General features: G+C 42.2%; 5 protein-coding genes and 1 long non-coding RNA gene across 9 annotated transcripts in view; 2 read left to right on the forward strand and 4 right to left on the reverse strand.

The window, feature by feature from the left end:
- The window catches only part of lepr (leptin receptor), a 25601-nt gene extending 16033 nt beyond the window's left edge, over window positions 1-9568 (reverse strand). The window contains exons 1-6 of one of the 2 annotated variants that reach the window (XM_084547983.1): window positions 9370-9568; window positions 5760-5817; window positions 4225-4277; window positions 3186-3416; window positions 703-832; window positions 65-252 (exon numbers count right to left, since the gene is read on the reverse strand). In XM_084547983.1, the coding sequence (XP_084404109.1) occupies window positions 65-252; window positions 703-832; window positions 3186-3416; window positions 4225-4277; window positions 5760-5773 (616 nt within the window). In that variant the 5' untranslated portion in view covers window positions 5774-5817; window positions 9370-9568. The remainder of the gene's footprint in view (window positions 1-64; window positions 253-702; window positions 833-3185; window positions 3417-4224; window positions 4278-5759; window positions 5818-9369) is intronic. The other variant, XM_084547984.1, reaches the window with a different exon arrangement.
- A 28193-nt stretch (window positions 9569-37761) lies between these two features.
- dnajc6 (DnaJ (Hsp40) homolog, subfamily C, member 6) lies at window positions 37762-67722 on the reverse strand. The gene is made up of 19 exons (XM_084548663.1): window positions 66647-67722; window positions 59884-60019; window positions 52801-52850; window positions 51683-51831; window positions 49746-49868; window positions 47846-47979; window positions 46792-46986; window positions 46428-46545; window positions 45423-45502; window positions 45127-45320; window positions 44617-44643; window positions 43381-43758; window positions 42691-42834; window positions 41954-42055; window positions 41698-41835; window positions 41280-41615; window positions 41034-41182; window positions 40516-40692; window positions 37762-37869 (listed from the first exon to the last, which is right to left on the reverse strand). The coding sequence occupies exons 1-19, from the start codon at window positions 66885-66887 to the stop codon at window positions 37768-37770; spliced, it is 2973 nt and encodes a 990-aa protein (XP_084404789.1). The 5' UTR covers window positions 66888-67722; the 3' UTR covers window positions 37762-37767.
- Window positions 67723-73143: 5421 nt separating this feature from the next.
- On the reverse strand, window positions 73144-81225 carry ak4 (adenylate kinase 4). Of its 2 annotated transcripts, none has more exons than XM_084547833.1 (5): window positions 80728-81225; window positions 79798-79911; window positions 77485-77657; window positions 76130-76248; window positions 73144-75482 (listed from the first exon to the last, which is right to left on the reverse strand). In XM_084547833.1, exons 1-5 carry the CDS (start codon window positions 80867-80869, stop codon window positions 75356-75358), a joined length of 675 nt encoding a protein of 224 aa, XP_084403959.1. In that variant the 5' UTR covers window positions 80870-81225; the 3' UTR covers window positions 73144-75355. The 2 variants fall into 2 exon arrangements, with proteins under 2 accessions (XP_084403959.1, XP_084403958.1); XM_084547832.1 differs by having other exon boundaries at window positions 79798-79917; window positions 80728-81210.
- Window positions 81195-90341, forward strand: LOC311490384. Of its 2 annotated transcripts, XR_014699154.1 has the most exons (4): window positions 81195-81331; window positions 82010-82446; window positions 83027-83270; window positions 88713-90341. It is a non-coding gene; the product is annotated as an uncharacterized lncRNA (long non-coding RNA). The 2 variants fall into 2 exon arrangements; XR_014699155.1 differs by lacking the exon at window positions 88713-90341 and having other exon boundaries at window positions 83027-83638.
- Window positions 90342-90527: 186 nt separating this feature from the next.
- On the forward strand, window positions 90528-119914 carry jak1 (Janus kinase 1). Its single transcript, XM_084547829.1, has 25 exons — window positions 90528-90836; window positions 97283-97491; window positions 98371-98494; window positions 101205-101355; window positions 101581-101744; window positions 102146-102414; window positions 103474-103583; window positions 104456-104635; window positions 105051-105208; window positions 105669-105783; window positions 106701-106899; window positions 109288-109394; window positions 110666-110818; window positions 110958-111045; window positions 111149-111276; window positions 111386-111524; window positions 113277-113428; window positions 113526-113676; window positions 114715-114803; window positions 115004-115196; window positions 115552-115676; window positions 115771-115943; window positions 116705-116822; window positions 117315-117425; window positions 118155-119914. The coding sequence occupies exons 2-25, from the start codon at window positions 97290-97292 to the stop codon at window positions 118272-118274; spliced, it is 3519 nt and encodes a 1172-aa protein (XP_084403955.1). The 5' UTR covers window positions 90528-90836; window positions 97283-97289; the 3' UTR covers window positions 118275-119914.
- Window positions 119915-129202: 9288 nt separating this feature from the next.
- raver2 (ribonucleoprotein, PTB-binding 2) overlaps window positions 129203-131903 on the reverse strand; it is a gene marked incomplete at both ends in the record, with an annotated part of 88484 nt that continues 85783 nt past the window's right edge. The window contains one exon of the mRNA XM_084548475.1: window positions 129203-129343. Within this exon, the coding sequence (XP_084404601.1) occupies window positions 129203-129343 (141 nt within the window). The remainder of the gene's footprint in view (window positions 129344-131903) is intronic.

Raw genomic sequence — 131903 nt, forward strand, 5'->3', positions numbered from 1 at the left:
TGTATTTTCCATTGCGGTTTGACGTCTCACACTAACTGTGTATCCAAAAAGACTGCTTTCTTACCGGGTCGAGCGGGAACTCTGAGCAGAACCGGAGGAGCCACGGCGTCAGAGATGCTGACTGTTACCATGGCGACGAAGCTCGCTGCAGGGTCGAGAGCGACCGAGCACGTGAAGGAATCCTCGGCTTCGCAAATGACAGGATTATCAGCCGGAGGGCTGTTCACCTCTGTGTCGTTTCTTTCTCGAGGCCTGGAAATAAACAGATAGTACACAGTATTAACAACCAGGAACAAATCTCAAAAAGATTAACGCTCGTGATGACAGGGTTGTGGGGTGTCATAATCTGACTTTGTCTTCACCAGCAAGTGCTGCAACTCAGCGGAAGCTAGACAACTTTATCTGGTGAATATGATTGTTAACTTTCACAGAAAACAATTCAGAACACTGTGCGACATCTGTGTTTTTTGTTTTTTTTCCATTATCGTCCATCTCTTATCAGATAGCGTGTTGATCTCTTTACACAGCTTCTCACACAGCTTCCCCTCTGCTGATCAAAGCAAACACACATGCTTAAAGCCTCAGGGAGCAGTGGAGGAAGCTCTGATCAGACTAAAAACACACACACATCTAAAAAAAAAAACAACAAAAGAACATCAGTGAAACAGTTGAAAGAAAGAAAGAAAGCAGCTTCATACTCACAACAGCCGCCGTAAGCTGACTGCCATGAGACCAGCAGACAGCATGCCTGAGGGCTGGCCGCGAGACTGAAGATCACAGGTTAGATTTCCCCAGTTTTCGTTAATTCTGCACAGTATGTCCAAACAGGAGCCTGACAAGAAATCACATTTGCATGTTAGAGGACTGTGACCTCCTAATGAAGGCTTCTGAGAAAACATCTTGGCTTGATATTCTGAGAACCGAGCCTCTGTGATGAGACCAAGGAAATGTGACGTCTGCCAGCAGCACCAGGCTTCACACGGCTCCTGCTTCCTGGTAGTTTAGTAGTTTAGGCGTGGACTGAATAGAGGAATAAACCTTCACTGGTGTTAAACACATTTGTATATGTGTATACACCGATCAGGCATAACATTATGACCACTGACATCTTGTGACAATCCAATGTTCTGCTGGGAAACTTTTGGACCTGGCATTCATCCGTGTGGATACTACTAAGGCAAGGTGTTGACCCAGCCTCCAAATTGACTAGTTCCCAAACTAATCAAGTATCTGTGGGATGATCCACAGAGGCCCCTCCCCTCAACCCACAGGACCCAAAGGCCCCCACTGTTGCCAGACACCACTGGACACCCTCAGAAGGTCCATGTCCATTCTCTGATGAGTCACTACTGTTTTGGAGGCACAAGGGAGACCTACACAATATTAGGAAGGTGGTCATAATGTTATGCCTGATCGGTAATACCAGTCAGATGGATAAAGGGTCGGACTGCTCTGGCTAAAACACTTATAAACTTTTGCAGCTGAAAGTAACAAAACATGTGAATGAAATGGGTATGACTAACACGCATGCAAAATGATTGTTTGGAAACTCGGTTGCAGTCCTCCACGGACTCTTGTTTCATTGTATGCATCGAGATCTGAATCATCCCTGACTATGAAAAGGCGTCATAAAGTAACCCTGAGGCACGGCGCAGCTCTTTAACTTCACTGTTTCATTGCGATCCACACGAAGCTGGGAGCTCTTATGCATCACGGACCGTGACAGAGTGATGCAGGCGAGCTAATCCCTCTCTGGCCTCAGTGTTGCTTCACCTCCACAAGGACAATATCAACGGAGCATTTTATAATTATGACTCACTGAACTAGCTGCTGTTTGCGGATTAAACGTAATGACCCTTATTTGCCTTCCTTCGCAAGAGACGCTAAAAGAGCACAGGTGGTTTGGCTCTGCTGTGCAAATAAAAGAAGAGGTGAATAATCTTGAGCAGCGATACAACGTGAATTGATCACAGCGCAAGGCTGGGGCGCAGGACGGGTGGAAAGCAGTTAAAGTGTAATGAGTCTGTCAGCCTGATCTTCGGGGGCTTTTCTATCAATGACAAGTGACACTGCCACAGGCTGAGTGGTGAGGCTGTGTCAGAACAACCCTGCGGTTCGTTCTGATGAGTAGGAGTCACAATGTGCAGATACCCCGTCGCTACCGATGTGTCAGACAAAAGTTTGTGGTCCCTACTCCGCTGACTGTTTGTCCGGAAGTACTGAAAGGGATAATGGTGCATCTGGAAGTACGGGACTCTTATAGGAACATAACTCTTTAGCACCAGCAGAGGTCTAAAACTTTCTGGAGATCTTTCCCCAACATGTGCAGATATTCATTCATTTTCTGTGACTGCTTGTGCTCTGGAGGGTCGCGGGGGGGGGGCCTGAAGCCTACCCCACCTAGGGTACATCAAGTACCCTAGCTGGGCGAACACAGCGGGACAGACTCCACACAGAAAGGCCCCAGTTGACCGATTGGATTCGAACCCAGAAACTTCTTGCCGTGAGGAAGCAGTGCTAACCGCCACACCGCGATGATGAAGAATTTTAATTGTGAACATTTGTTTTTATTGTAAGTAATCTGGACAGTGTTGGTTTTCTTCAGTTCTTACACAACCTGAACAAACCAGAATTATTACAATTTGTTTGTGTAATGTTCAAATACCAGGCCACCCACTGCTCTGGGTGTGCACATTGTTCCAACACATCGCGTTGGACACGCGGAAAAGTAAATAAAGTGGGTGACATTTTGCAATACAAAACAGTTTTGAATACCACAAGGACTTACGGAATCTCCTTCTTCTAAACTGTCCAACAGGGAAAATAGAGTCTCATAAAATAAAAATCTAAATCGCATCATGCCGAGTGATTGTTACCGGAAAAGTGAATGTCCCTGGAATGAACACAGATGTGAGTGAGGCTTGATGGTAATTAGACTAATTATTGTGGAACCTTCCTTTCTTTCTGGTTTTAGAAGGTTGTCGTGAAGATCGATGTTCATTTGAAACAGTCATTTCAAAACCTGGCTAACAAAACATTCCTTGTGCAATGACTCAAAGGAGACAAGACTTGACAATCTTTTCTCAGTGGCACAGACAAAAGAAACGTCTCCAACCAGGACAACAGCAAGGACAGGCGTAGCGAAGCCTTATTTTCTGAGAAACACTGCGGACATTAGCTCTTACCGCCAGAGGGCTCACGAGGATGTGATTCAGTTCTTGAGCTCCTGAAGGTACAGGTGTAGGCATGGTGTGGGAGGTTCGATCCGGAGCAGTTCGTCTCCGATGCGTTCGTGTCACCTCCCTCCAGACTGAGGTGGGCTGAGGGTGAGTCACAGCACAGCTCATCCTGCCATGGGAGGTCGAGGGTACCTAAACGGAGAGAGGCTCCATCCTCGGGCTCCGAACACTGAGCCGCTGCTCAAGGGGGGGCGTGGAAGTGACAGAAGAGAAAATTATTGGCAGTGTTTTTATATTTGAAATATAGTGTTTTAGATTTCTGGGTCATACACATGGGAAATCTGTCCAGTGTGACGCAATAAATCTCAAGCAGTCAAGTGTCAACAGTGGTATGAAGTTGCTGGGAGCTTTGTATCAGAAAATTAAATGAATTCCCACATCTTCGTTAGTGTTGTCAAAAACCAGAGGACGACCTAAACAAAAACATCAGTTCCAAGCTTTGATCTAAGAAAGCCAATCTTAATACTTTTACAAGTAGCATTTGTGTCGTTGCCAATTTCTTGTGCAACGAAACATCGCACTACAAGTGTGGATGACGCTTCATACGTTTAAATTATACGACTTTTGTGCAATATTTGCAAGTGTAAAGATAAGTTAGGTTTTAATTTATTCGTGATCTACCCGAAGGCCACGAACACAATTTAAAATAGATTTAGTCTTTGTGAGAACATAACTTCTGTTTTAGCGGACTAACAACAGCGATATACAAGGTTGTGTCATCTGCATAAACATGATTTCACAGATCTACAACCGTTAAAGGGAACCTCTGTTACTTCTGTCTGTTTTGCAGACATCATTTCCCTCCAGAATAAATTATTCACATCATGTCAAAACCTCTCTGTGAAAAATTACAGATTAAACTCCAAGCATGGCGCGTCTTAGCAGAAAACCCTACACTCAAGGTTTCTGTTCTCTGTACTCGGCATGTGAGCAATTAAACAAGAATTACAGAGGTCACCGGTGTTGTGTCGGAGGTAAAACTCACCATGGGGCACCAGGGAAATATACATGAGGACTGTCAACATCACAGACCGAACCCTGCAGAGAGAAATCGAGGGGGCAATCAATGTATGGACGGCTAGTGAGGACTTATGAGCAAGAGGAGAGAGAGATTTAAAAAAAAAAAAAAAAACAGCAGCTGACGTATCTTTCACCTGTCTTGTGAAGACTCTCGCGTTTGAATCTGCTGTAAATGCGACGGTCAATGCAAGTCTCAACCAATTACGACATAACACAATTCAACACTGTCACCAAATCAGAAACTGTACAATGGTCGGCTATTCCGGGGAAGCGGTGAAAGGTGCGGGCATGTACAATATGACACTGTAATCACACCGATAACAGTGATCCTGCCACGGTAAAACTGCACACTGGAAGAACTCGACCGACGCTTCTGCAGAAGTAATGACTCATCTTACATGAACCCTGTGATGTCGCAACACGAGGCGCTCAGGTCGAGTGGTTGGCATAAGAGGCATTTTAGCACTGCGGTGTAAAGAGGTTGGTGCCAACTATGCTCTGTTCATCTGGGAGTGAGCGGTGGCTCAGGTTGTTTCGTCTCGAGTGTTAAGTGAGCTTGAGGGCTCTTTCAGCAGCCCCAAGTCTGTTCATTTAAATTACCCAGATATAATTTAGTGCTATAACAAAAACTGTAATTATGTTTTAGTTATATATCAGGCCACGAATAATGTTTTGAACTTTATTCTGTAGGCTTCGTCAGTTTCCATTACTTTATATATTTCAAATCCTTTGCTCATGTACTATCTGGTGCTCACTCGTTCTCACCTGCAGGAACTGATGTCTTTATAAAATGAACTCCAAAAGCAAAAGCAAACGACAGACTTCAATAAAATCACAAGGTAGCTATTCAACAATGCAACTTCAAGTCTATCCAATGGGTTCTGGACAATCTTAGTTAACACTCAGATCGCAATTCTCTCATGATTTGTTTATTATTAGGATTGCATTTTATCTTTAGGAATCATACTGACAATCAATTTTAACGCAATTTTGCAACAGGAAGGCTTCCCTGCTTCTCACTCCGTAAATGACAAATCATTTTAAACTGGTTTAACGTAACGGTGCAGACAAAGGACATTGTAAACCTAATTTTTAGCCCTTGTTATGTGCCTTTGATGCTTCATAGTGAAATGCCCCCGTGATATAATAGTAAAACAGGTGTGACAAACTATTAGCAACACATCATAATGCATCCGAGCCGCTTAGCTGTTTATTTCGCTGTGACATTAGATTGGTTGTGTTAAATCCTCTGTTCTCCTTAAGTACAAATCTTTGCTAATTTGCTTAAACGGGTTGGCGAGTGAAAGAGAAATTGGTCTGTTGCAGCAGATTTAGCCCTGTTGTTAGTTTCGGACTGGTATTTTCACAGCGAAAAGTCTTTCGTTTCCAGACAGTGGAAACATTCAGCTGTGATCAACCCAAACATCAGCGCTCTCCAAGTCAGTGAATTCAGTTCAGCGCAGTGAGAGCAGATTCGCATCCACGCCCTGCGATACTTACATTGTAGGGGTCATAGTGTGAGCATGGTCCGGCTGGGCTTTGGCTGGGTCGAATCTCACTGGAGAGAGAGAGAGAGAGAGAGAGAGGCGCTGAGATTCAAGGAGGCTTCTCGTAGAGATAATACACTGGGATCTGAGGCAGGGCTGCAAATAAGCTGACCTTGACTCAGACAAGACTGAAGACCTCCGTCGTGACTGGAATAAACGGTAAATTTTAGAAAGAATAAAGCAGACTGCGAATGCATTGTTTTTTTTAAATAAAATATTCAAACAATGATTTCTTAGACACCTCTAATTTGAGATTTAGATCACATAAAATACTCCAGAGGTGCTTTTCAGTCATGATGAAAAACAAATTCACTGGGAGAGAAGCAAGAACATTGTAGTCCATGTGTCTATTCAGCGGCAGCCAGAAAGACGTTGAGGTCTGGAAGCGCATATTTAGATTATAAGAGCTAATTGTTGTCTTTTACCTCTAATTAAAATCGGATTAACACGCGGCTACTCTCATGAACAATTCTGCTAATTGTTTTTAAGTGCCAAACTAGACCAGCGAGGCCACAGATGATGACAACAGCCACGTCTTTTAATTCATTAATATGCTCGCTGAAGACAAACATGGGTGGAAAAACAGCACCGTGGACAAACACTTCACTATATCTGTGATGAGCTGATCATTTCCAAATCGGTCTGTAAATGTGCACCCGGACCTGTCAATGATTAGAATGGGGCGGCATGGGGGTGGTTTGGGTGCGAGTGTTCCACTGAAAATAAAATGGAAAGAGACGCGAAAACATGTCAGTTAATTAATACACCGTGCGCCGTAAAGCAGCAGCATCAGCAAAAGAAGAACAAATACAACATGTTAAGACTGCATTTAAATCCCTTCCCACATAAAGTACCCATCATCACATTCAGGTGTGCAAAGCAAAGCCCGCTGACTGATTCTGACACAACATCTGCGGAGGAGTCACCACCTGTCAAGTAGTGAGCCGTGCTGTTCACTTTTCTATAAATACCAACAGAGATTTCACTTTTCACTTTCTGAAAGTTTTACTATTAATTAACTAGAAAGTCCAAACAGCAAGGTTAATGTTAATCCTAAACCTTCTTCGCGGTCAAAGGACTAATTTCAGCTTTGACTAGTTTATCCTTTCTATTTATTTACTTTTTTAACCTTTCGTAAAGAAAAAAAAACAAACTAAATCAGATCTTGCACCACACTGTGGAAGTAAAACTACAGGTGTTGAGAGTTATTGTACAAGGTTTCACTTTTGGTGAGTTCAATAAACCCCCTTGAGAAAACCCCAAGAGCACCTCACATCATTTGCATGTTAAATAAAAAAGAAGTAGGAGCCAATGCACGAAAACACTTCCTGTGATAAAAGTAAAGGGCATACAGTGCACGTGTGCAAGCTTTTGCAGGCAAGATGAAACGGTTCAAAGCCAGCGAACATTAGATAATAAACTTTTCATTTTCATCACTATCATCAGCATCAGCATCATGAGCATAGCTAGACACGAATGTCTATTTTGGGGCAAAGCCGTTAATCTAATACCCAATAAATGACGTGCAGTCAGACAACGCAGATGTGAAGACATCATAATTGATTTGCAACGCTGCCTACAGAGGTTTATTTTAATCAGTAGATGCTAATAGGGGAGCTGTCACACAGTAAACAGAGTCCCAAAACCTCTGCCAAATCTGGATCTTAGCCTATTGGCCCACCATTTTGTCCAAAATCTTAACTGAGCCAAAAAGAAAAAAGAGAAATGAAATGCCACTAACACATTAATACAGTATGTTGGACTGCTTTATATTCACTGTCTTATCATTTTTGCTGGCGCAGAACCGCCACAGACTCGTGGCATTGGAATAATGAATTCAGGTAATAGGTCTTTCATATATTTACTCAGTGACAGTTGAGGGGGGCGTGATATCAGCAAGCTGCATGATAGAGCTCCAGTGATTAGCTGGGAAATCAATCAACTTGGCTTGGAGAAAAACAACACAGCTAATTCATAATTTAAATCACGGCTCTGGTTTATAAAATGTGATAACGTGCTGTTTATTTTCATTCATCGTTCATCTTCTCTAACCGCTTGCCCTGTGAAAGGTCGCAGGGGGTTTGCTGCAGCCTATCCCAGCTGTCATCGGGCCAGAGGCGGGGTACACCCTGGACAGGTCGCCAGTCTATCTCAGGGCTAACACAGAGAGACAGACAACCATTCACACGCATGCACACCTACGGCCAATTTAGAATCACCAATTAACCTAAGGAGCATGTCTTTGGACGGTGGGATGAAGACACAGGGAGAAGATGCAAACTCCACACACTGCATTCGAACCCGGGACCTTCTTGCTGTGAGGCATCAGTGGCTGGACGCAATGAGTAATTCTGAAGCCATCATTGTGGTGGTTTAGGAAACCACAGGTGGTGCACAGGTTTCAGGTTTATGTTCACAGATTTGCTTTCGGTGGAACAATTCATTCTAGATTCGGTAATCTAGAAACTAGTGACAGAATCATGTTTCAAATGAGCTCGAGGGTGCGAGCTCAAATGAAAAAAATGCAACAAGACAGCAGTGAGAAGTGAGAAGATCATGACAGCTTGTAAACGGATTATGCGCTCAGATAATCTGATTATCTCGCTGTGGGCCAAGTAACAGCAGCCAAACATTTAATGACTTGCAGCAGCTTAAGTAATTTGTACAGACACCCGTGAGAGCTGTGGCATCTCAGCTATCAAAAAACAAAACAAACTGATTCTCACTGATCGGCTGCACCGCACGCATGCAGAGCCGTGCCAGATCCTGGCCAATTTAGGGACCAGCAGTGACTCCACACACCCTCTCTCCTTTCATCCTCTGTGGAAGCGGTTAGGCTAGATCAAGACAAGCATCTGAAACTATTTTCCACTTTCAAACGACACTCTTCCCCTCTGCTCCGTGTAATCAAGGACTACAGTACAGTATACTTTGCCAGCTATTCATCCTGGTCTGACTCACTGCCCTGCCAGTCTGAAGCTGCTCGGCACGGAGGCGCGCCGGGGCTTGCCCCCCCTCATCTTTCAATCAGCCAGACAGCAGCAACATATCTCTGACAAATTGTTAACGTTTATGCTGATAATTAGAGTCAGAAAGTAGTAGTAGTCTGGCCATTCCTCAAAAGTTTCACACTGCTCGGAGCGCACCGTGAACCAAACAGCGTGACACAATTTACGCATATAAACCAAACAAATACGGCACAATTCGCGCATATGGCTACTGGAAATTGATTGAGTATTGAGGGAAAAACACACAAAAAGTCCACCAGAGAGATTAATGCAAACTCACCATGAGAAAACATCCTCATACAATGGATACAAATAAGACAGTTGCCCAATATCCCTTACGCCTTTCAAGTGTAATATTAACATTCAGAAATGAGCGAGGGGAAAAACGCCCGAAAGCATGGAAATACAGAAAAAAATGTTAAGCTGACGGTTTGACAGAAGAAGCGAGTGAGGAATTCCCCGCTTTCGGTGCCAAAACGGAGCCTGAAAGGTCACAGAAGCGGCGAGACTCGCGTGTGGTTATTAGACACGTTAAAAGTGACACTTTGTTCTTACGGTTCTTTTTCCTGCAGTGTGAGGTGTCAGGTTTTTTTGTTTTTTTTTCCCTCTTCAAGGTTTTCTTCTGTCGTTCAGGTGCGTTTAATCCTCTATGGAGACCAGCGCGCGTCCGTCGCACCTCCTCTGTCCACCGGCTCAGAGAGAGAGACGTGTTCCCTTTCGCTCTCTCTCTCGCTCTCCCTCTCCCTCTCTCTGTGCGTCTCTATTTCTCTCACGATGCTGCCGCTGCTGTAAACGGCCGCTGAACCTGCCGCCGTGGAGAAAGGAGACTGAGGGAGAAGGAGGAACGAGGCACGGCGCCCACTCCCCGTTCACGGTGATGCGTTCAGGACGCCTCCGCAATTCCTGACACCTCTGATGGATGAATGAGAACCAGTTTGTCTACTCACGTACGGCAAATGGCCTTAAGATACCAGCACATTGCTTGAGACTGTCTAACTCGTGACATTCTGCTCATCTGCAAGAAAATACAGTTGAGTTTTACATTTGGCACTCATAGTAGGCCTCCACGCTCATGATACAGATGTAGATTTATCCAAATATAACTGTTAATGTGTTTTTTTTTTTGTGTGTGTGTGTGTTTTTTTACATTAAATGTGGAAAATTGTACCTCGCCCTCAGTTGCACTGGAAAAATACCCCGATTAGGCATAACATTATGACCAACTTCCCTAATATTGTGTAGGTCTCCCTTGTGTCTCCAAAACAGTTGTGACTCATCAGAGAATAGACATGGGCCTTCTGAGGGTGTCCTGTGGTGTCTGGCAACAGGATGCTAGTAGGGCCTTTGGCTCCTGTGGGTTGAGGGGAGGGGCCTCTGTGGATCATCCCACAGATACGTGATCAGTTTGGGATCTAGTGAATTTGGAGGCCAGGTCAACACCTTGTGCTGTTCTTCATAATTTTTTGAGTTGTTCCTAAACCGTTTTTGTGTGTGTCAAGGAGTGTCATTGCTATGGGGTGGGGGTGCTTGGTCTGGTCTAGGTGGGTGATACATGTCTAAGTAACATCCACACCAGTGAATGAATGAAGGTTGCACGTGCAGATCCCCTGGATGTGTCTTTGTCATTGTGCCTAGCGTCCGTCATGCGAGTTGACTCTGTTAGCTGTTCTTTCCTGGTTGTTGAGTTCCTGATTAAACCAGCAGTTTGTTCCAACCCAGTGTGATCACTGACTCAGATGCTGGTGCACTTGTTCCCACTGTAAAGTTAGAATCATCCATCCACCCATAATCACATAACCCGTCTGTCCTGCAAACATAGGTGAGGTGAAGCATTCACATTGGCTTCCAGTCTACTGTGATAGACGCAGATTCAACTTGGTTTGTTTGTTTGTTCCCTCTTCTGGCTCACGAAGGATGTAACGGTATAATTTAGTACACATTAAAAAAAAATGCCATGTGTGGAAGAGCAGCTGAGCCTCTCCATTCATGATTCTCAAGCAGCATTTTTACAAATCCGTGAGTCTGCTGCAGCTGTCTACAAGTGCGCCCTGCTTACTCTCATAACTGCTAATGAACTGCCCCTAATTAAAGAAAATAATACTGCCACCACATGTTACTTATTTCTATATAGTTGCTTGTCATTCTGATGGCATATGACCAAGCTGGAAAATAACACAACCTCGTCTAATCTCTGCACTTAGAGTGTTGCACTAAATAATTAAAGACAGAGAAATGTTAAGAGCAACAGCTCTGCGAGGGCTTTGACATGATAAATATCTTCAGGCTCTGGCAAGTCTAGCTTCAAGCCAATAGACACACACACAATTTATTTATTTTTTTGTAGCATTCCCAATGATATTTGATAGTGAAGTGCTTATATAACCATTCAGAAGTGGCATTTTTAAAACAGCTCAAAGAAAATGTGCTGAAAACTTATCTCTCCTTCACAATAGCTTCGGGGATTGCCACTCCCCCTTACCATAATCTGCGTGAGATGATAAGCAGACGGCTGGCAACGTGACACGAAATGTCTCTGGGTCCCTAACGTCCTTCTCTTCCGTTGTATTTCGCTCTCCCCTCTTCCACAGAACTACAGCAGGAACACACTGTCTATGAGTCATGGTTATGTTCAGGCTGCCACTCAAAAACAGAAAACACTCCTGTTTGCGTTCGGGAGGCAGATGCCCTCTCTACTTTTAAGTTCTGGCTTAAGACTTTCCCTTCTGATCAAGCTTATAGTTAGGGCTGGACTGAATCATCAAGATTACGCTGCAATAGGCCTAGGCAGCTGGGGGGATGATGCACCGTGCACCTGTCCTCGCACCGAGCACCTATCCTCTAATTTCTTGTCTAATTTCTCTTCTATTACTACTCAGGAGGTTTTCCTTGCCACCGTTGCCTTCATGCTTGCTCTGGGGGTTTCAGACCGGGTCCCAGATCAGATTTTTTAAAGCGTCTTGAGACAGTTTGTATTGTTACTGACGCTATATCATTCATTCATTCATTCATTCATCTTCTTTTAACCGCTTGTTCCTGTGAAGGGTCGCGGGGGGGGGGGCTGGAGCCTATCCCGCTGTCATCAGGCGAGAGGCGGGGTACACCCTGGACAAGTCGCCAGTATATCGCAGGGCTAACACAGAGAGACAGACAACCATTCACACTCACAGTCACACCTACGGCCAATTTAGAATCACCAGTGAACCTCACCAGCATGTCTTTGGACGGTGGGAGGAAGCCAGAGTATCCGGAGAGAACCCACACAGACACAGGGAGAACTGACGCTATATCAATAAAATTTAATTGAACTTGTTGTGCTTTTATAAAACTGCAGTCAGCAGATTGCAGTGGTGTGCAGGACAGTTTAAAGACACGATGCAGGTTTACTTTTTCCCTTATTTTTTGAATTAATCTAAAAAGCTCACTGTTTTAGCCCTGGAAAAAATTCTCCATCCAGATGTGCCACACCAGTAAGTCAACCTACTTTTCCAAGTGCAAACAGACAATCCAGTCAATGATACGTTTTCTTTGAATGGAAAGTATGTCTGTATCACCATTAACTATTCAGGGAATCCCGCAGCTGTGAATGGTGTTGTTGTCCTGAGTGACGTCGCCTGAAAGTGAACCAGCTGGAAATACAGAACAGGCTTTATTGATACTGCCTCAAAATAGTCCCCCAGGGTATATCTTTCACCACCATCCAAATGATGGCGGTGAACTCACTGCTGAAACCAAGGTGGCGGAGTGCTATATTTATGGAAGAAAACAAGGTTTATGCCTACAGGTTTTGACAGTGTAATGAGTGTAAACGCAAACATCTGTAGAGACAAGGATGAATGGGACAAAACTCAAAGCTATCCCGATATATAAGCTACATATAAGCTATTCCTTATATGGGGGGTGCCTGGTCTGGTCTGGTCTGGTCTGGTCTGGTCTGGTCTAGGTGGGTGCTACATGTCTAAGTAACATCCACATGAATGAATGCCAGGTCCAAAAGTTTCCCAGCAGAACACTGAACTGTCACAAGATGGTCAGTGTTATTCACTTCTCCTGTCAGTGGTTTTAATGATGTGGCTGATTGTGTATGTGTTTACTACTGCCCTTAAGTGTTCTGCACAATCCTCCAGCTTTCTTGATCAATAAAGTAAAGGTTTCCAACACATCAGGCGGTCTCTTTTTGTCAATAATCCTGTATGTAACCGAGCCTGTGTACAAATGATCACACATGTGACAAATAACATGTAATATGATGAATATCAGCTGGCAGACTGACTGTAGCATTGCACATCTGTCGCAGCCTGTGAAGTGTCATATACTTTGGTATCACTGTGATGGTTAATTATCGAGCTGGCGAGATCGTGACCGGTCCGTCTGTGGGCGTTGAATCCTCATTAGCTGTAGGTGTTGATTTACAAGCCAACATGTTTAATTAGACTCTCTGTTTTCTCTGTATGGTGGCATTAGACGAGTCACACTGCAGGATGTGCACTGTGTGTGGTTGAAAGTAAATATTCTGGACGCTGCAGTTCCTCAAACGGCCACTTGAGGGTGGATCCGAAAGCGAATGGATCTCCACAGACATCCATGTTTAAAAGCCCGACTTTATAGCAGAAAATATAACTGTAAGGGTGATTTTTTATTTTTTTTTATTCAACTCCCCTGTTTAAAAGATATCAATGCTTAAAGTTATGTATGGCCACTTTGGGTGGCAGATGGCCTCAGCTCCACTCATGCTCCACTTCTTTTCGACTTAGATGGGACTTAGGTGGAATCAGGACCACTACCACCACACTGAATTGGGTTCATAACTGCTCTTTAGGAACCCAATGGATGGTCAATGAAGATTAATCTGTCTTTATACACATTCCTTGAATACGACACGTAATTAGTTACAGAGAACAAATTCTGATAGATGGAGAGTAGGTTGGGGTGGATGGATGGGTTGAAAAAACACTAGACTTTAACTCAGAGGACCACTGTTAGTGTCGATTTTCACTTTCAGACAACTCTATTGATTCCAGGGAGGGCAATTCATTTGCAGCATACCCTGGATATCCAAAAAAAGGTTTTTTAAAAAAGGAAGCTGGACTTGTTGAGTTTTTTGAGAAGATGAAACGTCTTCTTTTTTAAAATCTTTTTTGGATATACCATGACCTGGATGACTGAGAACCTTCACAGACATCTAGCACACCCCGGATGTAATCACACTGCATCCATTAAGCTGCGGGTCAAAATCAGACATCAAACTAAGGCAGGTGAAACGGGTCAGAACGTGAGATAAATACCAATAATATATAAGAAAAACAACAGAATAGATCTTAAATAGGAATGCATTACCTGTTTTCTATACAAGGGCTCAGACAATTTTTAACCATGACCTAAACCTAACATTAAAATTCTTCCGTCTTAGCCCGAACTCGATCTTTCATGAAAACTAATAAGCTGTATTTTTGCCTGAACCTTACCAAAAACAGCAATGATCGGTTGCACTCCTATGAGTCTTATCCAGAGCGCAGGAACAGACATGCTCTTTCAGACTAGAGACTGAAACTTATTATGATTTAGTTGATTAACATTTTCACTTCAAGACGGACTTTCCAAGCTAGGCGTCCCTCAAATTGATATATTGCAGAGTGACTAGGAAAACCATACCATTCATGCTCAAAGTCTGAATTTAGAGATTTCAGTTCAGTTCTTTGAGACAACTGGAGCATCTGGAGAGAATCCAGACAGACACTGAGAGCAGACACAGCTGGGCAGCATACTTAGACAAAGGAACTTCTTGCTCGGTGGAAACGTGACCAGGCTGAGGTTGGAACATGTATGTATGTTAATAGTCCGGGCAAGCCTCTGTGGATTAACTGTGGCACAGTGCCCCCACAATTATAATACTGCAGGTTTGTTGGCCAGAGTGAGACAGTGCCTGCAGTTGCTATCAAACTTGATGACGTAGAAATGATGCGTCACAGTGCGCTTGCATACATTTTACTTCCCGAAGGGGAGGTGACCCATTCGCGGATGGGTTTTACTTCACCTGCGTCACAGCAGAGGCACGTCGCTTCACTTTTTACAGCCTGCTGATTTTTATTGAGATGGATTTGCTCGTTATTCCCATGAGCCTGGCGCTTTGCTGTCAGTAAATACCGTTGGAAGCTTGCGACATCTGGTTTCACACGCAAGCTAAATCTCCTCAGGAGCCGCAAGAAAAAAGTAAAAAATACATATTTTTGTCTTTTGTTACTTTTGCCAAGTGCTGTTACAGGATATCTTAATGAGCTGAAGTGAGTGTCGGTGTCATCTGCCCTCTTACACAAGAGCACACAGGCTGAGCAAATAGAAAACTGGGACTGGGCTGCTGAAAATTACCGCAAAATACATTTTTATGGGAAATACTTTTAGCAGTTTGGACCGTTAAACACCTGCAGTGGACATGACTCACAAAGTCAACACACTTTGGACTCAAGGAAAACACTAATACATTGCCAATGTTGATCACGTACGATATTATTCCTGTAAACCGTGCTCGATTAAGGTACTTTCCTCTGCCACTGGAAATATTTGACGTTCTTTTGCAGCATCAAAGAGATTCGCAGCCTCCGAGTCACATAGTTTCGGGGCTCGTACTGGGGTGTTAAAGATAGCATGAGTAGAGGGAACACACTGCAGCAGCAGCAGCAGCAGGAACGGCAGCAGGAGCAGCAGCAGCAGCAGCAGGAGCAGCTACACCTACAGTACGCATGCAGAATGAAGAGATGACATCACCCCAACATGTGTGCAACTATGACGTCGTCCTCTCGATGTGTAATCCTCATACGCAGCAATAGACAGTGAAATACACAACACAATTATTACAGTTCTCACATGAAAGAAAACGTCAGGTTTTTGACATGTGACCACTTTTCACAGTGTACACCGATGAAGCAGGAAATTACTTCAGCCTTGATCTCTCTTTGTCTGTCGCAGTGCACTTTTACAATGATCTAATCTGCTGTCTGCTGCTATCTGAACTTCAATTGTCAGGGGACGGGAGGGGCCTGTGCTTTGTTTCGAGTATTAACATATTGTCTGTGATCGTAACAAACAAAGGAAGGCTGGAGCCAGAGAAGGCTCAATTAAATGTACACAGAATCTTTATTTATTGATTTATATGGTCCTGCTCTGGTGCCATACAGTCATTTTATTATAATATTTTGTGAATATCATTACTGTAAATTTATGTATTAATTCTGGGTTAGGCTCCAGGCCGACCGGGGCCTTTCTGTGTGGAGTTTGCATGTTCTCTCTGTGTCTGCGTGGGTTCTCTCCAGGTACTCCAGCTTCCTCCCACCGTCCAAAGACATGCTGGTTAGGTTCATTGGTGATTCTAAATTGGCCGTAGGTGTGAGTATCTCTCTGTGTGAGCCCTGTGATAGACTGGAGACCTGTCCAGGGTGTACCCCGCCTCTCGCCCGATGACAGCTGGGATAGGCTCTAGCCCCTCCGCCACCCTTCACAGGACAAGCATAATAAGTGTATTCAAGAAAATGCATGTTGAGTATTAAAAGTACCCAGAGCAGACAAATATCTCTTGTTACTGTTATTACTATTACATGTCCTATTGTCATATTACTACTGCACAAACATTTACGTATATTGTATATAGTATTTTGTCGTGGTTGGTAGAGGCGGAACCATTACATTTCTCATTATTTTATTTATTATTCTCATTATTCATTTGTTTATTTTCATTTTTGATTGAGCTGCAGATCCCGTCGATTGTATTCAGTGATCGTTCTCTCCCAAAATAATTAAGCGACAATTCAATTTTACTGAAGTTTATCATTAAAGAAACAAAAACATTTCACATTTTAAGGTAAATGGCGAGGATATTTGAACAGTTTAATCCATAACAAAGCACTGCACATTTATATTGTGTAGGCCCTTCATTTGTAATAAATAAATGTAACTTGTGCAGCATAAATGTCCCCCTGAAATACTCAAGTAATATACCTTAGTTAAGTCCAATAATTGACCAGTAAAGGTTTGCTCTGGATCGCTATCCTTACGTCATAATCGGTTTGAGGGATGATGATTTGACGGCAGAGCCACTGTATCACCTCTGAGTAAAGCCTCTCACGCTCTATCTGCATCATGAGCTGACTCTTTCTAACAAGCCGCTCTCCGTCCCTGCAGTATGAAATGCCTCAGTGCCTCAAACGGGGATGCCGTTCATGAATTATTAATGAGCAGGGGTGGAAAAAAAGAAGCCTCGTGGGGGATTACATACCAACGGGATGAGGTCATGCTTGCAGGCTGGTGAGGATGATGTCACTGAAGGGGATGATGTCACCTTTTCGTTTTAAATGTGATGCCCACACAGAAGCCTGACTCTCACATACAAACTAAATGGTTTTTTATCAATTTAATGTTTTTCCATTGAAGAGAGGAAATAAGGCAGGAAATAAAGTCAATGACCGCTGTTAGAGAGAATGTTCTGCAGGAATTTTGTCATTAGCCATGGATGCTGGTTTCAGTGACTCACTTATCCTGAGATTTTTTTTAGTTGTTTTAAAGAAGAGTTCAAATTTAAACAGCATGGGCAAATATATCAATGTCCTTTTAATTTCTAACGTTGTATCCCACACTTCCCATAGTGGAAGTCTACAAGCTAAGCTAAGATGTTCACTGGGCCTGCGGAGGTCTGAAAAAAAAAATAAAAAAAATAAAAATATGTCGCCTTCATGGAGCTCATTATCCTCTGGGACGAAAAGGCCAAAGTGTTCAGAGCAAGAGGAGCGGCACTGATCCGTCTGCACACTAGTTTGCTAATTTGCCCCTTTACAGGACCTTCATATCACCCTTGACGAGGAAAGTCTGTGCAGCCCATGCAATGCCAAACATATTAGAATTAATTAACATTTTAGTGCAATGTTCCGCTGTAGATATTTTTAGCCCGTGTCTTGGCTTTTCTAACCTCGTTGTGATTTTGCAGTTGAGTTTTAAAATATCTGTTTGCCGCCCTGTTTTTCTGCTCACAGTTTGAATGTTTACACCGTCCGGCTCTGCTGTGTTTTCATGTGGTGGAAGGTCCTTGAACTGGACATCCTTATTTCCGTTGGCATTTTGCCCTGAGCCACACTATGAATATCCTTACTGGAAAACACAGTCACACAGTCGGAAGCCTGACGAAAGCTTTCATGTTTCACCCTTCATGATTTTTTTTTTTGTTTTTAGTTGAAAGTACGAGCTTGTTTGGACCATGAAATAACTTCATCAGCATACGAGCAGAAGTGTGCACTTGCAAGATCTGGAACACAATGGCTTTTCCAGACCACAGCTGTACCACATGTCTCCTTGCGTGTGCTGAAATATAAGCTGACGCTGTATTCGTCATGAGCCCTGGTTAATGTAGCCAGAATCTGTCATATTAAGACGAACTGGTCGTCCGGAGCCATCGGCCAGAAAGCGATAAAACCTGCTAATGTTTGCCGCTCGGCCGACTTACAGGACGTAATAAAATCCCCAAAAACTTGAGTATAAACAAAGTAGTTACATGATGAAAGCACTTGACGTAGATCTACCCACTTTTGGAAAAGGTTACATTTGGAATCTGAATATGTTTTCATACAATATGTCCACACTTTATGAAGTTATATAACTTAGGTTCAGGAACAAGTCCACGCCTGAAACATTCAATTACCCGCACCTGCCTATATAGGCACGTCTAACCTCTCCTCGTCCGTTTGGCTCAGTTCTCAAACCCCCACCCTGAATCCCTGGGTTCCTCCATACGAACATCAGAGGACCACCATCAGTCTCTACTGCTCCCTTCATCCCATCCCCTCAACCCTTTCATCCCATCCCCTCAACCCCTTCATCCCATCCCCTCAACCCCTTCATCCCATCTCCTCGACCCCTTCATCCCATCCCCTTGATCCCTCTCATCCCATCCCCTTGATCCCTCTCATCCCTTCCCCTTGACCCCTTCATCCCATCCCCTTGACCCCTCTCATCCCATCCCCTTGATCCCTCTCATCGCATCCCCTCGACCCCTTCATCCCATCCCCTTGACCCCTCTCATCTCATCCCCTCGACCCCTCTCATCCCATCCCCTCGACCCTTCATCCCATCCCCTCGACCACTTCATCCCATCCCCTCGACTCCTCTAATCCCATCCCCCACCTCTCCCTCCAGTTAACTTGATCAAAATAAACTTTTTTCTACTTACTGAGGTGTGGTCTTGTTAGTAAACTACCCCTCAGCGGTTTGGACTATCTCAGCTTCCCCTGTCATTTCATCACTTCCACTTTCACTGCTGTCAGAATCACTCCATTCTCAATTACAACATCACTATTCTTACCCAATGATCTGTTTTGCCTCACCCGCAGGGACATTTAGTCCCAATTCATTTTATTTCAGTTCTGTCACTCTCAACTTCATCTTGAAGTCTCCTTCAGCATCTGCTCCACCACCACCCCCAGACTATCCAGACTCCAGGAGGTCCTGTCCCTATCTACTTCTTTCATCTGGTTCTCCACTCGTTGCTTCATCAGAGTCCAACCACTTAAATATTTATTTGCGCAAGCCTTTGTTGGATCGGTGCATTTTGTTCTTTACTTGCTCTATTCCTCCTTTTGCTTCTCTCCTTATTTGTAACCATCACAAGCGCTAATGCAGACCGTCATCTCTCTGCTTTGTTTCACTGTCAGGTTTGTATTTCTGTCATGGTGGAAAAACTTCTTTTTTGAGCAAATCCGTGCCTATTATATCTGACCCATTTAGCATATTTCCATGAGAAACGCTTTATTTTTCCCCTCTTCAAGAGCTGTTTTTCTTTTTGTTTTTATTAAATTAGCAGAGAAGCTCTTCTGTTGCAGAGCTGCACATGAGACGCAGCCCCTGCCAGACATCAAGAAGTCCTGTGAGAGAGGAGACAGGTGGAGGACATGTCTGGGGAGCAGAGGGAAAATGTGAGAGAGTGAGGAAAGCAACCCAGCCCAACCTTAGCAAAACGGCATTTAATCTGAATCACAATGTACTATTTTTATTTTATTTTTTTACGGTCTTACATTTGCAATAAATGCAAGACCATTCAACTTTCAGGCCTGTGGTCTAACCACAGTGTGTCCCTGACCCAAAAAAATTTATCAATTAATTGCAAGCATGTAACAATCATTCAAGCTATGTTGTATACAGATTTAGATGGACTTAAATGATCCACAAAGGAAATTGCTTGGCCACAGTCGCTCAGCTGTGCATATAAAAAAAAATAAAAAATAAAATAATAAAAAAGACGCTCTTGCAAACCACTAGAAAAAAAAAAAAAAGAAAAATAGGTAGGTAAGATGGTTAAATAAAAATAAAAAATAATAATATAAGCAACAAATATACAAGATTTGCATATGTACAAATCTACAAGAAATAAAAATAGACGTAAATATACATTACATGCATAGAAAGGATAAACAAAAAGGTGCAATAACATGGGTCATTGCAACCTGAGCATCTTTGAAATCTGAGCTGTTGTTTTGGCCAGAACTTGTCGTCATGGTCACGTGTTGCTCTTTCATTATATTAACTCAGTTCATTCATTCGTTCATTGATTGTTAAACATGATCGTTTTTTTCTGTCTGTGCTTCTCCTCCTCTGTTGCCGTTGGAGATTAACTGTGTGTCGCAACAGTTGGACCTGAATGAGATCATGTGCGCGCTTGCGACACAATCGACCCACCCAACCCGTGCGTGTGCTCTGTATGTGCGTGTATGTGTGTGTGTGTGAGAGAGAGAGAGCAAAAAACAGCGAGAGTTCAGCCCTCAGGTTTCACAATAGTTAACGAGACAGCCACAGCTAATACCTTTAATGGGCCCTATTAGCGACCCCGCTCATCAGCTGGCGCAAAACGCCGTCCCAGAAAACACAAAGAGCCGTGTTGTTCGGGGGTTTGTGGGTGCACGCACACTGTGAAAAACACACATTAGTGCCAGATGTGGATGGATAACATCTGGCTGTGACACCGGCTAGGCTTGTAGATGAAGTCGTTCAAACTGCAGGGGCTCAGCATCAGAGACCCAAGCAAAGAGCCTGAGGTGGTGAGATGAGTCTCTCTTACTCATCGTGTGGTTGTTCCTTTCTTTTTTTTTTCCTCCTCCCTTTGTCTCCCTCTGTCCTACTCCTGTAGTAAGCACACATCAGCACACGCCGATGATGTGTCGACATGACAGCAGCGTATTGACTCTCAGCTCGTTCTGTGCGCCGCCACCACAACCGCATCATCAGAGCCTGATGGAGTCACTCGTAAAACCACAATCACAGCCTGTCACTGGAGTACAGCCTCCACCTTGTTGGAGCGCACACACATGCTGACACCCTCAGCTGCTCCGTCACTTATTCCACGGCGAGTAGATTATGTGCCCAGACACTCGCACAGCTTCCCTCTCACTTTCTCCTCAGAGAGACAGACAGGATTATGAAGGAGCACTTCTCTTCTTTCCATATTCCCAGGCGGACAACAAATATGGAAAGAATTAGAGGGAAAAGGCTGGAGGAGAGAAAGGGCTGAGGTGTTGCAGTCCGAGCTTGTGCGTCATCCGATTTTATTAACTTAAACCTAGTGAGCTGTCCTCCTCCCAGACAGCACAATAAAGTAACAGCAAGGGAGTCAAGTAGGGGCTGTGATCTGATAAAAGACTGAATTTGTGTTTTTTGCTGCTGTCCCCTTGATATACGTTTGTAGCTGCTTTAAAAGCAGCTTTAGGCTTTTGTTGCCTTTATTGCTGCCGTCATTTAGACTAAGGTTACCATTCTTACAATGTTTTAGATTTTTAACTATCCACATATGATCTGTGTCCACACCGATCAGGCATAACATTATGAACACCTTCCTAATATTGTGTAGGTCTCCCTTGTTACCGCCAAAACAGTTCTGACTCATCAGAGAACAGACATGGGTCTTCTGAGGGTGTCCTGTGGTGTCTGGCAACAGAATGTTGTTAGTGGGGGGCCTTTAGGTCCTATGTGTTGAGGGGAGGGGCCTCTGTGGATCATCCCACAGATACTTGATCAGTTTGGGATCTAGTGAATTTGGAGGCCAGGTCAACACAACCGTTTTTGTTCCGGCTGCATCCTGCTGGGGATGGTTGCTGCCATCAAGGAGTGCCTGGTCTGGTCTAGGTGGGTGCTACATGTCTAAGTAACATCCACATGAATGAATACCATCTCCAAATGTTTCCCAGCCGAGCACTGAATTGCCACAAGATGGTCAGTGTTATTTACTCCTCCTGTCATAATGTTATGGCTGATCAGTGTATTCTGTAATGTTCTGTAATGGTCTGTTTGTTTCTGTGCCTGCGTATTCACTGCTTAATTTATTTCTTTATTATGGTTTTGTGACAAACACCCACTTTTAATGTTATGGCTGACTGGTGTATATGAAAGAGTTCTCCAGATCCTATTTCGCCTGCCTGTTTTGATTACCTCTCCTGACCCCTTGTCTGTTTTTTGGAACCAGATCTCTGCTCTGCACTGCACTTTTCGGTTTTGCTTTGCTTGTATTTTTATTTGTTTACTTTTTTGTGTGATGCCTCAGTAAGCTGGCTGCACCGCTTCTGAGTCCTATACTTGGTTCTGTGTATTTTTTTATTTGAAAAAGTTTTTTTTTTTTACTGAACTGAGCTGAAGGTCTGTGGTTAAAACCTTGGGGAATGGTCATCCAAATTTAGTTTAGGATATGAACACAGGGGCCTCTTTAAAGGGAGCTCTCAAAGATAAGACGCAGGAACAAACACACAGACATTTGCCAGCCAAAATATGTAAATGACTCATGGCTCATGGCTTCGGTGCTGGAGGCAGTGATAGGAAGTGGAACTGTATTCAGTTTGTTTTATTTATGTCCTGTCCTTTAATTATGAAAAATGTTCTCATTAGCACGGTCAGTGTGATATCTCGTGTATCACCGTGTCCATTAAACAGCAGGTTTAGACTAGATCTAACAATGCAGGAGCTCCCTAAGATACAGAACATGCATCACAGTGACCATAAAAGCGTACTTTGAGAAACAGGAAGCAAAGTTTGTTATTGCTAGTCAGGGAAAGTGAACAGTTCAGAAGGACAGAGAAAAGTAGAAGTTGGTTTCAATAAGCAACTACCCGTTGGTGTCTGTTGATGTTTTCATTCTGCAGCGACTCACGGTATAACAATCTGCATCAGTCTCTCAGCAGCTCTCTGATTGAGTCATACCTTAATGTCCCACTGCATCCATTCAGTAGCGGAGAGAGCCTCGCTTTGGCACCTCGAGCCGTTCAAATGCATTTATGTTTATGAATAAAAGCTCTCCGAGTTTATAAAGCCTGGCAGGGAAGAGTCGTTTCAGCGCACAGATGATCCTTAAGTGTTTCTGTGAATGAAAGCGTTCCATCTGCTCTTTCAGAATCAAACTCCCCTGGCTGGGGCCGTGGAATCACAAGTAAGGATTTGTTCATTTGGTATTCTAATATTTGCCAAGATAATGTTGTCTGTAAATGTTAGGTTGCTTATTTGAAGCCTGAAGACATAAAAATATTAGCTTTTTTTATTTTCTCTCTAATCAACTTTACTATGGGGCTCAGAGCAGACACGACAACGTTGACAGTTACAGAACTCTGAAAATTGGGATTTAAAAACAATCAGTTTAATAAGTGTGATATACTAATAGCCAAGATGTTAGTTTATCCAAAGCGTGAACGAAACACACTAGACGAGCAAGTTTCCGATGGGTTACACCCTCATCAGTCCTTCAGAACTGAAGAAGCTACTTGGACCAAACATCTTCAAGAAGTCCAGTTGTCTTTTCTTTAACGTTTTTGCATATACCATGACCTGGATGACTAAGAACCTTCACAGGTTTCTGATTTTCCTGCCAGGCTTTTGTCCAGTCTTATTTTATTTATTTTGTTTGGCTTTCATACATGCTTCTTGACCTATAAAGTATGTAGTGACCCACACATCACCAAAAATGCATGAATTCTGGGCATGTGCATGTGCAAATTGTTCTCATCCACCTATCTTTCTGAGGACCAGTTTTTAAACCATCCAAGTGAGGACATCTGTGCAAAGTGAGGACATTTTGGCTGGTCCTCCCTTTATTACAAGGCTGTTTGAGGATTAAGACTGGGTTTCAGGGTAAAGGTTACAATTAGGTTGTGGTTAGGGTTAGGGGCTAGGGAATATGTCAATGAATGTCCTCACAAAGATAAGAAGACCATGCAAATGTGTGTGTGTCTGCAAATGCATTTGTGTGTGTTTTCATGAAAAAAAAGCAGTTTAGCAGAGAAAACGAACATCACATAACAAATATTAGTCTAAATAGATGTGAGTTTGAATCAGTACAAAACAAACAGGGACTGAGCAAGAGTGCTGGCGTATGGAGGACAAATGAAGAGGTCAACAATAAAGACGATATTGATAATGACAGAATATTTAAAAAGTAAAGAGGAAGCAACTAAATGAATGAACCACATGGAGAATCTGACATATTTTCCACTATTTTGTCAATTAGGTCTCGTCTTCCTTCCTAGAATAATTGCCCTGCTTAATGCTAAAAGCATTATTATTACCTCAAAACACACAAGTAAAAGTAACTTGTTGACAAACACTCAGCCCCAAAACCTTTAGTCATGCTGTCATGTGGGGTATATAAAGCACCTGATTTGGTGGAGAGAAGAAGACAGTCAAACAGAAAGGCAATGGGATAAAATGAAAGTAGTGCACAGAAACACATTGGCCTGTGGAGGCCCATTTGTTGGGTGACCAAGAGAGCTCAGCACTTTGCAATTTAAGAAAAGCCATGCAAGTAAATGAAACACAAGAAAATTAAGAAAACATCTTCATCAATTTGGCAACACAGGAGCGGCACATACTTACGCCACGACCAAAATACAATGCAAGTAGTTAAAACTACAACAAGATGCCCCTGATGCCCCCATCACTCTGGAACAGGATAACTCTAGACTCATCCGACCACATGACCTTCTTCCATTGCTCCAGAGTCCAATCTTTATGGTCCCTAGCAAACTGAAACCTTTTTTTCCAGTTAGCCTCACTGATGAGTGGTTTTCTTAAGGCTACACAGCTGTTCATCCTTCCAGTTTTTAATAATGCGTTGAACAGTTCTTAACCAAATTTTAGTAGTTTCTTAAATTCAATCTCTGCTTGATGCATGCCAATGATTTGACCCTTCTCAAACAGACTATCTTTCCCACAACCATGTCAACCGTGTCTTTCGACATGGTTGTATAAGAAATGAGAAGTTACTCATTGCATCAGTTGGGGTTAAATAACTTGTTGCCAGCTGAAGGACAAAGGCTTGTACCTCTTTGGTTAGTTAAATCCAGGTGGTGACTTTTTTTTGGCAAGGCAGTGTAGGTTGTCAAAACAAAAAAAATAAAAAATAAAAAAAGTTCTCAGCAAAAAATAGAAAGCAGAAACAGCCATCCTGGCCTTGTCCAAGAATAACAAAATAAGAACTGTCAGCAGTCTTACAGAGACACTTGCGCTTAACAAATGTGTTGGCTTATGTGGCTCATAGGGTTGCGAAAACACTAAATTCCTGTAAAAAGGACAGGAATTTAGACATTAGTTTCCCCTGCAGTCCTGCATGGAGCATGGACAGGAAGCTCAAAGGTTAAAAAATGATTTACACTTGAGCTCCTGAGCTCCAACATTAGCAAACAGCTCAATGCCACGGAGATGTCTCTGACCATAATCTCACCTTTTGCACTCCTTTAAATAAGTCAGTTGGTCCAAATGGGCGCAAAAGGCGCTCAGCAGAATGACCACAGCTGTTACCTCTGAAATAGATTTAAAAACGTCCTCCTCCGATCACCAAGCACTGGACTGTCGATCGAAGTCTGGCTGGGCAGTTTTTGCCTCAGGCTCAAGTGAAAATGTGTCGGTTACAAAAGCGTCTGATCTCAGCTTGATTTGTGGCGGTGAAGCAGTTCTGCAGTTCTGAACATAAGATCGTTTCAACAGCTGGGAAAAAATGTCACCTTTCGAACTAGTGTCCAGAACAGAAGTATATGGTTCAAATTTACTGTAAAAGGAAATGTCTTAATCACAGATTAAAAAAGGGGGGTCTAAGGCCACACTAGCAGCTGCAGCTCTGCAGTGTGGAGATGATATAAGCCAAGAACAGAAGTTGCCTTAGATTGGTTCCCTTTTCAAACGAACAAAAGAGTTATTGCCAATAACCATTAAATAATCAACTCCTTATAAACTCCATTTTTCATTTGTATACTATTATTTGTTTATGTTTTGAGGGATTTTGGTAGAGCGAATGTTGAACTTGGAGAGTGCAGGTTTATTCTAGCTTAGCATCTTTCATCTACTATCCTTTCATCTACATACACCAATCAGCCACAACATTAAAACCACTGACAGGAGAAGTAAAAAAACACATTGACCATCTTGTGACAATGAAATGTTCTGCTGGGAAACATTTCAACTTGGCATTTGTGTGGATGTTACTTAGACATGTACCACCCACCTAGAATAGACCAGGCACCCCCACCCCATAGCAATGACACTCCTTGATGGCAGCAGCCATCCCAAGCAGGATGCAGCCTGGCACAGACACACACACAAAAATGCTTTAGGAACAACTAAAAAACAAACAAACATGAAAAACAGCACAAGGTGTTGACCTGGTCTCTAAATTCACTAGATCCCAAACTGATCAAGTATCTGTGGGATGACCAACAGAGGCCCCTGCCCTCAATCCATAGGACCCGAAGACCCTCCTCTAACAACATTCTGTTGCCAGACACCACAGGACACCCTCAGAAGGCCCATGACTATTCTCTAATAAGTCACAACTGTTTTGGAGGCACAAGGGAGATCTACACAATATTAGGAAGGTCATAATGTTATTCCTGATCAGTGTACATACATATGGATCTGAGCTTCTAAAAAAAGACTCAAAGGATCTACCGTGAACTCATGTTCCTTTCACACAGGACTTCTGGTTAAAGGAGAAGCAATCTGGGAACTCATCGGCTATCATCTGATGACTCTGGGGACAGTGGCCAGTGTTTCGGGGACGAGACTGAGTGCTAAAAGACAGACGAGCAGCTTGACATGCAAGAATGGAGTTTGACATAACAGACAACGCCCACAACCGGACAACTAACACCCAGTTAACAGTTTAAAAAGCGCTACAGCAGTTTGGTTAAGGTATTTGCCAAATGCAACGTGTCAGCTTGCTTGCCAACAGTGTGACACGGCATATGATCTCCCTTTGTCTGTCAGTCATCAAGGCAAACAGACGGTAAGATGTGTAGAAAGACTAAGGGAGGGAGCATGGTAATGGAGTCGAGCACATAGTGTTTGCCAGATATATCTCCAAACGCCCAACCAACCACACAAGAACAGCTCCAGTGACTCAGTAATAAACAAGTAGTGGAAACATATAAATACCAGTTATGGAGTAGGTACATGTGGGCAGCTGCAGTTTTTTATGCAAAAATTTAAAATCACTCACCTTCTGTCACACTCCAGATGATCGCCTGAAGTAAAATATGAAATGAAAAGTTTGCGCTCAAGCCGATCTCCTCAACATTTGTAGTAGCAGCTTGAGAGGAGACATTTTGAAGTCCCACGGACAGAGAGCTTTATGTTGGGCAGAGAGTCTCTGGGCATGAGGAGCTATTTCTGAAACACGGTGTCAGAATACACACCAATCAGTCACAACACCACAAACAAGACAGGCTGTACATCCATGTGTTTGGACTATCTGTTGGTGTGTAGATGACTCTGGGATCAGATTTTTCTGGATAAAAGCCATCTCTATTTTCGTGTCCACGGCCTGAGGGAGCATTATTTGTAGCTGTGGGCACAAAGGGGTTTCACAGAGACTTAGAGGAACAAGAGCTGAGTGACAAGCTTTCCATCTGTCAGTGGTCACCTCAAATTATCCCATCTAGCTGAGGTACAACACTTTAATCTATGTGTGTGTTTGTGCGTGCTTGTACTGTATGCCACAAGTGATATTTGATCCCATAATTCCTCTAACGCTCTCCAGCAGCGATAAGAAATTTCCAGCAGGCCCCTGGCTGACTCACACTGATCCAGACCAGGCCGAACAAACTCTGGGATACAACCCCGCTCATTTATCCGTGAGATGGGAGCAAATCTCTAACAGGACATGGTTGCAAGTCCAAAAATACATCCTGTTTGTTTAGAAAGGAGTGTCCACTGCACTGCTGGAGATACAAAACTTAAAGCTGCATCAGTAATTAGGGATGGACCTGTGCAGGATTTGTTTGGTTCCACTGTTTCAGCAATAAAGCCTGCAACTTAATACTGAAGACTTTCACTATCCGCTCAGCACCAAATGGTAGAAGAACTGAAAGAAAACTGATTCTAGACTACTTTCTACAACTGCAACAAATTTGTTTGGAAGTTTTTTATTTTCAGCTTTTTGCACTGCACCCAAGTGGCTAAAAGCTCTGCTACTGTGGACTTTAAGTGCAAATAAGGTGATGAAAGTCAAGGTTAAACTTCCATCGGGCCATCCAGTAAGTCACCCACCTGTTGCTGCACCTGCTACCAAAACAGATAGTCGTATCAATCCCATCAAGAAGAAAGGCATAGACCTGGAGGCAAATATACCCTGACAACAGTCACACTATTTTGAAACAGCATTTAAATGCCTGTAAAAAATTTTATTATAGTTCCATTGTCATTTTCCATCACAGCTGCAGTAGCACTTAACCCACACTTGGGAAGCAACACAGCCAAAGAGGGGACTGCTATTTTTAAACTGCCAGTTAGATACCAAAACTCCACTGACCGCAGCAGAGTCAGTAAAACGAACTCTGCGACACCTGAGGTGGTTTAACAAAGCAAACAAACAAACCCCAAGTCAAATGTTGACCACTGTTGTAATGTAATGGTCCTATTCCCTGATCACACCTGATATTAAAATGGGTCCAGGGTTATCCAATCAGAACCAAGACACATTTGAGATCCATTTGATCTCGCACTCGAGGCCACATTTTACCACACTCTTTTAATAGGTCTGTGAAGGTTCATAGTATATCCAAAAGACAAAGACAAAGGATACTGGACTGGTTGTTTTTTTTGAAGATGTTTCGTCAATCATCCAAGTATTTCCGTCATTGTTAAAAGTTCTGAACTATATGTATTTGGTTGTTACACCAGATACATTACCTAGTCATGGGAGTTCCAGGTTTCCCCGATCCGCAGTTGTTCCTAATAACACCCCAACTACCAGTCAGTCAATTTGAACTGAAGAAGCTACTTGGATGAGTGGCAAAACGTCTTCAAGACACCCAACAAGACCAGTCGCCCATGTTTCAGATATAAGTTGATGCAAATAAGTTTATTGGTAGACAGGTCTTGAGAGAAATGCATGGAGGGATGAAAAGGTTCAAAGAGTATGGGATGAAAAGGGTTGAGAGGATGGGATGAAAAGGGATGAAAGAAAAAGCTCGAGGGGATGGGATGAAAAGGCTCGAGGGTGTGGGATGAAAAGGTGTTGAGGGAATGGGATGAAATGAGGTTGAGGGGATGGGATGAAGGCGGTGGAATGTGTGGATGGATGATGGCAGAGGAACCCAGGGACTGAGACTCAGTGTGGGGGCACATGTCAGGGAGCTTCGGATCCTTGTCCCCTGGTTCCTGTAATGAAAGGTGGAACAGGAAGATGAGAAAAGAGAGAGTTGGGAAGGGTGGGAGTTGAGAATTGAGATGAACAGAGAAAGAAAGAAAGGGTTAGGACACACTTTTATAGGAAAGCACGGGAAATAAAAAACATATATGTGCTGTGGAACCTAAGTTATAATAACTTCATTATTTTCCTAGTGAGAATAAACAATACATCCTGGCCACCTTGACGAACCATCTACTCAACTCATGCCCTCTGCATGAACGTAGTTTTGTTTCATTCATTCAAAAAAATACATTTGCATGCTATTATGAGGGATCAACATACAGGAAATAATGTGTTCAATGTGTTCATGTTGATTTATGCAAAGTAGCCATAGGGAGTTAATTTAACGCTTTCCTCATTAATGACCAGTGTCCTTATTTACCTTTATTACAGAAGATTTATTACCTTACAAGAGTAATATCAGAGCTGCAAACAGTGATTTGAGTTTAGTGCAGCTTTCTGAAATAACTAATGGTGGAGATAAGTAGCTTAACGTGAGTTCTTTCGGTGCGTGAGAGATCATTACATCTCACAGATTCATATGATGTCGCCATTGTCAGGGCACCCATACAACAAACAGCACTGTTCATTGTTCTGAAACAGCAGTAGTAGCAATCCTCTAGAGACAACACCTGTTTGAACAATATTCTACTGCATCCCAAAATCAGTATAAACACAAGCTGGCTGCTTGTTGCTCAGGATGTTATGCACGTAGATACCAGGTCTAAAGGTGGCCCGATGTGTTGGCTTCCTGTTTTCCTTTCCTGTTTTTATAAATTGATGAACATCTACAACTATGTAGAACTCCAATATATTGTGTCATAAAATATTTATTTAGATTTTGAAAGCTGAATGCTTGCCAAAATGAACTGGATGTCTTTACATGCGTTCGGCCGACAGTCATTCTTCTCTATAAAAACACTGTAATGGAACAGGAAACGCCAAATGCACTGTCGATATAAATCAAATGCACTGTTTCTGCTTCCTGTGTGAAAGCTTGCATACACATCTCAGCATCTTGGCATGCATATTCATGCACGCACAGAAACACATACCAGATTCCCTCCATTCTTATTGCATCTGACAGAACACGTTCCCTTCTATCATGTCAGTGCATGCAGTGAAGTTTAGATAATAAATTACGATTGGGAAATATGAAGGGAGCGGTAATAAAATTATCAAAATTAAAACACTCATCTTAAGGAATTTAATAAAGACATAAAACATAGCTCTTTGATGTGCAGACATGACTGATAGTCAGCAACCCCCAAAACCGAACCTGCTGAACCTTGCTGAACCTTGCTGAACCTTGAGAATTAATTAGTACATCCGACATCCTAATCATCCTAATCATCAGAGCCATAGAGCACAATATCACCGAGGTCACAGGGGCCAAAGAGGTCGTAAAACCACTTGACATGGACCGCAAAATATCCATGACTGGATATTGATGGAGACCACCGTGATTTTGCCATCTTTGCTTTTGAGTGGAAGACCTGGAGAACTTCGATGTGGATTGTTGTGAAATTTGAAATCTAGGTATGTTCCACTGTTGAGAGATCTGAATTACTTTAAGTGCTTGCTGTAACTTTTCATCACCAAGACAAGATTTTACCTGCACAACAGTTGACTGTATGTAAAGTTGGACAAACCATCTGTGACGTCGCCCACACGTTTCTTTAAGAGCAGTCTTGGAGTTCAGTGTGGTGGCTCCAGCTGTTGCATGCTTAGCAGTGCCTTACTCCACCTTTCTCCTGGATAATTCAGGTTTATTTGTCATGTGCAGGATTAATGCGGGGTTAACAGCGCCTTGAAACGCTGTGGACGAGAGAACCGGTCAGCTCAGCCATAGACAGTAAGATCAGAAAACAAAACAACAGTATAATACTAAATTATACACAGTGTCAGTCTGTAGTGACTAGGACAAGTGTTCTGTGATGTGCTCACCCTCTCAACTTCAGCATCACCGATGTGGATAGATGTGTGTCTTCCCTGTTGTCTCCTATATCAGGGCGAGGCTGTTGTCTTTGCACCACCTGGTCCATGCTTTTACCTCCTTTCTGTTGGTGCCCTCATCATTGCCTGTGATGAGGCCCAAGATGGTCGTATGATGAGCAAACTTGGAGATAGTGTGGCAGCAGAGGTTTGCAGGACCAGGACGGTGACTTCGAAACCAGTTTTGAGGGGATGATGTAGATGAGTGATGCCTTGGCGGACAGGTTTCAACCTCATGGCAACCCACTTGTCACAAAGAAACCACACCCTTAATTATGCATGACATTAAAGCCTCGATATAATTTACGTTTACAAAACTATAAAACAGGTGTCATGATTGAGAAATTAAGTTTAGAAACCAAAACTGCTTTTATTTTATATCATTTTAACGTGGGGGTATACGGGGATTAACTCGCCTCTGGAGCATGCCTCAAGTGGTCATTCTAGGAACTGCCTCTCTTCAACTTGACACGTACCTTTAAAACCCTTCAGACTCATCTGTGTGGTAGGTTTGGTGCTAAATTTCACATTTTAGCAAGCGGACACACCATTGTATCCAAGATCATGTTAGTGTAATGCAAGAGATTATGTATAAATTTGCATGTCTGCAGTTAAAGTGAGACTTTCAGAGGTGGAAAGTTAGCATGATAACAGGATTTTGTGCACCTTCCCTGTGCTTATTTTAAAACGAGAACATATTTTTGCATTATGCTGTTTCGTACATTGTGAATCTAAATACACCAATTATTCCTAACAAGCCCCAAAAGCCGCAGCTTAAAATGGACGTGAACATATTTTCCAGAGAAATGAGCCATCCACAAAAGTACACAGTATTTCTCTGAATGGCTGTTCAGTGCAGAGGCCATGTGAAAATATTGTTTTGTCCCTAATGAATTCCCAGACTGAAAGGGAAGCATCTCTGGAGACATGAGCGTTTCCCCGTCAGTCAGCTGACTTAAAGAAAATACAGAACATACTGCTATACTTGTACCACAACTCTGAAGTCTCTTCTTTGCCTTTTATATATTTATTTACATGTATAGCAGAGCAGCGCACGGACCACTTTTTTTATTGTGTGACCACAGGAGCACTTAGTGCTTTCAGGGGTAAATTGACAGCAGTGCTTGACACAGAGAGAGACATTATTTATTCAGTTTCCACCGGCACAGGCCAAGATGCATACAAACATAATTAACGTGGTTAAATCCCATCTGTCTATTCGTCAGAGCAACATGTGCCCTGTCCATGTAAACACTGATTTTATTCCAAATGTGGTTAGCGCAGGTCACGGTAAATCTATCTGTTGGTCAGGCTCGTTCTAAAAGTTTATGTTTTTTCTCCGTTCTTGTGCATGATCATTTACTGCAAGATTAGCATTACTGTTAAATCTCATATTGTCACTTGCTTTCTCTTAAAACTATGCTGTATTGTTTGAAAAAACAGTCACCGGGCTTTGGGTCTTATGGATTGAGGGGAGGGGCCTCTGTGGATCATCCCATGGATATTTGATCTGTTTGGGATCTAGTGAATTTGGAGGCCAGGTCAACACCCTGTGCTGTTTTTCATGTTTTTTTGAGTTGTTCCTAAACTGTTTTTGTGCCTGTGTCAGGCTGCAAGTGTGTCACTGCTATGGGGTGGGGGTGCCTGGTCTGGTCTAGGTGGGTGCTACATGTCTAAGCAACATCCACACGAATGAATGCCAGGTCCAAAAGTTTCCCAGCAGAACACTGAATTGTCACAAGATGGTTGATGTGATTTACTTCTCCTGTCAGTGGTCTTAATGTTGTGGCTGATCGGTGTATCTTGTAAAGAAGCTAAGAGGAATATATAGCGATCTCGGGATGCCTTTGGAAATGATTTTCCTCAGATGAGTAATAGAGTAATTTGGTGAACAAGATGCAGTTTGATGAAAAGCAATCATTAAAAGTAGTCGACCCATCGGGAGGTTGTTCTCCGTTGATGTCAAAGAACATACAATTCCCCTAAAAAATTTCGAATCGCTCTGTTTTCTTATACAACAAAGATATTCAGATATATAACAGATGCCTCCCTCAGTGTGCAGGCTCCGTGGTTGGACTATGACAGTAGAATCTCTTTTATTCAATCATCCACATTAGAGCAAATAGAGAAGAGTAGATTTCAAAGGTGAAGAGAAACGAATTCAAGTAATCGAATGACATCTAGATGAGAGACTTGTGTTTCATGAAAAATAAAACATCAGCCAGTGCTAATGTTCATCCATCAGCAGCACCGAGTCTCTCTCAGGAAGTGTGTCAGCATTGTCAGCGGAGCGAGCTGGTAGGAAGGAAAAACTGAAGAGAGCAGCAGTAAACCTGTTTTACAATGAATCACTGATTTTTCACTGATGGTTATTTGCAATTATCCCAAATTTCCTTCTGGATAAGCCAAACATTGGCAGCGCAGGCCTGTTTTTCCCGGACCTGGGCCTCAAGGGAAAACATATCAGTGCCTAACTGGACACATATGAGAGACCTTTAAGATCAAGAAGTAAACAGAAGTGTTGTAATGCTGAAGTGTTCTACGTCAAATCCCACTTCATCCAGGGAGACTGTAGAAACTGCACTACACAAATGTTTAGTACTGTTAAAATGACATAAAGGCCGTATGATTAGCTGATAAAAACACATGTCGCAGTGACCAGCTTGAGTCAACAAGTTTTCAGTTCATTGTACTGCAATTGGGCGGCACAGTGGCGTGGACAAGAGCTCAGTGCCGGAGAAAAGAAAGTGGAGGATAGGAGCTCGGTGCGAGAGAGAAGAGAGTAGAGGACATGTGCTCAGTGCATCGTCCCCCAGCAGCCTAGGCCTATTGCAGTCGAGCCCTAAAGGAAAGTCTTAAGCCTGACCTTAAAAGTAGAGAGGGTGTCTGCCTCCTGAACCCAAACTGGGAGCTGGTTCCACAGCAGAGGAGCCTGATAGCTGAAGGCTCTACCTCCCATTCTGCTATTTAAAATTCTCGGAACCACAAGCAGGCCTGCACTTCGAGATTGAAATGATCTGTTGGGACAATGAGGTCTTTCAGATACGATGGAGCTAGGCGTGGCGTTTGAGGGCCTTGTGTGGAAGGAGGAGGTGTTAGGTGTGAGTGTGAATGGTTGTCTGTCTCTGTGTGTTGGGCCTGCGTTGGACTGGAGACCTGTCAGCCGGGATAGGCTTCGGTTACAGAAGCAGTCACAGAAAATGAATGAATGAATGAACTGACTGTTTCATTAGAAGAAAGCAAAATATTATTACAATCAGTTTTCTGTCCTTCTTCGCTAAATTATTATTTTCTAGTACATACAATTTAATAAACTTAATCATAAGCTACATAGAACTGATTGTGTGATTAAAAGGGTCTGATAACATTCACTTTACTGAACAGGAAGTTCGGTGTCATTAATGTCTTGGGAGTTGCTGCCCTCTAGTGTTCAAAAGAAGAAGCACATAAAAAGAGACACATAAAGCCTGAGGAACGCTGCTCATCCCTTCTGGTTTCTGTTTACTGTTTTATTCTTGTGCACTGCACTTGCTCATTATGTACATCCGGTAACGGTAAACAGAACTGAAAAGAAACACGTGAACAGAACTTTTTACACGGCTTAGTAATACTTGAACAGCAGACAGGCAAAAACACATAACGTACAAGTATCCCAAGTCTGACCACTTCCATACGTACCACAACTTCAAACAACGCACATCCACTGACTACAATATAGAGGTTAGCTTTTTAACATAGCCGCGGGGTTGCAGATTCAGTCAGCGAGGGAGTTTATGAGGGTTATTTCACATGTACTGTAGGTCCTCGGTGTAAATAGAGCACAGACACGCACGGCACACTTGTCATGTCTGGTCAAGTCACCAACTAAAGCAGGAGCCTCAGTGTCAGAGTTCAGTGTTTCCAGCCTGAGACCCAGTGTCTTGTTCGGGGACTCATTTCAGTCAAGACACGACGTATTCCTGCTGTTTTGTGATCAGAATTCAATCTTTGCTGCGGATGAAAAATACGGAAACCCCAGGGGGGGAGGAATATGATGCCAAAACAAGAAGAAACATAAATATCTCGTCATTCATCTTGAGAGAGGGAAAGAAGACAGTAGCAATGTAAAAAAGATCAAGGACGTGTGAATCTGCTCGATTTCTGGGGAAATGATTTCTTTAAGGACAGCATCAAACACATCTGGAGCCTATCAGCTCCAGATGTGTTTGATGAGCAATTTGAAAATGGACTTTATCCAAAGATTATGAAGAACTTTTTCCAGCAATAAACATATCATGAGTAAGTTTCCCTAAAGCAGGGGTGTCAAACATTAGGATCTAATTTGACCCGCAGCATGAATTTGCAAGTGCAAAATGCGGAAATTACATAGAAGATTACTGGTATTTGAGACGGTTCATTACGAACATAGAATGTCCTATGTTCAACGTGGTTCCCGAACGCACCCTTTTCTTGTCAATATGTTTTCTAGTCAAGTTAACCTACCGGCTAACCAGGTGGGTGGGACCAAGAGTGAGAAAGAAATGCACCGCTAGAACTTAGTTCAATAAGCTATATTTATTTAAGTTAATGTGATTTAGTTACGTCGATGCCTGCACACACTTAGTGTATTTGTTTGCTGGAGAGACTGGACTCTTATTATACTGTTATGTTGCTGGTCCGGGCCCCCTTGACATCAAATTGGGCTGTATGTGGCCCCTGAACCCCTGAAGTGAGTTTGACACCCCTGCACTAAAGCACGAATCAAATGCAGGAAAGAGACAATCACACTGAGGAACTGTCACACCAGTCGGCGCATGAATGAGAGATTTAAACTGACACCTGTTAGGTTAGACTTAAACCTTCTAAACAGCACCTGCAGCATGTGCACCTCTTGAGCTACTTGTGCTGTAACGTAATCTCGATACGACGCCCCAAGCCTGCGCGCTGACATGAACAAATAAAAGTGCGGTGACGGGAATGCCTCCCAAAATTATGCTAAATAAATCAAGAAATCAAAAGTGAAACGTGCGTTTTCATAAAACCGTGCTAACGATAGCAGATATGTGTCAGTCAAACTGTGCAAAGATATGAAATTGTGAGATGCAATCAAGCTTCACTGAGCGATGGATGTCTGTAAACTCAAACCTCTTATTGCATTGTTTAAGCACGTTAGTGTTACTTCTGAAGTTTGTCTGTGAGGTGATTTAAAAATAATGGCTCCGAGGTCTCATGCGGCAGATCTGAAAATCAATGCTAATAAATAAATAACAATGGCTTCCCTTCAAAGCTGCAGCGAATAACTTTTTTTTGTGCTTTCACGGAGCTCCCCTGAAAAAAAACGAGCGAGGATGCACGAGGCCTCGGGTAGCTTCATGTAAGGAACTAATCCTAAATAATACAAAGCCCCAGGTCTCAGCAAACACATAAACACACATCGTTTAAATCGGACACACCGAGTATCAGTGACCCTGCAGAACAACGCTGCTTTGTTCCACCTGCCCCATCAAGCCGGGAAATTAAATGTCGCTATTTTCTATTTAGTGTAAAAGCCAATTTTGTTTTCCATTTCCAGGTGTTCTCAGAAGACTGCATTTGGTGGATGAAAGCCAACCAGTAATTACAGTTTGTATCACAGATAATTGCTCATTTGTGCCTCCAAAACATCCTATTTTGGATGAAATGCAGGCTTCGGTTGCAGTAACTTGATGCTGCTGTTTTCTTCCTTTTTCGAAAACTGTGGATTTGATATGACAGAACTGACCACGGGTCCAGTTTTCACACCCAACACAAAGCAAACTTCACCGAATGGCTTCCAGTGCTCTTAAGATGCTTGTTGTGCCTTACAGACTACCGGAATCTCTCAGAGCAGTCAGTCTGAGCGAGCATTGTTTTCTCCCTGATGAGTTTTTCTCTTATCTCGCGAGACCCTCGTGTCTGGCTCTGCGTTCGTCAGCCTCCTCAGGATCTAACATGTCTCTGTTTATCTAGACATCAGACTGACTGGTGGGTTTATCCGGGACTAAAAGTCTCTAGACGAGGAAGGACGTTGTTGCATACATACAGTGGGTGCATTAGATCTGCAGGGAGTCATTTGTTCAGAGTATCCTGTCCTCAATTATCGATTTTGTGCCTGGTGAGAAGAGAAGCATGAGTCGAAGCGTGGGTATAAAGGCAGATGTCGGAGGGCGGCGGCTGCAGTATGCTGACCAGATGTGGTAACACTTTTTAGGATTAGATGACAGAACCAGCAAGGGGCGTCCTCTCCTCGCTCACTTCCTCCAAAAAAAAACCTTTGCTCAGTAGAGAGGTTTCTGTCCTTGGCTGTCAAATTCTGACCAGGCGTCGTTCAGTTCCATGAAAATCATCTTGGCGTATTGTTCGTACGGTTGTCCTGTCGCCTGTGAAGGGAGAGAGGAAACGGCAAAGCAGATGTTTAGCTTCTGGTGAACACCTGGATCCAGAAATTAGCCTCTGACGTTAAATACTGAAACTGAATCGACAGAAAATGGCGAAAACTAAAAGAGAGAAGAAGAGAAGAAGAGCTGCAGATGACTAAATAACATTAATGCAGTGTGTAAGAAGGCACCTGGCAATAAAACAAAAAAAACCACAGAAACCGTGGTCCGAACAAAAGCCCAATATACTATTGATTTAAAACTATAAATCTTTGCATCTTAAAAACAAAGATGCTTTAAATTCTGTTCAATAAAAAAAGTAAAGCCTTTTATTTTATGCTCAGCTTTTGTCTTTTATTGTACTTTCACTTTGTTTGTGTAAAACTAAAAACTGAACTGAGGAGCAAATGTGATCTAAAGCTAAAACACGCACTTTGTTACAATGCAACTTATTTACGGCGTTATACAACTAAAAAAAAAAAAAAAAACCCACGGCTAAAGCTGCCGCTGCGTCTTGACCCGTGATTGAAATCCTGCCATTTTCGTAAGCATTTATCAGTGAGTATTGACCCTGTGATTCAGACTGAGATTGTGTGCATGCACCTTGTTCTGTACAGGGGATAAAAGGGACAGAAGCGCTGGGTTTTCTCCCAGTACGTATGCTGCTGACGTTATTTCCCTGCAGATTTTACAGGAGCCTGGCCTGAAGACACAGGTAGGGACAATCTCTTTGCTGATTTTAAGACCGGTCACCATATGGCTCACTTTGCTGCACTCTCCGGCTGTGACTCATTCTCTGTTCCTTTTACGCTTTTCGCAGGCATCATCTGCCTTCCAGCTGATGGTTCTGACGTTCATCTCATGCCTGGCGGCCTGTCCTACGCGTCCATGAAGCTAACACTTCTACAAAACTACCCCCAAGTGTAACTGTGAAGATTCACAAGCTGCATTTTCCGGCTCAACTTCTTCTTCCACTGCAAGAATGTCCCTCGTCCTGCGTCTCCTGATGCTGACCCTGGTGGATCTGGTCTCTGCCGCTCCGAACGCGGCAAAGGACCCCAGCCTAAGAGTAGACAGCATCAATATTTTCCTGACTATGGCCCATCAAGTTGCCAACCTCTTACGTCCTAATTCCAGCTGCTACGTCTGTGGTCTGATGCCCTACACAGCCTCCGATGGTTTACCTCTGATGGCTTTGCCTGCCACCGACTGTGACACATGCCACCTGATGCATACTCCCATGTCGAAGTCTTACTCTCACCCGGACTGCCCCAGCATCAAAATGAGACCGCTTGACTGTTCTAGAGGACATGGAAACTGCTTCAGGTGCGTCAAGACCCCTAAACCGGTTCCCATAGCGCTCATTCCTCAACGGTTACCTTGGTGCCTCGAGAATGATGGCAAGACACCTGTGGGATGGTCGGACTGCGCTCGCACATTTAAATGGGACCCTAGACACGCCAATGCTGATTGGAAACTGCTGAATGCTGCACCTCAGCACTGTTTGGAAGCAACAGGACAGGGTCACTTCAGCGCTTTAGCTCACCGCACTGATAGCTGCTCCATCTCCTCTCCCGTGGGTATGTACTGGGTGTGCGGGAACCTAGCGTACCCGTATCTTCCAGTGCATTACAACGGACGCTGCGGCCTGGCGTACATCGTCCCAGCTATGAGAGTGGCACACTCTCTGCCAAAGAAACCCTCTCTACAACGAGTGCGACGTGGCGTTTCGGACATCTTTGGCACGCACCATCAGTCGCCTTTTAAGAACACACTCGGCCCTATTCTACCTTTTTATGGGGTCATGGCCGCACTGGACCAAATTGCTGATCTGTCTCATTCGGTAGAAGTAATTGCTAATGAAACGGCAAAAGCTCTCATGCTTATATCAAGCGAACTCGCCTCTGTCAGACTGCTAGCCTTGCAAAACAGAGCGGCTCTGGATTTTCTTTTAGCCGCCCGGGGAGGGACCTGTGCCGTCATCGGCTCTGAATGTTGCACCTTTGTGCCTGACTATAACGCTACCATTGGCGATATAGTCAGTCACCTTCACGACACCGCCCGCTCTGTTCACCAGGACGGCGGCTCTTTGTTCGATTGGTTGATGCCTATTATTGGATCCCTCGGTTATCGCATCATTGCGGTGGTGATTATTGTGTTCATTTCTATTGTATTGTTGTTCTTCGTCATGTCGTGTGTGAAAAAGTGTTTGGTATAAATTAATGGACAATCCTACCATTTTTTTTTTATCTTTAAACTTGTACCAATGTAAGTTTTCATCTCTTAAATTCAAGAAACTGTACAAGCTGCAGAAAACAGTAAAATTGAAAAGCAAATCAAAGAACTGAACAATGGCAAAAGGGGAACTGTAAAACTGGGAGTTTGTGGGTTTGACCTTTGACCTTTTATACAACACGTAGGCCTTTGAGCTGCTGTTCTAAAACTAAAAACCTTGTAGCCACTTCAAGATTCGACAACCAAGTTTTCTCCTGGGCTTTAAACTCAAATTTGCTTAAACATCCTGTTATAATGCCCAAAACAAAGCTTCTGGCGTTTACTACAGAGAGCTTAAGAAGACCTGTATTCTCTTGTTGCATGCTTTCAGACAAACATGAAGAGCCTCAGCTTATCAAACCTGAGCTGTCTCACCTTATCGGGGTGAACCACCAGGACCGCCTTGCGATAAACCTTCTTGACCTGCTCGGGAGTAACCAGGTCAGCCATGCCCACGGGCTTCCAGCGCGTCTCGCCCTCCCAGAGCACAGTGTGCATGGTGGACAGCAGGGCTCGGATGTTACGCTCCTTACCCTCAATCCAGTCCAGAATCTGGGACACAAAGGGGGGTGGGGGGGTCATTAGCCAGCAAGGACCACATTTGAAGCAATTGTTAGTGTAAATGCTTGCTGTGATTTTGGCTTTGGTAAAATGTGTTTTATTAGATGAGCCAAAGTTTGGTCATGGGAGACCTACATTGGACGCTTCGTTAACTCTGTAGTAAACAATAAAGGCTTAAACAGCCAGTGGTCTCCATGCTACTTTTTTTGGAATCACTGAATTGATTCTGTTGCGCTACACTGGATAAACAGACGACAGACAACAAGAGAAACCCTAATTCTAACCAGATGTAGTGATCTAAAACTCATTAGTATCAGAGTAACAGCCCCTGCCTTTATTTTCTCAGGGTCCATTTCTTTGGCCATCTCCTCCTTCCTCATCTCTGCAATGGTCCTGGGCCCCTTCTTCTCTTTGGCCCCCGCAAAGCCTTGACCGGAAAGCAGGTCATCAAAGTTGGCATCTGATGCTCTGGGCTTAGGACCTGGCAGAGAGACAAAGACATAAGGCTGAAAACATATCCCACATTTGTGTGACTATAAATTAAGCTTTATCCATCATCTAATTCCACATCATCGTACTCATTCCGGCCTGTGGCTTGGCCCCTGCGCTGGGCGAACCTCCACCCATTGCAGAGAAGCTAACGTTGTAGTTGGGTCGGTTCTGGGGCGACGTGTGAGGCATGGGGGTGTGGCTGGGGCTGGGCTTTGGCTGCGGGGTCGGACCCTGTCCTTGGGTTTGCCATCCTCCTCCGCTCCCAGCTCCAGCCTGCCACGAGGGGAAGCTGGCTCCTGCGTGGGGCTGCCACCCACCCGCGTGCTGGGGAGATGGCGGAGGCCGCGATGGGGAGCCCATTGGAGGGAAGGAAGGAGTTGTTCCGGTAGGGGTGGTGGGCTTGCTGGAGAAACCAGAACCTCCTGGAGAAACAGACGGCGGTTATGAGATAAAAGGCGGGGGGCAAAAGCGCTAAAAAACTTGGGAGCGTTTCGAGTGTCTGACCTCCAAGGCTTCCTCCAAGGTTGCCGATGTCCGCGAAGGGATCCAGGGTGTTTGGCTTGGTTTGATGAGTGGGGGTGCTGTGGACTGAGCCAGTGGGGCTGGTGGTGGCTGACCGACTGCCCACGCTAAAGCCTCCTCCTAAAACAGTCAACAAACAGTAATATAGGACGGATTAAACTATCAGACAATCATTTACCGCTGTGGGTGCTTGTGTATTTTATTGTACAACAGTGTGCATCTGTGCAATAAGGTGCACCTGTGCTTGTGGTAGCAGGCCTGTTCCAGTCCCACCCTCCCATGGCGTTCTGCTGCTGAATGTTGACAGTCGGGGTGGTAGGCGGAACGGGTGAGCTCCGACCTGTTCGAGCACACAAAGGTTGGTCACAGACGGAGCACACGGGGAATGTGAAGAGAGCGGCGCGAGCCCACACAGCCAGAGAAAATAATAACAGGGTTGAGTGTTATGAGAGCCGCTGACAGGGTCTCTTTATTGGTTCTTGAGATGCAATTCATAGTTGAGTATTGGCAAAGAAAATGAGAGCGCAGAAATCTGAAATTTTACTGATAATCTGCCCATGCACATGCTGCTGTATAAAGTCTCCAAGTAGAAATAAAAGTAGAAATCTGAAAATGTGCTTTCCCCTGAGAGCTGTGCAGCCTGTATGCAGTGGCAATATGATGGAAATGCTTAACATGCGTCATGCAAACTAAATTTATGCAAAGCAAACTGTACAGCGATGTAGAAAAGCAGTTTCTTGCAAAGCTAAACTCATAAAAAAAAAAAGGGAACGATATAAAAAAAATCCATTGCAGTATCACAAAAAGAAACAACGCCAGGTTTGGATTCTGTTTTTGACAGGAGCACAGATGCATGGAGACAGACTTGCAAGTTACTGTGAATCATACCTTACCCTGATTTTGGGTCAGGTCTTGAAAGGCTTTTATTACATGCTGTGGGACAGTGTGCAGCAGAGCAGCAAAGGCATGCCTTACCCAGGCTTGTAGGCTGCAGGGTGGGTGACGGAGAGCGAGCGGCATGCAGGAAAGGGTCGGGCTGCCCCACGTTACCTGGTCCGAGGAATGAACCCATCACGTCCTGAGGCTTAGGCATGGGACCCGCCCCGAAGGGATCGAATGCTGAGGGGGAATAAAAAGTGTTATTGACTGCTAGACCTAGATAATGTTGCAAGGGGATGGTGGCTGCCTCTCAATATGTTTTTATTGTTTTCATGGATTTCTTTACCTGATTTTATTTATATTGTGCATTATATAATATTAATGCATAATATTCTAAGTTTAGAAAGAAATGTGGAGTTCATTTTTTGCCTTTTCAAGGCTGTGAGTGCTGTGAAGAACAGAAGCAGCAGGAAATGAGCTGGACCGTGGCTTGATCAGAGCTCACTTAAAGTGTATGTAGAGTTGAGTCCTTTCTCTCCTATGCAGCAGAGCACTGAGCTCCCTCCTGATACCAAAAGCGAAGTTCTTTTGCTCTTAGTGAATTTATTGTATGCTTGCAGCACATTAACGCTTAAAATATTCATGCGGAGCCTAACTCTAGCTGCTGTGTAATCTGTTCATTCTTGTCGATTACATGGCAGCGATATATATGTCTATGTTCAATGTGTAGTGATAATGCATGATATAAATTTTTTAGTTTTGGATTTGTACTTCCAAACCTCTCACCTGGTGGAGCTGGAGAGTGACATGGCGAGGCAGTGTTGGGGGCAACTTTGTGCGGAGTGGACTGGGCTGACGAGGGCCCGCTGGCTGGTTGAGGAGGGCCTCCAAACAAGTCCCCGAGGAGGTCGGTGGCTGCGGCCGCAGCGGACGGAGGCTGAGACGAGGCGCACGGGCGGTTCATCTCCTCCCCGTCCAGTCCCAGGAGATCCACCTCCTCGGCGGGCGCAGGGGCGGCAGGCGTCGGAGCCGGGGGCTCAGGTCTCTGGGGGGCTGTACTGGAGCTGCTTCGCTGGCTGGAGAGGGAGAGCATCTCGTCGTCCGAGGGCTCGCTCTCCTCGCCGTGTCCCCGGCCATCTGGACCTCCGTGGGGCCGGCTTGGCTCTGCAAAGGTGGTAAGGCGGAAAATGGAAGGAATGAGGTAAAGAGAGAGGAGAAAACGTTAGAACAAAAACACAAAACAATGGCCATTAATTGCATAGACGGCAGGCAGGAACACAGCTTAGGAGAAAAAGGGGCAAGGGAGAAGTAGATAACAATTGGGAACTACACAGGTCATCACCGCTACAAGCGCCAGCTACTGCTTTAAGGCTGCAAACAATCTGCCAATAAGCTCCAACTGGCAGCTGCTTTTAGCTAATTGGAGGACATGACTACAGGATGATACACTTCCATTTACGAGAACGCAGTCGGTAAAATATATACACGCTTTTAAAGAAGGGATGGGATGCACAATATGGCAATAAACCTCAGCTCGTACTAATGTGCAGTGTTTCACTTTGGTAGAAGCTCTTAAATTTGGCTCTGTTTGTTGCTGGCACCCGTTCTGCTTCCTTAAACGATTTTTCACCGGAATTATTATGTGTTTTCATGCCAGATCTCCATATTCACTAGAATTTCTTAAAATCACACCGCTGTTGTGTGTTAAGGGATTTACACACAGCCGATAGTAATTCATTCAGCGCCTCTGAGGTTTGGTATTTTACGCCAGAGGCAGAGAGAGGAAAAAAAAAAAAAAGAAATTCCATCAAAATGATACACCGCTGCGTAACAAGGATGGGTTTAATTTCAATTCAATCAACGCAGATCATAAATCAGCCAAACAAAATTTTTATTTGTCAGTTTATTTGAATAAAATCTTCTCCTTCTGGGTGCAGTTTGATTGAATTGAACCAAGCCCTGGTTAAATAAAGTCACTGTGTGGTTCCAGTAACGGGGCTCTGATCTCCTCTACTGTCTTACCCTCCAGATCCAAGCCCTCCATCTCATCTTGCAGGGACAAAAATGAGTCACATTAGTTTGTTTTTTTTCTGTGTGCGTGTGTTAACATATTGTGTTTAAATGCTGCATTATCTTCCCGTGACAGTGATAATTTCCAGCTGTTGCATCATCTTGTAAAGCATGTCAATTCGTGCACAAATGAGTGTTGTAGTTGAAGACTAAGTTCTTGGGAAAATACTACAAACAACACGTCCAGAATCATATCTGGACAGGTTCATCTCAAATGAGTCAAAGTGTTTTTATATTGTGGCCTCTAACCCAACATATGGTCAACATCTGAGGGAATAAAGCAGTGTTTTCAATTTTTAGTTTCCAGTAAAGTAGTGTGTACCTGTTTAACTATTTGAGTATTGACTGATGAAATGTACCAGCATCAGTAACATCAAAACTAGAAGATCACTAGCAGTATGTGATCATTTAATAGCCAGTGTATGCCCCGGTGGACCAGTCCCACCCCCCCAGCAATAGTACCAGCAATAGCCAGTGCGTCCTGATGTTCCTGGTGGCAGGAGAAGAGCACGTTGGGGCTCAGGTCTTTACAGGGGAACTGCTCCCACGGCGGCGTCAGGTCTTTCTGCTTGTCCACTCCTTCTACCTCCACGTCCAGAATCATGTGGAACAGCTGGGGATACTTCTCGGGAGAGTCGCACGCATCGAGCTCCGGTCTGAGGGGAGAGAAAAGTTGGTGACGCAGACAATATACTTGTATGAGAGAGAAAGACATTTTTCAGCTCTTAAAATAAATGAAACAGGTGTTGTTTTCTTACTTGTTAAACTTCAGCATGGTGGTTCCTGGAGCAATGAAGCCAGTGTGGAATTGAATCTGGAAGATCTGGGTGTTGGACACCTAACCACAGAGGGACAAATATTACGTTTTGTTATATTTTATTATATATGTTTTATTTATTAACTGCATATTGCTCTTTAAGGTTTTTAGGTCCCATGATAATTTCAGAATCCTTTAACAGGAAACGGGAACAAAATCAGGTACGTTGTCACAACCAGGTAACAACAAACTGATTAATCAGATAATACATTGCAGAAACACTACGAATGACAACAACTGCATGACTTCATCCCGTTTACCAGGAAAGATTTTTAAGTCAGTTAGAGTTTAGTTGCAGTTTCCTTGGTAACAAGACGATAAAGTGATGTGGTTACATGTGCACGCATTTTTATAATGCCACAGCAGGAGACATGACAAGCAAAGATGCATGCATTAAAATCACAGTTTTCCTATTAGAAAATGTACATTATGTAACATAATGCATGTAAATGAGTGCATGTGTAATTAGATAAACCTTGTATTGCAAATGCAAGCATGCCACACAATCAGATATATGTCTACTCTCCTGCAGTCTCTTGTCTTATATCAGTATTTCAGCAGTTATACTGTAAGAAGAAAGACAAGGATGGGCAGACTAAATAATGACCAAAATAAAAATTTTATTAAAAATGGAAAATTTGTTTTTGTTTTAGTGTTAATTGTGTGTAAAACAGGAGTTAACCAAATTACTAGCCTGTGTCCATCTTCATCATGCATCCTGTCTTCTCACAGGCTTGTGTTTGAACAAAGGAGGCACGAATATTCAACTGAGGTGCAGCCGCATCTTGAAACTGATTAGAGACTGACATTTAAACATAGATCCTGGGCCGGCGGTGTTGTGGTAGATCTTGCAGCTGTCTCGCTGGATCGTCATGCAGATTTTAGGCAGCGTATTCATACTGAAACAGGTGGCGCAGCAAGAAGTATAACAGAGTGCTGAGTGTACCTTGGCCTGCAGACGTCCTCCAATGGTTGACCTCATGTGGTAGACAGAAATCACAACGTCCCCTTGTACACTCACGCCAAGAGGGAACACGACTTTCCCTTCCTGGACCCTGTGCTCTCTGGTAAAGCAGAGAAAAGGACAACCATGGAGAGCGTTGAAAGCAAAGCAGTGAGGAATAAATAGGAGTTAGGAGAAGATAATTAATGGCCAACGCTGCAGAAAGAAAAAAAAAACTTGTGTATTCTACATTTCAAATAAAATACCACTTTGCAATTCAAATATAGTTGCTCTGCATCGTGGTGCCATTACTCCAAAAGCTCTCCGATGCAATGAAACTTCTGGTCGAAAAGCTAACGCCACTGACCTCATCCTCTCGTACTCCTGTGCGGTGGTGAAGATCTTGGTCTCTCCGATGAGGACGTCGCAGAAGGGCCGACAGCCGCTTCGCTGCTTGTTGAAGCAGGGCACCGGACTCATAGTGAGGGCCTTGATCACCAAGGGCTTCGAGTGGGGTAGGCTGGGCTTCTCCGACACCATGCTACATACATAACCTATGTACCTGCAAGGAGACGTTCACAAACTGACCAATGTGTAATTGTGCATGAAGTCTTTTTATAGGTGCATTGTCTCCCAAGTGTTTTGCACTGCATGTATTGTGTGGTTTGTCTTTGCACTGTCTCTCGTTCTTGCACTGTCTGCACTGTTTGTCTGCACGGTCTGCACCGTTTGCACTGCATAACCTTGCACACTTAGTCCTATTTCTTCATGTACCTCCATGGTCCTGGAGGAACGTCTTCTCGTCTCACTATGTACTGCACCTGCTTGGTTGAAATGACAATAACAACCTCTTTGACCTTTGACCTTTGTATGCATATTCTGGGAGCTGACCGCAGACATCCATTTCCGTTAACCGTCGGCCAACTTTCGATGAAACTCGTGACTCATGAGGAGAACTGACAAACACTAACTACTGACTGGCAGGGAAATAAAATGTCCAGCCTTGAGCGTCCGCCAGCTCTGCGACACAGAATTCATGTTTAATTTGAGGAAACTGCAGACTGATGGCTTCACTGTTCAGCCCCTGCAGTGAATTTCAGAACATTAGGCCAAAACATATATCTGAAATTATGAATTATGAAAATCTTCTTCAAATGAAAATTAGCAATTTCGTCTACACACCTAAAGGCAACACTTCTTCATATTGTATACTGGCATATATTGACATATTTCTGCATGTCTGTGTTGTAGTGTTAAACCAATTCTGGCTGGTTTACTAGATAATGAAAAGTAGGATTTGTGAAAATGTGTAAAAGAGTTGCTATAAAGTGCTCTTAAGCTGAGTTTTCTCTCTCTCCCTCGCTCCCTTTCTTCTTTCTAATAGCGTCACATTCGCAACACCTGCGTTCAGAGATGCAAACCTGCGGTGTGATGGCCAGAGGCCGGATCCTGGTCTCTTGGCGCTGAGCAGCTGCATGGCAGGAACTGGATTGTTGAAGAGGTGGCAGAAGCAGAACATGGCACAGACCAAAACACCAGAGGGAGCACGACCATCCTGAAAACACAGGACATAGGAGACGCTGTGACATCTACTGTGAGTAATTATTACACTTCACCTTCATTAATATACTGCTTTTACTTCCAGATGACTCAAACACTCCAGATGACTCAAAGACTTGTGCACGAATAACCAACGAAGAAATCTAGCTGTTGGTAGAACATCTGTTTCTCCACTGAACTGTTTCACTGCAACACATGCACTCAAGAGTTCACTTCAGGTCACAGGGAAACAAAAACATTCTTGTGATCTGAAGCAACAAAAACTCTTTTTTTTTTTTCAAAAAAGCAACTGTTTGGCGGAGATTACGCAAGACGAGGAGGTGTTTGCCAAACCACAGTGTCTTGGCAATAACATGCTCCACCACACGCCAGTGTACAGTGCTGCTGTCAATGAATTAGGACAGATTGAAATCCCACTTTCACCTCATACCAAACATTAATTATGCAAAGAATGTTTTAGCTGAGAAGTACACCAATCAGACATAACATTATGAGCACCTTCCTAATATTGTGTAGGTCTCCCTTGTGCCTCCAAAACACTCAGAGAATGGACATGGCCCTTCTGAGGGTGTCCTGTGGTGCCATGTTGTTAGTGGGGCCCTTTGGGTCCTGTGGGTTTAGGGGAGGGGCCTCTGTGGATCATCCCACAGATACTTGATCAGTTTGGGATCTAGCGAATTTGGAGGCCAGGTCAACACCTTGTGCTGTTCTTCATGTTTTTTTGCGTTGTTTCCAAAACTGTTTTTGGGGGGGATCTTCCTGTGTCAGGCTGCATCTTGCTGGGATCGCCATTGCTATGGGGTGGGGGTGCCTGGTCTGGTCTAGTTGGATGGTACATGTCAAAGTAACATCTACACGAATACCAGGTCCAAAAATTTCCCAGCAGAACATTGAATTGTCACAAGATGGTCAATGTTATTCACTTCTCCTGTGAGTGGTCATAATGTTATGCCCTATTGGTTTATGGCTCATTGTTAAAGCTATTAAGTGTCATCCAGGTTATTTTCCATATGTATCTCTTTTTGCACAAGAGCCATAATAACCGTAATATCACTTTAACCAAACACACAAGCCCAAGGAAAAGATTTAAGAACACACAGGAGCGTGACTATCTATCCAATCCAATTCTGGCCCACGGTACCAAAAACGTGACTGGCATCCACGATTATACTAAATTTAAGCCTCTGAGGCCGACAAGTGGGACTGAAATTCTCTCTCTCTTTAACTTTCAACACTTTTAATTCTGTTTTCAATACCTACAGCTAAGCAGGAACAGTGATAGAGAAAACAAACAGACTAATGGGAGCTTAACAGATAATAATAACAGCACTGATTTACGGTATCTGGAAACAAGAAACTAATTCTCCTCCATCTAGAATTGGCAACAGTTGAAGCCAAAGCCTAGTTGACAAATCATCAGTATTGGCTGGGCATTGAATGTAAAAAGGAATTACAAGTACTGTATCAGAGAGGGATCTAACAAAAGATGTTTTAGTTAGTCTTCGTGCAGCATATTTTAGGCGCTGTGCTTGGACTCAAAAGTGGGTCACAGGACAAAGACCCGCTCCAAAAATGGAATGCCTGACGGGGCAATCAAAACATATCCATCCACATTGAAATATCACTGTAAAATCTGTTGCCTTTAGATCCAAATCTGAGTTTTGGGAACTTTGCTCTGCTCGAACTGATCAGAACAGACACAATCGATGAAAATTAAGCGCAGGGTGGCGATGAATAGGATGTATGCGAGCGGCTTCTTACCGAGCAGGTGATGACACACACGTTCTTGGGATTCTGTTTGAGCCAGTTGTGCATGTTCTTGCACACGGCGAATAGGTTGTGGAGACTTGGAGCCTGACGCGAAGGCCAGTTGCACTCTGAAACCTGGTTGAAAGTAGTAAGAGAAAGAAAAACGGACAGAGAAAATGGACAGATGGGGGGGGAGGGGGGGCGGAAGAAAATGAGAAGCAAAGACGGAAGGAAGATGAGAGGGGGAGGAAGAGGTTGGAAAAGTTGGAGAATCGAGAAGACAGCATAAAGGAGGAGAAAGGAGAGGTGCAGATTAGTAACAGCGCTGCAGCAGCCGAGCAAAACAACACACCAGTTGCCACGATGAGTCATCTGCTCGGGATACATCGACTTCAACGAGCAGACAGGGGGCCACCTCAGCCATGTTAACTCCTCAGCTTGACTCCTCGGCTTCTTTGGATGTATCTGCCGGAGGGTGGCAGCCTTTCATCTACGCAGCTACCACATGCGCCTTCACTTGAATCCGCATCCAGCTGTGCAAAAGTGTTGAATGCCATGAGCTGAGGACCCCCTGCTGCGGGACAGTCACAACCATGAAAACGGAATAGGATGGAATACACAGTGTGACTTAGCTGGGGGACTCTGGGATTAGGAACCCATTTTATTTTAATTTACAGTGTTTCTAGTATCGCTGTGTATGTTGGATGCCTCTCGTGTTACCTTGCTTCTCCAAAAATCTCAAATTTCCAGGCTAGTTTACAGTTCATTCACAACAACGGTGAAATGAAAGAAGGATTGTGATTTGGGGATTCTGCGGAACCCTAATATTAAATCACAGGGGAGTGTCTTCGAAGATTAAAAAAACCATTGGATTATATTAGAGCTGCCAGTACAGCTGATCACACTGAGAGTCAAGATCTAAAATTACAGTTCTGTGCAGCTTTCAGACACTTAAGCTTCATCGTATATACTCTTGTTTGCATCCTTTCCTTCGAGTACGTTTTACCAAAAACTCTACGCAGTATGTAGTCGGAAGCATGCTAAGATTTTGTTGAAAGACGGCGCTGAGGAAAATTGCAAAGTTAGGTGGTAAGTCTCAGTCATAGACTGTATAAAGATGGACGGTGGAACAGCTCCTCAAAAAGGGGAGCCAAAGCAGGTAGAGCTCCCCCTGGTGGCTGGCTGCAGTATAAGCTCCACCCCCTCCATGTTAGTGGATGGGACTTGGGCCAAACTAAAACACTAAAATATACGGGAAATACTTTTTTTTCAAGCATGGTTGCTGTCATTTTAGGTAGATAACATAATGCTGATGCATGCTCAAGTGATAATTTTTCTGAGAATTGTTGTTTTAGTTAGTTATTTGACGTTATAGAAACAGGATGTGACATCATGCCATGCCAACCGCTCCGTGAAGTGGTCCTGTAGGACAGTGAGAACTGGGGGAAAAAAAAAGAAAAAAAGTACAGTGTGCAATCCAACATTTCTTTGAAACTGGTGGAGGAAGTATGAATGTAGTATTAATTAAATGAAAACGCGAAATCTGGGGGATGTGTAGGGGGGTCCGTCTGGCTGTACTCTCGGACCGTAATGCTCAAACTCTGGCTCCAAAAACGTAAGTTTGCGCTGCCCGTACCCCCGGGAAAATAGCGTCAGTTTGGCCAATGCAAGGATGTGGGAACGTCTTGTCCATGTTTATATACAGTCAGTGGACAAAAAATGCTTATTTTACATTTAATGACAGAAGAGATGATAGGCCGTATAGGGAAATCTAATTAGAGGAATCACCCTGAGTCCTTCCATAGTTTCCGTAGCAACAATCCCCTCTCTGGCCAATCAAAAACAGTGAAAATCCCCAAAAGTTGCAGCAACCACTGTAAACCAGAACAGCACACATCTACAGGTATAATAGTTTAATCTGAAGCATCACGCGGCACTTTCACACTCACTCTGTTGGAGAATTTGGCGCCACGGTAGTTGCGCTGCGACAGGTTGAAGACAGTGTAGTGGTCGGCGTGGCGGCTGTCGAGGAAGGAGCGGATGTCCTCGACGTGGTTCTGGTAGCCAATCTGCACCGACTCCGCTGGGTAGGTCATCACTGGGGAGCGAAGGTAAAAAATGTTATCAGGACTGCCATCCTGCTGCAATGTTTACGCACACACATAGTACACGATAGAGTGACAACAATATCTTTTTCTTGACTGCAAGGCTGAAAATAAAAGGTGAAATATGAAGAGTGGCTCTCCGTTCAAGCGTGACCATCAGCAGTGGTGCGATGGGAAGTCAAGCCCTCGGGTGACAAATGTTCTCCAAAGGACACACTGCCGCAGTGTGCAACTCAACAACGGGAGAGAAGCAGAGGACACAAATGTCTTTTATCTGCTAAATGTTTATGGCTTAAGATTCCTTTTATTGTCACTGCACGGTACTTACAATGACATTCAGCTGAAACAGCACTCGATTACAAAAGAAAATGCACATCTAGCACGTGCAAACGTAACTCACACGTACACTAAAGAGATACAAGATACGATAAGAGTCAAGAATAATTTTAATAAAAGTGTTTTGCACGTTTTAAACAATATTAACTACCCGGCTGGCCTCGAGCAGATGGGTTGCCCCATTTGAGTTGGGTTCCTCTAAAGGTTTCTTCCTGTTAAAAGATTTTTTTTCTTGTCACTGTCACCTTACTGCTTCCTCTGGGGGTTTCAGGCCAGGTTTTGTAAAGACACAATTTGTATTGTTACTGACGCTATATAAACGAAACTGAATTTAATTGAATATTGCAAAGATTGAGGCAATATGGGTTAAAAAATAATGCACAGAGTGAGATAATATAACAGGAATATTCATGCTGCTATACTGAGCATGTTATCTCAGAAATAGCATCACACCTATAGCGTTTCAAATGCAGCTTTCTCAGTTTACCACTGCAAGATTGTCAGCCAGGAGGATGTTTTCTCTGATTTATTCTTTTTTTTATTTGTCGGAGCGCACACATACACACACATGCAAACAAACAAACAAAAAAAAAAGTTCAATAGCTTCAACTAAATGCGGCATTTACCTATGATTCTGGATGTGATGTAGGCAATGTCCAGCTCCCCTTTGGTGTATCTGTAACACAGAAAGCAGTGACTTTTTATTTTTATTTCTGTCAAAGTCGAATGTATGACTGTCACCAGAATTATTACAATATGCACAGGTCAAGCACAACATTATGACCACCTTCCTAATATTGCGTAGGTCTCCCTTGTGCCTCCAAAACAGTCGTGACCCATCAGAGAATGGACATGGGCCTTCTGAGGTTGTCCTGTGGTGTCTGGCAACAAAATGTTGTTAGTGGGGGCCTCTGGGTCCTATGGGTTGAGGGGAGGGGCCTCAGTTTGGGATCTAGTGAATTTGGAGGCCAGGTCAACACCTTGTCCCGTTCTTCATGTTTTCTTAGTTGTTCCTAAAGCGTTTTTGTGTGTGTGTCTGTGTCAGGCTACATCCTGCTGGGGATGGCTGCTCATTGCTATGGGGTCGGGGTCCCTGGTCTGGTCTAGGTGGGTGCTACATCTGACGTTCATCCACACGAATGAACGTCCGATCCAAATGTTTCCCAGCAGAACATTGTATTGTCTTAAGATGGTCAATGTTATTCACTGCTCCTGTCAGTGGTAGAAGCTTCCATGAGTCAGGCTCACCACTCTAAACCGAACAGCCCGGGATCAAAGGAAACACCATATGTGAATTCTTCAATTGGGCAGTGTTGCCTTTCATTGCCAAATTCAGCTATTCCATACGGAGTTTTTTTTCTTTTTAATGTTTTCATGTGGGAGCAGCTGCAGAGCACACACGCATACAAGTAATCCACTGCTGCTGCAGCGCGTAAGTGATGGAGAACAGTGTTACACTTTGAAGCAGGTGCAGGGCGCGGTAGGAGTGGAATTTGTTTTGAACAAATGATTCATGAAAAAAAAGTCTGACAGCAGCAGAGGCTCCGCTCGCTACGCTGCATTTATCATGCAAAACACATTAGTGGGCTCATGTGCAGCAAATTGAGTTGACTTGTTTCCGACTATGAATATCCCGCAAGCTGGGCTGATATGGGACAGTCATCTCTGTGCGGTCATGGAAGAGTGCCATATGGCCCTGATGCGGACCTGGTTATGTAATGCAGTGCTCCTCAGCTTGTCTACTTACGACTGAGAGAAGGATAAACTTGTCTTTGGATTTTCTTTAAACTTATATACAAATAATTTTCCAAGCAAATGCGCGCTTCCGCTTTTTTATATTTGTGTGGCACGGCCTTGAAAAAGCAGATAACTGCTGAGAGCAGAACAAACAACCCGGGTTAAATCTGTCAGAACAATTGCAGGTAGTTGGACCAGTTGCTATTTTGATCCCAGATTTAAGCTATCACAAATAAACACCAAGCAGGGGAGATTTCTGCAAGATGCTGTGCTGCGTCAGTCTGTGGATTTACCTGTCCTGAAATAGCTGGTTGGCGATTAGAGGAGGAAAAAGCAGGTCAGGTGTCGGGTTTAAGCGGCCATGGCCAATAGCCACGGAGTATGCAAATGAGCAGCTGCCCTGACCTCTTGTGGATAGGGTTGCAGCCAATTAAAACGTACACCGAGGTGTAGTACATAGACTGAAATTAGTTGAAGGGCAGGACTGGGAAGAAGGATGGAGCTGACATTGGATACATATATTTTTTAGTTTTTTTCAGTGAGGTCTTTTTACTGTAGCCTATGTTTTAGCGCTAGTACGATTGTACATTGCCTGTATAGGTCATTTGTCTGGACCTTATTGCAGACCACCAAAGACATAAGGTTATTTACACTACAACATTTTAAAATAACAGTCTTCTCTATAGTCTCACACTTGTGCACTCTAAAAAATTCGAAAATAACAGTGCAACACTTTCTCATAGGGAGGCGGATATAAACTAAATGCATGACCGTGGTGCAGCAACCACGGGCTGTATGTAAAGATGGGCGGACAGACACTCATAATTCTCTCGAGGGGCTGCTTTAAAACTCTAAAAGAGTGGTGGCTCCAGCTTTCGCCATCCTGTCTCTGCAGTGAAGCAGACAGCTGCACACCACCCAACTGTCGCTCAAAGCAGCCTTAATTATGCTTGAAACTTAAAGCCTTGAAATAGTTTAGAATCATCCCACGTACAGTTGTCATGAATGGAGATATTAGCTTGAAACTGTTAATGTCTGTGGTGAGTTTGCAATGTTTAACATGCGTTGTCTATGGAGGGTTGACTGGCTTTTTGGAGCCGGCCTCTAGTGGCCATTCGAGGAACTGCAGTTCAATTCAATTTGTCCGGTAGGGGGCGGTAATGCACCTGCAAGGAAGTTTGCCAACCGCTAATCCAACCAGAACACATTGCAAAAACATTAATAAATAAAGTAGAAGAAGAAAAAAAAACATTGTAGAAGAAGAAATTCCTGTAATTTCGGAATACTTTCAATTGAGATTAAGAAGAAACGAGGGTAAAACGGAGAAACAGTTTGTGAGACGCGGTCAACACAGGATGTCTCTACATCAAGAACTGAACTGGAGGTGAGACAGTTTTATTATCTGTCAACAGTAGTATGCTAGCTAACGTTAGCCTCAAAAGCTAGTAGGTTAAGGTTTAGCGTTGCTTGTCAACAGCCTCAGCTACTCGGTCTCCTTGTAGAGTAGACTCACCGATTTTAAATCCTTAATATTAAATATGTTTAATATTAATCGAAGAAAGAACAAATCTGTAAAGTCTCATATTATTATGTCAGTTGAGTTCTCGGTACCAAGCAGTTCATTCATTTTATTCACATATTATGACTTGAAATATTATACAGTAACAGTCAGGGTCAATATGAGCAAGAATCATGTCAATAATTTATCAAACTTATTAAGGAAAATGTTCTATGACTGTTTGAAAATGAGAAATTAAACTGTTAGGACGTTTTTAGATAGGTTGGGTAATTTTGCCATTAATTTGCTTCAAATATGCCATTAATTTGCTTCTTCTGCATTATTAATAGTTTCAAGTTTTTTCTTGACAACAAATTATGGATGTTTTGACTAATTACCACATACGGTAATTAGTCAGGGTCACTGTGAACAAGAATTAGGTCACTGATCTAGGAAACCTGTGGAGGAAAAGGTTTTATGATTGTTTGAAAAGGAAGAAATCCTCCAAATGTCAGGATGGTCTTAGATAGTTTGGGTGACTTTGTCATTAATTTTCTTCAGAGCTACACAGTATAATGTCATACAGTTATATTCAGTGTCATCCAGAACTAGATTAAGGTCAATAATTTAGCAAACCTGCGAAGGAAATGGTTTATTTCACAGTACGTGTACCATAATTACCCAAGTAGACGCGCAATAAAAATCCAACCGTGGCTGGTTTGTCTGTGATTCAACACGACTAACTTGATCATCCTCCAATCGCTGGAAGGGGTGAAAATGTCAGGAGGTCAGGAGATAAATCCCAAAACATCTGTAGTACTTTCTCCCTGACTTTGGTCAGTGCAGCTGATTTTACAGTTAGCTTGTGAATCAAGCTTGTGAACTGTTGCTGCACTACTTTATTCAATTCAATCTAATGCTTGTTAGGTATCCAATTGTCGTTCTAATTTCCATATAATTTAAATTTAATGAAAACCTCAAAGTTGCCGCTGTCTCTTACTGGAACTTTGTTTGACTTGCTGCATATCGTGGCCTTGCATGTACACATACAGAGGACAGCACCAGCAGCACAAGTGCACTGAAGTTCATGTTTTCCTACCAGAGAGTAAACATCAGGAGCATGAAAGACATTTTAAACCAGATTAGATGAAAAGAGAGGTGCTCTAACTGAGTCTCTGGTGACTATACACACACCCACACACACAAGCAAACACCGTGTAAGTGGGTTAGATCCCAGTGGATATTGGGTTTGGGCTCTCTACATTCCCTCCTTTACAAAAGTCTTCTTTTCAACAGGATTTCTTCTGCATTATTAATAGTTTTAAGTTTTTTGACAACAAGTATAAGTGGTAATAGAAGGCCCTCAGACCTGAGGACCTTATGTCACTTCGTTCACACTTATAAAACATGTTGCCAGCACTAAATCCTCTACCATGTTTCTTTGTAGTTTCTTCGTAATTTGTCCTGATTCATTTCATCACAACTCTTTTGAAATAATTAATCTGAACTGTCCTTTTTACAGTTAATATCCTGTATATTTTTGCCACCGGAAAAACAAAAAGCAGGGGACAGAAATGTCGGTCAGAGTTAGTGAAACTGGGACAAATGAGAAACAAAAATGAAAATCGGTGAGAGAGGGGGATGAAAATCAGTCAGGGAGAGAGAGAGAGAGAGAGAGAGAGAGAGAGAGAGAGAGAGAGAGACAAAGTAGAAAGGGGAGACAGATGAATGTGTGTCTGACGGGGCGGTTGGAGGGGGTGGGCGGGCGGCCTGGGTGCAAACCAAGGACACTGTGCCTTTCACAAAACCGAACCAGCCATCCAGGCTCCGTCGCCGCTTTGCTTCTCACAGACAGCCGAACACACAGTCGAACACTTGTGCCAGATTGGTCTCCCTGCAAAAAATTCTCGTCACCCAGGTAAACAAACAAGCAAGCAGGGCTGCTTTAAATAATTCAGCAACGGCCCTTTTCCTTGAATACAGATGAGACAGAGGCAGAGAGGAACCAATCGAGTCTTGTTGGGGTATTAAAAGAGGGCCTTGGTTAACAACTGCGCTCGCAGGGGGTTTTCGTTTTATATCAAAGGAAGCTTAGGGGAATTTCAGCTGAAGTGTTCCCACAGTTGCGCTCAGTAAACTGGGAAGACACAGTCTGCTTAAGAGGTCACACATACTCAGCCCCAGGCAGAAATTCTGCTTAACTAGAAAATATTTGACCTTTAAAAATCTGCCACTGTATTGAAGAGAAATTACATTCAATGTAGAGAAATAGACGTAGAGGAATATTAGCAACCATTTATATTTGCTGTAAGCTTTCTACTTTGAAGTCATTCTTAAATAAAGCTGATGATGTATTTCTCTTGTTAATTGCTAAGTTGTTGCCTGTTGCAGAAAGTTGTAAAACCAAACAATGACCTAAAAGAGGCTGAAACACTCCGCAGGGCTGAGGGAGCAAGTCTGGAAGTACAAAAGGCAATCTATTTTTCTCTAAAAGCTGTTACGAGTGAGACATTTATGCAGCCCAGACTTTAAATTGTATATAGAATCCATCTAGAGCAGAGAGAAGTTACCTCGAAACGGGATTCATAATCTGATGCAAATGGTGCTTGACAACATCATTTTTATTGGATAATAAAATATTCCACAATGATTGGCCTTTTGGCAGGTTACAAGACAGTAGTGGACACACTGTGGAATAAATAGCGGGTCCTGCAGCTCTAAAAAGTCTCTCTCCAAGTCCCTCCAAGTTTCACCCTCATGGATCAAGCTCAGGTAAATCACTGGACATCTATACAAATGCTGGGCTCTGTCAACACGCTATTCAAGACAGATAGACTACAAACTAGAATCTACTGCCTCGTCCTTGGGAAATCATTTGTAGTAGTCATCAATTTGTCCTCTATGTCTTAACAAAGCTTTTAAAGATTCTTGCACAACAGGACAATTAACCTTTCAGTTTTCAACAACAGGAGGTAATGTTGACACTTGTTTACTTGTTTTCCTCATTACTGGAACATACTAAACTCTGGTATGCTATAGAACCTCTGCCCATCTACCTTTTGTTTCTAAAGCTTTCAGCTTGTTGCCACGGTAGCCTTCCTCCCACCGCCCCATTATCCCAACAGCCCACTCACACATGCATGCACAGGCTCCACAAACACAGGCCGCTGCACACAAGGCCCTAATGAAATGAATCCTTCTGTATCAGCAGTGCACTGGCCATTTGGCACAATGAACTACCATGAATAATTCAGCCAGAAGAGCTGCGATAGACAGAAGAGAGGAGATGAGAGGAGGAAAGGTGGAGCGGAGATGAGAGGCAAGTGGCCGAAAACAAGAGGGGAGCGGCGGGACAGGGGAGTGGGAGTTAGCTAAGATGTGAGTGGCGGAGGAGGGGAGACAGAAGAGGGAAATAATCGAACTTTGCTGAGTCAAGTGAGAGGAGATCTGTGCGTTTCTGACAATACAGAGGGCCCTTTGTGCTGCCCTGTGCAGATGCCTGTGCACAAACACACTGGGACGACCGAGCCGTGCCAGACTCTGCTGCCTCCCTCTTTCCTCCCTCCATCCGCGCTGTTCTGCTTCACTTCTAAAGCTGCTCGAGGCACATGTCTTGTGGTAATCAACAGCTGAAGCGACGTCCAGCTAACCAGGGTTGTCACTCTTCAGCATATACAAAGCGGGATCTGTGAATTGTAGTTGTCATTCACCGCGGTAATCGCTTTTAGAAAATTAGACGTGTTAAATATCCTCAATATGAAGCTGTCAGGTCAAGAATTTTAGTATTTTGTGTCACACTTGGCAAGATACATTCAATAAAGTCAAAATTATGTGAGCTGATATCAAGTCAGTGTTGAGGCATGTCCTTTGCAATGAATGTCTGCTAGTCTCCAATGTTAAAAAGAGGAACAGATTGGAGTAGAAGCGCGTCATGAACCCACGTCATCCATCCTCGTGTTTTGGAGATCTAGCAAAACAACAACCAGGTTTTGGCCAAAACAGGGGAGGAAGACGAAAATGTGCACCCGATATCCAATTCTGTAGCATAAGGTTGAGGCAATGTGTAATCTGAACGATTGACCTTGTGATTGTTTTAGTTTGTAGAAGTGGATCATAGCCGGAGTGACTAGGGTAGCTGGATCTTTGTCCTGTTTCTGACACTGTCAGAGGTTGGACTCAGGCTGCCTTTGGTCACCACAGCCTCTACTGTTTCTGACTGACAACCAGTGATTTCACCACGTTTCTCCCACAACTGTCAGTCAGTGAGCTCTGTCGCAGCCCACAAGAGCACAGTGTTCAGAGGCTCCCAAGGAGTCACAGACTGTGCACCAACCTGTGTCATTCTGAAGGGTGTGGAAGGAACAAGTGATGAAGCAATGCAGATTTTCCAAATGCACTTTCAGAGTATTTGGGAAGTCTGCATTGCACACAAAATGACCTATGTAATGCAGTATAAGTGTGGGGGGTTACTTACGTGGCAACTTGATGCATGACCTTGGTGGAGGTGTCCTTCAGCGTGTCCTTCAGGTTGTCCTTAAAGTTGCTGAAGAACTTCCCTGCTCCTCCCTTCACCATATCCAACAGTCCTCCACCATAGTTGGCATCCATATCTGCAGACAAACGAGCCAGGGGGAAACGATACACATGATGTAGATGTTCCCTGGAAACGGTGGTGGATTATAACTTCTTATCGTCTGTTGTCTGTGCAGGTGATGTGTTTTAAAATATTAGACAATTCTTATTGAAGATTTGTGAACCTTCAGTTCTAAACTAAAAATTGTGAGGTCTTTATTTGACTTCAGCGATGAGCACATGAGTCACTGCTGAGCACACCAAGTAAATATGTGTGTAGGTGTGAAGGGATGATGGACAAGGGGACAAGAGGCAAGGCATACAGTTAAATACACACCATCTGGAGCTGTGGATTGCTGTGTGTGTGGATTCTAAGGAGTAAGCTAATGCTGGAAGACACTCAAGCGTTATATCTGAGCCAGCGACCCTCTGGTGAACTGAGAATTTCTCTTCCTCATCTCTCCCCCTCTGTCTCGTTCTTTGTCTCCCCATTTTCATGTACAGTATCTGTCCACAGCAACCACATTCGTTGTGTAACTTGGCAGTGCTTACAAATCTATTGACATTTAACATGATGCAGCAGGAAATCATCTACAAGTCTACAAGTTTTTTTTTCTCTGAGCACCAATGTTCATTGAAAACCTGTCATATTCTTGTCCACAAGAAAAACTGCCCATGGACAGACCAGCAGTCAATCAATCTCTGCTCCGGTGTGAGTAGGTTTTGTCAAATGGGGAAAATGAAATATGGAAGCTTAGCTTTGCAGTGGCCTGGAAAGCTAATGGACAAAATACAGCAAAAAGATGTTAAGAGAGAGCTTCGTAGAAAATCCCAGATGACCCAGCATAAGGCTTCCTCATTGTCAGAGCATTATGACCTTGTGCCACTCCGGATCGAGACCATATGAAATTTTTCCTCTGATTATATTAGTTTAAAAATGTCAGCTGTTAAAGGAGTTCTGGGTTTACCAGACATTTTAATTTGATCCAACCACAACTTTAAAACCGCTGACAGGAGAAGTATATAAAATTGACCATCTTGTCACACTGCAATGTTCTTCTGGGAAACTTTCAGACCTGGCATTCATGTGGATCTTACTTAGACATGTACCACCCACCTAGACCAGACCTGGCACCCCACCTCCTAGCAGTGACACTTCTTGATGGCAGCAGCCAAAGAACGCTTTAGGAACAACTCAACAAAAAAAACAAAAAAGAAACATGAAGAACAGCACAAGGTGTTGACCTGGCCTCCAAATATCACTAGATCTTAAACTGAGATTTGTGGTATGATCCACAGAGGCCCCTCCTCTCAACCCATTGAACCCCCGACTAACGACATTCTGTTGCCAGACACCACAGGACACCCTCAGAAGGCCCATCTCCATTCTCCGATGAGTCACAACTGTTTTGGAGGCACAAGGGAGACCTACACAATATTAGGAAGGTGGGTGGGTGGGCCTTATGGGTGTATATAGTAGCATTACATCTTCCCTATGGGTTAATTTTGCACTTTTCGCTATTTGCACTTGTGGTTAGATGCCAAACTGCACTTCGTTCTGTATGTACCTGTACTATATGCAATTACAATAATGTTGAATCTAAACTATGCAAAAAAAGGTCAAATGCAACATTATATTGAGATGTGGCAGATGGTTCATTATGATGAGAACACAGTGTGACATTAGCTGGAAGTTGTCTGCAATTTGTGTAATGTTACTGCCACTAAAAACCTAAACCTAAGAGGAATAGCTAACTGGCTATTGCGGGCCATTTTTAATTCATGCTGCAGAACTGCTGCGCGTTATTCTTTGTGTCCTAATGGGCCACTTCCACATTAATTGTCCCTGAAATGTCACAAAGTCTGCTGGTCCAAACCAAAAGCTATTTCTTTGCCTTTTATAAAAGCGAAAATCTAATTATGATCGCTAACCAAAGCTTTCACTCCCACCTTTAGTATTTCCTCACTTACTTTGCTTATGTTATCAGTAGAATTGTCAAGTTTATAACATGTGAAAATCCTTTCTTAAACACTGGCGGAAGTGAAGGGTGAGGGGACAAACTCCTGATTTATTTTAAGAGCAGACACATACAGAGACTTTAAAAACACTGCCTCAGAGGAAATGTGTCTAGAGAAGGTTAGAAGTTAGACAGATAATCATAGACAGTTACAGCTTTGAACTCCCCCGAGGAATGCTCCCCCACCACGTGTTTTATATTCGAGCTTCGCTAAATTTCTAAAATTAGACTTCTTATCTGTGACTGCAGAGGCTTGAAATGTGTGACAGGGATTTATTTTTACTCGGAAATAAACCTCCCGCGTGTCGTGCCGAACGTCACTCCAGACATTTCTCCGGAGAAATTTACAAAACTCACTCTGAAGAAGTTTTTCCGTGTTAATCTAGATTGCCCATGTTAAATCAGACTTGTCAGCGGCCGAATAAAAACGTTTAGTTGTGTAAATTCTAGAGACAGCTAGTGAAAGGATAATAAAATAAAAAAATTACTGCACCTAGTTTTTACATGACCAGAAAACTAACTATATCTTTTAGCACCTTTAGCGTATCTGTCCCTGTAAACCTAGCAGCCCCTAGCTGACAGTAAGCCTCATTTTTATTTATTTTTTTATATATCCTGTTACTGCACAGATGTCCTCGGCTTTCTGAAGGGATATTTTGGTGTGTGCTTGGGGCATTTCATTTTCATTTATCTGCACAGCACACGGTGTCAACACTTTGTCACAGGCAAGACCAGGAGAGGATAACATGCAGCGAGGCTTCTTCCCACTTTCCACCCACAAGAAACTGTTTTTGTGTTTCACTAATATACATAGTAATCTAGTTAAACCTATTCTTGACTGAATGAACCTCTAATTCATTTTGGTTGCGTACTGGACAACAAGATTGTGTATGCTGCATGTGTACCATGTCCTAGTAGCAACTGTGGACGTGTCCAAATTGAGGAATATGAACTGAAATGCTCTCCTTGCTCTCTTCAGGCAAACTTGAAATTCCAGCACTACATTTTGGGCTATTTTTAAGCTCCTTGCTAGACATATCTCCCAGCCAGTGAGCATGATAATATGTATTAGGAAACCCAGGATCCTGGTCTACCTTGAACCAATCATGTTTGACACCTGCGCAGGTAGAGGGGCAGCCGTGATGCTGAATTAACAAACAGGTTTCAAAGAAATCTCACAACAGAGAGGGCTGTTCCGCGAAAACAAGACACGGCCGGTAGCTCGTCCCTCCTCCCCTCTTCATCCGCCCCCCCCTGCTGCTTTCACCAAGTCGACCAATAGAGAGAGAAAGGGGGGAAGAGCGAGATGACTGAGGGAGAGCAAAAGACAGTTCTAGTTACGTCCAGGGGGATCAGTGGGCTGTCTGAATATGTCTCCCTCTTCCTGCAGCCTCAACATTTCTCCCTCAATTTCCTGCCTGCTGTGAACGACACAGATAGGCGCATACGCACAACAATAAAGCACAACAGGGCACTCGATGTCAATTCCACTACACTGCAGGGCCTTGTTTTGTCCTGGACATGAATGACTGCGGCGTCAACCCGTCTCTAATCTGCTTAATTATAGATGGTGCTGATAAGACAAGGAGTTTATGATTAATCATCTACTATACGGCTTAACCGGAGGCGTATTCCACTCCTGTGAATGACAGGCGCGCTGTTACAGACAGCTTGAAACATGAAACACTATTATTGGAAGTAAGGTGAGAGGTAAATGGACAAACATGTTTTTTTATGAATGTCTCCGCCTCTGCAATTATCAAATGTTTCACACTGACTCGGAAACGCTCGGCCTAGTTTTATAATACTAAAAGTAGATGCAAGTACATTATGCAACTCAAACATTAAAACTTGCAAAGTCTGATCCGTCCCATCTATAAACTTGCATGTACGCATCAGCTGCCCCTGTACCTGCAGTGTCCTACAAAGTCGTATACCGCAAACTGCAACAGCTCTGGAAGATCAGCCAATCGGCCACAACATTAAAACCACTGACAGGAGAAGTGAATAACATTGACCATCTTGTGATGATACAGTGTTCTGCTGGGAATCTTTTGGACCTGTCATTCATTCGTGTGGATGTTACTTAGACATGTAGCACCCACCTAGACCTGACCAGGCACCCCCACCCAATAGCAATGACACTCCTTGATGGCAGCAGCCATCCCAAGCAGGATGCAGCCTGACACAGGCACACACACAAAAAACATGATAAACAGCACAAGGTATTGACCTGGCCTCCAAATTTACTAGATCCCAAACTGACCAAGTACCTCCACAGAGGCCCCTCCCCTCAACCCATAGGATCCAAAGGCCCCCACTAACAACAGTCTGGTGCCAGACACCACAGGACACCCTCAGAAGGCCCATGTCCATTCTCTGATGAGTCACAACTGTTTTGGAGGCACAAGGGAGACCTAGACAATATTAGAAATATTCATAATGTTATGCTGAGATCGGTGCATTGAGCAGTACCAAAACCATGCTGAGTATGTGACTGGACTAGTAATGCATTGTAAGATAACTGATTCTTGTAATTTCTCTTTCCTTCTATATTCTAATAATCCTAAACAGTGCTCTAATCTGGACATCTTGATTACAGGTGTCTGTTTTATAAAGGTGGTGCATTGGTTTCCAATCCTTTTTGATTGTGGACTTGTAAAGTGAAGCAGAGTCTGTTTACATCTCCCAGGGGCTGAATACTGTATCTGTGAGTTGTGATCAGTTTAAACAGATTTGATTTTCTCTTTAAAACCTCTTAGATTGACACTTAACAATCAGCTGTGGCCTCCACTGGGGGCAGCTATTAGTGGCCCAAATATATCGATACCTATATAGAAAGAAGACTGTATTTCACAGCACACGTACATCCCATTAATCATCTTGTTACCCCTTCAGATCTGTCTTTAGACTCCCACGATTTTAGATCTAACCTTATTTATGTGTTGACAAATAATATAGTCTTATAGCATTAACAACCTATTTCAATCCTCTTGAAATAAAAGAGTATCAAAGAAGAATATTCTAATTTGTTTGCTTTTTATTGTCGGACAACTTGTCTTGATTCCCAAACTGAATATGGTATAACTCGGTGTGAATGAACTGTGCCTGACCTATATTTAACTTTGTCCATATTTCTCTGCACGGCTATGTGAATCTGCCTGCTTGCTTCCATGTCGATCTGCTAGCTGGTCCTTGTGCCTCTGTGTCCAGATGGATGTGGGAGTGGGGAGACTGGTGAGCCAGCTACAGTGACAAACCCTGCTAATGGAGACACCAGAGGAGGCTCCGATACAGGCTCTATCAGGTGATACAGCAGCAGAGAGCAGTAAAGGAGAGCGGCACATCAACGGCACAGTGGGCCCTTGGCTTTTCCAGAAAGATCAGTGGCTTGTTTGAACGTGTGTCCCTCCTTCTAGGGTGCCAACCTTTACCCGTCAGCATCCGGCTTTGTGCAAATGGGACAGCTGGATACGTAGACACACACTCACAGACACACAACAGAGAAGTGGGCACATCAAAAAGACCATCCGTGAGGCTTGGCAAGCCAGACGGATATCTGACACGGGAGAACCCCCCCTGCTTCCACACCCACAATCCCCTCTCCTCATTGACCCTCCCACCCTCCTCAACCAGCTTCTTTTGTTTCACACAAATGTTCATCCCTGGAGGCTGGCTGACTGCACAGAGCACTGCAGTGAGGTGAGCACAAGGCACACAGGCCTCACTGTAGACTTCCCTATTAGCGTCCATGTGTTGCATTATTATTATTATTATTTTATAATATTACAGTCTTTGTGGACAATTATCCAAGCTTGAAACAGCGCGGTTCTTTCAAATCAAACCCAGAAATGACTTTGAATTGAAGTTGACTGTACACGTACGACATACAGTGTTTAAACTGAAACTAGGCTTTTATTTTCTTCTGGCCAATTTAATTTGAGAAAATCCCAGAAAGAAAGATTATTTGAAATTATATACTTGTAGATTTAGTCAAAGCAAAAGATTAGGCTAACAATCATTATTCATGACCATTTAATTAAAAAAATATATATGTTTTGTTCTCCTTATGCCTAAAACTAAAGCAGGATGTATTCTGTAAACTGTTGACATTTGAGCTTTCTAGTATAGTTTGTGATCTAAAGCCCTTATAAAAACATAAATATCTATGAAATGTGTTTTTTTTGTGTGTTAAATATCACTCAGAATGAGTTTGTGTACATATTATTCCATCTTTTAGATAGTTTAATGCACTGAAATCAAATATTATGGCAAATCAAATATGTTAATTTAGTGCTTTAAGTCTAATCATACCTCTTATAGCTGCATGAAGTTGCCCTTATAGGACTAGATAGCGCAGAAGAAGGAGAAATACTCTATGTATAGGTCATATTCTGAATAAAATATCCCAGTACAGCCTTTAAGGTGGGGTCTGGGAACTACCGGGAGATCTGGATGGGATTCCAGGAGAGGCATGGCTTCACTGTACACTTTGACTATTGTTAGCCATTAATGCTGGCCACTGCTGCCTCTCCACCCTGACATATAGGCCGCGTTCATACTATGTAAAGTCATCTCCACTCAAGCACTCTCCACATCCTCGGTACATTCGCCATCCAAGTTGCCGGAGGCGGCGAGGGCTCTCACCTGAGCTGTCCATGGTGCTGCAGTCCTCCTCTCTTAGCGGGCCTGCCTTCGGTCCAAGGGTGGCCGCTATGGAGCCTCCGTGTGCGCTGCTGCTGCTGCTGCTGCTGTTGCCGCCGCCGCCGCCGCCTCCGCTGCTCCCTCTGCCGCCGACACTGAAGCCGTCTCCGCCGCTATCGACCAACTGCAAAGATTCATAGCCATCGTAACTGGTCTTTTTCTTGTAGGCCCCCAGCAAGCTCATTACCGAAGGACACCAAAAAGGTGGGAATTAAGAGACAAAAGAAGCCCCGAAGACGTGGTAGGCTACGCCGCGCCGTCGCCGCCGCCGCCGCTTCTGCTGCTGCTACAACTGCTGCTGCTGGTGCTGGGTGCACCACATGTCCGAGGAGGAGAGGACGAACCGGTCTCCTCTGTTTTCTGAGGTTAGAAAATCCTGCCGTATGGTCTCTCTCTCTCTCTCTCTCTCCCTCTCTCTCTCTCTCTCTCCCTCTCTGTCTCTCTCTCTCCGTCTGTTACTTCCTATCCCTCCTCTTTTTCTCAGCACCGCATTTTACTACGACGCTGCTGCTGCTTCTGCTGCTGCTCTCGCTGTAGTCCCCTGACTCAGGGAAATCCACCCCAACCCACAGACCTCTAATGTTATAGCTGCATCCATTATTCATATACATTATTCACATACTGTCATCCCTTGTTGTGAAGGGGCTTCCAGATATGATTTCTATGTAAAATATATATATATATATATATATTGTTTTATATAAAAGGAACTCTTATGTAATTTTATTGCAGATAAAATGATGTAAATATAGCTCCACAATTAACTCCCATGTTGAGCACCAAACAAAAAAATCTGAATGTCGTGAAATATATTATATTCTAGTGATGCCAAAGCATCACTGGATCATTAACCAAGTCATTACTTTTGCTTATACAGTTAATTTCAGCATTAAATAAATGTCTTATGTGTGTTCAGACCAATTAAAATCATCGTCTAACTAAACTGTTCCCCCATACATCTGAGTTGTTTTTGCCAAATAATATTAATCACTGCAGAATGAATAATGCAATAACAGCTATTTTCCTTATATATTAACAATATCCTTATATAATAAGATTGTTTGCTATAATTGCTTCATGTTGTTGGTCCCTAGAAACTATTGCACTTTTATGCAAATCCAGTTCATCATAGTCTTACTGTGCAGCACATGGTATGAGGTATAGATGGTTTAAGGTGTCTTTATCTATCATTGTTTTAAATAATTAAAACCCAACTTGAGAAATGAAGCCATCCTCCCTGCTCCTAAACGTGAGTACTGAATATGAACAAGGATTTCTGCCTTTGTCATAATATAACACTGAACTGAGAGGAGCCTTGTAGTCAGCTGCAAGACAACAGCACCATGCCTCGTCAGAAAAAGGAAAATCGCTCTGGATCACGGGGGATTTTCTCAGCCTCTGTATAACCATAGCAGTCTTGAATGTTAATGTAATTTGTTATGCCAATAATATCCAGCTGTATTTTTGATGCAAATTTGTAGTTCTAGGTCTAATTTATGAGCTATGACCCCCGGGTCCGCGCAGGCCGAAACCCTGACCAGTGATGCATGCTTCCTTCCGAGATCCAGTCCCTTGGCAACGGAAACCCTGCATGGTTCTGAAAAGAGGACATGAGCCTGGGAAACTCTTTTAGGAGGGCAGACGGGAGCTCAAAGCACAGCAGGAACGGAATGTCCGAAAGGGAGGAACGGTACCCCCGCCATGACCGGACGCGACGTGCCGCCGCTGCATTGTTGCAGCGGAGCTTCCTGTCCAAACGGGCCTGGCAGTGTTTACCCCTTGATGCCCTGCGCATTTAAGACACATAGCAGACAGGTGCAGTACAGACTTCATGCTTTTTGTCGTGTCGATGCAAATGATTTTAAATGCATGTTCTTTTGTAGGTCATGTGCTTTTGTTTGTCTGGTTATATGTTGTTTGACTGGTACTTATTTAAAGCAAATATTTGAATATGTCACCTTGGGCTCTGGGAAATCCACACTGTTTAACAATTTCCAGACACTTGTCTATACAAAAAGACATGTATAGTGAAAATATTCATTAGAAAATGTTAGCAAAAACACATCTATGAATTTCAGCAACCTTGCATCTGTAGCCTGTGCACTGAAACACTTCCACTTACGGGGATCAATATAATGAAGTCTCTTGTCAGTTTTAGGTATTACTGATTCCAGTGTCACCCTTATGTGGGGCAATCCCTGCATAAATATGGGTAAGTGGCTCATAGGAAAACACAAACTCCAACAATTAAGCTAGTGCACTTGAATCAGTCACCTGGTTTTAAGTTGCTCTTATGTACAAAACAAACCAAAAACCTGTTTGACATCCTGCGGCTCTTAAACAACTGACTTTTGCACAGGTGATAAATGACGTTGGAGAAGTCTTTATTATGACTTCCATGGAGTTCGTTTACATTCCTTAAAAGCCTTTAAACAATCAGCTGAGTGTCATATTACAAGCTTTGTGACACTGCTGTCACGTGCCACTGACCGGCCTCTTATCTTAAAACGGAACCTGTTTGACACTATTGCCCCTGGTTTTTACCATCATCCTCAAAGGATATATAGTAGATTAATGATTATCCCCATAACAGTTAAAGCAGAATCCAGGAATCTGCTGGATCGGCTGGAGAGCTCGCTTGAGTCTGTGGGACTTTAAGATCTTATAATCCAAGGATTCTTGCCTTTTCTCAAGCGCTGTGTGACTAAATATAGACATGGCAGAACCCATGCTACCTGGACACAATATTTATCGTGTTCAAGAGAACACAACAGAGACTCGCTCACCGCCTGTTTACTCATAACAAGTCCCTGCCCTCAGCTATAAAAAATCCTTAACCATTATTGTGCCACAGATAAAGGCGCATAACTGACCGTGCATCTTGCAGCATGTGCACTTTTTTTTTTATTTTTTATTTTTTTTAATGCACCTAACCCAGATTGATGACCAAAGCATGGCAAACAACAGTGCACAAGGTGGCAAGTGATCAGTACGTGAAACCACACCGAGCTCTGCGTTAAGCTGCTCACGTGACGTGCGTGACGCTCCGGTCAGGTGACGGTGCCGCTATTGGACGAGAACAGAGGAACTGTCCTCTCAGCACAAAGCCATGGAGAGACAGCTGATGAAGATGGTGATTCTGATAACACTGTTTGGTGAAGCTCCGAGATCAGTCCCATTCAGACAATTATGTTTAAATCAGAGATGTGTTTTTTCTTTAATATACCTGTTCTTTAAGTATACCTGAAAAACCGACTTGCAGACAGAGTGCTATGTACCTTTAACTGGTTTCCTGAAATGCCGTGACCGAAATCATCAGCTGACTGAAAAAAAAATCGGGATGAAATCAGTGTGGCAGCTGTCAAACTGTCCATTTAATCGCGGATTAATCAAATGAAGGCAGAAAGCAACGTTGCCAGTGATTTTCTTGCACATAGGATAACATATCTCATGCCATGTTGGGGGAAAAAAATCGACACCTCTGACAAAAATAACCCAGATGATGTCATTCATGATGTGCATGTAGCCAAATACAGGCCCAGAGCAGCACACAGGCACGTTTATGGTTATAGATGGATTTAACTGAGAGGAGAGAAAAAAACAACATAATTTCTCCTGGGAACAGGTGCATGTTCATCCTGTCCACCGAGCAGAGATGCACTGCTGAGAGGGAAGCGGTCACAATTTCCAGAGCTAGTCTCATATTATGTAACATCCTCACACAGATCGTGATGATCTCTGCTGAGCTCCTACACGGCAGAGAGGCTGAGGCGAGAAAATACGTTTAGCGAATCGCACCAAATGCGCAGAAACAAACAAACCAAAAAATAAAAAAAATAAATGCAGCGGATGTCATTTACCTTTCAGTGCGCTTTCTGACATCCTCCCGGGAACGCCGTCTTGTGCCGTGGTGGAGATGCGCTTTGAACACCGGCTCCGCTCGCAGGCACCGACCTTTGATTTGTCATTCGCTGCCAGTCAAAGGTCAACGCGTAAAACGTCCTGCGTGGCGCGCAGTTCTTGGTAGGATTCCCCAGGAGCTCCGAGTTAACCTGTGCGTAGAACCGCGGAGGAAGCACCGCGCTCTGTCAGCATCATATAATCACATTTTGGCATATGATCAACAGACAAGGTTCCCCGCGATGGCGATTGGTAGATCTGTAGAAGATGTGGATGAGCGTAAGCGAGGCGGCAGCAGTGGCGCGGATGTGGGTCCGTAGTGTAGAAACTGCGCCACTCAGCGCATCCTGCCTGAACAGAAAAAAACCTGGAGTGGACTCTGAAACGGGATGAATACTCACGTTACTCACAGTAATCATCCTGCAGATTACAAATAACATGAAGTGTTAATATGATGAAACTAAAGGAGAGGATTAGACAAAATATATTTGGAGTATTTGACTTTTTTTTTCTCAAAACTATGACTTTTTTTTTTTTTTTTTTTCTCCTGAGAATAAAGTCATAATTCTCAAATATTCCACATATGTTTTGTTACAGCTGCCCACATATGTTTCTGTAGTTTCATTTAAAAATACTCTGTAGTTATTTTTAAAACTTAGATAATAATAATAATTTGTTTAGAAGTTTAGAAAAAAAGTGCATGGTTGTCTGTCTCTCTGTGTTAGCCCTGCAATAGACTGGCGACCTGTCCAGGGTGTACCCCGCCTCTTGCCCGATGACACCTGGGATAGGCTCCAGCAGACCCCCGTGACCCTTAACAGGAACAAGCGGGTACAGAAGATGAATGAATGAATGAATGAAGGAGTTTAGAAAAAAATGCTTTCAAGCACCATTCTCTACATTCTCAAAATGTAAACTTTTTTTCTTAAAGTCAAAATTATGAAAAACAAACGGTCATAACCCCCATTTTTTAAAAAAATTAATTAATTAATTAATTCATTTATTTTTAACCGTGGGCTTAATTTTCTTCCTTACAAAACCACTGACTTAAAACATCTATGACAATGGTTATTATTGAACTATTATGGATTATAATGGTATATTATAATTTAAACACATAGACCAACATTAAACAAGTTCAACTTAAAGCAATTTTTCTGACACACTACTTCTATTTGTAATACCTCCACATATTATTCAGACTGCTTGACTTACTTTCGGAACCTTTTCTTGTTTTGCATATATAAAGTTTCCAGTCTATCACAGGGCTAACGCAGAGAAACAGACAGCCATTCACACTCACACAACAGCGGGTTGTCCACAAACCAGAGGGTTAGCGGTTCGATCCCTGGAATGTGCCACGTGCCAAAGTGTCCTTGAGCAAGACACTGAACCCCCAGTTGCTCCTGATGTGTGCTTGTGAGTGAATGGGTAGATGCGTCTGTGACTGTAAAGCGCTTTGAGTACCAATAGGTAAAAAAGCGCTGTATAAAAACATGCAAATTCCACACAGAAACCCCAGTCGACCCATGGATTCGAACCCGCAACCTTCTTGCTTTTGAGGCATCAGTGCGACTGTGCCACCCTGATCACCATTAAGTTTAGACTCATTCATGAAGTTAAGATCTATGACAATAAAATAAAATAAAAAATGAGACATTGATATTGCTATGATTTGTACTTCCTCTCATGAAGGTCCACAAACATTTTATTTTGGCATTGCCCAACCTATATGCCTTTATTGCTTAAAATCTAGATGAGTTTCCTCTTAATAACTATGGATATATTATTTCATCTCCTGGAAAGTAATACACAGAAGAAAAAAAAACAGAAATATATGCATGATTACACTTAATTATAACTATAATTATGTTAATACCCCAAACACATATTTGTTGCTTTGCAGAAGCTACAGCAGTTGGGTTGTATGATTGTATTACAGGTTTTGGTCACACAGGTAGCTAATGATACCCATGCTAGGCAGGACACAGAAAATTATTGATCATCCAAATGGCGTGCAAAGGCAACACTGCACCTTTTTTCCAAGGTAGCCACGGCAGATGTAATGCTTGGCATCACTTTCACTGAAGCTCTGATGCACTCAAGGTTTAGTCACAGACCCAAGACAGCTGGAAAACAAATGACTGTATTTCACTGCATGGATGTGTGTGTGTGTGCATGTGTGACTTAGTACGTTTAAAATATCCACCACAGCTTTTGTGCTTAAGTTTGCAAACCCTCCTACTGCTTCCTGTTTTTCTCACATGGTTTTTCAAATCGTGCGAAAAACAGGGAAGAGAAAAGCCTTTCTATAGAAATATGAAAGAAAGGAAGAAAGCTATTCATACTGTAATAATTTGGTTTTTGTGTACATATTTTATGCTTACAACGCCCTGTTGCTTGTAGTATGTTTGGACAGAGAAATGAATGGCACAGCTACTGTGCACAGAAACCCTGGCTGTGCCACAGATGGTAGTCACACAATAGGGTTTAACCTTAATCACACAGAGCACATTGATTGTAGTCTCATACAAAGATGATGCAGTTCGAAAATAGTTTTATTGTTTTTGGAATGTAACGTGTTTGGACAGCATGGAATGAAATAGGCCAACTAAAATCACTCCGGCGTTACACAACAGCAGGGTGGTGTGGACACGTACAATTTAACACTTATACGCCACACCCATTCATTTAAACAACACAGAGCATCCAGGAATGTAGTCCTACACAGCTTCTCAAACCACAGTGTAAATCAGCTGCTCCCTTTCAGATTCGGCAGACTTGGTTGAACTTTAACAAATCATACTGTCATGGTGTCTTCTCTTGTTAAAAAAAAATAAAAAAAATTAATGGTGGAAAATAAATCTACCATGTTTGCTGCCTAAGACCAAACCCTGAATTAGTGCATTAAAGCGATTGTAGTAAAAAGTACAAGAAGTTTCTTTGACAAAGCTGAAAATTAAATGCATTTGGTCCCCGGTTAGTCTATTGCACACGTTGATGACATGTTTCAGACTTGAAATAATGAAACATAAGCTGTTATAAAAATAAAAAAAGCTGCAAAGCAAAGTCTACATAGTTGTTCACCCAGCAATGAAGATGTACAGTATACATTCAAAAACAACAAAACCTGTGACCTGATCAGAATCATTCAACGCGACTCCAGACGAATTTTATAGTCGAACAAACACCGCAAACGCAAAACAGCATGACATTTTTAAATTCAAAATCTCAAGGCAACCGTATAATATATTTAAAGAAATGCGTCAGCATCTGAGACGTGCGCTGTCATAACCTCCACAGAGTGATATAGAACAACTGTGGCTTTTCCAGCGACTTTTGTCTTCTTTTTTTTTTGTTTTTGTTTTTGTTTTTGTTCGGCGACCGCCCCAAAAATGATGATTGCACACAAACTTCCACCACACTGCGGCACAAAAGTAAAGAATAGCAGTTTATACAGTGCATATTGATTGATGGATATAGTCTGCAAAGACTTAGCCGCTAAAGAACTGCTTCGTGGAATGGTTTCGTGTGTGACAGATGGCGTATTTGTGCGTTACTCCAGGTTTGTAGTTTTTGAGGAAACGATGCTTTTCGAAGAGCGCTTCTGGTAAGTTTCAGTGAAATCTGTGGCAAGGCTGAATTTGACTTTCTTTTTTTTTTGTGCGCTTGTGTGTGTGTAATCTACTCGGCAGAAGCAACAACTCCTCCATTTTCAGAAGATCACTCGGAACTAACAAACTATAATATAATAAAAGGGTTTCACATCCACACAATACAGTCATATGGGCAATAATATGACTGTATTGTTATTGTTACTTATAAAAAATAATATAAAAACTTCTTTAATCAAATATGTAAAGATATCAGAGTATCTTTACTTCCTTTGTTTGGTTTCAGTAGTATTATTGCAGCCTTGATTTTATAGAGGTATGCACTGACATTTTGGTCTATTTTTGCTTCTATGACATGCCTCCTTTCAGACAGGTGGAGAGAAACCATGAAAGAATACACATTTAGGTGTTCACTCCACCGATCTTTTGGACATTTAGTCAAATTAGCCCATATCTATGAGGGAAACATAATGTCAGAAAAAGTCCAATATAAAAAGAAAAATTTTAAAAATCTTAATGTAAATACTGGGGAAGTTTCGTGGTGATATGGTGGCAATTGTACTCATAAATAATGGTAAAAGAAATATATAATATTAAAAAAGTCTCATACTATAACCCTAATAACACCTAATTTGCACATTTTTTTGTGGCAGGAACTTGATCTTGAATTGTTTCGTTGAGAACTGATTTTGCCCCAGCATTAAAGACTGTATCAGTAGAAACAAACCCCGCATTTTCTCACTTGTAGTGTTTTGCCTTATTGCCTAGTTGCCGTAACTTTTTGGTCTTTAGCAGTAGATTGGAACAGCTCAAAATAGAAACTGAAATGTATAAACTGTAACCCGATGATTTGTGCCTATGATTTATAAAAAAAAATGACTAGTTGTGATATTGCCTTGTAAGGTCTGAACAGTCACTACAATAATGTGGACTTTGTCACAATCTTCAGTATAAAGCTTTGGAAATATTTACACACTGCCATTCGACTGAAAAAAGAAAACAGCTCGTGATTTAATCTTAATGAGGAAGTTGAACGCTGACTTGAGTTTAGCCGTAAGGAACTCCCCCCCGCCCCCACCTTTCCTCCTCCTCCTCCTCCTCCTTTCCTGCTGTCTTTTCAGTCAGATCAGTGCGTATGTCAGGGTGTCTGCGTTTGGCGGGCGTCTGACGGCTGCGTGTGCATCTTGGTGCTGAGGAGAGAGTTGATGTAAGGCCAAATCCGGTCGGTCTCTGTGCCGGAAAACGAGTGCAGGATTCCTTGCGACCTGAGTGGAGACAGTTTAGGATCAACATCAATGCTACAGAACCAGTGGTATCAAGTTCTTTTTGTTAGATGCATACAGACCCTACAATACCCACAATCCAATGCAACCAGCAGCAATTCAACCAGGGATTCATGTGCGTCATGCTAGCAACAGCTATTGCAATCTCAAACTGAGATTAGGAGTGGTTCCACTTGCTAACTCCAAAATTTACCACAAAGTAATTAAAGAGTTACCCTATAGCCATATTTGTGTCATCATGCAAATCTTGAGGTCAAACAAATGTCAGAACTTGTTTCAGGGGAAGCTTTCCGCTCCGTTTTAAAAAAACAACAATGGAAATCGTTTGAACAGTGCCTATGTTCTTAAATTTTTACCGTACCTACAACTTCTGCACTTTATTTCTCGCTTTTTAATATTTTATATTTTTATGTTTGATTTTTTTTTTTTACTGGTTGTTTGTTATTGTTGTTTGCCTGTCTTGATCACCACGATGTGTGCTGCTGCCTTTCTTGGCCAGGTCACCCTTGTAAAAGAGATCTTGATCTCAATGGGTTTTTTATCAGGTTAAATAAAGGTTATAGTAATAATAATAATAATCTTATACTTCCAACAAAAGGAGTTGAAAAAAATGGAATGTATTTACTGACTTGTATAAGTCCATGACGGGCTTTGCCACGTCTTTGTAGTGTCTCAGTCTGGCCATCAGAGCTTCTGGCTTGTCGTCGTCATGCTGAATCAGAGGCTCCCCTGTGACGTCGTCCTTACCCTGAGGAGAGCAACGCAAAGTCACAACAGTGCAACAAATCAATGAAGGTAAACTCACAACCACGCACTGAAAGCTGTTATATAGTCTACAGTGGGGGTTATACCAGCTAGTCGACTAGTTGATTAGTTGACTTTGCCATGGCGTTTTAAGTGTTATGTCGACTAGTCACTGGTCACAAGACAGGTGGGGAGCCCAGTGGGTTGTTGCAGCAAACTAGCAGCGGTTCATCAAGTGTGTGGAAATACTTCACTAAAGATGAAGCCCATACTACCGTGACATGTCGGTCCTGAAGTACAACAAAAGTACTACTGCAATGCATCCGCTGGCTAAAGCTAGCAGAGGAACAGTCGTCAATTAACAACTTCACCAAACGCCCTGCGCTAACAGAGAGAAGGAGGCAATTTGTTGGTGAATTTAATTGTTGGTGAATTTCATCTATTAAAAGCTTTTGATGGTGCTGATTTGCTGCCTGTTTTTATACAGGCTATTCATATGTATTCTCAGCATATGTATTCAGGTCAAAAATATAGATTTCATTGATGGAAAGCATTACTTTCTACTGTGTTTTTATCAGTTGGTGTCAACTTGACTTTCATCATGTGACTGTCGGCTTTAAAAAAAATCCGAAATCGAGCAAACCCTAACATCTAGTAGTAAGGCAAAGTGTTACGATGATCAAAATCTTGTCTTTTTAATTTACTAGTACAGACACCTTACCCACTACCCGTCCCTTTTCACTGAAGAACTCAAATTCAATCTATACAAATGTTTTTCATGTCAAATTGAATCCACTGCACACACCTTTGCACCACACCGTTGTCAGTGTATGTGCACTGGAGAAGTTTTCTGTCCACATTTTACGTGCTATTTTAACTTTCCAACACCCTTTCATTGTTTTGTCTGTTCTAGTGTCTGAGAATGAACTCTTTGTGAGTACAGGATGTTGTTTCATAATTTAATTCATAAAAAAACAACTACAGTCAGTTGAGTTTCTGCAATTACAGGGACTTTCTAACATAATTAGAAAGCAGCAGGAGTTTTGTTGCTGGTGTTGTTGTGCAGGGTGTGGTAGTGATTAAGGAGACTATCCCTATGGTTTAAAATAGTTTCGCCTTGTGTAGCTAAATGAAACTAGACATTAAAATGCATACCAGCGGACACAAACCTTGCGTCGAAGAAACAAATCTAAACGGCAAGCGAAATATTTTATGCACTATAATTAAACAGTTCCGACACCTGCACTCGGGGCGGGTTGAAGCCCATGTTGTAGACTCTGCCGCTGGTTGGATGAATCCAGCGGTCGCTCAGTCTGTCCTTTAGAGTCTCGTAGGGGATGTTGAGGCTGATGACCAAGTCGAGCTGATACATGTTGTTCAGGGCAAGAGCCTGCGACAGTGTGCGGGGGAAACCTGCACACATATCAGAGGGAGGAGGGGAATGACAGTGTTACACAATAATCTGTGACCATTATATTATTATTAACTACATTCAAGGCTAAAATGAAAATGTGTATTTTTCAAGTTAAGATAACTGCTGAGTCAGTAATGAATCAGACGAAGGTAAACTTGGACTCCTTCTGTTTCCAGTTTTCCAGTCTGTCGTCGTCGTGACTTAACAAAAAGATTATTGGCTTGTGAATTAACTTGTTGAAAAAACAAAGTTTTAAGTTACGGCCTGGATCAACCACCAGTGGTGATAATAAGACAGGACTCCACCATCACGCTAGGAGCTCTGTGAAACTGCAGGTAGGATTAAATGCGACTGGCGTCTCCCTCCTAATATGTTAATAATTGCATGCGTAGCAGGTGTACTCTAGTTACCACTGTTGCTTGGAAGCATGCTATTAATAATTCATCTGAGGCTGATGGTTGTGGTTACTGTTTTGAATGTCACTAAAACAAATATTGGTCAAGTTTAATTTGCTGGCACTATATAAAAAGTTAGAGGTCATTTAATTGATCACAATTCATCTATAAACTATAAAATAAAAATGTAAACCTGAAGGTGGCACCCGAGGAAAACTCTTGACAGACATTTAGAGCCGCGTTGCTAACGTTTGTCACAAGGCTTGTACATTTGTGTTCGACACTGCTGTGATCTTCAAATCATTTCTCCTCTTCTCTCCACGCATCTGAGAAGTCAACATGACCTCCAGCACATTACCACTGTGCTCAGTAGGTGCTCATTGTCTTTCCCAGGCACATGGTTGTGGATGTTTGCTCACATGACAATCCCACCCCATTCGTAGGCCTTTTATTTCTAAGCCTGTTATCGAGACGCGTTTGACGCGCACCCATGTCCTCACTTTATTGCTTTCCTAATGTGCTAGAGTGGAAACGGACAATCACTCCGCGTGCTCCTTTGTTTGGTCAGCGAAGGAAATCTCCAGTCTCTCCGACTATCATGCTGCATGTCACACTGCCCACAAATGAACGACGGGAGGGACCCAATCAAAGGTTGCGACAAAGGAAGAGATGCCAACTTATAATGTACACTGTGAACCTCTGTGAGAACACTCAGGCTAAGCTGTTAGCTGGTGACTCGAACATCCGAGATCAAACTATCAAACAAATCAACTAATTCAACCTATCAGAGTCATGAGCTAAACGTGTGTTTGTATGCGTGTGCGTAACCTTGATTTGCTTCCCCCCCCTCTTCTCTTGCTCAGTTATTTGTTTACTGATCATGTTTCAAGGTTTAAACCCATTTAACACTCCATCAATGTTTGGCATCTCTCTTCAAGATAGTGGCTAATATTTAACCTCTTTTTTTTTTTTTGTGCGTGCGTGTCACTCATCTGGACATCACATAAGGTTCTCCAAATAGTATATATAAGCAGTTTTAAATTTCACTATATAGTTAACGCTCTGTTCCCTGGCTCTAACTAAATGTGATGCCAAAGCATTACTTTTATTTGTGGAAAATGTGAAATGTTCTATCCTGTATTTGCACAAAATGAGACAATATGTTGACTCGTTAAGATTGGAACAAAGGCCGCCGTGAATACACAGTCAGTGGTTAAAATGGCATCAAACGTCAACTGTGTACATACGGACGCGAAAGTCAAAAAGATTTTAGTTCGGTGTTTAATTCGAAGGTGAAGTAATCCATCTGTGACTACTTTAAGTTTATTCGAGAGCATGCACAGAGCTGCTGGTGGTGAAGTCAGTGCCTCAGAGAACTAATCACTCACAGATGCAGGGTAATATAGAGAGTACTTTTCCACTTCCTCAAACTCAAGTAAGGGAGGCAATGCGTCTGGCACTCTGTGGGCAACTTATGTTAAAAAAAAAAAAAAGAGAAAAAAAAGTGCTTGTCTGCCTCTAACAGGTTTGAGGGTTTTTTGGGGGGGTGGTACCCATGTTGACCAATCAGATTCAAGGGACGGCTGGCAGGTTCTACCGCTGCTGTGACACTGCATTATATGGAACCTATCCCATCCTAATGCAGCTAGCCAAGAGGATTTGAGCTGATGAATGGAAACCTGCTTTGTCATTGTGTATGAATAGAACAAAGCAAAAAAAAACAAACAAAAAAAAAAAACGTTACCGTCCAGAAGCCAGCTGTGGCCGCCCAGCTCTTCCAGTTTGGGCAGCATCAGTCTGGTCATCACATGGTCAGGCACCAGCATGCCTCTCTCCACGTAGGTCTTCACCAGCACCCCTGCCTCTGATACACAACAGGCAGGTAAATATAGACAAATGTCTGTTTGTGCTTCCTGCTTAAATCAGCAAAGCAGGACGGGACCTGGCTAGAGATAAAGCCTTGCAGTCATTTTATCATTTAAAGTATCTCTGCTGTGGATAATTATCTCCATGCCGAGTCACACAATCCATCAGATAAACACAATTATTGACTTGGTTTATAAACACTGAATGTCTCTTGCCTTCAGTGGAAGGAAATGGGTTTCTTAACTCTCTATCTAAGTCTATGCAGCAAGCAACAGTTTTACTGAAAGCATGTTTTTGCTGAGGCTCTCTGCGCAGAACCCAGATTTATTGCCAGTGCACATGAGCTTTGCTGGGAATGAAATTGCAATGAGGAAGTTTAGAGAAGCAACGGTTTAGGAAATTTGGGGAAATGATAACAAGGCTTTAACTGCAGCAACCCATTGTTCTGAAAGTGGGCACTGAAGTGGCTACAGATAAAGTACATACGAAAAAAAAAATTGATTTGTTATCATTTAAAGTGTTGGTCCAGCTTGACAGGTTTGCAGACAAATGAGCTTTTAGGAATCAACTGTGGAGCAGAAACCAGAAACCTTCAGCTGCGTCATTCTGAAACATGCCTGTTTGTGACAAATATAATGATTTTAACGCAAACATAACACAAAAATCACGGAATTCACGTTTTCAGCACAGAAAATTACGAGCCTCGTTAACTTTTTCTTTCTTTTTTTTCCCTCTGTAGGCTGCCTCCTTCCTGTTGACAACGCCGTATTGACGTTTGGACTACTATACATGGACACATGTATCCTACCTGTGTTTGCCGTTATGCTCTCTCGTAGATAGTGGCCACTTGACAGATATTGCAGGCCAAAACTTTGCGCAATCCTCTTAGAAATCGTGCCTTTCCCTGATCCTGGTGGACCCATTATAGCAGCACGGAACAACTTGGCCATGGCTTCAAAAAACAAACAAACAAACAAAACAAAACAAAACAAAAAAAGTCTTGGCTGCTCGGATGTCACTGTTCTCCTGTTTGTGTACAAGAGATCGAATCACCCCTTAATTGAACTCCTAATCGGTTGATCGATCAAAAGGGTCTGAAGGCGTAAAAATAACAACAACACAGCGACAGAAGCAGCTCTGCCAACGCCAATGTAAGCGTTTTCACTTGAGGGGGTCCGTGGGTCTTTACGCAGAGCCCACTCTCCGCGCGCGCAGCTGCGACTGTCCTGCTCCTTCTCTCGGATCAAGTCAAAAAACGGCTTTCTTCCAGCCCTGTCATGGATACGTTACGCTCGTCTACGTCTTTAAGAACAGAGACTTTTCTCTGCGAATGAATGAGGGAGCCTCCACAACGCCCTATTTTCTTCTGCGCACATCATCCAGAAAAAATGCGGATGACTAAACTTCGCGGGGTAAACTGGTTACTGTAGTTTTTAAGTGCAAGTGTAGTTCTGGTAGTGCAGTTAAGGAGAAATATATCTATCTGTATATCTATACCATAATATAAAATGATAAATAATAAATTATATTGAAAGTTTAGAGCACTGAAATGGCATTTAAGGTAAAGACATAATTTAAAGCCTGTTTGGTAAGCCTTATTAGAAAGTAATTATCTGCAACTGCACACGGTTTACTGGAAAATCAGATTTCCGAGGCAACATGTTGACACTTGTTGCTGATATTTACAAGAAACAAAGTCTCACAATTTTAATTGGTGGGAAAAATATAGGTTAATTGATTAATGTGATGCAATATATATATATATATATATATATATATATATATATACACACACACACACACACACACACATATATATATATTTGGTTTGCAATGGAAGTACGCTAAAGTGATCGGTGTTTCTAATTATATACAGAAGCTGATATTTAGAGAGTGATTTCTGCAGCAGAGTATGCGCTATAAATCGCGCATGTTGCTCCATCAACTGGCAAAGTATTGGGCTGTTTTTAGGTCCCACCACTTGTTGACAGCATTTCCAACAACCCCAGCTTTTTATTTTTGCTTGTGCTTGGCGGGGCTCTTATTTCTCATGTTTGTTTTTTTTTGTTTTGTTTTTTTGTTTTTTACAGTGCTGGCAGGAGGCGCAGAAAAAAAAAAAAAAAAGCACATGAGTCGCTGTCATTCCGCGCAACATTTGCGAACGGGAGGAATCCTGCGAGTGTACTTGTTGCGAGCCATACGGCGGCGGCAGCGTCCCGGAGCTGTCAAACATTGCGCACAGCCTTTCAGTCTTCAGTCAGAGGAGTAACCAGACTAATCCATCAGACAAACAACTCGGAAGATTAACCTTCTTTTTTTTTTTTCTTTTAACCCTTGGCGAAACTAGTTTTTCTCCCCGCACCCGGAAGCCTGCCTTTAAAGCCACGATCATTTTTTTTTTTTGTCACATGGCTTTGGAGAATTCAATAACAACAAAAAATGGCGACAATCACGTTGCTCTGTGTGGTCTTGCTGCGTCATTAAAAATATTCATGTAAACACGGGACGCTGAACGGGGAATTTGCAGGTAAGGAAGCTCAATAATAGCCACACGTTCAATGCGGAGTGAATGCAATTAAGATAAAATGATTATACGTGAATCCCATAGCGTGCTGTTTTGTTTTTGCCCAGAAAAAAAAGGGGTGTGTGTGCAATGCTGGGCGTTAACGTTTGGCTGCACAATATTCAGTGCGAACGTTGCACTTATGTTTTGATTTTAATCGCTTTTTAAAGGCTAGGTTTAGCTTATATAAAGCAAGTGTGCGCGTTTTTGGTCACTGACACAGGCAACAGTGGCAACGTTTATTTGGCCAACTTTTATTTTTTATATATATATATTGTGGGTGTGTAGAAAACAGCAACAAGGTGTGACTGCTTTTATTTCTATGTGTCGCCCTTGGCAGTAATACAGCTAGCTATATATCAATGGCTGCTACCTTCACTGTTAGTAGGTTATAAGCCTTTCCCGTGTTATTTACATTGAGGATTTACGCAACATGGACGCGCTTTCATCACAGGGGCATTTTTTTTTTTTTTTTTTTTTTTTTTTCTGCAACAGTTTTTACTTTCAGTGTGTCAGCAGCGTGTCTGTCCTCTGCCCTGTTTAGTTATTTACACATGTCGCTTCGGTGTGGCCACGTCCGACGCGAACATTTTTGGGCCAGTGCCCCCGTGCAGCGGGGCTAATGGAGTTGTTTACATGAAGCGCGGAGGGCGGACTGACGAAGACGACGATGACGACGTCGAGGAGGCGGTGGGGGAGGAGGAGGAGGAGCCGCCGCTACGTTGGCCCGAGACGCCACCGGACTGCTCGAGAGGCTTCTCGCGCCAAGTGGGGGCGGAGTCTGCGAGGTGAATCATAACAAGTCTGACATCACTCTGGCCTTGTGGTCGGTATGAATAATATACAGGAGCTGGTCTCCGCCGAGGAGGAGGAGGAGGAGAGAGAACATTCTTTGCACTCCTTATTTATTTATTTATTTATTTAACTATTTCTATTATATCTTAGATGAAACATTAACTTCTGTGACATGCCAAATGGAAAATGAAATGCACATCCAACAGGTCTATGGGCTCAGATTGATTGTGCAGACGTTAAAGCAAGTTAAAGTTTCTTTAATTATTTGGGAAACGAAGTAAATGTGAATGATTTAGAAATGCAAAATAGTGTAATATAGCATGTTAAAAAAATAATAATAATAATAAAGTAAAATCCTTAACCCTTCTGTTATGTTCGCTTCTCAGGAGCAACTATGATGTTCCTGGTTGAGGGGGTTGCAATATGTGAAATTAACCCATTTTCTTTTTCCATGTTGATTGCATGAATTAAGCCAAGCAGAAGAAGTTTAGAGTCTGAAAAATACTTTTTGCAGTTTCATTTTAATTATTTACATTTAACGGGTCGCCCGGATCATAACAGGACGGTTAATATTCTCATTTCCATATATTTCATAGACTTAGAAAGACTTAGATAAACTTTATTCATCCACAAGGGAAATTGCTTGGTCACAGTAGCTTAGTTGTACATAAAAAAAATCACTCTTAAGAACCACAGATAAAGGAAAGATTAAGTAAAATAAAATCTAGTAAAATAAAAATAGTATTAGCAAAAATGTACAAATTAGCATATTTTAGCAAAAATGTACAAATTAGCATACCTGAAACCTTTTGTAACTGATCTGGCCGTAACAGGGTTGATCATATTGGAAGCAAATACAAAACTAACGTAGCCTGAGATGGCGGCATATACCTTTTCTCTCGGATAAGGATACTCTCTGATTCGTTTTTAAATCACTACTTTGAAAATCTTGCGTTAAAAATAAGAAATATCAACTATTTTCATGCACTTCTCATAAATGGTTACTGAGGAAGCGTGTAGCACAAAGGTTACTGCATGTTAGCTTGTTGTTATGTGTCACAGTATCCACAGACACGTCTTATCAAAGACATCGGGATCTGACTTTTGAAGGACGGGGTCAGCTATCGTACCACTTTTGTCGTGCAAATAGCATCACATGTCATACCTCAGACATCCACATAAATTGATGAACTAATATAGCATCGTCTTTATCTAAAAGCACGTGAAAGTGTATGTCCGTAACCTCCTAGACTCACTGTTTTAAATTAACACTTGGATGTAGAAGAAAGGACATGATTTAAGTGACTGAACTTCTTACATCTTTTAACCTTTTTTTAAAAAAACCTGCATGTCTATTTCTGTTGCCCTAATTTGCTATGGTATGTAGGCCTGTCTGGTGCTGTTACTCTGTTTTCTAGTGCTCTCACGTTTAGAGAGCAGACACTGATGGTGAAAACCAGGAACTAATGTATTCAAATTAGGGATTCTCAGTTGACTACTTTTGTCTTTGTTTTGTTGTAGCTGCGGCTTGAAAGTGCTTAGAAATTGTTTCTATGAAACTCGCTTTGCATGAGATGGAAAACGCTGTTATCTTTGCACCCGCTGACCCTCGGCGTGGATATTACGGGCGGGTGACAAATGGAGCGAGACCGCCACAGACTGCTAGATTTGACAGGCTGCCCTGGTTCAGTTATCACAGTGCTGATGCTGTCCCCATCGAAGGTACAGTACTGTGATAACTGAAGGATGGCTGCCAACTTGACACTGGCTGCAGCTGACAAGGCGGACGGCGGCCGAGCAGGAACGAGTGGGTATGTGATGTTGTCTTGTGCCGATAAAAAAAATAAAATTTTAACAGGATGTCAGAAAGCCTGTGCGTCTTTCTTTACAGAATGAAATACCCCGCTTTGATTAGGGGCAATCTAACAGAGTGGCATTATTATGAAGGTAGTATAAGCGCAGTGGGCATTAAACTCATTAAACTCAATGTGAGTTTAGATTTAGAGTTTTGTTTTTATATACTTTATAAAAACATCATTCACCCCGAGTAGCAGCTGCAGAGTGATACAGATTAAATTAACTGAAAACAGCTGCATAATCTAACCAAATAAATTAGTTCAATTATTGATTTTTGCATTTTCTTTTTAAATAAAGTCTATGCTTTACCTTTTTTTTTTCCAGCTGACATTAGCAGGTTGAGGCAAACGGACACATCTTAATTAAATGCACACGACCAGACACGCTGTCAGTGAATTGCGCAGCAGTTATTTTGCTTCCCTTTTCCTTCCATCCTGTCTAGAGGGGCGGGCGGGAGGGGGCAATGACCAATAATAAAAACACTGATGCTCACTCGAAAGCGGCCACTCCTTCATTGGCAGTCTCGAGCGTTTACAGATCACTCCAGGATATTTATCTTTTGCACATCATCAGTAAGTCTTCCAAAGAAGGTGCCTGATTTATTTTGCATGTAGGCTCATTTTGCATTGTTAGGTACACTCGCTTGCATCTTCATTAGTCACACTATTGAAAACCAATGCATTTCAATACAACAGTCCTGCACTAAATCCCCCTAAATGTACAACTGTAATAATGTTCAGTTTTTAAGAAACATGGTGACTCAAATGTTTGAAAGTGTTCTTTTAGTTTAAAGAAATGCTGAGTACCATGAGCTTTGTGAAGCTAACATTTAGTGGAGGACTATTATATGAGCATGCATTTGTTTTCATTAGTGTACCTAATGAACTGGCTAGCCATAGCTAAGTTATAACTTCTTTAAGAGTGATGGTATTGACACTGTGGCGTAGTTGTTCCGCATTGCTGTCAACAGGGGGAGCTACACATCTACTATTGGTGTGCTGGTTTCTGGTTAGGATAGTGATTTATGCTGCTCTGCCATGTACTGCAGTGTAATCTGAAAGCTTGGTGATAAAGTTTTTAAAGCAAAGGGAGTGTTCATTTTCATGACTGATATACAAACCATAGCCGGAAGATTGATATGAATCCCCCCCCCCCCCCCCCCCCCCCAACCTAGCTGTGAAGACACCAAATCATTTGAATATAAAAACAAAACAAAACAGTTGTACATCACTTTAAAGCTCTTTGTGCTGCTCATACTAATGACAGCCGTGGTCTCCATTCTGATATGTCGCCGTATCGCCAAGTCACCGTTGTTTTGGTGCCTCTCGGGTGTTTTTCTGACATGTTTTCCTCCTGCGATCTGTGATGTCAAGACTGAAATGAAACCCTTTTTTTTCTCTCTCTCTCTCTCTCTGAGCACTATTTTGAATAATACGTGTGCAGTTTTGAGTCATGTCTCATAAACCACAGGTCACTCCGCACCTGTCCTTAGCATGTTACACTCAAAGGGTACAACACTGCCGCCACTGTGGAAATCCCCTCACGAGTCATGATACATATTTTGTTTTTGTCTCACTCTAACCTCAATCTGTTAATCTCGCCTTGATTCACATGTTTTTCTCTCTCTGAGCCATGTGATGTCTAGATACTTTGTGGTATAGCTTATTATTTTTTATTTTTTAAATAAAAGTCCCATGTCTGTTAAGAGTGACTTTCTAAATGAAAAAACAAACAAACAAAACATTCAAACCCACTCCTTCTCAGGATAATGTTCTGCTACCGTTTTGGCAAGCGCCTGTAACTCAGCTGCCGCTGATGTCCGTGATTATGGGGAATTTTCTGCACACTTCCCTTAACGCAAGGCAGCGAGCAACTGCTTGGATGTGTCTGGGAAGTCCCTCCCTTAAAATGAACCACACACTTGGTTTTTTTTTGGTCATTCAGGAACCTTCATGTCCTCATTCCTTTGTTGCAGGGAGAAAGTTCTTTTGTTTCTTTTTTCTCCCCCTTTTACAGAACACTTCCCTGTCAATTCCCTGCACAGTGCTCGAACAGAACAGACCAAATGACTCACAGTCTTCACTGCTGCATGTCAGCTGGTGCACAGCTCCCTCCCTAATCTGAAAAGAAACGCGGGAAAAAATGAAAAAAAATATAATAGAAACTTTGGCAACCCTTCCCTTTAGGTCCCTTAATTTGCAATTCATATGCAAAGGATAATCATTGTATGTATTAAAGAGTATAACATGTTTGTTTAGGGACATGCAAGTAGATGCTGTGGATATTATAAAATAACCTTCTTCATGCTAAATGTGGTGAATAGAAACAGTTGCAGAATCTATTAACGACCAGTTTCATTTTTAGGATCGCGCGTACATTTATTACAGATATTCATAATTCATAAAATGTGTCAGTATCAGTTCACAATCTTTCATGCGCAGTCATGGTGAGATTTCTGGACTCCAAGCTGTCAGAAAACAAAAAACTACTCACATATTTGATAGATAGATAGATAGATAGATAGATAGATAGATACTTTATTTATCCCATGGGAAATTTAGTGTCCAGTAGTATCACCACATAGAAACAAAGATATTTAAGTTATATTATAATATAAATATATAATGCTATGTAATGCAGTGGCAGCAATGACCACAGTTATTTCCTCACAAGGAGTCTCTATACTAAAGTTATTTATGCTATAAACCCAGACCCTGTTATATTTATCTCTGTGTAATCATCATACAGATTTAATGTAGGGCTATTTTAACATCCTTAAAGCTAAATATATACAGTATATATATATATATATATATATATATATAAAAGAAAGACAAAAGTGACTATAGTGTATATTAAAGGGTTAAATTCGTGTTCAGGATATTTGCTCTTTCTTTGCCACTGGAATGGGCTCGTGAAGTTTCCAGCGAACAGACCACAGTCAAAAGGACAGTTATGCAAATTTGCAATAGATGGGGCCCTTGCAGAGGTAATTGGAAAAAAAAAAAAAAAAGAGCATGTTGTCAGAGTTCTGGAAACAATCGCAAAGATGTTTTAGACAGCTCAAAAGGAGACCTTGAAGACACTACCTGCCTACATCGCTGCCACCTACAAAATGGCAAAGATGAATGATAACAACTCCCTGCTGTGGTTCGTGTGTTCAGAACGTGCGCACGAGTCCATGGTGGAAAAAAAAAATCGCCATTTGTTCCGCTTGTGTTGTATTGTTATGATTTTTTTTTTTGCTTGTTTTGTTTGATGCCCCCACTTCTCTTTTTCTCTTATTACTGACGCCCATCTTTTGTATTGACCTACAGTATGAGGAAATGTTGACACCAAAAAGTTGCTTTCATGTATTAATCTGCTGCAGTCAAAGCATTTCTCTGCGCACACATAACGCTCTCTTGCTCCAGAGGTTCTCCATTGAATGCCAGCTCTATCCATTCCTTTTGTCTCCCATAATTGGCCTCTCATGTAATAACATGCATCATGCATTGTACTCTTGTTTGTGTCATGTATGTGTTGTCTTCTCCCCCCTGCTTCTTCTCCTCCCCTCTCTCTTTTTCTGTCTCTATCAGTCTCAGGCAGATGGGCCACCCCCACACTGTATGAGTTTTGCTCAAGGTTTTCCTTCTGTTGAAAGGGAGTTTTTCCTTGCCACCATCATCTAGTGCTGCACTGGGAGTTTTCAGGCTTTTTTGGAAGTCCAAAGCCCCCGACACACCTTCACTCAAAGTGAAAACTAGGAGCAGAGTTGATCTTCGAAGATGTTTTTACCCAGTGAAGGAGAAGCACTTTTAATCCATCTAACACACAGCCGGTGTGGAATATGATTTATTTTCTTTTTAACCGTGTTGGATTAACACACCCTGGAAATAGCAGTTAACCAAAAGGGTGGGAAAAAAAAGTCGTTCAAAAAGATTTTCCTCTACATCTTGGGGACCACCTTCTTGCCTCTAAAACAGGAGGGGGAATCCCCCGTGTGTGAATAGATTTCAGAAAACACAATCTCTGGCACACCCACAGTTTCGTGTTCCAACAATACAACTTTCTTTATAACAAAAAGATTACAAAAATAAAAGGAAAACAAGCAAACCATTGAAGTCCATGAAAGGAACTTGATACTACACTGTAAACACACTTTCAACTGATGTCCTCCCACAATCTCAACTCCATAATATTCAACAATAAAGTAATGAAATCACAACTGGAAAGCAGAACAATGTAAACGCTGGGAATGTTAAAACAAAGAATCAAAGCTGTATTGGGATACTCCTTTTACACCTAGGGTTTCACATCAATGTGGATATTAGTACTTTGATATTTGTAATGATTATTACTCATTTTGACTTCTTTATACTACATTTAAAAAGTGATTATTTTGTGTGATTACTTCCTACTTTATCACATGCTTTAAGTTACTTTAAGATTTTTTTCATTTATTTATTTTTAAATGAAAACAGCGAGTTTGTAAAGAGTAGTTTTTGTTTTTTGATTGCCCTACAAAAAGCTGTTGTGTATCATTGTTATATTTCAGGTATCTGTGCTGTGTTCTTTTCTTTTCCACCATCATAAATATGTTTGTTTACACTACTATTTGGAGGCCCAAATAGGTAAAACTCTCCTATAATAAAAAAATAAAGAAAGAAAGAATGAAAGAATGAAAATTGTAGAAAAGCTTGAAAAAAGTAATGTTAGTGACCCTCAAGGCATCTGACAACTATGTTGGGAATTATTTTTGTACTAAATTACTTGTAAATTAGTTAAAACTAGCTCCAACTGGAAGAACTACAGCAGTAAATGTTTTCTGAAGCGTTGGTGCATCAGAAAATAATTCTGCAATGTGCATCTGTCACAGGAGCTCACTTCCTACAATTTGAACACTTTTGCCTTTGCATGTGCTTTACTTAAGTTAGATTCAGGACTTTTACTTGTTTAATCTACATTGGTACTTTTACTTGAGTACAGGATATGAAGTGACGGAGCAAGAAGTAATAGATCTATTTTCTGCTGTGTTGATAATAAAACACGATAAAGAAATATAATAGGGAAGAAGCATGAATAGATATGGAAGAAAATTGCAAAAATAAATCCATACCATGAGACTAATAAACTAATAAACACAGTTTTGGAGTTTGTATAGGAACACAGTATTTAAATAGAAATTGTGTTTCCTTTTTTTGTCAGATTTGGCATTTGTTGACAGATATTCAATCATTAAAGACAATAAAATAAATCAGAAAATACTCCATGCACCAATGAGCACGATTGATAGTATTATGTGATCAATCACCAGCACCAGCCATACAGTCAATGACACCAGACCCGTCTGCGTCTCCATAAAATGTCGTGCGCTTATGTCGTCATCATGAGCGACCGGCCCAACAGCCAATCAGCTGCCGTGCCTTATAGTCGGCCACTGCGTTGTTTTCGGGAAAGGGGAGGCGACTTGTCAGGAAGGGTTAGCACGAAGAGAAGAAGGACGGTAGAGCTGCCTCACACCGAGGACTTCCGTGGATTTAACGTCTCATTTCGTTCCTTTTGGATACTCGACATTTATTCCCTGGGAAGATTTTGAAGCTTAAACAACCGTCAACGCGGTCCAGAAAAGCCTCCCGAAGAGGACCTCCAACTCGGCCGGGGCGTCTAATGTACTAAAGAGACGGAAGTAACTTGCCAGCTGTCTGGCGAAATCTTGCTAGGTGAGTAAATAGCCGTTTATGAAATGTTTCCATCGAGAACATCCCCCGTGGCCTGGTTCCGTTTAAGATTCCCACTTGGTTTTAAGCGTGCCCCGTTGCTGTCAAGCGGGGGCCCCGTCGGAGCTGCTGTTTGCTTTGCCTATCAAAGTCAACAAACTAGCTAGCAGGCTAACGTTAAGCAGTGCCACTTGACAGCAGCGAGTCTTCGCCCATTATCAGTGCCACAGGGGCTGGCAGATCGAGAGCTAAAAATGTTTAATCTAAAGAATATAGTGGGCGGATTGAAGGCAGAATATGAGGAAGATAGTATGAGGAAGGTTTTTATTTTTTTTTAATGTACAGGAAGAATCACAAGTGATCTAGTAACTAAATGAAACACCATTTCACTGACACTAAACTGATTTCACTCACTCAATCTTGATTGTTATCGTCACCGTGTAAAGGAAAATGTAGGTGGAGAAAGGGAAAACACTTCAATCGTGTTGGATTAGAAAGTAAACCGAAAGTCCGTTCAAGATTTATTTATTTTCTGGGACCACAGGGGCCTCAGGGACCCTGCTCCCACACAGAAAATATGAACTAGTGCCTTGATTCATCTGTATTTCGATATCTTGAGCTCAGATCATTAACAGAAAGTTTTTTTGGCAATCAGTTAAGGTGTTTATCAAGCAAAAGTTGCTAATAGTAATTGTTCTCTTCTTTAAATGCGAACATTTTCAGTTGTTTCTCTTTTGTGATCCTTAACTGGATAACTCCTGTTGCTGCAGTTAGTCTGACGAAAGAAGAACTCGAGATGGGACTTTCCAACTATTCTTGGCTCTTTAAGACTTTGCTGTTAATTGATTAATTGAGGAGACAATCCATAGATTCATTGAGAATGAAGGAAGGAGGGGGGAAATCAAACGTCAGCCACAGCCAAATCTGCTATGCAAATATTGTGCTAAATTAGACAAAATCCTGTCAGCGAAGGGTGAGTGGCTTCACACATTTGAGGTTGACAGAAGTAAGCACATCCTCACAGACACTTCAATCACGCAAACAGACAGAAACCTTTTTTTTTTTTTGGCTTTACCACCACTTTTTTTTTTTTTGTAGCTTTCCTCAGCTGAACTCACCACAGCAGACTTTAAACTTTTAAATCAGTCTTCAGTTTATTGATGTCCGATGGCAGGTGTAATTACTCTTGTAGTGCAGAGCTGTTTATACTCGTACTTTTCTTATTTCCCAGTCAACTTGGGCATGAGAGCTTACGTACTTGTGTACATGTGTGGTGATGTAGATTGTGACAAATGCAAAACAGCTCAAGAGAACCGACGTGACTAATACTAACTGATAGGATACAGTCGGTACAGTTTCTACAGTTATAGGCTTTATAATGAGGTTGTTTTAATGTGCTTTGATATCGGATTGTGATCAAAATCTAACCTATGTAGTAGTTTGATCTTAGCTTAGCTTAGTTCATTTCAGTAGAAGGAAAGAGAAAGGCCCACCTTTTGGTATTCACCCTGATATTTAACTTCAAAGAAACCTAATCATGACCAATTTGACCTTTTCTTGTGATAACCAAGTGGCCTCTGTGATGTTACTGCTTTACCAGCATATTTTCTCCCCGCTGTGGTTTTGAAGCGTTCAGCAAGCGAGACAATTTGTGGCACATTTTGCTGAAATGCGACGAGAGCTATTACAAAGAAAATCGCCCCATTGTTTTCACATTTTACATAGTACCTGTTCCTTAACTTTCGTTTATATAAAAACACCAAAAAAGGAAGGGCATGTAAATCGAAGTGACATTACCCACCTCAAAAAGTAAAAGACTTTGTCACAGTAAAATATATATTTATTATAACATTATTGTTATCAATTTCACTGGTTTTTGAATTCTTACTAACAATGCTTTAAAGCAATACGAATAAATTAAAATCATACATTTAAAAAATACCTTTTTAATTAGATTTTTTTTGTTTTAAGTAATGAATAATGAAGCGAAAATGATCAAATTCCTCATTCATGCTTTCCCTTGGTAGCCAAACACGATTGAGGTAGCTTTATAAAAGATGTTTGTGTTCTGACTTTGACATTAAAGTTATTATTTATACAATGATATGAACACACTCAGTGATTCATGGGTCAGTCAACTGTGAATCATCAAACAACAGTACAGAAAAGTCCATGGTAGTATAGCACACCAGTTAAATCATTAATTAATTTCAATGAATGCCTTAGCCCAACGGTTTCCAAACTTTTATTGGCCGCGCACCCCCTTCTATGTCCCAGCCGGCTAGACGCACCCCCGATCCCCCCACACCTTTTAAAAAAACAAAACAAAAAACAAACAAACAAAAAAAACAACAAGCTTTTTCATAGCCATAATTAAACTGAAATGACGTAAGAGGCCACAACTCGCCCCACCACCACCACTCCCTCACCCACGCACGCACACACACACTCACACACACACTTTGGGAATCCCTGCACCAGCCTAGCATGCACACTAGCAGCCAGTGTTATGAACAAGAGCTAATCTGTTATAGCATCAAGCTAGTGCGGACACATTTTGTTAATTCATCAATTAGTTGATCAACAGACGGTTGATTTGGTCATCAATAAAGGACACTCAATCTCAATAACAATTTTCAATAAACGATTTATCATTTTAGTTATATTTCAGGAGGAAGACACAGAAGCCAGCATTGGTACATCAGTTGTTTTTGTTATCGGTGAATTTGCTGATAAGCTTCAGGATTACGTAATATAGTTCATAAAAAGCTGAAATAAATGGGAAAAGAACAACAACCCCAACACAATTTCCGTCGGTCACATTATTTATAAAGTAGACCTCAAAATATCATGATTAACTTTTAGGAATCACATAATCAATAACTTGTTTCAGCCTTGCGAAGAACTTGATTGATTAATCATGAATATCGGCAGCATTTAATCCATAAATGCTTGTAATCAAGTAGGAGACTGAAAAGCCTATGTGTTGATACAAACCCTTTGTAATTTGTCGAACAGGAGTAGGCAGAGCAGGAGCAAAAGCAGAAATGTTGATTGACAGTGTTCAAGCTTTGATTCAATTATAATAACTTGCATTACTCATCTCTTGACTCTTTCATTATCGGGTTTCATTCATCAATGGGAGGATGTACATTCTGTACATTCTGTACATTCAAATCTACCATTAGTTATGGGTGCGGTCAATAATCAGAGAAGTTAAAAAACAACCACCTGTAAATAAGTTTCAATATGAGTTCAACTCTTCATTTTAATAGATTATAACTGAAAACATTAGAAACTAAAGCTTGTGCGTCAATGCGACTAAGAGATATAGCCTTGGACACGGGTACCATTTTTGAAGCAAGGTTGTTTTTTAGTGCTGATCTTAGTTTTGTGAGAGTGACGTCGCCCCAAAGAATCCCTACTGACTGGTCAAACTTGGAACTAATTTGGAACCGAGCTGACTGATAGCATAGTTGCCACTCTCCGACAGTGAACGCCCGTGCGATGGCCCTGACCCATCCCTGTTTTATTGCCCTGGCAATAAAAGAGGAACCAGCATTAATTACCCTGATGGTTCCTCGCGAACATTTAACTAAATAACAGTTGCCTTAAATACTTTCCAAACGTCTCAACATTATTGAGTAGTCATGAGCAGAAGAAGTCATAAACAGCTGTCCTTGGTGGGAGGCAGCCATGGGAAGTGGGTGCAACAGCAGGCTGTCATGGGAGAAAAGGAAGGCTCTGTCTATTTTAGTTTCACTTTTCATTCCTCGGAAGCCATATTTTCCATAATGCTCATTTTTTTTGACTCAGTCGTCCAGCTGTGCTGTCACACAGGGAAAATCTGTATTGATTTCACCACTTGTCAAAAAACACCGTCAAAAAATGATATTATGTGGAAAACAAAAAAAAATCATTATTTTTGGTTTGTGATGGTCGGTAAGGCCAGGAAAAGCGTCAGCACCGTGCCTGGCTCTCTTAATGGCTGCATTCTTAATATGGCACTTCCTTATTTATTTTGTGGAAGATGTAGGTGCTAGTAGAGGCTCTATTTGTTACGTCTTAATTTACCTACACCTGAGTAGACAAGTGTCACCTTTAGGTTCATTGCCAGTGCTTCTTCGGGTCTGCAGTTTCATTTAAAAAAAATGGCTCCTGTTATTATAAATTACTCGAATGCGGATAAGGTGGAATGACTTTACTGAAGGTAAAACAAAAGCATAAAATACAGGTTTGGACACATTTAGGGCACATTTGAGTGAGCTGATCTCAGACCACAACTGGAAGTAGTCATTTAGCCATAATCCTTTGGTAGTGTGAACACGTAGCGCATTCTGAGTCACATTAAAGATCACCAACTCAGTAACAGCGTGCTAGCGAAATTGTTAGAAATGCTTTCCAGGGAAGAAAAACGTCTGTTCATTTGTAAAGCCTTTAAAAATATTCTTGTAGCTGAAGTGGATAATAAATAAATAAATAAATCTAAGAAGAAGCAGCAGCAAGACTTAACAATTTAATGCTTTGTGTGATTCTGTTATTACAAAATAATTTATGTAATCGTCTTGATTTATAACCCTCTATCATTTCTTCAAACGGCACAGCGTAATGACAATGTGTGTGTGTGTGGAAGCTTTCAGGGTTCAATATATAATCTGAGCTTTGTTCTCGCCTCTAAAATAACTGCCGGGGCCAAGATAAATGCATAAATAATTAACTTAACGCGTGTACTTTCAGTGACGTAGAGCGAGAGAGACAGAGCAAATTGTTCCAAAATATGTATCATCACCCCAAGTCATGACACACACACAGAACAGCTGTTTGTGGGATTGCTACAGCGGTAGAGATCCATTAAAGGCAGCAGTTACATTATTCCCCTGTGGCCCAAACAATGCTGGTGATTATCTGCATAAAGAGTCCGGAGCTGAGATTGAATTTCAAGTGCTAGATGGGATGTGACCACAGGTACTTAAGTCTTGGCCCAGGTCGGATGTTAATCCAAGGTCTGAAAGTGGCTTTTGTCATGATTGCAAAACATAGCTCTAGTAAAAAAAAAAAAAAAAGAAAAAACTGTTAACCAGTTTATTTGTTAAAGGTTGATTGATTCTACCTTGTAATGCCGGCTGGTTTCTTGTGAGATTATCTTGTGGCCGATCAACAGGAATTACTGTCTGGCCTATGTCACTCCTAAGACTGCCTTCTACTTTTCTTAGAACGACTACAAGATTAGTACACTGATATGCTAGCTAGCCTGACTCCTTGTTAGCTTTCAAAGCTGCTCAGTCTTCTGTTTCAACTTGGGCATACTCCTGCTACATGATATGATTTGTCCATATTGTTATATAGTTGAAGTTAGTCCGTGATACAATAGTAGACAGATATTTTTTGTTTTTTGTTTTGTTGTTTTAAGTGCCTGTCCTTTCCAGATAGTTTCCAAAAACCACTACCCAAATGGTTCTGTGTATCTGGCACGTTGGGTTCATTCAAATTTCTAAAAGACATTTTTAAGTATGAGTCTGTAACAAATACCATCCACTCACATTCACACATTGAGTTCAAGTACAAGCAGGAAAAGTGAGTTAAACCGACACTGAGACGGCGACTGATAGTAACTCACTGTTAAAGGAAGAGGGATGACTCACTGAAAATCTCTTCTGGAGAAATTCAACTGTACTGGGTGAGCATGATGACAAAGACAGCCTTGACCTCTTTACTTACACATGAATGTGTTGGCACACATCAGGTCATGTGGTTTACAAGAATAAATATTTAAAGCCATGACTGGCACCCTATAGCATTATGTCTTGTGTTCCTGTACTTAAATGGATTTGTTTTGTCTGGTTTGATATACAACAAGCAAGAAAGGACATAACAAAAACTACACAGTCTCTCACTGAGTCTGCTGTTATTGCAGTATGTAGGTTATAGGGTCCTGTCTATTTGTGTTTCCTCTCTTTGTATGTTTGTGTGTTTCTGCTTGCGCGTGTGTGAATAGGTGCTTGTGCAATGATTTTTTTTTTTTCTTTTTTACATGAGGTGTGTCGGTGTTTTGACAGTGAAGGAATTAGAGCATTAAAGTTTTTTTTTCTTTCCTGTATGGAGATTATTGATGTGTTTTATTGCCTCATACTGCAAATACTGCAAATTATAAACTAAATGTCATGGCAAAGAATGGCTTTATGAGTGTGTGTGATTTTTGAGGTCTTGTATGACTCTTTTATGTATTTATTACTCTTTTTGTATTATTATATTAAAAATATAGTTCCATTTCACCTACAAAAACTGGTCGGATTAGTGCTGCTTCAACAGCATGTGTATTTTGTTGAGTGTCGTTGATTGCTTTGACTGATTACTTTGCAGTTGTACACTTTAGGTTGGCTTGGATGTCTGTCTGGATTCAGTTAAACACAAATCAAACACTGACGCCCATTCTTTTTTCACCTTTCCAGCATCTGAATGCCGTCTCTGTGGGTGATGGAGTTGACCAGGCAACTCTGTTTGAAGATGGGGAAAACTAAGAGGGCTCAACTATCCTCCTCCCCTGCTACCACCGTGGGCCTGGAGATCCACTTCTACATACCAGAGTTGAACCAACTAGAGTACATAAAAGGCTGCTTCACTGCTGAGGAGCTCTGTGTGGATGCGGCCAAGAGATGCTGTGAGTAAATGGCACTAAATCAGATTAAACTTGTTTATTTATTCTCTTTAGAGCTGTAATGACGAGTGTGTTGTAAATCTGACTGTGACTGTAGTACGTCATACAAAAGTTAGGCTTACATTACTTATTGTGGACGAGAAGAGAAACAGGAAGACTGGCGCCAGTGCAGGAGGAATTCAAAAACAGTTTTAGAGGCAGCTTGAATCATAGGCAAATCAGCCTGATAACAAACAGTGCAACACAGATAGTGTAATGGTACCATATACTTTGTTTGTATGCTGTCATGACTACTCCTGACAAAATATTATGATGCAGAATGGAAACTGCTACATGAAAGGGATATATTTCAAAAACACTGAGAAATTGCAGTATCCCTATTTGTTGGGTTTCTCCTCTACTAGATTTCCTGACAATTAATAAGCTATTGTTTTGATGATTGTCCTGGAGCAGCTGGACAAAATCTTTAATGTCTTTGGAGATACATTTTCAGACCCCTTGGGCATAATGTCCACTGACTGTGTCCCTGCTCTTTTTATTGATTTATTGTATGAAATCTATAAATGCAAATGTAAGTGTCCAGTGTTACAGAGGAGAACCTCTCCATTTCTAATGGCTGTCAAGTCCATAGAAATATCTTTTTCTGTTAAATTTCTGTCATCATTTGACGAATAATATTAATAATAGCCAAGTGAGACTGAGCTGGTGTAGCATGTAGCTCCTTCTGTTGATTGTTCTCTTGATCTCTTTTATAAGCAGATTGTTTTCCATTTCTCTTAAATGCTTTCACCAGATGGGCTGCAAATAGCCACTGCCCCAGTGTAATGACTCTAATGGTCTGAATATTGATATTTTCTTCCTCTTTTCGCTTCCCTTTCTCAGCAATCTCTCCCCTGTGCCATAACCTATTTGCCCTGTACAATGAGAAAACTGGCATCTGGTACCCCCCCAACTATGAATTCAAGATCACAGACGAGACCAGTATCAAGTTACACTATCGGATGAGGTAAGGATTACTGTCAGTGCACATTTAAATATGACAAACGTCGGCCAAAGTGCTGCACAAACGGAGAAGTCAAACCACACAAAGGTTAATAATGCTAAATTAAGGCCAGTATGCTTTGTCCTGGCCGGGCAATGGCTACACGCAGGTTGTCCAGTTGATCCATTACACTCAGCCCACAAAATTAGATGTTGGCATGAACCTTGGCCTACCCCTATGAAAATTGACTGCAAGGAAGTGGAATCTTTCCTGCATAGTGGGGAAGGAGCAAGTGTTGAAGAAACACCAACTGTGCCTCCGTCAGACTTCAAGCAACAACTGGAGAAAATATTTGGCTCACATTTGAATAACACATGGTTATGAATCCAAACCACTGGACAAGACAAGACTGTTCTCAGTTGTGTTATTCCTGTCCCACATGAAGAGTGTGTCTTAAGTAAGAGTAAGAATTTAACCTCTGTCCTTAACAGCAGTTCAGAGCTTTTTTACCATTTTTGCATCCTAGGGTGGGTTCCCCCTGGATAGAATTAAATAAGGTTAACCTAGTTCTGCCAGAGGATTTAAATTGCCGTGTGGGTGATGTCACCAAAGCTAGGTTGGAAGTGTTTTTGCAAAATGGCCCATCTGACTTGCAGTCGAGTTTTGTGTTTGGTGATATCTGGATTGCAACCTTCCTTTTGCAGAGATGATGTAGCAACTCTGTGACGTTCAGTGTGGGCGTTCAATATGTTGAAACCAAAACTGTGATGAGCTGTGTGTTAGATCAAGGCCTTTGGCTTAATATAAAAAAGGAGAAGAGAAAGCAGCCAGAGGTATCACGAGTAATGTTTGGGATTCAGCAAAGGACCAAGAAAGTTGAGCTTAGTGGAGTGGATTTTAAACCTTTGGTCTTAAACTTACATAATCTTGGAAGAGCCACACTGTGCACTTAGGAACAGAGAATGGTGTTTTACAACCTTTTCATGTGATGCCAAGAGTAGAATGATAAGAGGATAATTAACCCATTATATTCAGGTTATGTGGAACATTTGGGCTGTGATCAGTCCGGTGATGAAGTTTTCATATGACAGGCCAGCAGTGTTATGTTTGTGCTAGTCAAAGTTAACATGACACTAATTTGTTTGATGTGTGATTAATGCTTGCACGATCCTGTCATGTCCTTTGCTTGGCCGTCGTTTGGGAAACCAGGAAGTGCTTGGTGCTGCAGTAACGCTGTGGAAAGCAAGCAGAATCTGAAGTGTGGTTGTAGTAAACGGTTTTACTATTGGCACTCCAGCTCTACTTGTTCTTAGTACTTTGAAGACGGATAAGTAGAATTACAGTCAATCCACTGTACAAGTTAGGTAAGCCTAGTATTGCATGCAGAGTGGAAAACAACATTACTGTGGTGTCATTTGCACTTCCTCTTTCTCTGTGCTCTGCTTTGACAATAGCTGGTCTAGAGAAGATTAGGTGCATAGAGCCTTACTGCGGCGCGTGTTGTGTGTCTGAGCTTCTTGCTGCAGCCTGTTTTGTCTACTGAAGTGCAGACAGGCAAACAAGCGGGTATTGTGGTCAAGTCTTGATATACATGCAGTCTTAAGCATGGACAAACTTTTTAACAGTTAAAGACAGAAGTTAGACATGAATGTTTGAAATTTCACAACAGTTGTCGACATAATCTGGACCAAAGTGGTGGGCAAAAAAAAAAAAAAAAAAGACGGACTTGAGCGGACTGGCTCAATGCAAATTTGAGAGGGCGTTCGTCAGTTATCTTAGAGTCCCATCTGTATCAGAAGGATTAATATTTTCATAACTGTTAGTTGACTCTGTCTCCCTGGCCAACATTATTCAGCAGCTGTTTTTTTTTTTTTTTTTTTTTTATCTGCTCTTTTTTTTTTCTCCACTATTGTGTATTTCTTTGCTTGCTTTTCCAAATCCGCCCTGGTTTGGATGACCTTTGTCCATGTTTGCTGCCTTTTGTCAGTTGTTGGTCTTGGGAGGCTCTGGACGAGCATCTGTCGCCGTACAGACTGGTATCATATGTACTGTATGTCCTCTGAAGGTCATGGGGAAGCTGGAAAATTGCGTAAATACCCAAGAACCCACATTTACCGATCTTTACATAAAAAGTAGAAGTGGAAGGACAACATGAGGTAAATGGGCAGAGTCATAAAAATTGCATTTTCTTTTCCTCTGTGCATGCCAAGGCGCTTTGTCAAAAATAAGTATGGTTTGTAAAGCTTTACTGCATTCGGCAACATACAGGCACTGATTCAGAGTTTAGCCCTTCTTTTAATGTTGATATTCTGTCATTTGGGAGGAAGGATTTCTTTCCCCAAACGCCAACATCAATAAATACAAGCTTGGGACTTGCTTTTTTATATATTAGACTTACATCCTCTTACTTTCAGTCAGTAGTTTCAAAACCAGATTTTAGCTCTTCTTTTAATGTTGATATTCTGTCATTTGGAAGGAAGGATTTCTTTCCCCGAATGCCAACATCAATGAATACAAACTTGGGACTTGCTTTGTTGTATATTAGACAGACATCCTCTTACTATCAGTCAGTAGTTTCAAAACCTGATGGTAAGTTCCTGCACATCTAAAGCAGCCACAGCAAAAAAAAACTGTTTTCTGGAATTGACAGGATATAAAAAGCCATAAGTGCTTTTCTTACTTTCACATTCTGTATTACTTCTGCTAACATGTTTCACTGTGTCTGCTCTGTCAGGTTTTATTTCAGGAACTGGCATGGCAGCACTGAAGGCGAGTCACCAGTCTGGAGACACTGCATCAGTAAACTCAGAGGCCAGATCACACAGAAAACCCCAGAGGGAACTCCCTTACTTGATGCGGAGTCCCTGAACTACCTTTTCGCCCAGGTGCTTGTTTGCTAGGTTGACATTGCTTACTCAGAATGATCCACATGCGTAGTTCTCTCGTTGTATCTGGAAAATTCACATAAACTTCACATAATATTTATGGAATGCCTGTATTGATTAGGCTGCCGCTTTTTTATTTAAAGTGCAGAGTTTTTTTCTAGACTTTTAAAGTTTACATGTTTTCAGTGTGTGTCTGAAAGATGATTATCCGTATTTCTTACACAGGGTCAGCATGACTTTCAGACCGGCATGATTTCACTGAGGATGTCCCAGTCGGAGGCCGAGCAACATGAGATTGAAAATGAGTGTTTGGGCATGGCTGTGCTTGCTATTACTCACTACGCCCTGAGCATGAACATACCGCTGACAACTGCTTCCCGTGAAATCAGGTAATACTTAAATTAAAAATTAAACAGACAGTGTAATTTGTGCTTGAGTTTTTGCGTTTCTCATCCATTACTACGATGATTCAGATATTTGTTCGTACTTGCCCAGGTAGCGGCACAAACAAGCTTGTAAATTCTATCTAGTCCATCACATACATGGGTTTGATTCATATCAGTGTTCAAATTCCTGTCTGAGAATCAAATGGACTTAGTTTATCGGGAAAATGTACTTTTGAGAGGAGGCGGCTTACTTTGCAATGGTTTTAAGATATTTGCGATTTCTGATTGACTTCGTATTACTTTAGACTTCCCCCCGCAACCGCAACTACATCTCGCAACCTCTTGCTACTGTCCGCCCGTCCATAACCACGATAATATCTGCTTGTCTGTCTTCGTCCCACTAGCTACAAACGTTTCATCCCGGACTCGATGAACCGCACCATTAAGCAACGCAACTTTCTGACACGTGCCCGCATCAACAACGTGTTCAAGAAGTTCCTCAGCGATTTCAACTCTCGCACAGTCAAGGACAGCAACATCACGCCGTATGACCTGAAGATCAAGTACCTGGCCACTCTGGAGGGCTTGGCCAGCAGCCTTGGCAGCGAGCTGTTTGAGCCTGTCTCGCTCAGCGTAGTGCAGGAAGGAGATCTCTGCAATGGAGGTTACTATGGTAAGGCCACTGATTTAGAGGCATGCGACATCTCAGTGAGGGTTGATGTTTGAGTTGTAGTTTAACTGGAATTCAAGAAGATTGTGGATGACTTTAAAAAGAGAACTGGGGAGTTAATCCCTCAATTGTTTAATTTAGAAAAGAGAAAAGATGAGACATGAAGAAGGAAAAAAAATCTCCTATACCAAATTTCTTTTACATAGCATTAATATAGCCCATAGTGCAATATTTTAATCAGCTGTTATGGTGTACGACGGTCATGTGACGGTGGTTAGTTTGGTATGTTTACAGGCAGACTGCTTGCGGTGTCCCACCCACAGTTCTAAAGAGGAAAGAAAGGTTTTGCACTTTGTTGACATTCAAATGTACCTAAAACGTTGCGGGAGGTAGTTTAGTTGGTGTAAAAAACAAAAGTGAAAGGAACGAGGTGTTTACATTTCACATTGACCCACTTGTCACAGAGTAGACACTAGACCCCACAGAATTGCTGATAACACAAAATAGCCTAACTAAAAAAAAAAAAAGGCTTCTATCATAATGCATAAACTATTTAAGTCATTTTGAAAACGATATTCTTCTAAGTAAGCAACTAATGTATATAATTTTCTATCCTTTTGTTGCACAAGTTTTGCGATATGATTATTTATTTATTTGTATATACTTATAAAGGACGTAATACATCTGTCTATACCAACTCATCCCAGTACCTCATGTCATTTTGGTGCAATACTTGGTGCAACTCCTATTGAACTTTGTCTTTATTCATGATATGAATATGAATGCCATTATGTGTATTCAGCCTCCTACCACTTCAGCCTTCCATTAACACATTAAGTTGGTTTTTCAACTTTTTGGTTAGCTATTTAAACCTGATGCAATATGTGAATATGTCATGTACCTTAACATATTTACTGTTCTATAGTTTACTCTTGTCTTACCTAATTCTGTTTTTTTTTTTTTTTTTTGTATTATGTGCTGTTATTCCCTGCAGCTGTAACACCTTTATTTAACCCACAGGGATAAATAAAGTCCTATCTCTTCTTATCTTGTTCTATCCAGGATCCTACAACCAGAGCCAGAGCCAGAGCCAGAGTGTGGAGGCAAGCCACGACATGCAGGTCCTGGTTACTGGCACCACTGGCATTTCCTGGAGGCAGATGCCCGCCACAGTGAGTGAAACTACGTCTGCGCAAAACCTCAGGGGCTTCCAGTTACATCACGACAAACTGGTTGTTACAAAGAACTCGCAGATGTATTAATTACCTGTTATTTGAAGAAGGCTTATATTGACGCAATATAATCGTAAACCTCGCTGCTTGCCGCTTCATGACACGATGCTTCCACAAAGCCACATAAACAAAGAAAAATTATGTGCTTTTATGGCTTTAAAGCTATAAAGACTATACTCAGGGGCTGTGTAACATTGCGTTAATAATTAATAAGGCTTTTTAAAAAAGTGAATCATGCAAGGCTACTCTGTTGGAGGATTAAAGCACAGACCTGGAAATGGGCATTATTAGTAAGTTTTAAAAACTAAATTTAAGTTGTATAAAGTTGTGAAACACATTACTCACAGTACATGAGTAACAGACATGAAGTATAATAAGAAAAATTTTGAAAAGGGTGTGAAATGGCAAATTAATGCATATTTATTATAAGGTGTTTAGACCAAATACAGAATCGCACTAAAGTATCGCTCAGAGCTGACTGACCAAAGAAGGACCGAGCAATTACACTGCCCTAAAACATTCCACATCCCACCATTTTCCCTGACCTTGCCTCCCACCACCCTCCCTTAGATTAACTAAACAGAGACTCTGGGTCAAATGAGTGAAAACAGGCATGCAAATATGAAGTGGAAACGCTGATATGTGTAAAAGTAAATCACAGTTAAAAGCACTCATAGAAGTAGTCATTAAATGTTTGTATGTGATAGAACTGCAAGTATAGTTTGGGACAAACATTGTGGAGCATGTGGTAATACTATTTTCATTTCATGTCCCTATCTGCCCTGTTTTTTTTCTTCTTTTTTTTAAAATAGTCTGCGACCTCCAAGGAAAAGGCCAAGTCTAAGAAGAACAAGCAGGATGGAAGGCAGAAAACCGACAGAAAGAAGGAGGCAAGCGAAGGCTGGACGGCGTTCTGTGACTTCCACGAGATCACACACACCGTCATCAAAGAAACAATGGTCACCATCTACAGACAGGACAACAAGAAGATGGTGAGACAAACGGATCGAAGCGCCGTGTGTTTCACAGAGAGGGTTGCTATCATTTTGCCATAAAAGGCCTTTAAGTATATGACTATTCAGAAAAGGACTTTTTGCACAAAATCCTTGCGGTTTTGTTGTTGCAATTTCCTCAAACGTACAAGTCACTCACATTAACCACCGTTTCAGGGTTGTCATCACCCATCACGCCGCCTCTTCTTTTGCTTCCAAGTAAATGTGCTATTAGCCGTGACAAATGGTGATATCATTCTTCGTCATGAAAATGGATTTTGAGTTTGTGATACATCACCCCATCCTTGATATAGTGCCCTGGAGAGCTGTGTATCGTTTGGTAATAGCTCCAGCTCTGTTCACCACCTACCTGCATCCTCGTCTTCATCTCTGCTTTGCTGCTGTTGTTTTTCAGGAGATGCAAATGGCATCTAAGGCCGAGGCTTTGTCCTTTGCAACCCTGGTGGACGGTTACTTCAGGCTGACTGTGGATGCTCACCACTACCTGTGCAAGGAGGTGGCCCCAGCTTCGGTGGTGCACAACATCAACAACGGTTGCCACGGACCCATCTGGTTCGTGTTCATTGTGGTCTATTGGTTGTGCGTGTGTGCGTGTGTGTGTGTGTGAGCAAGTTTCTGTTTCCTCACAAAACACTGGACACCTTATTAAACACATCCATCACAAACCATCTGTTACTGGCTGTTATCTGTGTTTGCCTCTACACCCTGACTGCCTCCTGTGCAGGGAGTAATATACCGCTTTTCAAATTTGACTTAAATGAAGGTGTCGTCTTTTATCAACCTCTTCTCTTCAGTTTATTGTTCCGTCGTCGCATAGTTCTCACGCTCATAGATGAATCAATAAGAACTTTTTTTATTAATCCCCGTAAGGAAAAGTGATGTAAAGGCCAAAACTAAATTGAAAAACAACCCACTGTGAGAATACAGAACATTTAAGTTGTGACAAACTTTACTTTTATTAAAACTGAGTCCATTTGTCATGTTTTTGTTTTTTACCCACCCCCCCCTGCAGTACGGAGTATGCCATCCACAAGCTGCGTCATGAAGGCAATGAGGAAGGAGCTTACATCCTACGCTGGAGCTGCACTGACTACCAGTACATCATCATCACTGTGGTCTGCACTGAGGTATTGCAGAATTATTCATTCGTCAAGAGGACGTTGCATGTAATCCAAGTGAAATTAGGCAGAGGAGTTCGCAAATAGTTTTGCGAGTATGCTTTGGAATTTGTTGGATTCCAGACAACTTTTGGGGAGTTATGCATCACTGTTATGAGATTAAATAGTGAATTCTAGTTGTTACACATGTCAGTTGCAGCGAATGTGGCTGGAGGAATTGACAAAGCATTCCCTGCTTACAGTGTGACCTCTTTAAATGAGACATAAACCTTCTGAACAGCACGTGTGAAATGAGATCCATTTGTGCTGTGTCACATCACGGATATGATGTGTGGTGTGGTGGTTAGCACTGATGCTTCACAGCCAGTTTGCATGTTCTCCCTGTGTCTGGGCTTACTCCCGCCGTCCAAAGACATGCTCATTAGGTTCATTGGTGATTCTAAATTGGCCGTAGGTGTGAGTGTGAATGGTTGTCTGTGTCTCTGTGTTAGCCCTGCGATGATAGACTGGCGACCTGTCCAGGGTGTACCCCGCCTCTCACCCAATGACAGCTGGGATAGGCTCCAGCCCAAACAATGAACTGGAAAACCCTTCTCTTGCCCTCACTAACCAGAAGGCCGTACACACACACACACACAGTTTATTTTATATTGGATTACTGTAGTTTTCTTGGTACAAAGGGTTATACAAGGTCTGAATAAATGTTTTGTTGTAACAGTTCTTTTGTTTGTGGGTGTGTCTGCAGAGTCGCTAACAGACGCTTGTTTGAAAAATTAGCTTTCGAATGTAATAATGGCTTTGAAAAAATAAACCGCGAACCATTAGAGTTGATAATAAGATTAAATAAATCAATGTATTTCTGCTCTGTGCTTTGTTATTATGTACAGTAGTTGATATTTTGGAACATGAACTTTTTCTTCATCCAGATCGACCTGAAAGAGTCCCGCACCGTGCGCCAGTACAAGAACTTCCAGATCGACGTGTCCAAAGACGGGTTCCGTCTGTACGGCACGGAAACTTTGCGGCCCACTCTCAAGGAGCTGCTGGAGCACCTGGAGGGTCACAGCCTCCGCTCCGACAACCTCCAGTTCCAGCTGCTCCGCTGCTGCCCCCCACAGCCGAGAGGTAAATTCATCACAGAATAAATTAGATTATTCATCAGTGACTAAGAAGAAGCGTGTAATAGTGCAAATTCTGGCAAAGATGAGCACAGACCAGAAAAAAAACAAAAAAACATAGCATTTGTGTAAATGCTTTGTGTTTCATGTCTTTCTATTCATATACAAAAATTACAGATGCATAGTTTAGTCTTAGCAGTTTTCATTACACGTATTTCAGCACACTGTTTATCTATTATGGAGTTTATACTGCGGACGTGCAGACATCTGTACGTCCGTATGTGTTGACAGCTCAGATGCAAAGTGAAAGATGATTTTTAATCTAGACAAAACATTTTGTATGACTCTAGTCCGTTTTTGTTATGCGTCGAAGTGACATTTAAAAAGGCTGTGGTGAAATGTTTCGCAAGAAGAAATGGCACAGAAAGCACCACAAGAGTTATTGAGAACTTGAGAGCTATGTTTCCTACTGTGGTTTGCTAATTTTAAGACCAACACTGTTACTTACGTGAGGGGAGCTTTTTGTGCTGTGTCATGTCGACAAGCTAGAGCAGACACATCAACAGCAGGTGTAAGTTTTGATAGTCGCACACTCGGAAGTAATTCGTCAGTTGTGACGCAAATTGCCTCATGGATGAATATTAAAAATGTCGCTGTCCCGACAGTGTGCCAACACGCATCCTGCCGCTCTTGCACTCTTGATAGGGTATGATACTCTATCAAACAAGTGTGTCTATCATGACGACTGAAAAGAGCATTTTCCTTAAAACCATTTGCACCGTTTGCATTATTTCTTCTATTTTTAAGACAGATACTTGCTACAGCAGGCTGACGGTTCTGCATGCAGCGCTATCTTGCAGTCTCTGCAGCTTTAATGCCCTGTGCAGCACAAAACTTTGCTCTGCACTGCGCGCGGTGCAAACCTTGGGGTGTGGTAACAAGTCCAACACCTCACTCCAGACTGTGAATGTTGGATGGGATGAGAAGTGAAACAGACCTCAATCTTTCAGCCCACTGTGCTCATTGAAGCAAAGCTTTCCCGCCATACGCTACATGATGTGGAGTTGCTCTTTAAGTGAATGTGTGTCACTGACGGGGGGTAAGGGAAACAGCGCTGGCAAGAACACCTTGTGTGTGTGTGTGTGTGTGTGTGTGTGTGTGTGTGTGTCTGTGAAATGGTGTCAGGGAGGAAGAGAGTTGTAAATGTGGGTTTCCGGAGGCAAACTAGCACTCTTCTGTTTACTTCACTCAGGGAAAGGTGGAGCCGTGTATGCATGGATATGTCAAGCTGTTTATGTTTGTTTGGTATTGTGTGTCTTAATTGTTATCATAACACTTCTAATAATAGTTTAAGGGTTATGCTTAGGGTAATTCTGCTTTGCAGGAAGAGAAAAGACTGCAGTGCCGTGTTGTTGTCGTCCTTTTTAAAATATGTATGATGTTATACAACAATAACACACTTGTATGCCCACTTCCTGAGAGTTAACTTCTTGTTGTTGTTTTTTTTGTCATTGCATGGGGTTTAACTATTCTCAATATAACTCATAAGTTGTAAGGTGGAAGAACGAATGCGTGGTTTGAGAGCGGACGTGTAGGCGTTGCTGTAATGAGTCCTGGAGGTCAAAGGATTAACGAGTGGGTGCAGTGTAGTGTGTAGTATTCGATGGTAGGTTTGAGCGCATGTTAAAACTCACAACGTTGCATGTTACAGAACGGTGCTGTAAACGCTCTTTGACGTGACACTGATGGAGTGCAGATACTTTTAGTCCCCCCCTCCTTCCCTTAAACCACAGTGCTCTGGTTTTGTCACAACATTAGACACCCACAAACACTCGGGGAGAGACATACTCACGTACGAGCCTGGTATGGTAACATAAAGCACAAAGACGGTGTCACTTGATCCTCCCACGCACCCGACTCTGTGTGCATAAAAACGTACTGAATCAGAATGGTAGCTGGACCTGGATATCTATTCGCATGACTGCCACATTGACGTAACTGTTGAGAGGTTGCTTTACCACATGTAAACGCAGTTTTGCTTCAACGCCGAGCGCCAGTGCATGTGTGAGCATCTGTAGCTTTCTATTACTCTTCTGGTTGCCAGGAGCCAAGTTTCCCTCACCGTCACCATCACTTCTGTTTTTTGTTTCATTTATTGTCGGCAAAGTCTGTTGTTGTTGTCTGAAAGCGGTGCAGACTTTCAAAATCAATCTACCATCTGCTGTATTACAATAACATAACCATGGCAACAGTTTGGGCACACGTATCATTCTCTTTTCTGAAGGATTATCCAACACAAATAACAAGTTTGTCTTAATACAAATAGCAATCTAAACAGTATTTTGTGATGTGCACAACTTCTTACTACATATTTGTGTGTGTGTTTGTATTCCAGAGATTTCTAACCTCCTGGTGGTAACTAAAGATAGAGCACCGGCCCCTCAGTCGCCCAATCCCAATCATTTCCGCTTCATTCGCATTCTCAAGGAGGATATTGAGCAGGTACGCCTTCTCTTCTACACACCTATCTGCCATGTTGCACTTTGGTAGTTATGTAATCATTTGATGACTGTTAATACAACATGTAAGCTGCTGTCAAAATTCTAAAAACTTGAATCCATGTGATGTATTACAGAGTTTTAAATGATTGTAGAGGTAGATTTTGTATTTCATTCCCAGTGTTTTTTTTTTGTTATACATGGGTGACAGAATATAATAGGTGGTTTAGGCTTCTGCGTCAATTTGACTTGACGGCGTAGCTACGGCGACAGCCCACACCCTACCGCAAGAGCTGTGATTGGCCCGCTTGGTAGTAGAGTGTTTTCACATTAGTATTTCCGGCTGCTTCACCATCTCCGCAATTTTCAAATCGATTGTTTTGGATCAATAAAGATGGAACACATCGAGGAAAGGTTAACTGAGGAGGTTCGGAGATACAAGCATTTGCTGAAATTTTCAGTCGCCGTTGTTGAAAGTGAAGCAGGAAGTAGAAACGGCGCCGACTAGCGTTTGGGTGGCGTTTTTACAGAGCGAGCCAGACCGACAAGCGCACAAGATAACTGGCTCGCACCGGGCGTAGGCTACATATGTAGGTTACGCCCAGTGTCTATTTCCCGCAGTACCTTAAATGAGCCTTAAGAAACAGCTTTAGCCTTTTAACACTTCAAAATGTTCGCCTGGACTTTTTGTTTTTGCTTATTTTGACTATAAAAAGGTCAGAAAATGTTCAATATCTGGCTTTTAATTACAATAGACTGCATGTTATAAGAGTGTAATAACCTTCTGGGAGAAGTGCAAGTGAAACAGTTCAGGGAGTTTTTCCCAATACTACACACTGTGGCGTAATTATGGTAATCCGAAGTGCGCACAGAGTGCATGGTCAAGAAGACTAACTGGAGCTTTGTCCAGTTACAAATGACACAAATGTCAGCTTTGTCTTATATGGAAGTTGGCTGAAGTCACAGAATTCGCTGAAGTTGGAGGAAGCTACCAAACAGCAAGTGTTGCACAAGCGCACGTCAACATTTAAAAGTTAACGGATTAGTTGACTCATCTCTCCACCATTGGAGCGTCACAAAAAGTTGAAACCCATTGTGGCTTTGACCTTTAGCACGTCGTATATTGACAAGTGTCGGGCTTCAGTTTCATATCTCCGGCTTCCTTTAATAGTGCATTGACGCTTGTTGAAACAGTGTGAAACCAGGTGGAATAGGGATGCAACTTTTTCCCATGGCATTGTTTTATTTTCCTCTGCTTCCTGCTGCGTCAACTAGGAGGAGCATCTTGGCGTGGGTACAAAAACCAACATCTACGCAGGCACACTGAGGCTGAAGAATGAGGAGGAGGAGGATGCTGGTTATGCATCCTTCCAGGAGGTCAAGGTGGTCCTGAAGGTCCTCGGCTCTGGACACAGAGACATCTCCATGGTGAGACACAAACTCCCGACCAGAACATCGTTGCACTCCAACATAATGGAAGCAAACTTTCAAAAAATCTGTACTGACAGTAAAAGTCTCTGTTGTCTGCTGTGTCTATGTTAAGTCATCTTTGTCTTTCTGTTGACAGACCTTTTTTGAAACCGCCAGCATTATGCGTCAAGTTTCCCACAAACACATCGTGCTGCTCTACGGAATGTGTGTCCACTCCCAAGAAAGTAAGTGCATATTAAGAAGAAGAAGAAGCGTGGGGTGCAGGTGTGTATGAGGATGTGGTGCCTTTTCTCAACTCTTTGACACTCGTCTCTTTGCAATTACAAGATATCATGGTGGAGGAGTTTGTCCAACTGGGACCTCTGGACCAGTTTATGAGGAGACAGCAGACTCCACTCTGCACGCCATGGAAGTTCCAGGTGGCCATGCAGCTGGCGTCAGCTCTCAGCTATTTGGTAAGAGAGGAAAACACAAACAAATCAGGAACACACAAAATTCGTGTTAACAGATTTACCCTCTTGACTGTGGACCTGTTTTGTGTATGTGTGTGTGTGTGTGTTGTAGGAGGACAAAAAGCTGGTCCATGGCTTTGTGTGCGCTAAAAACATCCTGCTGGCCAGAGACGGACTGGGTGCCGATGAAGGAGGGCCCTTCATCAAGCTCAGTGACCGAGGAATACCAATCACAGTGCTCACCAGGGAGGGTGAGTTCAAAATGGAGACCACACACTTGAGCTGACTGAAAATGCAACTGGAACATTTCTGAATAACTTTCTTTCCTAATCAGTTATAAGTGAAAGTAAAAAACTAAAACGAGCACAGACCCTCAACTAAATGCAACACAGTGAGGGTAAAGAAATTTAACTTTTGACCCGGACTCACTTTAGATTTAAACTTGATCCCATTTGTTTTTGCTCCTAACACATTTAACCGTCCATAACTACTTTTTGTTTTGCTTTCGTTTAACCTCCGAAAATCCTCTTTTTCTTCCCACACAACATTTCCGATCACTCAGCGATTGTCAGTAATAGGAAATATATTTTTCACATAATTGGTGCAGTGGGTGCATTTCCGTCTCGGGCTGTAATTTGGTTTGTAAAAGCTGCGGAGATCTGGGTTCAGAGAAGATGGTACGCCAAGGACACATCTCAGATTGCACAGTTCCCTTCAAATGGTTGCCTCATATTTCCGTTTGTCTATTAGAGTCAGAAGTTGTGATATAACCCAGTGCGGCTGCCCAGAAAGATCGACACACTAGAAATGTTTCTGCACGAATGAGCGCTGCCCCTGGGAACGCTCCTCCCCCGCTCTTTTTTTCCCCCCAGAACTCTAACATTTCTTATTCTGTCTTCATTACTTTGCTGACCAACCAGTCTTCTAGCTTTACACTGATGTCCTTGTACATAGATTTGATTGGAACATAGTGCTTGAAGTGCTGAGAAACCCGCTGGGAGCACTCCTCCCTGCTTCCCAGCAATCTCAAATTGCTTTACTCCAACCCTCAAATCTATTCTTCTGTTTCACTCACTGTTTTTTTTTCTTTAAATTTCTTATGTCCGTACACTCAATTATCTCCTTTCCCGCTCCCATTTCTTTTCTCTGTGAAGATATATGGATTTGCAGAGCCGGCAGCGGAGGTCAGCCAATCAGTTAGCCTGTCTTCCAGTCAAAGTGATATATTTCAGCCAGCTGACATCAGGCCATCAGGCCATTTTAGATTCAATGGAGGCATTCAGGCAACATGTTAAGTCAGCTTACCCGCCTACAGTAGTCGGCCTGTCAAAACAGCAATGCACTTAACTATTGATTCCCGGTATTTGAAGCATGCTGAGTCCGTTAGGCTGCACCCCGAGATGTGCTTTTACAAAAGTGTATGCATTTAGTCAGCAATTGTATTGATCATGATTCCACTCTATTAAAGCTTTTTTACTTTTTTAAAGGTGATTAATAAAGTATTGTTGATTTATCTGCGATATTTGGAGTATATAGCAAATGTGAAATGGAAGAGAAACCTCAGGATTGTTCGTGTAGGACGTGAAGAAATGTAAAAGATTACAAAGTGGAAGCAATAACGTCAAATTACAAAGATTACTTTCTGCGACAGTATCAGAAAAATAAGTTGGATGAAGGATAATGTCAAGTTACTTCCAGGATTTGTAGGAGCGTGCCACGAACTTAGAAATATAAACATTGCAGCTGTTTGGTTTGGTTTTATTATAGTTTTTTATGACATTTGAGGAGGCTACTGAATACATATTTGTTTAAAAGCTTATGGTATTATCTGACACATGAGGAAACGTTCACATTATCGCATCTTAAATTGGCTGCCGTTAACAGCCGAGCTTGTGTGGTAATCCAGTAAAGCAGCGAGGAGTTTCACGCAGCTCCCCTAATTGTTCTAGACAGCACAAGTCTGTGCCGTCACATCTTAAACCCGACTTTGCTTGCGCCCGCAGAGTGTGTGCATCGTATCCCATGGATCGCTCCGGAGTGCGTGAAGAACGCGTCGTCCCTGGGCGTCGCAGCTGACAAATGGGGGTTCGGTACCACCCTGTGGGAGATCTGCTACGACGGAGAGGTCCCTCTCAAAGACAAGAAACTCACAGAGGTGTGTGATAATGCATGCACGCCTGATTTTGTTTCCACACTACACAATTGACGTTTTTTTAATGTCTTAATCACATTTTTGTCTTTGTCCTGAGCAGAAGGAGAGGTTTTATGAAACAGAGTGCCAACTGGCCACCCCAGACTGCACAGAGCTGGCTGAACTCATGACCCACTGCATGACCTACGACCCCAAGAAGAGACCTTTCTTCAGGGCTATTGTCCGAGAAATGGACATTCTAATAGAGAAAAGTATGTTTGAGGGGAATTTGTGTAGTGCACATTATATGTATGTATACATGCACATACACGGCTGACCATAAAGTTGGAATACTTTTGTTTTCAGACACATATCCTCTTTTTATTCCTATTTAGACACATCAGTTATATGTTTAGAAGATATACACGCTATCTATCAAGAATAATGCACATTATCACAGTAATTTAATGAGAAAAGGTAAATATATTTCATTCCAACTTTATTAGAAACTGTGTATTGCACATTGTATGTATATATTGCACATATACAATATATACACACGATGAAAAAGATGAGCAAAACATTTTTGGTTTCATTTTTGCCTTCTGACGTCTTGGAATTAAACAAAAAAAATGCTATCCGTTCCAGAGACTGCGGAACAAATTAAAAACATGTGCAGGTTAAATAATTCAAGCCCTGTTGTTTGCAGTTGGAGTATGACCTGAATGTTCTACATGTTTTTTCTATGTCACCTCGCAGCTGCCTTGTAGAGCCAGAAACGGAGAGAGAGAGAGAGAGCGAGAGAGTTGTTTACTCAACTCAGATGTTGATGAGGAAGTTCATTGAGTGCAGTACTGCTGATGTGCCCCTTATCTGGGCCCCATGGCATCATTTTACTCTTTTCTTCCACCTGCTGGTCAGATTTAGATACTGCAGCCAGTTTTACCAAACCAATTTGATGCTCTTACATTAAAATCCCTTAACCAGCTATGAAATTGACTCCAGTATCTCCTCGTAGTTCTACCTGAAAGGTTAGAAATCTATTTCGAAACTGTTATCAGTATTTTGTAATTAGTAATAACTGTGGCACAGAATGAGTCGTACCTGAACAACGAGCTGTCCTACTAAAAGTGGCCATTTGTGTGGAAACCAGAGCAAGCAGAGTTACATAACCACAGAAAATTCTAGTGAAAACTTCGACACCGTCAACCACAATAGACTTCCTATGACGCAAGTGTGCTTTATGTTGAAGAAAAGTTGAAGTTTTTTAGCGAGCGTGCTTAATGTTTTTGTTTCGCTCCGCTTCTCAGACCCGTCTATCGAACCCCAGCCCACGCCTGAGGTGGACCCAACCATGTTTGAAAGGAGATTCCTGAAGTGGATCAGAGATCTGGGAGAGGTAAACCTGACCTGTGTCAAACTGAAGCAAAAAAAATAAAAATCTATATTTTGTTTCTGTGCACTTTGCGCAGTGAGCACTCACTAGTGTTGCATTTATGTGTAATTATTCCCATGATTCCATCTCAAAAACAAGTATAAAACCTCACAGGAATTAGTTTTAGCGCACTGCACTAAACTTTGTTCACGTCCCTCATGTAGGGTCACTACGGTAGGGTGGAGCTGTGCCGCTACGATCCCAGAGGAGACAAAACGGGCGAATTGGTGGCGGTGAAGTCGCTGAAGCCCGAGAACCGGGAAGAGCAGAACAACAACCTCTCCAGGGAGATTGACATCCTGAAGGCGCTCTACCATGAGAACATTGTTAAATACAAAGGCATCTGCCAGGAGGAAGGTACGATGGGAGGGAGTACAGAAAACAGAAAGTGCACAGAAACCTGAGTCTTATTGACTGGAGGTTCAGTTACTGGGTCCAGTTTGTGCCTCTCTCAAAATCTTGTCATGTCATTTCCCCAAAGACTCTTCAAACAATCTAGGTGACAAAAAAAAAAATTAAAAAAAAATAAAAAATCCCCTTCCTCTGAACAGTAACGTGCATACTTGCATCCAACCCTTAAAACAGTTCACATCCAAATTAGAGGCACAAACTGTGGCTAGCATTTATACACACAGTCTATTTGCATTTTCACACATGCTAATCAATTGTTGTCTTTTCCTTTTGCTGCATTTGTGTCTAAATATGTGCATAGGTGGTCAGGCTATTAAGCTGATCATGGAGTATCTCCCACTGGGCAGTTTGAAGGAGTATCTGCCCCGAAACAAAAGCAAGGTCAACCTCAGCACCCTGATCAGCTACTCCATTCAGATCTGCAAGGTAACACAGCTTCCGTTCACCGCGTTAGATCTCATACACCTAGAACTTGTTGACCCCCCTTTTTTTTTTTTTATTTTGTGCGTATTTATTTTAGGGAATGGAATATTTGGGACTTCGAAATTACATCCACCGGGACCTGGCTGCCCGTAACGTGCTGGTGGAGAACGAGGGGACGGTGAAGATCGGAGATTTCGGCCTCACGAAGAGCATCAAGGACAACGAGGGATACTACACCGTCAAGGACGACCTCGATAGCCCCGTTTTCTGGTGAGCCGAAAGGAGAGGCGGATGAAGCGTTTTGTTCAGTCAGACTTCACTGTGACAGTTGAGAGCTTATTGTTGCGGCATATTGACTTTGCAAGAGGAGGAGATAAGAGAAAGGGGAGGCGATGCTAAATGAAACGGGAAGTGGCAAAAAAGAAATCGATGGCATATGAACTGAAGGGGCAAAATGTGGAAAATGTGTGATCTATCCGAGCGTGGCTCCAAGTTTCATTAAAAGCCATTTTTATTTAGCAGGAAGTAGATTAAAATTTTAGCAGTGAGTTGCCTCCCGTGTCAGTCGTCTAGGATCAAATGCTCAAGGAACACTAGGAGTGAAATGTGAGACAGTTAGGAAAAGGGCTGACAAGGAACAGGGAACTTAGCAGGGAATGGGTCTGCATAATCACTGGAGTACTTAAGGGATTCTGTTTTAATTGTACACATAATTTACTGACCATTGGCATTCTGTTATTTGGAGACAATTCAGGTTTATTAAAATCAGCAAATACTTTAATTTAAGTGGTTTACAGGTGCAGAGTGACTATAAACTGCACAGAAATAAGTACAAGTATACTATTCATATATTTGTGTTACTATGCAAAAGATTTCATAAAAAGAAACTTTAATTCTTATTTTTCATGGCAGTGAAAAAATAAAATCGAGTCCAAGTGGTCGCTCGTGGTGATGACATATCCCTGCAGGGGGAAAAGAAGGAACAGTTGACGATGTGGAAGAATGAATGTTGTCACGCTCCTGTGTTTCAGGTACGCCCCAGAGTGCCTGACTCTTTGCAAGTTTTACCGGGCTTCGGATGTTTGGTCCTTCGGCGTGACGCTGTACGAACTCATCACCTACTGCGAGTTCAGCAAGAGCCCCATGACGGTCAGTGTCAAGCCCCACAGAGAGAGGCTTTAGAGGAATTCTTCTTATCCCTTATTCGTATTTTATATCTTTGAAAACCTGGATGATTTCATACTCTTGAGCAGCCATACCGTAAAGCACTGTTTTCACGAGCAGAATTTATCACAGCGTTACAAACACAGTCATTTGTACGTGGCAGATGGTGCTGGTCTTTGGCCAGAGCAGCAGATGACAGACTCCAGCAGGAGCTTTCCAAACTGCAGCCAGTGCCAAGAGCCTAGTTTATCACCAATATCTTTTATTTACCTCTTACTTTTAACTACCACTGACACATCACTCTTAATGGAGGCTAGTTAGTAATGAAGATGGTAAATGTTAAAGCAGTGAGTCATGTTAAAGGACGAGAAATGACGGTAGTCAAATCTAAAATCCCCGAAACTGATGGCAAGAAATATGTATTCACTTAAATTGCATTTCCACGTTTCACATCTAAATCCTCTTTTACCCTCACAGCGCTACTTAGACATGATCGGCCACACTCACGGCCAGATGACTGTCATCCGACTGGTGAAGGTGTTGCAAGACGGTTCGAGGCTGCCCCGTCCAGAGGAGTGTCCTGAATATGTAAGAAACTCAACACTGCTGTAAAATGACAAGTTTGTTTGTTTTTTCCAATGTGTTCTCGAGAGTTGTCTTTATTTCGAAATCAAAGGCAAAGACAATGAAAGTCAGGCTGTCACCTGTTTTTAAGTGCTTTCACTCAGAAAAAACATTATCATTATATTTAATATAAAAAATACCATGATAAAAAGCACAAAGAATTACAGTGCACTTTTAATTAAAAACAATCCCAGGTACTTTTAACCATAGACTGTATAAATGTGGAAAGAGGAAGCGCTCCTCAAAAGTGAAGCTAAAGCAAGTAGAGCTCCCCCTGGAGGCTGGCTGCAGTATAGGTCATAAGCTCCACCCCCTCCATCTTAGCGGGTGGGACTTGGGCCGAACTAAAACACTAAAATACATGACAAATAAATAAGTTCAAGAAGTTCACCGTACTGGCTCCAAACTTAAAAGATGGCGCCGCCCGTATCCCCGGGAAAATAGCATTAGTTTGTCCAATGCAAGGAAGTGGTGACACATCGTCCATATTTATATACAGTCTATGGTTTTAACACATTTACAGTAGTCTATAGATTTAGCCAGGAACTGCATATATCCCACTACATTATTTGATGAACCTGTACAAAGGAAAAGAAACATATTGTGACATCCCCAAGGAGCACGCACGTGTTGCAGCTGTGTGGTTTCCCCACATTTTACCACCAGCACTCTAACACTGTCCTTGTTTGACAGATATACAACCTGATGTGCAGATGCTGGAAACAGCTGCCGGACCACAGAATCACCTTTACGTGCCTGATTGAGGAGCTGACCGCCTTTCAGCAACAGCTCCAAAAACAAAACAACCTTTAAAAACTCCAGCTGCTTTGGGGTTTGGGGGGAGGGAGCGAAGCGGACTTTGCCTGCGACTTGAGACCAGAATGCAAACGTCAAAAACTGACCCCAGCAAAGACGAGCAAAGCCGTGCTCCTTCATATGCTTACATAAACCTTCCTTAACCATGGCATGTGAAACCCAAATAAGACACTTTGAACTTTTTATTCTCTTTTTTTGGTCATATTATTCTCATATTTCCAATTATGAGCATTTGACATGAAAGAAATGTAGCCTGAGCTTATGCTGAATGTGACCCAGTGCATCGTTTATCACCTTAGGGACAACATTTAAGTGTCTGTGAGAAATGTCAAACTTGTGCGGATTCTTTTATTTCACTCTCAAATACCTTATCGCGTGGCTGATATCGCTCTCACTGATGGACGCTGAAAAGATGGAAACTGAGCTTTTTTTTTTTTTGAGCGCTCAGTTTCACATGCCGGTGTAGAGCCGTTTGTGACGGATGCCGAGGGGATCGCTGATAATCCCGATGATCATGCGACGAAGCGTTTGGGAGCGTGGGAAGAAGACGGGACATCGTCGCAGAAGATGAGATTTCAGCCGCTGCTGGTTGTTTCATGGACTCCTTGCTTCGGGAGAAGTTTTACCTGAATTCATTGTGATAGATGTCAGGATTTGCTGTTCGTAACGTGCAAAAGCAGCCACTGAGAAGTGGCATTAAATTAGAGCCTCCGACCCCAAAGCTTTCTTTGACGTTTCCGAGGCGAGGCGTCTTAATAGTCATTGGCCTCTAATTGTTGAGCAACGCAAGCAGTTTGAAAACATCTTTTAAGGAAGCTGTGGCAGCCATTTTTCAAATAATTGGGACAGATATTGTTAAGAAGAATCTTTGTGGAGGAGGAGCTGTTTCAGCTGCGTTTGCACAGGAACAGAACATTTAGATTTTTGTTTGTGGGGCTCTAATGTAATGGATCTCTTATAGTTCCGATTAGTCACGCCCGAAATCCACAAACCCACCTTTTCCTGAACTGTTAATGTTGCTTTATGTGCAAGTTGGGGTAAGTCAGAGCCAGAAATACTGGCAATGAAAAACTCAGCAGGTGTAATACTGAAATAATACTGCAAGGAAAGAAAAGAAAAGAGACAAGCCTATATTCATTGCTGCAAATGGAAGGACTTTACCCTAATCAATGGTTTAACTGATTTGCATGGCTTCTTATGTTTTTTTTTTTTCCTTTTCGAAAATATAATTTCTTTTAATGATACTTTGTGCATTTTATATGATATCCTCCAATAGCGCAGACACCTTATAGTACTGTATTTATCAATGTATACGTCATGGGGATTGAGTGGGATGGTGTTTTCTGTTAATTCCCCCCGGAGACATTCACATTATCATCACAGTGACCTCGGCCAGTACTGCTCCATGTAACTGTGAATATTGGCACCAAGACGACACCAACAAAGGGATTGTCGAGAGGACAGAGATGCTCAGTTCACCTTTTATTTAGGAATGTAAAAGACAATTCCTTCTGCTTGACATAAGAGAAAAGAAATTTATATATATTTTTGAAAAAAAAATAAGATGACTTATGGAAGGCAAAAAAGTATCCATAATTACACAATGAAAAAATAAATAAAATCAATGTTGTATTCTGTCTGTCAAATGCCATGTTATATAACTACTGAAAACAGTTTGTTCTATATATTACAGATGTAAGCAGGCATGCTAAAGGTGCTCTAGAAATACCTTATTCACAGTAAAACAATATCAATGTCAGATATAAAATTTTGAAAAATCTACAGTATCTTTCAGGTCAAAAGGAAAAAAAATAATAAATCCACAAACTCTAAAAGCGAGAGCATTTTACAAAGCACAGCAAATCTTAATGAAACGACAGCCACTGAAATGAGTCGGCAAAGGAGAAACACTTGAGTATTGCAGCGCTTTGTGATCAACACGCCTCACCGCTGACCTTGTGCGATACCGGTACGACGCCGCTGGAGCCCAGAGGGAGACGAGAGGGAGACGAGAGGGAGACGAGAACAGAAAGATCTGGATTTGGACCTGAACTGATACGGCCACAACTGAAACTACGGACAAGATTATGTGGTCTGATATCAACGAGCGCCCTCATGTCCTCATGGTAATGATAACGATATTAATAATAATAATAATATAGTTCCATTGTTGTTTTTTTGTGCTCTTAATTCCAGGGAACCAGACCCCTTATAGTACAATCATCAGGACGACGTCACATCAAAATAAAGATACTGCCCTTTATCAGTCAGTCCCCAAAAACTAAGAGCCTCACCAAATACATACGTGACCAACACAGAGATCAAACAAATCAGGCATAACATTATGACCACCTTCCTAACATTGTGTAGGTATCCCTTGTGCCTCTTAAACAGTTGTGACTTATCAGAGAATGGACATGGGCCTTCTGAGGGTGTCCTGTGGAGTCTGGCGACATAATGTTGATACTGGGGGGGGCTTTGAGGGGAGGGTCTTCTGTGGATCATCCCACAGATACTTGATCAGTTTGGGATCTAGTGAATTTGGAGGCCAGGTCAACACCTTGTGCTGTTCTTCATGTTTTTTGGAGTTGTTCCTAAAGCGTTTTTGTCAGGCTGCATCCTGCTGGGGATGGCTGCTGCCATCAAGTAGTGTCATTGCTATGGGGTGGGGGTGCCTGGTCTGGTCTAGGTGGGTGCTACATGTCTAAGTAACATCCACACGAATGAACGCCAGGTCCAAAAGTTTCCCAGCAGAACAATCAAACGTCACAAGATGGTCAATGTTATTTACTTCTCCCGTCAGTGGTCATAATGTTGTGGCTGATCAGTATATATATATGTTTAGAAGATCCAAGCATCAAGAAGAGCTTATAATTTGGTGATTTAGGTACAACATCACCAGTGAAACCAAACAAATCTGACTGAGAAAAGACTCAAGTGACACAGCCGCTCTGCAGCGCCCCCTGGTGTGTTTACCTACAAACTGCATCACACAAATTGCAGGACACGTAAGTGTTACTGAGACACAAGCTACAAATGTTTGACATTAGAAGTGACACTGTTCCAACACGCCTTCTGTACAACAGCAGATGATGTGTCACCATGTTTACAACAAAAAAAAGAAGGGGTGAAGGAGGGGCTGCAATCTGCAATCTCACCACTAGATGCCACCAACTCCACGCGCAATGCAGCTTTCAGCTCAGAGCCCAACCAAGCAGCCCTACATGGTTAAGCTTGAGGCACAGACTGAAGAGGGGGGGGGGGGGGGGGGAATGCAATAGCAGGTGAAACAACGGTGAGCGAGATGCAGACGTCTGCGGAAGGGGTCAAAGGTCACGGGCAGAAAGAGAGGGAGAGAAAAGAGGAGGCCGACACAAGCGGTGGTGGCTTTCTAACTTGTGGGGGTGATTAAGCTCTTTCTGCCGCTTCCTCAATTTTAAAGCCATCACTGAACATTTAGCCGAGATTTTACACAACTGTAACGTCAACCGTCTCCATGGCAACCAAGCAAACTCCCAAGATGAAGTGGAGTAAGCGGACCATGTGATGAAACATAACACACAACATACTATAATATATTATTCAACTGGCTCCATCCAACTCAGAAACAAATTTACATTTATTTATTTTTTTTTTTTTTACCAAACACACAACAAAAACACCAAAATCAACAATGGATCCCCTCCGATCGCTAAGTATTATTTATGATGTCTCATTCCTCTGCGCTTTAGAGCTCCACCACATTAAAAAAAAATAAAATAACAATAATAAATTGCCGAACCTGAGGCTAACATCTGACTGCAATGAACACAGACACAGCTGCGTATTTTCATTTAATCTCGCGCACACACGACTGTCTTGCTGCGGGATATGCAATAATAACCACATTTCTTATTTAAATGTGGGTTAATAGGCCCCAACAAGTCCTCCCATCTGAAGTAACGAAACCACACTTACGCAAACACGCAGATATGACAGGTGGAAATTTAAAGGGATTCTTAATCTGCACCAAAACCTTATTTGCACATGATGACCGAGCCGCGGCCTTGTGCAACGTCTCGTCTGCAATCAGACGTAAGGGAAAGAACCGACGCCCGCCGGTTGACCTTTGGCTGGAAAAAAACACACACGACGATTATTTTCCGTTGACACCGAGGAAGCCGGATGAGTCACGATGATTATAATAATAATAATATCACATTCGGAAGAATTAGGAACAAACCAAAGGGAAGTGAGTGAAGGCGGAGGGGCAAAGCGGCCTGCGAGAGTCCATCGAAAACAAATACCACAGAGCAGAGAGAGGAGACGGTGTGTTGGAGTGTGCGTGACAGCTCTACAGGTACGTGCAACATGCAGGAGTTCTGGCAGACGTACGCAACACTCCACTGAGCGAGCAGACAGAAGAGGAGGAAGGGGGGAAAAAAAAGAGAGAGAGAAAAGAAATCCCTGCAGGCTGAGCAGCTGAAGGCAGCTGGAGTTGTTTTTCCATTCCTCTCTTTCTTTCAGCCCGTCTCTCCTTGCCTCCATTACCTGCCAGGAGCCCATTTTTTCTATTTTTTTTTCCATCCACAGTCAAAGTGTAAAAACACCCAATCCTCCTCATCTGAAAAGTCAGCAGCATTAAGAAAGTTCAGATCTGAGGGAACGCACCGAGCGAAGGCACGGCCAGCGGACGCTTCAGTCAAACGGGTCAAGATGTGAGCGCAGGCGAGGTCGGGTTCCAGAAAGCGTGAATCGCGACCGGGTTGCACTCACATCTCTGGCTCTTTTCACGCTAACGGGAAGAAGATGAAGAATTGTGCCTGTAATAATGCGGCAGGCTTCAGCAAGACCTGCACCCGCTCTTAATGTATATGAGGCTGGAAACTTGATTTGAAAAGGATATTTCTGGTGTCGGTTGACGTGTTATTCACATATTCACAAAGGAGAGGAAAAGAAACCGAGCTAGATGTCAGGATGGAAGGTGCATTAATACGGTGGCACGGCGCACCGCTCCAAATCCAGAAATGAAATGCAAAACAAAAGCTTGCACAAATAGGAAAAACAGATGCAAAAAGGAAATGGGACTACGATGCACGCCAGGGAGATGAATCTGATTTGACCTTTGATGAAGTCTGACGGCCACACAAAGGTGTCCTATTAATTCTGCTTATCTAAAAATTGAGCCCATCCCCCCCCTCTCTCCCTCTCCCCGGCACCTTTTTTTTGTGTTTTTGTATTTGTAGGTCACGCAAATAAAATTAAAGACAACCAGCAGAAATGAGATCAACCTCAGCAACAACAAATCAATCAGACAGGGTGAACTTTTAACTCCTCGAACTCAGATTACGTCATCTCCGTTAGTTTCTGTGCTGCAGGTTCACGAATGAGCGCAGCCAACGCCTCACAAAGATCAAATCTCTTCACCGTCCTCTGTTTGTCGGCCGACGCGTCAGCTTAGCGACGCCACAGCCGATGCTGTAACACCGGAACATGAATAGTTTAATACGGAATCGCTGCCAGTTCCTAATTAACCTGGAAAATTTCAAACGACACCGCCGCATTAAATCTAAATGTAAATTCGTGCTACATTCACGATTCCTTTTCTTCTCAACAACGTCTACGCTGAAGATGGCTTCTCTCTCTGTTGAGCCTGGTGGCAACAAACCCGTCAATCGCACGTCAAATATGACGCATTTGGACGTCTTTCTGTCTCCTACACAAATAAGAGATTCATAGTTCATTTGGGGGTGTATATAAAAGATAAGAGTTTCTTGCCCTTTTGAAACGATTTCCAATAAATTAAGAAGCTGAAAAGTGGGAGTACAACTAAGAACCAGTGGTGGGCCGCTGGGGCCGGCAAAGCCTTCTCTGCTGGCCTAAACTTTATATATTCCCATTAACCTTATTCAATTATTCCCAATAGACCTTTTCTTTTCATTTTATGGCTCGTCTGTCTCTCGTCTGTCGTGATTCCTGCAGTGTAACTTTGCATTAGAGCTTCTATCCAATCAGATTTCAGCCGTCATGTGCTGCCGGAGTCAAAGAAATCTGCCTGGGCCTTCACCATTAAAACTGCAGGCGGCTGAAGCTTGAAACACATTGTAATGACGCTGTTTTCGCGTCCTCTGATTGGACGTTCAAGAGCCGCTCTGTTTTAAGCCAAGCCAGCGGTTCACGTTCATCTGTAGCGAGCTGCACAAGCCAATCGCCCCCGTTAACGTTCTGATACTGCTATTTGTTGAACCCACGATGGCGGGAAGTAGGAGAGGCTCTTGGATTTGGTTGGAGATCTTCTTAAAGAGCCAATTTCACGGTGGACTTTCCAGAAAAAGCTGGATATCGTGAGGAAAGGCCGAATCCAATCCTGGAGCTAGCTCGCCTGACCACAGCTGGGAAAAGGGTGTGTCAGCAACTATGAGCACTAACTTTGGCTTAACTCCAAATTGTTTCTTACATCTTTTATGTATATTTTTGCCATTTTATTTTGACGTATGTGGTGCTGGTGCGCCTGTCTACGATGCAACGCCCTGTTTTATTCCGTATCCGTATGATGCTGATTGTTTCTACAGCAGTGGCATCATAACGATCGTATTAAGAGGTGTTTTGAATGAGGTTGGCGGTCACTGAAGGCCTAGGTGGAAAATGCACGACCCGCCACTGCTAAAAACATTTATATCTGCTCCTGATGCATTTTACAAGTAAATATTTATTGGAATGATTCAGTTGAATTTTTAACTCACGCTCTCTCAAAGCCAGTTCTGCACGAAGGAACCTGCTGCCATAAACACACGGCAAATACAACCGATGGAATACCAGTAAAATAGCTTAGCACGAATCCATTAGTCAGACAGACTCCAGCCTCAGATGTTCACCTAGACATAACCGGTCACAGCAGACACCCTTTTCCGTGTTTCCTTTTAGAGAGGAGGTGGAGGTGAGAGCACTGGAGTCCGGCTGGCCACTTTACAACAACCATCGCGCCAGGGAGCGAATCAAACCGCGGCCCCGAGACAGGCCATAACAGACAAACTAGTCCAGGAGCCACGTCGCCGCCGAATGCCTTTAAGTGCTCGTAGATGATTGAGAGGAGGCGAGGCTGAGGAAAGCACAGTATGGAGGAGAGAAAATAATAAATCAATTAAAACAAGTGCTTGAGAGGGGAGATGTAAAACACAAATAGCCACAGACAGAAAGAGAGGGCGCAGACTTCGTGGTGCAAATGGGGCTCATTCCCGGTATTTCTGAACAGAGGGAGCGCGCTCTCTGAGTTAGCGGGTCAAAATAGTGGACGTCATGGGGAAAAGATAATCTGCAGAACACACAGCAGGAGGAGGAGGAGGAGAGGAAAGGGCTCTATATATATTTAATCTGCATACCCTACTGTGCAAATTCATACTCCTAATGTGTCTTTGCAAATGTGAAATACTTATGTAACAAATTAAGAGAATAATACACTGCCTGGCCCAAAAAAAAACTGTTTAGATAAGCTTCGGCAATGTCTGACCACTGAGCAAAGCCTTCTCCAGCACATCCCAAAGATTCTCAATAGGGTTAAGGTCTGGACTCTGTGGTGGCCAATCCAATCCGAACATCAGGGAAGAAAAAAATCCACTGATGGAATAACCTGGTCATTCAGTATATTCAGGTAGTCAGCTGACCTCATTCTTTGGGCACATAATGTTGCTGAACCTAGATCTGACCAACTGCAGCAGCCCCAGATCATGGCACTAGGCATGATGGGTGCATCACTTCATCTGCCTCTCTTCTTACCCTGATGCACTGGTTCCCCACTATCCTTCCAGTTGTTACTAATACGTTGGACAGTTCTTAACCCTGTTTTTGTAGTTTCTACAATCTCCTTAGATGTTTTGTCTGCTTGATGCATGCCAATGATTTGACACTTCTCAAACAGACTAACATCTTCTCCACGACCAAGGTCCAGGTGGCCACTTTTTTTTGGCCGGGCAGTGTAGATTTCCTGTGCAGGAAATCTTAAAGCATTATTAATGAAATCTGCTGCAAAGACAGATTTGAAACATTTGGTATTTGATGATTAAATAGTACTTGATTAATTGATATGACTATGTATCCTTGGGAGCACCAAAGGTCACGCAGAAACAGACAAGAGGGCACAATTAGACGGCAAAAATGGAAATGCATGCAAAACACAGAAAACTGTGATATGGGATTAATTCAATTAAGTAGCTTTTTCTGAACAGGAAGTCTGCGTGAGGAAACTCTGCACCAAATAGGTCGGTGGTAATAAGACGGGGCCGTCGATTGCACGGAAGCAGTAAAAATTAATTACTACTAAACGCACGCAATCAGTGGGAAAAAAAAAAAAAAAAAAAGGCACGTTTCCTGTACAGTGGATCATTTGCTGTACAATGTAGTCTGATGTAAAAGACACGACGCCACACCACATCACATCACAGATAAATCCATTTGCAGAGCACGGAGAGAAGACGGCGAGGTAATGGAAAAGACAAGGAAGGTAGGAAAATGTTTATTGCCCTTAGTTTAATTTTTAGCCATCCCATCAGCACTCAACAAGCGCACCTGCCCATCACCACGTCGCCACTCTCGCCTTATTGCGTCCGTGCATTCAAACCTCCATCCTGTTTACAGCGAGCCGTTGCCCCAGCGATGAGAAACTCACACACACCCACACACACACACACACAAACAAAGCATATCCTGACTAAAAACTAAACGTGTCCGCGTTATCTGATCTCACCTCAGTGTGTGTGTGCATGTGTGTGTGTGTGTGCGGTTGCCATGGCGACCCAAGTAATATTCTGCTCACCCATATTTCTATCATATAGTTATGAGCAGAATAGAAACAAAAAAATAAAAAAGAGAAAGCTTCCGCGTCATCGGTACACAACGCTGCACGAATAGCAAAACTCGTACGTTCGTCTTTCTACAGCAGGAGCGTTAGTTATTGCCAGTTTGTTAGACAAGAGGCATGTGCACATAAGACAGAATAGTTTGCACGCACCCTGCGCGCTAATAATAATGGCAGTAGTAGAAACGAGATATGAACATTTGAAATCTCTTAAGAGCAAAAAAGTTTTTGCAAACAATAAAAATCAACTGGTGCTATGCTTTCATGGGAAAATAATTTGCTTTCTCAAGCTGAGATGCAAAAAGTCACATGCAAGTCTGTTCCAATCTCATACCGCCGCGTATACTAACCTTTATGGTGTATAAAGTGTATTTATAATCAGTTTTTAAGTAAGAATTACAGTAAAATATGAAGAAAATGCTGTTTTATAAATACAGGAAATGATGCAAAAATGTGCACAGTGTAAACGCAGTCAGACTGTGACTTTCAAACGTCACTGCCAGTTAAATCTCACAGACTTAACAGCTAAATGCTTTTCTCCAAAAATAAAATGTTTTTTTTTTTTTTTTTTTTTTTATGTGTTCCTGGAGACGTTTCACCACCACCAGCCAACAGTTTTCAAATTTATCCAACTGGGATTTGCTTGCATGCGATTCAGAAGAGTCCCTAAACAGCAACTCAGAAAACTTTATTTTTTTTTTCCTTTTTCTTACCGAGTGACTTTATTTTGTGACTTTTGCAGTGCAAACACACAACTCAGAACCTGTGAGAACCCGTACCAATTCGGAGAGGAATTAGCACGACGTACGACTTGAAACACACACCTGCAGATCGAGACCCTTGTGTGAAATGTGAAATGGCAGCTGGGTATGGAAGTAAAGCTCCCGTTACAGTTCCAACAAAACTTTCAGAAATATTGAAGAAGAAGAGAAGGAGAAGAAAAAAGAAGGAGAAGAGAAGAGAAGAGAAGAGAAGAGAAGAGCTCAAATATTTGGCTTCAATGTTAGAAAACCAAACCAAATAACTACATTTAAGTCATTACATTTCAATTCAATATTAATGAATTGCCTTGTAATATTATTATATTACAAATATATAACAGTATAGATTGAAAAAAAAAAAAACATTTAATACATTTGTGTTGTACAACACACTCACAAAGGAGCTTACAAACGTCAGTTAGGTATGATATTGTCTGATACGCATGGCTTCATATATTCTGTACTACACCGCAGTATTTACACCCGCTTTTTTATTTTTCTGTCCCATCTTTAGGAGAAAGGTCCATTTATTAAGGGAAGATATAGTAAGTCATATCACAATTAAGGGTTTTGATTGGTTCAGGCCCTTTTTTTTTTTGTTTGTTTTGTTTTGTTTTTCCTGATGTACTCCCAAAGGCGTTTGGGATTGAAATGGCTGACACTTCCTACAGATACAGCGTAGCGACACAAACAGAAACAGAAACGAGCTAACTAACTCCCGGCGGGGGGGATTTTAAAAGAGGAACCGGGGCAACGGAAAGGAAAAGGGAGAAGACAGTGCAGCGGGAACAAACAGATGTCAGTCTGACTGACGAATCAAAGCGTTGAGTGTGCAACATCAGACTAGACACGGCTAGTCCTCTGAAATAAAAGGGGAGAGACCCGACTGCGAGACCAGTCCTAAGACGGTTTCTGCAGGCTGACGGGTCGCCTGCTTGCAGATACAAAAGCAGCTTACAGATAGAATATATATACTTTAGTTTACATCATTTTAGAAAAAATGTACAAGATTATATTAGTTCAATACAGTTAACACGCTGACTAAGAAACAACAGTTTAAGTTAAAGAGTTAAGGCTTGAACAGGACAAAAGCAACACTGTGTATATATGTGTGTGTGAGTGTGTAAGTGCCAAGGTCAAAGAGCACTATGGCTTGCGTTCACTTGAGCCATTTGCAACCCTGATTCTACTAAACGCGGTACCTACTTGTAGGGATGCAAAATGGCAGCCACAGAAAGGCCACTAGAGGGAGCTGTGCACATCCAGCGCACATCCAGCAGTTTGCGCCCCCCCTCCCCCCCTAAGCTTCAGGCTTTAAGGTGGTTTGGTTCGTACTAGAGGCGCTTCCTCTTGAAGTAGTCGGCGTACTGCCCCCCCAGGCCCTGGGAGTGCTGCCCGATGTAGGCACCGTCTGATGATGTCACTTCCTGCACGGCCAGCTGAGGATACTCCCTCTTGTGGCCCCTCGTCTGGTTCTGGCAAGACAGAAGAGGGGGGGAGGGGAGGTAGAGGTGATGCGAGGTTGTTGGAAATGCTGTTGGAAAGCCACTGATAAGTGCAGATGTTTTTGGACTGCTGCTCCAAAAGAGAAAACTTTAGAAGATGAGTCCATCACACCCCTTTGTCTTCTCAAGCCTCACCATCATTACAGACATTTTTGTCCATTTGGGCAATTTTTTCCTCTTCATCTGGCCATCATTTTGGCTGTGTTAGTGCATATGGCACAATTTTATGTAACAAAGTCTCTTTCTACACAAAGTTTGAAATTCAAAAATTAATGATAATAATAATTCTAATGGGTCAAAGGAACACTGTGGAAATTATTATTTAAGAAAGGATCATAAATAGTGTGACTGAAATGGCCACTTTTGAAATGAAGGATGGTTGGAAAAAGAAAACTGTGAATGAGTTGAAATTTGAGATGGAAATTCAGTTGGGTTCATTTTGAACTTTCACAGTACAGCTTTCATGTAACCAGGAGCAGAAATAATGTTTCTTGGAATTAAAAGATTTAACTTCAATTGGAATAAAGGTCTTAATATTTGGTTTGAGTCGTTAAGGACAAAAATGACCACTTCCAAAAAAACTGCTATAAAAACTTAACTAATTAATCGATTAATATTTGTCCTGAATTACTCAAGAGGGAAGAAAATTTTAAATCTGATGCTACACAAAAACTAATGCATTCAAGTTAATATTTTTTCTAGTCTTGAACTGTCGTAAAACAACAGTGACTTTAAGCAATCAAACTGGTATTTAAAGGGTTAAAATCCTCAAAACGGTTGAATTTTTGTAAAGTGCTGAAGTGGTTTAAGAGATTTATGCAGAAAAAAGCAGAAAAAAATATTAATCGGTTAAGTTTTTACAGCAGTTTTTTGGATGTGGACATTTTTCTCCTTAATGACTCAAGAGGGTAGTAAATTAAACTGATGCCTGAGGGTTAAAAACTCGGGAAAAGCATCTAAATCGACTTTAATCTTACTACAGTATAAATACAGAAATAAGTATTGATTCTGTCTATTACTATTAATTTTAAGATATATAGCACTTCTTTTTTAGCTCTCTCCACTGAGAAAACGCTACATTAATCTGTGTTTGTCCTCGCCTTCAATCCTTCCTTTTAGCCTGTAATCCTTCCTCTAACCACAAAGTTTCTTTCTGATGATGAATGCTCCCTAGATTCTGATTTCATTATTCAGAATTACTCTTTTTTCCACCACTGTCTCCTCCATTCTCCTTGCTAACTCATTTTGCTACAGTTGCTCCACTCTTCACCTCTGGCGATTGCAGGTTGACGTAAGACACGTCGGTACTGCAAGTGCCAGCGTGGGTGTATCGCCACAGATATCTGATTTACAGTTGTACCGTGGAAAAACAACATGTAGGACAATATACCTGGTGATTAATCAGCGTTGTGTAAACTCGTTTGACAAGGGCTTGAAAGTAACAGATGTTCATTTAGGCTCCAGCTTCCCTGTTGTTTAGGGTAATCCCTTCACATCGCTGCTTTGTGGGACTTTTTTTGACGCGTCTCAAAAAAGACAAGGAGAAACTTACAAAACTTACAAATATGGAGAAAAATATATATTTTTCTGAATGAAACATCTTCACACCTCAAAAAACTGCTGTTTTTCAGTGAGAAAGTCGAGATATTTTTAGTGCTATTTCATTCACCTCAGTCTCTCATGGACTTTATTTTGATTTCTTGTTGGTAGTTTAGTTTGACTTCTTGGTTAGACTGCCTACATTAGCTTCTCATAGTCAATACTTCTCTGTATACACTGATCACACATAACATTATGACCACTGTCCCAGTATTGTGTAGGTCTCCAAAACAGTTGTGACACATCAGAGAATGGACATGGGCCTTCTGAGGGTGTCCTGTGGCGTCTGGCAGCAGAATGTTGTTAGTGGGGGCCTTTGAGGGGAGGGGCCTCTGTGGATCATCCCACAGATACTTGATCAGTTTGGGATGTGGTGAATTTGGAGGCCAGGTCAACACCTTGTGCTGTTCTTCATGTTTTTTTTTTTTTAGTTGTTCCTAAAGCGTTTTTGTGTGTGTGCCTGTGTCAGGCTGCATCCTGCTGGGGATGGCTGCTGCCATCAAGCAGTGTCTTTGCAATGAGGTGGGGGTGCCAGGTCTGGTCTAGGTGGGTGCTACATGTCTAAGTAACATCCACATGAATGCCAGGTCCAGATGTTTTCCAGCAGAACACTGGATTGTCACAAGATGGTCAATGTTATTCACTTCTTCTGTCAGTGGTCATAATGTTATGGCTGATCGCTGGTCACCAAAAGTTTGTCCTATCGAGAGCTAAAAAAGACAATTGGGGAAAGAGAAAGTTGAAGAATTTAACAAGAGTACAAAAATCCTGAGTTGGTGTGTGTTCTTGTTTATTATACTGTGTGTATGTTTTAGGCTCATAGTCTAAAGATCTTAGCTGCAGTGAAAGCCGGACCACAGAGGCTGTCTGTACAAACAAATGAAAATCTTTCCATAGAAGAGGCTTAGCTCAGACGCCCTGAACCCGGAAC

The sequence above is a fragment of the Chelon labrosus genome (genome assembly GCF_963514085.1).
Source record: "Chelon labrosus genome assembly, chromosome: 7".
Taxonomy (NCBI): Eukaryota; Metazoa; Chordata; class Actinopteri; order Mugiliformes; family Mugilidae; genus Chelon; species Chelon labrosus.

Coding starts and splice junctions, on each gene's coding strand:
- dnajc6 (XM_084548663.1), bottom strand. CDS start 66,887: ATGAGCTTGCTGGGGGCCTACAAGAAAAAGACCAGTTACGATGGCTAT. Junction 45,503..46,427: donor GAGGACGTCTGCAGGCCAAG/GTACACTCAGCA, acceptor CTCTGTGGTTAG/GTGTCCAACACCCAGATCTT. Junction 41,836..41,953: donor GCCTGCTACCACAAGCACAG/GTGCACCTTATT, acceptor TGACTGTTTTAG/GAGGAGGCTTTAGCGTGGGC.
- ak4 (XM_084547832.1), bottom strand. CDS start 80,869: ATGGCCAAGTTGTTCCGTGCTGCTATAATGGGTCCACCAGGATCAGGG. Junction 79,918..80,727: donor GAGCATAACGGCAAACACAG/GTAGGATACATG, acceptor GTTGTGTATCAG/AGGCAGGGGTGCTGGTGAAG. Junction 75,483..76,129: donor CCCGTCATGGACTTATACAA/GTCAGTAAATAC, acceptor GTCTCCACTCAG/GTCGCAAGGAATCCTGCACT.
- jak1 (XM_084547829.1), top strand. CDS start 97,290: ATGCCGTCTCTGTGGGTGATGGAGTTGACCAGGCAACTCTGTTTGAAG. Junction 101,356..101,580: donor TGAACTACCTTTTCGCCCAG/GTGCTTGTTTGC, acceptor TTTCTTACACAG/GGTCAGCATGACTTTCAGAC. Junction 111,525..113,276: donor CACAGTGCTCACCAGGGAGG/GTGAGTTCAAAA, acceptor TTGCGCCCGCAG/AGTGTGTGCATCGTATCCCA.